Source organism: Phoca vitulina, unplaced genomic scaffold (assembly GCF_004348235.1).
Source record: "Phoca vitulina isolate PV1807 unplaced genomic scaffold, GSC_HSeal_1.0 scaffold7, whole genome shotgun sequence".
In the NCBI taxonomy this organism is placed as follows: domain Eukaryota; kingdom Metazoa; phylum Chordata; class Mammalia; order Carnivora; family Phocidae; genus Phoca; species Phoca vitulina.
Genome location: NW_022589710.1, coordinates 24,668,093 through 24,792,249, shown reverse-complemented (window position 1 = coordinate 24,792,249; position 124,157 = coordinate 24,668,093). Strand labels below are relative to the sequence as shown.

General features: G+C 42.2%; 1 protein-coding gene and 1 long non-coding RNA gene across 14 annotated transcripts in view; both read left to right on the top strand.

Moving 5' to 3' along the window:
- Nucleotides 1-11,452, top strand: part of LOC116632648 — a 16,990-nt gene extending 5,538 nt beyond the window's left edge. The window contains exon 3 of the long non-coding RNA XR_004299481.1: nucleotides 11,186-11,452. This is a non-coding gene — a long non-coding RNA (uncharacterized LOC116632648). The remainder of the gene's footprint in view (nucleotides 1-11,185) is intronic.
- Nucleotides 11,453-14,294: 2,842 nt separating this feature from the next.
- Nucleotides 14,295-113,310, top strand: NIN (ninein). Of its 13 annotated transcripts, XM_032405077.1 has the most exons (32): nucleotides 14,296-14,515; nucleotides 17,402-17,641; nucleotides 19,958-20,011; nucleotides 28,564-28,767; nucleotides 38,821-38,902; nucleotides 49,994-50,154; nucleotides 62,589-62,628; nucleotides 63,958-64,148; nucleotides 68,399-68,545; nucleotides 69,234-69,401; nucleotides 69,884-70,020; nucleotides 70,330-70,470; nucleotides 70,720-70,894; nucleotides 73,389-73,499; nucleotides 73,890-73,979; nucleotides 77,364-77,502; nucleotides 79,327-79,448; nucleotides 80,772-81,277; nucleotides 82,115-84,256; nucleotides 85,538-85,663; nucleotides 85,772-85,841; nucleotides 87,377-87,592; nucleotides 90,757-90,870; nucleotides 93,610-93,732; nucleotides 95,014-95,127; nucleotides 95,906-96,052; nucleotides 97,767-97,946; nucleotides 99,667-99,816; nucleotides 101,690-101,794; nucleotides 105,823-106,023; nucleotides 109,600-109,713; nucleotides 111,931-113,310. In XM_032405077.1, the coding sequence occupies exons 4-32, from the start codon at nucleotides 28,585-28,587 to the stop codon at nucleotides 112,138-112,140; spliced, it is 6,405 nt and encodes a 2,134-aa protein (XP_032260968.1). In that variant the 5' UTR covers nucleotides 14,296-14,515; nucleotides 17,402-17,641; nucleotides 19,958-20,011; nucleotides 28,564-28,584; the 3' UTR covers nucleotides 112,141-113,310. The 13 variants fall into 13 exon arrangements, with proteins under 13 accessions (XP_032260969.1, XP_032260965.1, XP_032260964.1 ...); XM_032405078.1 differs by lacking the exon at nucleotides 19,958-20,011 and having other exon boundaries at nucleotides 14,295-14,515; XM_032405075.1 differs by lacking the exons at nucleotides 14,296-14,515; nucleotides 17,402-17,641 and adding an exon at nucleotides 19,393-19,479.
- Nucleotides 113,311-124,157: the final 10,847 nt, after the last annotated feature.

The following is a 124,157-nucleotide window of genomic DNA, read 5'->3' as shown; positions in this document are numbered from 1 at the left end:
GGGAGGATGGGTTAGCCTGGTGATGGGTAATAAAGAGGGCACGTTCTGCATGGAGCACTGGGTGTTATGCACAAACAATGAATCATGGAACACTACATCTAAAACTAATGATGTAATGTATGGTGATTAACATATAATAAAAAAAATATATATATATATATTACTTTTACAAACTTGATAAAAGCTCCCCATGAACACATTGCTAGGGCCTCTCTCAGGGCCTGGGAAGTGAGTGACTTCACCCAGCAAGGAGCTTTCCCTTCAAGGCGATTCTATGTCTGCCTAGAGGGCACCGGCTGTGAAGGGGAGGGTGGGAGCCAGGATGAGACAGCTATTTAAACTAGCTGACAATTGTGTAGTGCCTACCAGGGGAAATGTTACTTGTGTATTAAGTCATTTAATCCTCTTAACGACGCTGTGATGCTGGTACTGTGAAAATCTTCATTTTACAGATAGGGAAACTGAGTAATAAAGATATTAGTGAACTTGCCCGGGGTCACACATGTAGTAAGTGCCAGACCTGGGATTTGAACCCAGGCAGTCTGGCTCATACTCGTACCCAGTACAGGAAGCCGTGTCTCCATAGCACAGCTCACAACCTCCACTGCCCTCTAGGACTCTGCAGTCCCGCCAATAACTTTCTGACAGTATATATTTTACTAATTTGCCTATTTGCTGTCCCTTGCTACTAAAATATAAACTCTCTGAGGGCAGAACTGTGTATTTTGCTCACTGCTGTCTCCCTGCACCTGGAATAGTGCTTAGCCCACGGTAGGTGTATAGTAAATATTTTCTGTTTATCATAAATTCTTTAGCCTTCTCCTAAACTTTTTTTCAAAGATTTTATTTATTTATCTGAGATAGAGAGAACATGGAGGGGGAGGGGTGGGACAGAGGGAGAGGGAGAAGCAGACTCCCTGCTGAGCAGGGAGCCTGCCATTGGGCTCATTCCCAGGACCCCGAGATCATGACCTGAGCTGAAAGCAGACGTGTGTACCAACTGAGTCACCCAGGCGCTCCTGTTCTTCTAAACTCTTTAAGAAGTAATCTATTTGAAAAAAAAAAAAAGAAGAAGTAATCTATTTGGAAAACTGCAAAAGAAAGTGAAAATAAGAGGAAATACCCCCCAAAATGGGGAAATTTTGGCTCACATGAAATCGAGGGGAGAAAATGAACTTTATTATATATTTTGAATATATACATAATATATGCAATACAGTTCTGTCCTAAGTGTTTGTGATTCATGTTATCTAGTCCCATGTGTCTCAGATCAGGTTAGTTAGTTATACAGGGAACCAACTAGGAGTGGTCAGATTGTCTTGAATTTCAGATGCTCTTGAGTGCCCAGTTGAGGCATGATTATGTGTTACGTGATTTTCTCCAGTAATACTCAGGGGCCAAAGAAAACAGATGGATGGATCCAAAGTTGAGGATTTGTTGACTGGGCATGCCATTAAGTCAAAAGAGTAAAGAGATTGTATCTGATGATAATAATGTCCTTAAAACCAAGAGGGCTGGGGGCTGTTAGTTGGGGAGACTGAAGGCCAGATGCCTTGAAGATGGGGGGCACCTGTTAAGCAGCTAACTCTTGATTTTGGCTCAGGTGATGATCTCAGGGTCCTGGGGTTGAGCCCCATGTCGGGCTCCATACTCAGTGGGGAATCTGCTTCAGGATTCTCTCTCTCCCTTTGCCCCTCTCCCTTCTCACTGGCTCTCTCAAATAAATAAATAAATCTTTAAAAAAAAGACTGAAGATGGGAGGGATGGTGGCGTAGGGGAGGAAGGGTATAGGGTTGAGGTCAGAGTAGAATTTCAAAGTTTAAGATGTCAGAGGTGAAACAGCTCTAGGTGATGACAAGGTCTTGTAACAGGATAGGAGATATTGATGACAAGTGAGTAGAGCTCTCAGATGACTCACAGGATATGAGAAAATTTGATATTATGTGGGTTAGACACTAATGTATAAGTTTATCAGCTTAAGCCATGATTTTGTAAACTGTAAAGCCAGCCTTAAATATCACCTTCTCCAATGCTCCACTTTTGATTGACAATACTTCATTTATAATAATTCTAAAATAATGATCCTCCCCAAATTAACAAACCAGGATACTAGCATCATCTCAATTCAGTAGGCTCATAAAATTGGAGCTGTTTTGCTTGTTTGAAGGATTAATTCTGTTCCTTTGCAGATAAACACACATGAAAGAAGTGTTATTTCATAGCTCCAGATTAAGTCCCTTTTAAGATGATACTGAAGAATCCATATTTTATTTGGTGTTACACACATCATAAAAGATCTGTAGTCTCCAGAAGTCTCCACATTCCAAGGTTATGAGACCCTCAATAAATGCATAAATATAATGTTAAACAGTGGTAGGATGGATAAAAGCACTTATATCTCCCAGATACCCTGTCCACGAAGTGCTCCAGTTACCAATATAACCAGCTGATTTTCAGAGAAACAAAAAACCTTACTAGGTATTCACCAGTGGCTTTTAACAAAGATAATAGAAGCTTGAAATTGGATGTAATGTCCAGTGAGGAGTAAGATTTCCACTTCTTTCACTGTCAGGTGCAGCTGGGGATAGGCAAAGAAATGTTTTGTTTGTTTTTTCAGATTTTTTTCATCCAGTACTTAGCGTGAAACATTAAAGAACGGTATCAGAAATCCCAGATCAACTGTAGCCAGCCGGGAAATTGATTTCACTTTAAGGGTATTCATAATAACAGAACCAACCTGTATGTTCATTAAATTCACCTAAAATGATAAGAAGTCTCACAGAAGTCTTTCAAAGTGGAGGTTTTGTAAAAAGGCTTTCAACTCTGCACACTTTCTAACCAGGGAGTAACTAGACAATTTCTCCTCTCCCTGCTCTGGAGGAAAGATCGACAGGCACCTGGGTCATGTAGAAGTTAGAAGTGAAGGAATCCATGTGCCAGATCTTGCATGTGAAGTAATTTTTAGATATTTTATGGAGCTAGGGAAACAATTTTGCCCTTTCCCTTTTTCCCCTACTGAGTTTTCCATATTCCAAGACAGATGGGGCACATGTAACAAAACCAACCAAATGCAGAAAATGCAATCTGGGATATTAAAAATAAAATCTTTTCCAAATCTTCACAGGCTCCTTTAAAAACACTTCTACCCAAGTGCTAAAGCAGCTAACAGAGGTGTCTAAAAATGGAAAGAAGAGGTGCCCCAAGGGTTCTTTCTTCAAAACCAGGCAGCATTAATATTTACTTCTCAGAAAGGGGCTCTATACACAATCAGCAAGTATGACCAAATTTAGTCATATGTGGATTGAAGATGATTATGTCCCAGAGAGCTCTCCATTAAGAATCTTTAAATATAAAACTGTTGAATCTAATCCAGAAATAAGGCAAACGGGCAAATGTCATCAATACCCAGGTATAATGTTAATATTTCAAAGGACTCCAAATAAACATTCAGTACCATTATATTATTCAAAGAAATCAGTAAAGAGAATATGGTTAGCTAGATTTTGACATTGCATTGTTTGCCCTTACTAACTATAAACTCTTTATTATAGACATGTTGTAGTTTATATTTTACATTTTCATAGTATTTAAATTTTATATTTTCATAATATTTAAATGTAGGAACCTATCAATCATGGCTCCTGGGTTTTTAATTTTCTATGTAAAACTAATTTATTCTGAACCGCATGTAATTTCAGATTTTCTAGGAGTAGATTAACCTCACAAAATTATGTTCAAATATCACTATTCCATTGCCATCATCCAAAGAATACATCAATATTCAATTAAATTTAAATACAATTAATTTTTTCTCCTTTTTTCCACTGGGGCATATAAGTAAATTGTTTGAAATGCATTACTGATGGAAATTAAATGTAAATTACTTATTTCTTAGGTTCTGGAACCTCTGTGCACTGGGAACTTATCGAGGTATTGGGGATATAGCCATGAACAAAGTGAACAAGGCCCAGTCAGGCTAATGGGGGAAACTGGCAACAGCCCTGTAAATAAGCAAATGAATGAATAAGACCATTTTAGGTAGTGATGAGTACTGTGAAGGAAAGGAAATCTGCTAATGGTATAGAGGGTGATGAGAGAGGGTGAGGGGCAGCAAACAGGGTGGTTGGGAAATTGGAGGCAGTGATGCTTAGGTCACTGGAGGGCAAGGAGTCAGCAAGGCGAAGAGCTGGGGACCCTGGGGTTGGGGGAGGGGAAGAGGGGCATTTTAGGCAAAGGGAACTAGCGAATGCAGGGAGGAGCTTGGTGTGTTCATATGACAGAAGTGTGGCCAGTGGGGCTGGACTTGGCAGGGAGAGTAGTGAGAGATGAGATCCAGGTGTTAGAGCCAACTTTTGTAGTAAAGCTTTGGAGTTTATTCTAAGAGTGAGAAGAAGCCATAGGAACTGACTGCATTCTTTTAAAGATCAATATGTCTCCTGTGAGGCAAACGGATGGGACGGGGCAAGAATGGAAACAGGCAGACCAGCTGGACTGACGTGGGAGTCTAGGAGAGCCACACGGTGGCCCCAAGTAGGCTGCTGGCAGTGGCTTTAGCAGGGACAGTGAGATGTGTTCAAATTCGCAACATATTTTAGAGACACAACCTAAAGGACTGGCTGGTAGTTAACTGCATTTTCCCAAACTAAGTTCTCTCTCTTTAGCAACATTTCCAAAACTTTTCTGAAACTATTTTATGTCCAAGCTCCTTGCCCTCACCTCCCTACTCATATGCATATATATGCACACCTTTCAGGCCTCAGGAAAATGTCCCCCCCAACCCTCTTAAGTCACAGTTGGAACAAATGGCTTATCTAGCCTTCCTTCCAATGCACCAAGTGCATTTGAGCTGCTTTTCTGTCTGCAGATCCCAGAAATGATGCTCCAGACAGCCTTTCCTAGGTCCTGTCACCTTATCATCCATACCCTCCTACAGACTCCTAGAGAAATTTCCACACAGTCATTTCGTATTTGTGCATGACTTTTCATATGCCCGAGACTTCTGCCCTCTCTGGGGGTTGTCCTAGAAGCTACAGCAGCCTCGGTAACATTAGCAAGGCCCAGCTCAATGCTGGGTTCTTCACAAGCCTCAGTTACTTCACAGAGGACGGAACCCTAAGCAGTGCCATCTAACAGTTAGGAAAACCAGGACGTAGACATGTTTGCAAATTGTGAAACAATACCCAGGTGGGTTTTCAGTCAGGTGAAGCTGCACTGGGCTCTTAACCTCTTGCTTCTCCAAGAACTGCCGCCCCAAGAACTTGGTTAAGCATCACAGTTAGAACACAACTCTAGGGGCGCCTGGGTGGCTCAGTCGGCTGAGCATCCGACTCTTGGTTTGGGTTCAGGTCATGATCTCAGGGTCATGGGATCGAGCCCGGGTCAGGCTCTGCACTCAGCAGGGAGTCTGCTTGTCACTCTCCCTCTGCTTGCTCACTCTCCAAATGAATGAATGAATGGATGAGTGAATGAAATCTTAAAAAAAAAAAAAAAAAAGAACACAACTCTGGAGCCAGATTGCCTGAAATCGAATCTGAGTGTCACCACATTTTAGTTGCCTGACTTTGGACGAGTCACTTAACCTCTCTCTGTGCCTCTGTTTGTTCATCTATAAAGAAGACATGATGATACTTGCCTCAGAAGGTGGGGAGTAAGGGAGAGGGAGCTACTGTGCATAAAGTGCTTAGGATGGCACCGGGCATAGAACAAGTGCTGTGTAAGGGTTAGCTATCACCCTCAACCTTCTCCTGTCCCACACACCAAGGCATCACCCTCATTTCTTATTTGTGCATCAAAAATTCAGCACTTTGATTATGAAGTCAGTACCCAGCCCCCTAGGAAGGTGTGTAGGTGGATGTGGTTAGGAGAGAGCACAGTGGGGTCATTACAGAAAAGCTCGGTGGGGCAAAGTGATGAGGTGAGCTCAGAGATACTAGAGAGACACTTAATAAGTTGTGATTAATTTACTCTGAATAATGCATCGATGTGAAGACATTTTTACAGCATTCTTCAGATTAAGTTACCTACCATTCTGAGGCTCCTCTCACTGAACAGGAAGTTTGTGGAGTGGGCAGGGGGAGTCTATCTTTTGCAGTAACTCAGAGTTGAGCTTCTGCATCTCAAGCTCTTGCCTTCACTTCATTGTTTCACTATAGCTTTTGGGATGTTTGGCAGTCAAAGTAAACCAGATTTATCTGTGGTCACAACACATTTCAGCAGCTTAGAATTATGAACTTTACTTCATGTTCATGCTAAAAGTCCCCCATGGAAGGGACAAGAAGGTCTTACTGAGGAACCAGATTGGCAGAGGCCCCATCTGAACAGGCTTCCTTGATCATAGGGGCAGGGGAGAAGGAGCATGACAAACCACATGGGGCTCTTGAAGCTTAATATTGCTCATATTTCTGGAAATGACCCATCATATTGCTCATATTTCTTTTGTCAAAGCAAGTCATATGGCCATGTCTGGGCTTAAAAGGGAGAACATGTATAATTTTTCTACAGGGAAGTGCCCCCAAATACTTGGACAACTTACCACAAAGAGTTAACTGAAAGTTAACAGAAAACCCCTCTAAAAGCAGCTTAAACAATTAAGGGGTTATTTTCTTACACAACAAGAAGTTTGGAGGTAGATCAAGTCTCAAGTTGATAAATCCAGTAGCTCAAAGATGTCTTCAGGGACCCACTTTATTGCCATCTTTCTACTTTACCATCCTTAGGATATCAGCAGTATCTCTCTTTGTGGTCACAAAACGGCTGTAGCGGTGTTGGCCATCACATGCAGACAAGGAACACCCAGAGAAGAATGATAGTGTTTCCTTCCACTAGTCTCAGAGGATTGAGAAAATCTTTCCCAGAACCACCAGCTTACCTCGGGTCCTGTTGGCTAGAACTAAGCCACATGGCCATGGCTCAGCCAGTCATGAGCAAAAGGAAAGACCACTTCCTGGGATAGGAAAAGGCCTATTTTCCCTTTGCACAAACAACTCTGATTTCTATAAGAAATATGCCACTGAACATAAGAAATCAAGAAAACAGGTAACCCAGTTTTACCAATTATGGTAAGCTCCTTTATTCTGGGTGTAAATAAAGAGGGACAATTCTTTTATGAAAAGCCAGCATTTGTGCTTACATAATTATTCACAGTCAAATAACTATGGGCAAATAAAGCAAGCAAAACAGGCATCTAATAGGGAAGGATCATTTACCTAATGGGCAGGGAAATAAGAAACTACTTTGGACTGATATGACATTCATCTCAAAAGAGTTGACCAAAAGAATTCACCACTCCCTTTTTTGTGGCCACCCTGGACTACAGCTTAAATGTTCTTTCTTCATCATTCACACACTACACTTTATTGCCTTTATCTGTGTACCTGTCTCCAACTGCAAAACGATGAGCTCTTTGAAAGATGTGGCCTGTTCCATCTGTTTATTCCTGTGCAAGCTAAAAATAATAATGGGTAACATCATTTGATTGCCCACTGTGTACCAGAGCCCATTCTAAGTTCTAAATGAATTGATTCTTGTAATACAACTGTCCCATGAGGCATGTGCTATTATCTATGCTTAATACCTAAAGAGTTGGGAGGGTCAAAAGGTTAAGTCATTTGACCAAATGTACACAACTATTAAATGATAGAGTTGAATTTCAAATGAAGGTGGCCTAGTTGGGTTATGCGTGGCACATTTGCCCCCAAAACAGGTGAAGCTAATCTGCTTTAATATACAATATGAAGGTGTGAGAGAACAAGAGTGAAGGACAAGAGATATATCTTTTATTTACATGTAGAATCTGAAATCAAGTATGATAGACTTAAATTCTCTGAAGGTAGAGATCATGTATGTTTCCCTTGCTCAGTATGGAGTCTCTATCTCCTAGTATACTTCCTGGCACACAGTAGGTCCTCATGTGTTCCTGGAAGTGGGGGAGGGAGAACAGGAGGGACCGAGGGAGGAAAGAAGAGGGAAGGAGGAAGGAAGAGAGAATGAATGAATGAACACAGTTAATGTCCTCTTTCTCTTGCTCCTTATATTTTCTACCTTCTTTTCCTGTATTATTTCTTTTTTCTTTTTTTTTTTTTTTAAGATTTTATTTATTTGACAGAGAGAGACACAGCGAGAGCAGGAACACAAGCAGAGGGAGTGGGAGAGGGAGAAGCAGGCTTCCCGCTGAGCAGGGAGCCCGATGTGGGACTCGATCCCGGGACTCCGGGATCATGACCTGAGCCGAAGGCAGACGCTTAACGACTGAGCCACCCAGGCGCCCTCCTGTATTATTTCTATGGGCAATTTCGTGTCTAAAATTTACAACATCTTACCTAAGATAGAAGGAAGTGTTAGTTTCTCTAAGTATCAAGGGTTCTCAAAAAGAGAAGAGTTTAAATGTAACGTTGTTGCAGAGTAGGGAGGATTCTCTGTGCCCTATAATTCATTTGGCTTTTGAAACAATGTGTCTTATATAAAGTTGATTTTTCCTCAAACAGAAACATTTTTTAAGAATTTGGACTTGTGCTTTTTCTTCTAATTGTGTGCCGCTTGAAATGTCAATACAGTGCATAGACATATTGATTTTTTTTTTAAATCAATGCAAGGCCATAAACAAATGAACAGCAATAATTAAGGAAATGGCCACTGTCAGTTGATGGAAATATTACTGTAGAAGTCCCTCCACCAGCAACATGTTTCAGTAGACAAGTAATAGGTTGAGAACACTAAAACACCATGTTTCTTCTTTATTTTAGCCCCAGCATCATCGGTGTCTGCTTCCATAGAATGCTCCAAACAGACATACAAAGTTAATACATTAGATTTAATCGTTAGACCATATAGACCGCCACTCTGGTTTTAATCAGCAAAGTAAAATCCTGGTGAAACTGAATCATTACACTGTTGTCACAAGTGAATTTTAAGTGTTCTTATTCTTAAAGGGTGTCCACATTTCTACTGTTGATTTTGTTGTTCTGATTCCTATCCAGAGAGCTAATTTTAAAAAGTGTTTCTGTGGTCTAACCTTGAACTAGAACTTCATGAGTCCCTGAATATCCCAATTTCCCCCAATATTCCATTTTTTCCTTTGTTCTTTATTCTCAGATGATTTTCAGATTTCATTCAAATTTCTTTGAGTTATTAGGGATTTTTTTTCAGATGTCTCATCCAATTTCAATATATCAAAAAATGAACTCACTGATTTCTCTCCCCCATCTGTCTTTCTCTCCTCCTAGGTTCTGTCTCTTGGTTGATGGCACCATCATTCACTCTTTGATCCAAACCAACATTTAGCCACTTTTGATGGCTCTTGTTTTTCCACTTACATACAGTTAGTTGATAAGTCCATTCATTCAACCTCTAGATCCATCCTTCCCTTTTCATCCCCATGCCCTAAGTCAGTCCCTCATCATCCTTGCCCAAAATATTGCAGTAACCCCTCCCACCCCCCAAAACTGGCTTCCATTGTGTATCTCTTATCCCACCAACCCATCTTCTATATTTCCATTCAATTATATTCTAAAAGAGAGATGTATCATGTTTCTTCCCTGCTCAGAAACCTACAATGGCTCATTATTGCCAATTTTTAAAAAGTCCAAACTCTTTAATAACATTCAAGACTTGGGGCACCTGGGTGGCTCAGTCCATTAAGTGTCTGCCTTCGGCTCAGGTCATGATCCAGGGTCCTGGGATTGAGCTCCACATTGGGCTCCTTGCTCAGTGGGAGCCTGCTCCTCCCTCTGCCTTCCACTTCCCCTGCTTGTGCTCTCTCTCTCTCTGTCAAATAAATAAATAAAATCTTTTAAAAAATAACATTCAAGACTCATCTTTAGTTACCCCCAGCCTACCTTAGCAGTCCCATTTCCTGTCACTCCCCATCATTACCTTCCTTAGTGCTGCACATATATGTGTTCTCCTCAGACTTATTGTGACATTCCTCAGTTCTATCTACCTGGCAAAATCCAAATTACCCTTCAAGGCCTAGTTCAAATACCCTCCTTGGTATCCAGGTGGAGTTAGTCAGTCCTTCTTTGCTCTCATACCATTTTGTTTCTATTCTTATTATGCCCCTGTCTTAGGTCAGGTTCCCAAATATAGACCCTGAGAGGAGGATTTGTAGGAAAGTGTTTTCTTTCTTTCTTTCTCCTTTCTTTCTTTCTTTCTTTCTTTCTTTCTTTTTCTTTCTTTCTTTCTTTCTTTCTTTCTTTCTTTCTTTTCTTTCTTTCTTTCTTTCTTTCTTTCTTTCTTTCTTTCTTTTTCTCTTTCTTCCTTTCTTTTTTAAAAGATTTTATTTATTTATTTGTCAGAGGGAGAGAGAGAGTGTGAGCACAAGCAGGGGGAGCTGCAGGCAGAGGGAGATGCAGCCTCCCCACTGAGCAGGGAGCCCGATGTGGAGCTCGATCCCAGGACCCTGGGATCATGACTTGAGCTGAAGGCAGATGCTTAACCGACTGAGCCACCCAGGCGCCCCAGGGAAGTGTTTCCTTAAGGAAATATTCCCAGAAGAGATTGGCCAGTGAATGAGAGAAGGAGACAGGCAAGAGAAAGGGATTGAGCAAGGGTGGCTTTAGACAAAGTCGCAGAGGCAGTGGCTCAGCCTCATTCAGTAGAGAAAGCCTGGACATTAATTTATGCCCTGCTCTATGGCAAGGGGGCTGGGCCTTCCTACCCCTACACCAAGTAGTCACTAGCAAGGAACTCAGCTCCCAAGCACTTGCTGCTCTCTGAATATGTTCGCAGTACTCAAGGGCAGCCGCTCAAGGAGTCATAGGTGCAAGCCATTGGAAGCAAAAGTATGTCAGAGTTGATGGAGACCTGGAATGGTAAAAAGGGATCCCCAGGCATTTGGGAGGAGGCAGATAGTATCAGCTACACTCCTCAGTATCCTCGGCCTTGTTTCCACCTAAACACCTCCAGCCCCCGGACGGTGAATTACTTGGGAGGAAAGACCCCTTCTTAATCATCCTTATGTCCCTACAGCAGGGAAGATATTACTTCACACCTGGAAAGTGCTTAAATAGCGTTTACTGGTCTGAATTGAATACTCGTTTTGTAGGTCTTTTGCAACATTTTGCTGCTACTAATCATATTCCTGGGATTTTTTTTCCCCCTAGCTGGTTTTAGCTCAATAATAAAAGATAGGGCTTCTGGGGTTTCAAAACTTAAGGTTCAACTTTTCACCTTGCACTTTTCTTCCCAGGGCAACAATTTGCTCAGCATATCTCTTCCTAAATTCCAAGACAGGCTGCTTGCTCTGTTCAGTCAAGACTGCCAACCCAAGAAACATTTTCAAAAGATCACAGTCAACGTCATTGCCAAAAGAAGAAGTTCTTGGCACACAAAGGACCTGGTTCAATATGAGATGCCAGATGGTGATTTCAACTTCAGCTAAATTCCTGCTGAAAAAAGTGTTTGAACTGCAGATGAGAAAAGCTTCTATGACAAATTTCCAAGCATGAGAAGCTTCAGAGGGAAATGGCAAGTGTTGATGCACCCCTCCCCCCCAACCACATGCACACACCATAGAACTACTACCTGCATCTGGTAATTAAGATTCCGACAAAGATGTCTCTGCTTTTTAAGAAGACTGAGCCCTGATTTGATTTTTACTAATATTAAAGTGTATTAACTGAGTCCATTAAAAGCAAATACTATTTGATTACATGTAGTGTTTTTCAAAGGATGTGTCCCCTTAGCATCTGCTGTAAGCTTTTTTAGTATCTGGAGGTAGTTCTCATTCCTCTCTACCAATAACTCCATTATTAAGCCAATTAATAATCAGCATGTCTCACCTCCCTAACTTTCTTTTTTTTTTTTTCCTCCCTAACTACTTCCAAATTACAGGGAATATACATGAAGTATAAATTGATGGTGCTCTGCCTGGACACTCTTGTGACCCTGACTTCCTTTCTCCTTCCAGGAGACTGAAAGCCCAGCTCCCCTGATTCCAGTCAGGGCACATTCTGAGATGTGGTTTATGCTCCAGAGCTCCATTCAAGATTCAGCTGAGGTTGAGACTTTGCCTGAAAGTGTACTCTTGGCTGGTTCCTTCTCTTTTGCTTTCCCTATCTTATTCCTCCCTCCCCATCCTTTTCCTCCACCACACTCCCTTACAGAATTGAGGAGCATCTCTTTAACAACATTCTTGCACCCAAATCCTTATTTCAGGGTCTGCTTCTGGGGAAATGACTTAAAATTCTGTGCAATGGAAAAATTCAAGGCATTTCATGCTGATAGAGAGAAGGGCTATTGTTTCTGGGGCAAGAAATGTATGCATATCTACTTTATCAATCAAGATTTAGAAGGAAATAGTGGATAAACTCAAATTAGGTATTTGGAGAATAGTTAATAAAAGGGCTGATTATAAAGGGGTGGGCTGGGTGCAGAGAAACAAGGAGAATACCTGCCTGGAAACTGATACCAGGGGGTGCCATTACCAACCCTAATGGGCTCCACTGGAAAGCAGAGAACTGGCGATAGAGTTGCATGGAGAGGGCTGTGTGACAGAAGCTGTGATCTTGAGGGATGCAGCCAGCCTAGGGGACCCTACAGGGAGCAAGCTGGCCAAATAAATACCGCAATCTCATGCTCCTTCATTCCTCCCATCTTTTACCAGTGATCCCGTCAGCTGAACCTAATGGGAAGCCAGGTGCAAAAAAGCCCGTTCGTGTAGCACATCTAAGCTGGCCTCTAAGGGCATATAGGGCAGGTGGAGAAGGGCAGAGAGGGCACCCCAAGGGACAAACAGAAGCTATCCGGCGTAACTACCTACCTTCTCTCTCTCTCTCTCTCTCTCTCTCTGTCTCTCTCACACACACACACAGTTTGTCCTGTTCTTGATTTTGACCTGTGACTAGACACATATAAATAGGCACTGATTTTTCTCCCTGCTGATCTTGTTTCTTTTTATCTTATTTATACTTCAGAGGACCCAGAGATAAGGCTGCATGATACATACAGACTATCAATCATCGTACAGACTATCAATAATCAAGAATCAGACAAAATACATTTTTATTAAAGTCTGAGTATGGTATCTGGGCATCTCAACAGTAGCCCCCAAACCTCAGCCTCTAAGATGGCATTTTTTGTAGATTGAAATATGACTACAGAGCTCACTACCATAAAATTTATCATCTCTTTGACCCCAGTATTTTGATGTAAAGAGCTCTAATTTATATCCCTAGAGAACCATACCCATTTTCTCCCAATTGAAAACAAAATACAAATCAAAGATTTATGTTGTTTTTTGTAATGATGTGCCTAATTGCTTTCTCATCAATCCAGGTGCAAAGATGCCCTCATTATTCGGTTTACTCCCAGATGTCCTCATTATTGGAAGCAACACTCTCTTTCTATTGGTCTCATTTTCTGTTTTTGAAATGGTCATTTTCCCCACAAGCAGCTTTGACTTGGTTCAGAATATAAAGCGCTGCAAAATGTGCAGATTGAAGACAAAGGGTCACTCAGTTATTTGAAGGTCTTTGAGATTAATCATGGAAAGCAACATCCTGGTCCTCGGGATGCTGGCAGGAGCTGATGTGGGTGAGATGAAAGACATGATGGAGAAGTACCACTTCCACATATCCCTGGAGGACAGGCAATGCTCAGCAGTGCCTTCTGGGCCTCTAGCCCTCTCTCTCTGCTGGGTGCCCTGCAGACTCAGATACAGCTGAGCAGAAAACAGGTAGGTCGTGGGGCACGCATTAGCAAATGGCCTACAGGGCTGCTCTTTCTAAGTACTAAAATAGTATAGGGGCGCCTGGGTGGCTCAGTCATTAAGCAGTCTGCCCGGGGTCCTGGGATCGAGCCCCGCATCGGGCTCCCTGCTCCATGGGAAGCCTGCTTCTCCCCCTCCCGCCCCCGCTTGTGCTCCCTCTCTCTGTGAAATAAATAAAATCTTTAAATAAATAAATAAATAGTATATATTGGGCTATTCTGAAATTTTAAGATATTTGTTGTGGGGGTCCAAAGGTTTTAGAGGGTGGTGATTTTTTTTTTTTAAGATTTTATTTATTTGACAGAGAGAGACACAGAGAGAGAGGGAGCACAAGCAGGGGGAGTGGGAGAGGGAGAAGCAGGCTCTCTGTCGAGCAGGGAGCCCAATGCGGGGCTCGATCCCAGGACCCTGGGATCATGACCTGAGCCGAAGGCAGACGCTTAACAACTGAGCCACCCAGGCACCCCTAGAGGGTGGTGATTTAAATATATATATATATCTCTAAACACCATGCTTCATTTTGAGGCAGCTGTTTGCATCACCCATGCAAACACACCATGGAAGGGGAATGCGAGGGTGGCGGGGCTCTGTGTAGGCGTCTGATGCAGTCAGCAGGAGATCCTGTTGAGCAAGGCACCCAACCCTCCCAAACCCAGGTTCCTTGTGACAACAAGGAATGAGGTTATGAAGCTGGAATCCTCTTCTTGTTCTAACATTGCACTGTGAGCTACAGTAGCCACTGGCCGCATATGGCTAGTCTGAACTGAGATGAGCAATCATCAGATTGCCAAGATTCGGGACAAACGCAATGTAAGTTATATCATTAAAAATTTTTATATTGATTGTGTGTTGAAATGATAATAATTTGAGGTATATTAGGTTAAATGAAATATAAAAATTTTACTAATTTACTATTTAAATTGTGGCTACTAGAAATTACGGAATTATACACATGGCTTATATTACATTTCTATGGACAGAATGGGTTTTTTGATTGATTGAACTATTTAAAAATGTATGTTTCTGAGTTCCCATTTCTTCTGGATGCACATCAAATTCTAGAAAACTTAAAGAAGTCTTGCTTGGGAAAAAATATTACCTCATTTTCCATTCAAAGATCTTTTTTTTAAAAAAGGTAAAAATTTCATGTCATGTAATTGTTGAAGAGAGTGTGAGGAGAAAGAACAGCAATGTTCCTTAAACTAGAATTTCATTTTCTTCTACTTTGAGTGAAGCTGGAGTGTCAGTCTTCAGTTTTTAGAACAGTAGAACATTTCCAGATTGCAGACACATGAAAATAGATGCTTCCCAAAGTGAAGAGCAGCCCTCCTCCCCTGCCATGCACACACATGAAACATTTCTTCTCCATGTGAGTGCCAAGTATTTGGAAAGCACCTAAATGCTCAGTTCATGAGCTCCAGGAGGCACATGTTCAATAACCACTTCCTGCTGTGCATTAACTGCTGGGTCAAATAAAGAACAGTAGACAGAGACAGGGTATCAAAATATGCCCCAGGACTGATGATCTGGGCAGAAAGGGCAGCGCAGGGAAGATTCAGAGCTACATGAGGGCAGAGTGGAAGGAGGGTATGTTGTTTGGGGACACTGAGCCAACATCCGTCTGCAGGGATCAAGCAGGGCCTTGCCTATCAGGAAGGAGATCTAGGACCTGACATGAAAGAAGATGGGCTGAATGATCTAACGGAAGCCATGTTTTAGGAGACTCATCCTCTCTTCCTGTCATGCTATATGTGTCCCGCAACTGGAGGACCTGATTAGAATCCAGTGCTACCCAGGGGCGCCCGGGATCGAGCTCAGCAGGGAGTCTGCCTCTCCCTCTGCCCTTCCCCCTGCTTGTGCTTTATCTCTCTCTCAGATAAATAAATAAAATCTTAAACAAACAAACAAACAAAAAAAATCCAGTGCTACCTCACATCATTTCCTTACTGTCTCCGGTGCATGTTTTTTGCTTCCCCCAGGGAGGATGATACAGTCAAAGGCAAGAGCCAAGGTTGATGTTTCTTTTGAATATCTCATGATTTCCAGGACAGTTGTAGGCACAGAGTAGGTAACTCAATGCTTACTTTAAAAATAATAATGATGAATTAAATTGTGCTAAATCCCTGTGTCCTCTTCTTTCATATATTTTATGAGGGAAAATGGAGAATCCTAATTCCTAATGAGGGTTCTTCAGGGGCAAAAGTATAAATCAGTTTGCCTTCTATTTCCTGTCCCCTTTCTGTGTTTATCTCCTTTCTTCCCAGCATCTTCCTGGGTTCTTACCACCATCATTTTGTCACTGAAACTTTCTCCTAGCCTTTGACTTACGCATCTAGATGGAACCCAAATTTCCCCCTTCCTCCTTTCATCACCCATTACCTTAGGTTCTTGGGGAGAGTATGATGTCCCTTCTACCCAGACAGTCCCTGGCTTGGACTAGAAATGATGATCTGCTTTAACCATTTAGCCCTCCCTGATGCAGCTCTGTAACTTACCTGAAGATTGTTCTGATCGGTTCACATGGTCAGAGAAATAAGAAAGTCATTTATTGAAGTGTAGAAGGAGCTGTGAGTTACTATAGAGTGACAAAAACATTTTTGTTTTGTTTTTGTTTTTTAAAGATTTTATTAATTTATTTGACAGTGAGAGAGCACAAACGGGGGAGCAGCAGAGGGAGAGGGAGAAGCAGGCTCCTTGCAGAGCAGGGAGCCCGACGCGGAGCTCTATCCCAGGACCCTGGGACCATGACCTGAGCCAAAGGCAGGCGCGTAACTGACTGAGCCACCCAGGCGCCGCTGTTTTGCTTTGTTTTTAACTGTACGGTGACTAAGAAATAATTTATACCTGACTGTGACTTTAGGGGAGGGTAGACTGAGTTTGGTTAGAACTATGGGCTTTCCTGCCCAGAAAAGAAATATAACTCTGTAGATCCCAAGGAAATTAACAAAGCCTGAATTTTCTCTCTCTCCTTTTTTAAAAAAAAAAAATTCACTTTTGTTGTCCTGACTAATCATTACAAAGTTACTTCAAGAAGAAACAAAGAATAACTTTTTCTTCCCTGGATTATTCTTTGGTTAACTTTTTAGAGCTTTTAGCCACCTGAGAAAACCAATCCAATACTGAAAAATGTTGCCAAAAGCCACTCAAAGACATCACCTACCCTAATACTTTAAGGATCCTGAGTCCCCGAACAAGGCTCTTTATAAATTGAGAGTTAATATCAGAGGCAGACAAACTGCAACAGATAAAAGGGAAACGTGGTTTGTAAAGGCTGGGTAAATGTTTACGTCTCTTTTCATTTTTTTCCTTCTATTGCATAGGAGCCTGGCTACTTTTTTTTTTTGCTATCTTCATTTTTGTTTAACGAGAAAAGCTCAGGTGTTAGGTTCTAAGGTAAGTCCCGGCTTTTTTCCAGTGACTCTAGACTGGACTAAGATTAACCTTTCACCCCGTGCAACCTAAATTGCAGGCACATGGTATTAAATTATCTGCCTTGGTAAGACTGTCCTTGCAAAGCTACACCACAAAGTAGCCATGCTCCACACTCTCCCCTCCTTTGTAGCAAGGCTGGGGGTTGGATGTCATTGCAGGTTTCTAGTCCCAGCATTAACTCCACCCCACTCACCCCTCTCAAGAAAGAGTATCTCGTGTTTCTCAAACCACACAACCCCCACCAATTCTGACCTTTCTCCGCAGGGAGTGAGTGCCACCTCCAGCATCCCCTGACTCCCAAGAATCACCATTTTGAATTAATGAGCAATCCCAACCTTAAGGATTCTTGCAAGTAAAAGGGATGCTTGGAGAGAGAACCAGTAGGATGAGGCTCCCATGGCAGAGATTAAGTGAAACAAGGAAACATCTCTTCATTCTTACCTTCTAAGACTGTTGGCTGTTTTCTTCCCCAGTGAACATTCTTCTCTATAAGATGACATCTATGTAAGTATTCTGGTCACAAGTTAGCTATTCACTTAACAGTTTGTCTGTGTGTTGTATAATTACTACTGGATGGAACCGTGCATAAAGTATATGAATGTGTGTGTGTGCACAAGAGTATTAAAAAGGGGGGGGAGGGGGAGCATGTGTTGAAAGAAGAGAACTCGGTTCTAAAATAAGACTGATATGCTTTAAAAACAAACTTTTAATTTGGGGACAACTGTAGATGCACATTAAGTTTTAAGAAATAGTATAGAGAGATCCCTTATAGACCTTTTACCCAATGGTAATATTTTGAATAACTGTAGTATAATATCACAACCAGGAAACAGACATTAATACAGTCCTAGGGCCTTATTCAAATGTCACCACTTTTGTGTGTACTCATTTGTGTACTTAGTTTGGTGTAATTTTGTCACATATGTAATCTGCTTTTGAATCTCAGCTGTGCTAAGTACTAGCTGTGTGACCCTGAACAAGCTCCCTAGTTTCTCTGAGGCCCAGTTTCCTCATCTGCAAAATGGGTATAATGTCTGTCTCCTAAAGGTGGTGCGAGGATTAGGTAAAATCATTTCTGCTAATTTTGCAGCACACTGGATTATCAATAAATGCTAGTTTCCTTCCTGTCTATCACTTGTTCTTTCAGTAGCGAGGGAATATTCTCCAGTTTCTTGCTGAAATAACCAGACTTGTGGGTTACAATAAATCAGGCAGCTCCTTCTTCAAGGCCAACACATTTAACCCTGCAGTTCAAAGAGAACACAGTGGATGTCACCTGCCCACAGCTGCTGCCTGTAGGCCTGGACTTGGGATCCTGTTTGTATCCAGATCAGAAGTGTAGAGATGCGGGGGGGGGGGGGGGGGGGGGGGGGGGGGTGAAAAAGGAGAGGCTCAGGGGGAGCTGTGGAGTAGGGGTAGGAGGTGGTAGGAGGTGGTAAATACTGAACAATCGTTGGCTGGAGAGCTACCAATTCCAAGGATTTTCCATCCGGTGTGCCTAGAGACCGAGGGTTGGATGTACCCGCGGAAAGCTAGATAGGGGGTGGGAGCCTTTGAGGACATGGTGGGCAGGTGCGGAGGCCAGTCTAGACCTGGTAGGAGGATCACACTCCTTCCAGAGTTCAGTCAAGTCTAGAGCTCTTTTGTCTACTGCAGCCCCCTTCCAATGACAGCCAAGGAGCGCTCAAGGGGGAAGAAATCCAGGATCGCCTGGGAGACACCTGAATCCCCACCTTAAGGTCCGCTGGCTGGAGGCGGAGGCCTTTCCTCCCGGGTGTCCTAGACGAAGCCGAGGGTGAGCGGGCGGGTTTGGAAGGAGAGGCTAGAGGACAGGGGGTCGAGGGGCGAACGCACTAGCCCCTGCTTGGTGGCGACCTCGAGGCGCCGACCTCCTCCACCTGCACCCCGCGAACCCTGGCGTTTCCAAGTTCAAATCTCCGAAGCGACCGCCCCAGCGTCATGCAGCAGCCAAGCCGGGACCGGGCTCCGTGTTCCCGCGACCCGAGCAGTCCCCGGGAGCCGGGGCGCAGTCGGCGTCTCGGTGGGGGTCGGGGGGCGGACCCCGCGAGGGCCGGGACACCGCTCGGCGCTCCTCCCTCGTCCGCCCCCAGCGCCGCGGGCCGCGGAGGAGGAGCCGCGCCGGGGCCGGCGTCGCCCTGGCTCCTCCTCCCCGCGCGGGCCAGGCCCTTCCTCCCCGGCGTCCAAAGCTCCGGGTGGCCGCGGCCGAGCCGGGAGCCGAGCGCGCTGGGCGCGGCCGTCCCGCTGCCGCCGCCTCCGAGCCCTGAGTGCGCCCGCGGCCATGGTTCCCGCGGCGGCGCCGGGCGCTTGAGCCCCGGAACGCGGTAAGCGAGGAGCCCGTTCCCGGGGACCCCCGCCCCGCGGCCTGGGGGTGCGCGGAGGCCTCGCGCCGCCCCCGCGCCGTCGGCAGGGCCCTGCGCGCCCAGGGCGGACCCCGCACCGGGACCGGCTGGGGCTTCCCCTTCGGGGCCCGGGGCCAGGGCAGGAGCTGTCCCCGCGCGCGGGGCGCTCCCGGGGGACGAGGCGGGGAGGGGGCGGCTTCGCGGGCGGGAGGAGGGGCCGGTCGTGGCGGCGCGGGCTGCGCTGCCGGGGTGGGGGCGGGCCGGCGGGCGGGGAGGATGCGCGCCGCAGCCCCGGAGAGCCGCGCTTTTGTACGAGCTGGCTCCTTACATATGGAAATGACGCTCGCGCGGGTCCCCAGTCGCGTCCTTCTGAAGGACGCCCGCCCGGAACCACGGCGGCGGCTGCGAAGTATTGTCCCGCTTCGTGAGCCCTAACAAAGCGTCCTCCTTCGCTTTGCAGGGCCCTGGAGGCAGGCGGCCGGCGGTGCGGGCGCAACGGAGAGGCCGCCAGAAGGTAGGCGAGGACGGCGGGGGCCGAGACGGCGTGCCGCCTGGTGACACAATGGGGTGTCTGAGGTTTCTGGCGGTGCGATGGGCAGGCGGGTCGGAGACGCACCTGCATCACAGGTTGCCGGGGACCGGGGCGGCGCGCCCTCCCTCCCGCCGCGCCTCCGCCTCCCCGCGCGGCCGCACAGCGGGGTCTGGGCGCCTCGGCCGCCCGCGCGGTCCCAGCCCGCGGCCGCCGGCTCAAAGCCGCTACTGTGTGTAGATCCAGGAGCGGACTTGAGTCCCGGAGGCAGCAGAGAGGGTGGTTGTTCTGTTGCCTTGTGCCACCCAGGCAGCCTTGTGATTGAGCAGCTGAAGAGAAACCTGTCTGGGGAAACCCGAGGTGATAAGCCTGGACTCTCTGAGCAGCGAAGAGCTGTTTGGGGCCCTGAAGTGGGGGGGGCATCTTAGAAGGCGTGTGGGAGAAACGCATATAGAAAGACTTTGCCAGTGCAATGACTAAGAACTAAGGGGAAAAGGACCAAATGACATGCGGTTATTGCCTGAAAACCTTGATCGCCAGACCAGCGGAATGGAAGTGTGGAGTGCTGCGGCAGAAGCTTCCAGGGTTCCCAGGGCTGGGCTTCTGCGACTACCAAACCAGTCCCTGACAAAAGGACAAAGCTGATGGAAACACTTTACTGCGGAAAGCTCTGTCTGTGAAGTTGAGAGAGAGGGAGAGAAAGAGGCGTTTTCCTAACCCCAGCCCCGACAAACCCGGGTCGAGGTGCACATAAAATGGGGGGTGGAAAGATTGCCCTACCATGTACCTTGCTTCGACAACTTAGCTATTATGAGATCCTGTGCCTTCTTAACAGGGACAGAGGAATTCTGAGATGGACTTGCCATACAACTTAACTCTGAATTTATGAAATCAAAACAGATTGCCTAGTAGTCTTTTGTGACTGACATGGTAGCTAGAATCCCGATAAAGTCCATTCCAGCATATGGGCTGAGCTCCTGAGACCATGGAAGATTTCTCAGTGGGGCTCCCTTAAATACGTTGACAAAAATTTATGTCTGCTTGTTTCCAGAGTCTTGACATTCTACAAGGAAATGTATTTTTCCTGTGTCAGCTTAATTTTATCTTGAATCTTCTGGTGGATGACCTGAAATATTGGCAGATCTTGCTCTGGAGTTGGGGGGCGGGTTGTGAAGATTTCCAGACTGTGTGTAAAAGTAACATCACAGGCTGGCTGAACAACCAGTTTGTTGTCTCTTCAGCTGTTGTCAGTGTTCTTAGGGAGGTGAAGTGAACTCCTGCGGAGTTCATTTGCAGGTTTATTTTCACCTGTTCTCTGGCGATTCCGCAGGGGAGAGCATTCTGAACTGCAGTAGAGATAAAGGGAGGGACTTACAGATGTTCCAAATGGGTTGGGTGTCAATAAAGATACTGCCAGGGCAGAAGGCTTTACAGGGGCAAAAGAAAGGAAGCTATCAGAAGCACAGACTTCGCATTAAAATGTCAAGGATCAGTCATTTTAATAGGCATTTGCTCAGAATGGCCTGGTGTCTTTCTTCGTCTTTTTTCATTTTCGGTATGTGATGACCCTTGATATCAAAAGATGTTAACTGTCACAGAGTGGGAGAATAGGGCCCCAGTGAATTCTGAACAGCCAACCTTAATTTAATAGGCAATATTCTTATCATAAGTCAGATGTTAAAATAAATTGTTTTAAATGTCACTGCAAATGACTTTCTAAACTAACATTACACCAATCTTGATGTTTCCATTTTATGTTGATAATGAAAATACATTTTATCAGTCTTACATTGATAAAGAGTTGACAAGTTAGCCGGATTCAAGCAGCCTAAAGCCTTTTCAGGAGGTTTATTTTTATAGATGCCAATTCATCTGTAAGCCAATAAATTAAGTGGTTTGAATTCTGGCTATTGAGCTTACATCTGTTGGGCAGGAGCTTGTGGAGAGACTGAGGCTTGCAAAAAGATGTTTTTATCTTATTTACAAATGGAATGGAATTTTATCAAGATTATGGGAAATATGCAAATGAGCAACTTTTTTTGAAGTTTATATCAGCAGTTAATATTTGTTGCAGTTTATATCAGCAGTTAATCATTTATTCAAGTTTTGGATGGAACAATTACAAAGTATTTATGTTCTAATGTTCACATAAAAAACAAAGTTGGGAAAATATCGTTTATGGATGTGAGAAGAGAAGTTCTTCCCCAGGGGACTGTGCTCATAGATGCAGGCATTCTGAATTAATTCCAGTAAATATGGCTCAAGAAGTGAAAGTTGTTATAAGCAGTCTCTTTTAAGAGAGTAACGAACATGTAGCTCTGTTTTCTGCTTCTATCATTTTACTTAGTAGCTGATTACGGGTTATTGAATCTACAATGTGCTAGGCTAATGATTTTGTTCCTCCAGACTACCTTGAGTTAACTACTTGATTGGCAATCCCCCTCACTGTTAGGTTTAACAAAAGCTTGGGTTTGGCACATCATTCAGGATAGAAAAATACTAAAACTGTTTTTAATGTTTTAGAATAAATGCTAGTAGGATGTCCTTAGTTAAATTCAGTTTATTTAATGTTTTTTAAAAGATTTTATTTATTTATTTGACAGAGAGAGACACAGCGAGAGAGAGAACACAAGAAGGGGGATTGGGAGAGGGAGAAGCAGGCTTCCTGCAGAGTAGGGAGCCCGATGTGGGGCTCGATCCCAGGACCCTGGGATCATGACCTGAGCTGAAGGCAGATGCTTAACGACTGAGCCACCCAGGCGCCCCTTAAATTCAGTTTAATAGTGTGGTTAACAAAGGTTGTTATTTTCTTTCAAATTTATGTAATGTGACTTTTGTTTCTTTGCAGTGGCATTTAACTTTTGTGTTATATCTTTATGCCATGGTTTTATTCTTGGTGATACCCTGGTGTTTATGGTATCCCCCTAGAAGTGAGGTACTGTCTGAACCGAGAGGAGGCTACCTGATAGGAGTCATTTTGATGACCAGCAGTGGTTTCTGGCAGAAATATCCTATATAGATATGTAAATAGAGACAGTTGCTTTTTTTGTTAAGCTTTTGCTGAACTTGAATTTATTCTTGTCACTATTTCGTTTTATCTGGAAATGAATCCAAAATGTTAAGATGGGAAATCTTTGCAATTAGAGTGTTTGCAAAAAAAAAAAAAAGAGAGAGAGAGAAGAAAAGGAAACATTTTAATTTGATCATTGGCATTATGAGGCTCTGACTTGCCAAACGGTGAAAGCTAAAGGCGTGAATGAAAAGCGTTCCCAGAGCAGGGTTTCTCCATGTTCACCGCTTTAGTTATAAAGTAACTAAATTAGTCACTTGGTGGTCACTGCCTGGTCTGTGGACCCCCAACAGCTATGTCTGAGCACAAACCTAAAAGCATCTATTATGATACCCAAGGAAAGCGGCTGAGCCGAGAGGGGCATCCAGACATTCCACATAGCTGTTCAGCTGCTGGACCATCTGGAGGGAAATAAAAGGCCTGGGCTAGGGGCTCCAGGCATTGTGCTCATTTATTATTTGGTTTTTCCCTTGCCAGACTTTGTCTCTTTTTCACTCCCTCTGGCCCAGAACAGACGTCCCCTTTGGCTGGGGTGCCATTCTTACAAGCTCCTTTCTGTACCTTGGCTGCCGGAAAGTTCAGAAGTTCACGCATCCGCTTCATGGTGGCCTGATGTTGGGGACTTCATTATTCCCGCTGTACCTCCAGTTACGTCTTTTCCAGTCCCAGTGGGCACCGATTTCATCAGCCAGGGTTGCCGAGCAGCACGCAGTAGCACAGATCTGTAATGGACATCCCCGTCGGGGTCTATGCATGTTGGCAGCCTTCTTTTGAGTTATTTGGAAGGAAAACGCTCCAAATAGTTCTCATTATGGGTGCTTATTGGGTGGTAAATGTTTTGATAAATGGCTGTGTGCATCTGCCTCTTATTTAGCCATCCCTAGTTAGAACTCCAAAATATTCCCCACCCTGGCCCTTCTATTCCAAAGGAATTGGGAAGGCTTCTGTCCATGTGATTGGGAAGGTAGATGGCGGAGAGAGGCCCCGGCTTGTGGTAGGCTTCATAAAGCTGGAATTGTGCTTTGTGATTTGAAGGAGGGCTTGTCACTCAAAACCCAACTTTTCTTCATCTCTGAGGAAGATTTCTGTCACTGGTAGGTGTCCGTTAGGCTTTAACTCTGGGAAGCATTGATGGCACAGATTAGACATACTTAAATATTTTGAGGGAGTAATTTAACAATGATCAATTTCTGGACTATGCCCACTGTTGAAGATACGGGACTCTTCCCGATCATTTTTATTAAAAAAAAAATTATTTCTTCCTTGCCCTAAATCCCAACGGTGCTTTGGAAAAAAGAGAATGCTTATTCTATGTATCTCTAGTGCCTTATAGGCTCTAATTAGTAAATGGATTAGAGAGGTAGGGAAGAAGAAACCCCACCCTTACCCCCCCCATCCAATTGGGAGGAGTTTGTGGCCATCAGGTTTTCGTGGTGGTTTCTGGTACTGTTTAGCTGATTAACACATGAAGGTGGAGATAAGGGATTTGTCTTGATGTCGTTTCAGTGGTCCCATTCATGTGTTCTGTGTGCCTGCATAGGACTGAGAGATAGTATCATTCAGAGTCAGACAAGAGTTCAGATCTCAGCTCCACCCCCATCTTAGCACTGTATCCTTGGACAAGTTGCTTAGTTTTACCAAGCCCCAATTTCTTCATCTTAAATGGGAATATGATGGTCTACTTTAAAGAATTAGAGGGATTAAATGAGCTCATTTATGTAAAGTACTCAGCATAGGCCAGACTTCTAGTAGATGCTCAGAAGTTTAAAAAAAAAAAATTCTTCTTAACTCCCAATTATATTTCAGCCTTTCTACTTTTGTTTGATGTTAAATTTATCAGTAATCTGCATTTAAAGGTGGAGGTAGCACTGAGCCTTACCCGCTGCTGTTGACCATTTAGTAATATAATATTGTTTATATACATAACCCCTGCCCTGTGCATTCTTGCTGTCTCTAAGGCATTCCACAGCTCCCGCTCTGCTGCTTTGAAGGCAGATTTCTGGCTGGTTGACTTGTGAGTTACCTTTCTTCAGTTTACCTCTCCTTGGTCAGTCTCTCCTATTTTCCTGGTTGTTTTTTCAGTACCCCTCTTGTATCAACTTTCTCTGGGATTCTCCTGTCACTTGCTTGCCATCTTTAATCCCTAGGACAGCCCTTCCAGATGGGTATTATTATCCCCATTTTATAAACAAAGGGACTTGGGAAAGTGTTTTAGTACAGAATCCCCTCCTAAGTCACATCCTATAACTGCCCCCCCCAAAATAAAACAAAACAAAACAAAAACAAAAACCCAAATGCAGCTGAAGTTTATGAATCCATTGGCTTAGTTACTAACTCCTTAATCAAACTCCAGACAGTTCTGGATGCTACAGTTTGGGAGTGGGTTCTGGCTTCTAATTCTGCTTAGTTACAGCTAAGACTGAAAATGCCTTTGAAAAAAGGGTTGGATGGGGGAAGGAGAGGTGTGCTTGTGGAAGAAATAGGCATTTCAAAGACTTCATGTGCTCATTATATCACTCTCATCCAGGGGAAGTTTCCACTCAAGGGATCTCCCTACACTAAGTCAGTCCATGGTGTTTACTGAGTCTCTGGTGTGAGGAACAGACTGGATGTACTATGCATTTGGGGGAGGATAGAAAAGAAATGAGTTGTGGACCTTGTCCTTAAGGAAATTTCTGCCAAGCGGGGTGAAAAATTCTTGCACATGAAATTACTCATGAACATTTGGGGGATAATATCAACCAGTAAAAATGCATTCTGTGCCAAACGAGGACTGACAACTTGTCACCATATGCAACATCATTTGGATGTTTCTGTATGCTCATTTGTTCCTCAGAGTTGGGGCTGTTTTCCCCCTTCAGTCAAAAGAATGTTTACCGAAGCACAGTGTCTTGGAAAAGAGGGAGATGAAATAAAGAGATTAAAAAAAGGAACGGCCGCTGTGAAATGAAAGAGATTTGATTTAGCAAAAATCCAATGACCTCCCAAAGAGCAGGGCATGATAGCTTATCAAATTCACAGCTGTGGATGAGATCAGGACTTCGCAGTACATTATGAGTTTTATGCCCCTCTTTCATTGGTCTAAATGCACCAATCCCCACGCCTTAAAAATAATTTAAAAAAGAGGAAATGTTAGAATTCTTTCACTCTTGAGTTTTTTTTTTTAAATATGCAAAATCAAGTGAAAGCAGAATAGCCTGCCTTTTATGAAGTTGGTCAGATTATAGCCCCGGGTACTGCAGAGCTATGGCGGCCCCAGAAAATCCCAGAGCCCCTGGGCATTCTCAGCTCTTAGCTGATAGCAAACTGGCCGGCTCTAAGTGAATCTCATGAGCCAGCCATTGGCCTTGTCTAAATCCCTAACTTTTGTGGCTTTACTTAACACCTTGGTGTTTCTTTTCTGATGCTCTGATGTTTATATAGCACTCTCAACTTATTTTGAAAACATTTGCATGGTGATTAGTTAACCCAACAGACCAACCCTGGGAAGGCAGCCAGAGCGTGCAACACCTTGGTAATAGAAAAGCTGATAATTAGGAGAAGGCCCCCCTGCCCCCCCACACACCCAGACCAGGAGCCTGGACCTAAATGGTGCCACTTTGCTTTAATGAGTGACCCCAGTAAAAACTGATCAGTGGTCGAGCTGTTTGAATCCACCTTGAGTCCACCTAGTTCTGCTGAAACTCTTGGGATGGTCATGGCTCTGTTTGAGCTTGCGGTGTTTGGACAGTTGTCTGTAGGAAGAAAGCACCGCCTAGAGCAGCATTGGTGGGTCACGGGAACCTCTCTCATTTTCAGTTCTGGCCACGTTCAACACCTGAACTTGGATGTTGCCCGTGTTTCCCATCTGCTCTATGAACATCACCTCTAAGAGAGTTCTCTTACTCAAGGCTTTTGTTAGTTAAAGGTGCTGCTTTGAAAACTAGACCGGTGATTGCCAGAGGCTGGGGGAGGGGGCAGTGGGAAGTGGCTCCATGGTGGGTGTAGTTTCAGTCACACAAGATGAACAAATTCCAGAGATCTGCTGTACGACAATCCACATACAGTGAAGACGACTGTCCTGCACACTTAAAATTTTAATAAATTTTTGTTAGATTTCATGTTATGTCTTTTTTATCGTAGTAAAAAACGTATAGGCAAGATAAATATATTTTTGAAAGTGCTGCTTTTTATAGTCAGGGGGCTGGTTCTGAGAGCCTTGATTCACATGGGCTGAGGTCACCGTCTCGAGGGTGTATGTTGTGTTTGGCTTCCATTGCATCATGGTGAAGGTAGCTTCCGACGGGCACGTTTCAGGCTTTCATTGGAAGCCCCACCACGTTAAAGATGAATTATTGTGCAAGCAACCCCCCTCCGATTTCACTCATAATATATGAGGTACCTAGAATTTCATGATGTGTATTTTTAGCAGAAGTGATTCTGAGTTAATCAGGAGCCCATGTTTTTACTGATCCCATGGAAGGTGGAGAAACGGAAGGCCTGGGGTTGGAAGGGTGGAAGACAGATTAAGCAGGTGTACAGACGTGAGGTGGTCTGGATGAGGGAGGCTCCCTGAGACTCTACGATTCATGTGGTCTGCGGCTCCTCTGAACCTCACAGTCTGAAAGCTTGGAGTAGTGTTTTCCCCTTTCCCCTTTCTCTAGGTAACGAGGCATTACCTAGAACTCCCGGGGACTACAGCGGTGCTTCAGGGAATACTCTTCCCGCCACACCTCATGTAATTGCACCAATGAAGTTAATTGCACTGCTTTTTGAGGAACTTGTGTAAAAAGCATTGTGTCTCCGGTAAACAGGGAGGTGGTTTTGTATCAGACGCATTCATCCAGTGCCTCTCGCTGCAAGCCCCGGGGCTGACTGCGATGGGGGGCATCTAGGCATCTAAATAGCCCAGGGGTGGAGTGTAACATCTGGGCAGGTGGTCCCGAGCCCGCCGACTTGCGTGGAAGCTCAGGCCTTGCAGCCTGCAGGTGCTACCAGTTAGTTTGAAAGGACTGTGTCCGAAGTGGCCTTTCACCTTCTGTAAGTCCAGGGCCAGATGAGCTGATAGAGAATTGCTTTCAGTCTTGAGTTTGAGACTGGCCGCCCGCCCGAGGACCAGGCAGGAGAGGAGACTCCCTCATTCTGGTAACAATACCCCCGCATGACCCGACCAGTGGCTGTGGCCCTGGTGGGAGTGGCCATGGGAGCTGGCTGGCCAGGGCTGGCTCCGGGAGAACCCCATAGTCTTGCTGGGGGAGGGGAAGGGGGGCGGGGTGCAGCATCTCTCCTGCGAACCCCGCAATCTTGCTGGGAGGGGAGGGATAGGAGGGAGCGGGGTGCAGCATCGCCTCTCCTGCCAGCCTCCACCGAGGTCCCGATGGGCCAGCACCAGGGGCCAGGGCACACAGAGCATTCCTGAGGGGTGGGCGAGGGCAGGGGTAGGACTCCTGGGGCTGCCACAACCCCCCCTTGTCTCTGTCCCACCCAGGTGAGCGCCGTGGGCTATGGGATGGATGAGGTGGAGCAGGACCAGCATGAGGCCCGACTCAAGGAGCTGTTTGACAGTTTTGACACCACGGGCACTGGGTCCCTGGGACAGGAGGAACTCACCGACCTTTGCCACATGCTGAGCTTGGAGGAGGTGGCCCCGGTGCTCCAGGAGACGCTGCTTCAGGATAACCTCTTGGGCAGGGTAAGGTCTGGGGAAGAAGCAGGGTGACGGGAAGTGGGTGTGGCTTCGGTCAGAGGCTGGGGGGGGCGGGTAGGGGCAGAGCATGGGTGTTGCAACTTGCTTCTCACATCCTGGCTGTTAACCTGATGAACAGAAAGAGAAAATGTAATGGGCGGGACCCAACAGTGTGGTTTGCTTGGGTTGTAGAGGACCTGCTTGGATTTGTGCTCTGGAATATAGATGTACCCAGAGCATCTTAGATGAAGGGAGAAAAAGAGGCAATAAGAGCATGTTTTCCAACTCTTGTTCATGGTGGATCATTTTATGGACTCTGCATTCATCACTGGGGCAGAGGGAGGGGACCGAGATTTCCCTGGAAGAGAAGGAAAACACAGTAAGAAAATTGCCACTCACAGGACGAACAGATTGCTGTTATGACTTTTACTTCCAATAAAGCTATTTCTTGTGCAGATTGCTTCTCGGGTGAAGTTTTAATTAAACCTTTCACCTAGGAAATAAGACAGGAGGGTAAGTAAATACAGTGCAGGTTCATTTAAAACCCAGCACGACTTGCTTCCAGCAGCGATATGCATGTGTGCTGATGGTAACTTCTGCATTTGACAACAAATAGTCATGTTGTCCCCACAAATCAAGTCACAGAAATGAGTACAGGGTGAGAAAGGGCCTTTTTAACTCCTGTTGTTAGTGGGAAGGATGTTCGATCTGTCTCGACCTCCTATTGCCTTCAGTTCTCATAATTCTAATTAAAAGCATAATTTGTATGGCTTTGAGTTGAGTCTTACTGTTGATTGTTAGAATGGATGAGAGGAAAAAATGGGCAATGCTTTACGGGCTCTGTTGTTGTCACTGATTGTAGACAATTGTTTTTATCATGTAGCGCAAATTGAGGAAGGAGTTGTGAAATCCAACTTTATTCCAGTGACTGAATTTCCTTTTCTTCATTTCATTTTCACTGTCTCTTAGTTGACAAGTTGGGTAAGTGACCTCAGAGACAGTACGATGGATTGGCTGTCTGACACAAGACAGACGGGAGCAGCGATCATTCTGAAATTAATGTACAAAGGATGCTATTCTCAGGGGCTTGGCACTATGAATGTCATGTCTAACAGGGCTCACACTTAAAAAAAACAAATGTGAGGTGTTTTACAAAACTGGAACCATTCTTGGTCACTCTGAGAAGGGGGGATTAGCTGCTTGTGAGGACATGTGGTCTCTAAAAAATGCTGAAAATCTTGCTTCGGAAGCCATAGAGATGGGAGGTTTGAGGATGAAATCATTTGCTCATCATGTAATGCACTCAAATGTGTTTTCGTTCTGTCTCGGTCTCGGACACCTTGGGGAGTCCAGGGAGCCTTGAGTTTCCCACTGTGGTCCTGGGGGATCTCAGCCTTTTGGGATATAAGGGTAGTACCAAGAGTGGATCTGTGTCAGGGCTGACGAAAGCCTGAGAAGACCTGGCACAACCTAAGGGTTCCCGTGAGACGTGGTCTCCGAGGCAGCGTAAATACACAACCCTCTGCTGCTGACACATTGCGCCTTGGCAGCGCATTCACCGTTCGCTCTCCAGATGTTGCCCGTCTTTGCCCCCCGTTCGGCAAACTAAAGCAGGGGAACAGTTATCGATTGATTTGTTAACGACTTGACACTATCAGCCTGCTTTTTACGTTTGCTATTTGCCTATGAATAATGAATACCTAAGTGGTCTATAGCCTGATATTTACTTAGTGAGCCAGTGATAAAAGTTAAATAGATGTATGCATATTGATTTCATGTGGGACGTCCCTGGTGACTGTCTTGAGAGCAGGGTTGGCATGAATTAATGCACTACTGTTCGATTTGCATTTTTTATGAAACTGAGTTATTCTCCTCAGATGATCACATAAACTTGGCCATATGTTGTTAAGATACTCTACATAGTCTATAATTTTAAATTATAAGGAAAAAAATTCCTTAGAATTCACTGAAGAATTCTAAGTGCTAACACCTTCTTGATCGTGAGTTGTAAAATTATACGTTGTTTTCAATGCCAGTCATCTTTCTTCTCTTTAGAGGGTATTTATAGAAAAACTTGTAAGGGTTGGCAGTTTGGTTTCATAAACAAGGAGAAAGAATAGTAGCATGACAGATCTCAATATATTCAACTATTCAGTAATTCAATAAATACGTATTGTCGGGATCCTGCGTGTCAGACTTTCTGCTAGTCTGTGGTACGGGTGCCACTTATATATGTTTATCATAGACTAAGGTTTTCCATTAAATTGGCTTTTGGGTACGGTAGTATCCAACAGCTTCCTGGATATTTAGGTTTAAATTTATCTTTAAATTTTAATGAGTATAGTTTCTAAATGAAACAAAACTTCCAAGTTTACCTTTATTGGAATTGGGCTGAATTAATCATTTTTTCTTGAAAAAGAAATAAGATAAAAAAGCATTGCCCTCCTCAATAAGAATATGAATATTTTCTGTTTATTTTTTATTTCAAATCCATGTGTAATAACTTCCTGGTTTTTTTTTTTAAGCCTAATATTTCTTTTGACAGTTGTTAAAGAAAGTAACTGAAATTGACTTGCCATTTTCATGCATTTTACTCCTAGGCCATTTACCCCCAAATTATGTTTCAATTCATCTATCTGATCTTGCTTTATAACTTGAAGTTGTATTCTCCTGAGCCTGGTGCTAACTATTTAAGTATTTGAAATGCCTGAGGACTGTGGATCACTGATTTGAAAGAAGCAAGACATTGCTGGTGGGTGTTTCTTGCTACATTATCAAAAGAGCTCTATCCATGTATCAGTTAAGCACCTGTCAGGTGGGTGGGAGCCCAAGGCTAGGGCCAGGGACTCCTGAAGACACTGAAGTACTTTTATTCTGGTCAGGTAATGTGCCTAGCAGCTGAACAGCCTTTTTTTTTTTTTTAAGATTTTACTTATTTATTTGAGAGAGAGAGCACAAGTGGGAAAGCATGAGCTGGGGAGGGGAGGAGCAGAGGGAGAGGGAGAAGCAGATTCCCTGCTGAGCATGGAGTCCGACGCGGGGCTCAATCCCAGGACCCCGAGATCACGACCCCAGCTGAAGGCACACACCCAACCGACTGAGGCACCCAGGTGCCCCCACAGTCCTGAGAGCAAATACTACAAACATATAAGAAAGTAGAACAGCATTAGCTCTTTTTTTGAACCAAGTTTTCATCCAAACAATTGATATTGGTCATAGGTGCTTCCTGTTTTTTGTCTTTTATTTTTCATCTTTATTATTATTTTTTTAAATTCAAGTTAGTTAACATATAATGTATTATTAGCCTCAGGGTAGAGTTTAGGATTCATCAGTTGTGTATAACACCCAGTGCTCATTACATCAAGTGCCCTCCTTAATGCCCATCACCCACTTACCCCATCCCCCCACCCACTTTCCCTCCTGCAACCCTCAGTTTGTTTCCTATAGTTAAGAGTCTCTTATGGTTTGCCTCTCTGTTATTATTTTATTTTTCCTTCCCTTCCCCTATGTTCATCTGCTTTGTTTCTTAAATGTGTCTTTTATTTTTCTATTTTTTATTTTTTAAAGAATTTATTTACTCATTTGAGAGAGACAGAGAGAGCATGAGCAGGGGAGAGAGGCAGAGGCAGAGGGAGAAGCAGACTCCCTGCTGAGCTGGATGCCTGATGTGGGGCTCAATCCCAGGACCCTGGGATCACCACCTGAGCTGAAGTCAGATGCTTAACCATCTGAGCCACCCAGGTGCCCCTTAAATGTGTCTTTTAAATTATATGTTGTCATATGCTTCTCTCTTTTATTAGAAATCAGAACATAAATATGATAGTCTACCTTGGCTTTATTGAAGCTGTCATATCAGTTTTAAAAATGCGTTTTTCTTTACTTAAGGAATATAGCAACTTTGAGACATAACAGCCCCCTGAGATTTTAAGGAGTTTCCTTGCTGTACTCTCTGGTAGGAATCTGGATGCCGAGGTACTCCATGTCCTTGGTACTCTTCAGAATCAGAACAAGCCACCTGGTAGCAGAACCCACAGTTGGCTTCCGAAGAATCCCATAGGTGTGTGGACTTTGGTCATCAAAGGCACTTTGAAATTTTTAGTGTTAAAATCTGATAGCTTTACAAATATATTTAGCTCACCTTTTCCACCTTTCATTTCAAAGTGCTTGGGGGTTCTTTTATAAATATCATGATTAATTTCGTATGATGGATTTGCTTATTTGTTTCCAGTTCATTAAAAGCTTTTTAGGATTTCTTTCTCTTATATATATTTTAAGCATTTGAAAGGTAAATCAGAAATACAGAAGTACCTTCTGGTCATGATTATCTGGACTTGTTCTCCGTGTGCAAAATTATGCATGATCATCAAGTAGTGTCTATTTATAACTACCCCGTGTTCATGCTCCTGTTTCATATTATTGATCTGAGGCTTTTTAAATGCATTGGAGGAAATGGTGGCAACATTTCTCATTGCATCTCTTATTAAATGTCTGGAAGCTGCTGTATCTCACTGTTTAACCACCATAGTTTAACCTGAAATGGTGAGGTGTATTGTCTGATTCCCATTTGGTCTTGTGACTCTGTAAACCATCACGCCCTTCCATTTACAACAGTCTCCATTGGGGTTAACTTGAACTCCTAAGGGTCTTTGGTTCCCAATTATAGACAAGAAGAAATTCTGATTAAGAGGCTGCAAGACTTGCTTCTACTCTGTATTAATACTTCGTTGTCAAACTCATTGCAAAATTAACTTTGGTTTTGCATACTGCGACCTCGAGCCTCTCGGAGTTATTGAGTCTAATGGGAAGCCAGGGCGAGGGGAGGGCTGTTGGGAAGATCAGGCAGCTCTCCATGAGAGGTGGGAACAGGTGCGGAAAGGCTGTTCTCTCCTACCTGCTTTATTTCGGTAATGACTGCCTCTTTCTCCAGAGAAAGTATGGTCCAGAATGCCGATTTGATTTCTGCAGTATTCTGCTGATACTCTTAAGAGTAGCTTCTTGGGACAGAGGGGACTTAAAGTTCTTTAGTGTCCATCACAGATTTTAGACTTCAGTGTTCATCTGTATGACAAAGAAACCTTGGAACCCAGAACTTGGGAAAGCACATTGGCCTGTCCAAGGTCAGGCAACTCATTTCAAGCAGCAGCAGGATAGGAACCCAGATTCTCCAACCCTGAATTTGAATGCATGTCTTCACAGCCTCCTCAGACTCCAGATGTAGGCAAGAAAGACTCTCATTCTCCACCCCCACCCCCATCACCACTACCACCACATCAAGACAGTATAGGATTAGAGCAGAGTCTTTGAAGTCAGCCCTGGATTCGAGTACTGGTTCTTGCAATTTTTAGCCCTATGGGCATGTTACCTTGTGATAGTCTGAGCCTCAAGTTCCTCATCTCTATAATGGGAAAAATAATACCCTCCTTACAAGATTGTGATGAGGGTTGAATTAGATTGTGTGTGTCAAAGACTTATCGTAGAGCCAGGCACACAGTTAACTACCATGTTCTAGGTCTGCCTGTATGCTTCTCTCCTCCCTCTGTCCCTTACATACCCAGAATGGGTCTTTGATAAATAGTGCCTTCCCAGTAATGATTTCCTGAGAAAGCTCCTAGGCATGGAGAATGGATTTGCTAGAAATTCTCTTGTGTGGCCGTTGTTTGCATCTGTTTCCATCTGTAGGCAGGGCCCCTTGGATCCTCTTGGAGTACGACTTCATACGTTTGCTCTAGGCTTGGACTCCCCTTTTCAAATGAGCTTTGCCTCTCTTCACGTTGTCTGCAGTAGATGACTACGGTAACCTGAATGTGTTACTTAGAATCAGACATTTCACAACGATGTCTTTCATTATGAAACTGTGTCTCTTTATCTGTATTCTTTCTCTTTTGCATAATGCTGTACACATCATTTCCCTGCACAGTGACCTTCTGAAGAGTCTCGATTTTCTCTCCCCATTGCAGCTAGCACTTCATGTTTGGAGTGTTCTTTCATTGATTTCCCTTTGTATTAGGAGATACGAACCTCCTTGGTGTGATGATAGTTACATGGGCCTTTGTCTCGTTTAATAAGATCACTTGGCTGAACACTTGGCTTGAGCCTCTCATCCTGGGGCTGTTTGAAGTGCTGCCTGCACACATGTGGAAACTGTATGTATTTGATCTCCATGATTGCACGAGACAATTTTATGCAACGTTAAGTTCCTTGTTCTACTTCCTGTTACAGGGGGGTTTTTTTGTGTGTGGTTTGAAGTACCGTTTGTTTCTTATGCGGTGCTTACTTTCCTTTTTTCGGAAAGGCAAATTGTGTTTCTAAAAGAGCATCCGAATGAAATTTGGAGAGGAAAAATGATGAGGTAAATTTCTATTAGGTGGGGGTGACACATGACAAAAAAATCAGACTTGACTGGTCTTCCCGTTAATTTAGTTTAAATGCCATGTGTGTTTTTAGTCCGTCAGGTAATTTTCCCGTTGCTGCAAACTGCCCTTTGCGGCTTACAAGATAGAGCAATGCTTGTAAATGAATGGCAGCAATTATTATTCAAATGAGGGGGTACCAACCGGGAGAAGCACAGCTTGGAGGCTTGTTACCGCGTGAGATTTAATTGCATTGTATATTTGTGAAGATTTCTAAATTTTAACATAATGCAATAGTAAAGCTCCCTTGGAGGAGAAAAATGGTACTTCGAAATTCCAGTTACTGAACTTAGTGAGCCCACTGATGCACATTTCTTCACAACAGAGGGCATTTATTAACGTTTTGGTTCTGGGATGTGCCCTAAGGGGCTTTTCCACCACATCAGTATTCATGAGCATTGTCAGAAAATAGCAGTTACCTGCCTCTATTAGAGAACCATCTTCTTGGAAGATGCGGAATTTACTGTTATTTAAAGTGGAGGGTCCAGTGTCTATATGCCCTTGCAGGAGGAAAAACAAAGATCAGTTTAAGACTTAGGACTGCTCCAGTTGTTTTGATCAGCTTGCCATGTTTTCATTTTTTGGATTTTTAGGTGTGCGTGTGTGTGAGTGTAAAAGAGGTCCATCAGATAGACGTTGGATTATGAAGAAGTTCATCATGTCTAGTCTTTTATAGACCCTTTTTCTTTTTAAAAAAATGTGGCTGATTTAATAGGTCCATTTTGGAAATGGTGCAGCCCTGCCTGTGAATATCTTAGCGAAGCCATATGTCCCGAAACTGTCCCACCCCCTTGTTTTTGTGTGTCTCAGAGCACTCACCAGATTCTACCTTACAGGTGCTAGGCAGCTTTCCTCTCTTCTTCCCCTTCTGCTCTCCCACAGTCAAGATTCTCTTCCTCATCTTGGAAGTTGAATGGGATTAACGTCCAGAGTATAGGTACCTTGGTCATTTTTCAGGGTGAGTGAGATTGAGGTACATAGACTCCTGGGCGACCTTCATGGCTAATACTTGCTGAATTGAACTATGTCAGGACTGGATTCAGAAGGGCTCTTTCTGATAATCTCTGTCAAAGCTTAGGCCTTTAGAAGACCCAGCAGAGACCCACAAGTGAAGTGTAGAGAACTTGAAGTTCTCAAGGCGAGTACCTCCCTTTTGAAATGGGAGCCTCCTTCTGTTCAACTCACAACTGGCAAGGAGAGACAAAGGTTTCATTCAGGTCACTCCATCAGTATCCTACGGGAGGAGAACCCCCCGAGCCGAGCTCTCTAAACACAGCATACTGGACCCGTTTCTCTGATGTTGGGCAACTGTCCAGATCCCGGTGGGGAGGCAAGATCCTGGCTGTCACCCCCACCACCTGGCTGTCCTGGTTACTCTTGCTTTGCTTGAAAATGTGTCCATTTCTCTGTAAAAGTTGAGGAAACAGTCATGCCATATACCCATTGGTAGTCACTAGCCTCTGCCTATCGGTAATTAAGTATACCAAGTGGTATTAACTTCCACTTGCTGAGTACCTGATAAGTCCCTGGAAGTTCTAGACACCTTATGTAACTCTCGTTGTGATTTCCTGCTGCCGCTGTGTGGGAGGTGTTGTTATAAATAACATGAAATACATGCAGTGCGTTCACAGGGTAGGTGCCTGGGCTCCCCGTGCTGTTTCTGGAATATGCACTCCGTGGCAGCACGATCTCCATCACTCTTGTTCACTAGGATAGTGCCTGGCCCGTGGCAGCTGTCCGATAAATATTTGTTGAACGGATCATAAGAATTGTTAGAGGTCCCCATTTTTACACACGAGCAAACTGAAGCTCAGAGAGGAGAGGTTTAGTAGTTGAGCTACAGCAGGAAGTCAGTGGCTGAGGCAGGGCCGGAACCTGGACCCGGCTGGCTCCAGCGCAGAGTCTGTGCTCCTCACCCTCCTACTGCTCGCCCTCAGGGGAAGGAATGAGTCTAGTAGGCAGTGGTAAATGCCTGGCAAGTGTCCTGGGATGGGAGAGCCCTTGGATATGTGCTGTTTGTGGACTGGCTGCTTGGGAGGACGGCCTTGCCCCTGGAATCAGGAGCCAGGATGCCACAGTGCCTGAAGCCCACACTCAGACTTTGGGCCGGCAGCAGGGCCTGGCCCTCTTCCCTCCTGCAGGCTCCTCGGTCATTTGTCCCTTGCAGTCTCTTAACCTTTCATTGATTGTCGGGCCCTGGCTCTCTAGCAGATGCCCTGCCTCCCTTGACAGACTGATTTTTTTTTTAAGTGGGAGAGGAGGAGGGGAGGGACAGAGGGAGAAGGAGAAAGAGAATCCCAAGCAGACTACCTGCTGAGCGCAGAGCCCGACATGGGGCTCAATCTCAGGACCCTGAGATCATGACCTGAGCTGAAACCAAGAGTCAGACGCCCAACCCACTGAGCCACACCCAGGCGCCCCTGCCTTGACAGGTTTCTGCTCTGGATCCATAGAGTATACTGCTTTTTTTGCCTATACTATCTAAAGGAACATGATTTTAGAAAGTAATTTTAAGTGATCAAAATGGATGTGGTAGAAAAAGCACATATACTTTGGGAGACTATGGTAAATTGCAAACATATACAATTTTATGTCATAGGAACCTCAGTGTACTCCTCTCCTTTGCATCGATTTGCATGGATAAGACAAATGCTTTCTTTTCTCCATTGCTTAGATAACGAATGAGGTTTGCTGCTTTTCCTAATATAATTTGGCAGTGGTTTTTATCTGTCACCTATATTCAAACTGCTAGGCAGTGTTTCGTAATGATGTCCAACGAGACCTGTAGCGGTGCAAATACCAAATTGACTGACATTGTATTTACATAGGGCTTCTGTATAAATAGGTGCCCTGTTACCAAACTAGAGTTATGGCGAGAATACCATCTTTCCCTTCTGCCCCATGGTGAAGTCACACAAATTTAAGTTATAGGAGAATAAACTTGGCCATAAAGAAAACCATTTTACCCCTTCAACCAAAGCAATATCCCCATTCTGAGTTGTTACTTGAATAAAACTCATGTTCTTTCATCCTTCTATCAAGGTAATTGTGTGTTTAAGAATTCAAGAGAATGCTTCCCAAGGTTCTTTTATTCTTTGTGTTTACGATTGATTTCTTTTTGTTTATAGAATCACAGGGGCCTTGGGAGATAAATATTAGGTACCTGCCTCAGGCAAGACTATATTCAAGTCATCCTCAAATGGTCGCACATTCTCTTCTAGAATGTCTTAAGAGACGAAAGCATCTTTGGGGCGTTGTTACAATGGATCATTTACTTGGGAAGTTTTTCCTAATATCTCACCTAACCTCTTTCTCTTGTGGTCTTGTTCAGAAGAATAAAAGGAGTTGAGTTCAAAACATCTCTTTTTTTCTGAGTTTATAAAGACTGTTTTGCTCTATAGCTTTCCTCCTCAGGGTTGAATAAATATTGATATTAATGTTAGTGTTTATGACACTGGGGTGTCAAAAATGATCAGTGCACTTTCCCTTCAGTGCTTTAGAGAAATGAAGAAAAGGGAACAAAAGCAGGTCATGACTCACTCCAAGGCTGTCAGGATGCTACCGAGTGGTTGTGGGACCTTGAAAATGGATTTACTTCATTACGGCTGTGGAAACTATTTTGAATTTATTTTTCGTTGTTTATTTTTAGGTGCATTTTGACCAATTTAAAGAAGCATTAATACTTATCTTGTCTAGAACTCTGTCAAATGAAGAGCACTTTCAAGAACCAGGTAAGGGCACTCACTAACTTTTCTTCTCTACATTCCTCTTTAAAAATTGTCCAGGGAAGAATTCGGGGACCTTGAAGCATGTCTGTGAAAGCTTTGGGTGTCTGTCTGCCTTTCACAGATTGAACAGTTATTTTCAGTGACTTGTCTTTTGATATTATCCTAAAAGCCTTGCAGCTGTTGAACACTAAAATGAGTCTTCCCTGCCACAACAGTGTATTATGGAAGAAATAATTGGATTGTTCCTAGGCAATATGTCAGATCATGCGCCAGTAACTCATTCCTGGAATGAGCAGAGTGAAGGTGGATGGTACTTCCTTCGTCCTACTTCCTGTGTATGGGGAAGGATCTGAGTCGGGGGTGGGGGGTGGGTATTTTGCCTGAAAGAAGAGTGGTCAATCTAGAGATAATCTTACTTAGTCCTAGTAGGTGGATAAGACATTATCGCATTTTATTATAATTGATAATATATATCTCAAGGGATAGTTCTTGAGGACCATGTTGTTCATTTTTGTATTTTCAGTGTCGAGGGGAATGCTTCACACATCGTAAATATTCAACGAATGTTAAAAAACAAAGAATATTACACTTCACTGATTTTTTTTAAAAGCACTGTAGATTATAAGACATCATTGTTTTACGTATCTCTGAAAAGAAAAATTTTTTTGCCAGTTATAATATTAAAATGCCATTGATCGTAAGACTTATCCTAATGTCAGAGTTCAAATCTTGGGGGGGGGGTGTCTGCGTGTGTGTTTATGTGTTTGTGTGTGTGTCTGTCATCGGATCAATGAAATACGATAAATACTTAAAGGAGAGTCTAAACAGGGCTGAAATTTGTATTATAATACAGGCCCGTTTTATCAAATCATTGGTTGTCCGATTTGGGTTAGGGGTTGGCTATAAAGGAGCATGAGGGGATTTTTGGGGTGATGAAATTGTTTCATATCTTGATTGTGGTGGTAGTTACAAATATTAAGAGTTTTTTCAACCCATAGAATTGTGCACTAAAAGTGAAATTCTGTGTGAATTACACCTCAATAAACCTGATTTTTTAAAAAGATAACAAAAATATAGTCCAGTTTTTGAGATTGAGGAGAAATCATTAACATTTTGTCACTACAAAGACTCATTCAATGTGACCTATTTAGATAAAGCACAGATGGGAACTCATTTCTTCACTGGTGATCTAGTTCTTCATTGTGCCTTCTGGAATGCTTAAGATTTGTGTCATGTGTATGAACATTGCGTTTAGCAGTATTTTGGATTCCAGATTGAATCGCCCCTTTCTGCCTATTGTCACCACTCCTAAGAAGGTTATCTTCAACTCTGAGGCTTGCCAGCGCTCTCTAGAAGCCCACAGTGAGCCTGTGGGGGAGGTTATTGCCTTCTGGAGACTTTCCAGACTACTAATAGAATTACTACAGATGACCACTGCTGGAACATGGGCTTCTGTTCTTACGAGGTCTCACATTTTGTTGGTATTTTTATTTATTTAAGGCTGTCTTTCATCTTGATAACAATAGCCCACGATCTCGGGACCCTGAGTAGAGCTATGGTGCCATCTCCACATTTTAGTTCATAAGAGCCTCCGTAACCTAAGAATTCAGTTTGTTGCTCTTCTATGTGTTGATCATGTGCTTTTATGTGGGTTTGGAATGGGCAGTCCTGCCACCAGTCCACGTGATCTCTTTGCTGCCCTTTCTTCAAAACCTGTATGATCACTTGCCAGAAAAGGGTCATGCTAAATGCACCGATTTATGGTGACCACAGATGTGAAGGGTACCTCCTAGAGTTGCTCAGTGTTGGGATCTAAATAATAGGATGAGGAGGTAGACAAAGGCTGGCTGAGCTTGGTCATAGCCGATTTATGAATTTATGATTTACGGATCAAGCTCCGGATGGTGGGTTCAGAGTTCTCTGTGTGCCTCACTGCAGTGCAGGTCGAGACCGTAATTTGGACAAGTCTTCCAGGACAACACACAGAAGGGATTTTATCGTGGCGCTGTGTGCTCCGTCCTTTGGGTAGGCTGCTGCAGACTTCGTGAGAGAGCTGCCCCAGATCAGGGGAATGAAGCAGCAGAGTACCTATCGACAGCATTTTACACAGCGCTTGTGGGCCCTCCCTAATGTTTGGCCTGCAGGATAAAAGCTAGGATTGAGCCAGCACCTTAAAGAGTGTTCTATCTCTTAGGAGCCAGTGAGTCAGCCCTGCCTCCCACAGTCCCCGCTTTGTTCCTGAGCATCTCTGCTTTTTCTGTCTCTGGCCCAACTCGCTCTGGCCCCTCCAGTTGTTCCTGGGGATCATGCAGTTCTTTCCACGGCAACATTCTCTCACCCACTCGAAAATGCGATTCAACCCCCACGGGCTGACTGGCTTGGCCTGGGAAGCAAGCAACAGAGAAAGAAGGTTCAGGACTCAAACGCAGTATCCGGAGTCCGCCTGAGGTCACTCCCTTCTTCCCTTTATGAAGATGACTGTGCCTAAATCCTAGACCATACCTTCGGAGGGCTGGAGAGAATGCTGGCCTTTTCCCCATGAGCACACCGAGGCCCGAAGAGACGTGGCTTAATTGAAGTCTCACACGTGGTGGCAGAGGACGATGCTGCCGCCGTGTCACCGGGGGGTTCCTCCTCTTGAGGAAGCTCTGGCTTAAGAATGTCAACCCCCAGATGGCTGAGCTGGGGGCAGACCCAGTCCTCAGTCAGTGCGGCCTGGCCACAGAGATTCTGACAGTTGGCCAGAGTCAGCAGGAAGGAGTGAAGAGAGCAAGTTTCACCTGATCCTTAGTGACAGGAATGCCTGTGTCTGCAGCCTTCTTTGGCTTTTCAGTACTTCATTCATCCTGTACCATAAGGGCCAGACCTGTGGTGTTTTTGTCTTGTCTTTTGAAATCAATGGACCAACTAGACTTTGAGAGGAAAGATTGCCCTTAAGCAATGGAAGGTGACTGAAAGAACAGGGCCACAGTGCACAGCCTTTGAAACAGAATGGGTCACGAATGGATATTTTATACACCTAAGATTTTTATCGGTTAAAAATACCTGACGCTGTACCAGAGTATAATATAGAAAGCCCAGCTTGATCTGGTGGGAAAGGCCCTCAAGCCAGGAGTGATAAAATACTGGCTCTGCCTCTCTAATTGGGGGGCCTCCTACGTCACCTCCTCTGTGGTCTTCGGTCACCTCATATGTGAAAGAGGTTGTACTGGAAAATACTTAAAATCTGTTCAGCTCCAAGATTCAGTCGTGTCATCTCTGAATATCTAAATGACATCTAAATTCATGAAAAAGACTAGCTTTGTGTTTCTGTCAGACTCTCCCTAACCTAAATTGACACTGGGAAGTTCTGCTTGCTAAGGACGAATGCCTAGTGGACTTCATGCTTTCATATTCCTCTAATAAAAGACAGTTATATGTAAATAAACAAAAACAAAGCTATATTAGAATTTGGGATGAGGGGTGCCCGGTGGCTCAGTCGGTTAAGTGTCCCAGTCTTGGTTTCGGCTCAGGTCATGATCTCAGGGTGGTGAGATCGAGCCCCACATCAGGCTCTGGGCTGGGCATGGAGCCTGCTTGAGATTTTTTTCTCTCCCTCTCCCCGCCTCCTCTCTCTTTCTCTCCCTCTAAAAAAAAAAAAAAAAGAAAGAAAGAAAAAAAGAATTTGAGAGGAGATGGAATTAAATCATTATTTCCATAGACTTGGGTTCTGCCGTTTATAATTTCTCTGAGGTAGTTTCTTTATTTTTAAAATTAGTGTGATTTTCATACTAGATGATTTTCAACATCCATTCTACTCTGATAATTTATGATTCTAAGACTCTTAGGGAAGAGTTTCTCCCCTAAAAACAGCAACAACAACAAAATGAAAAATGCTGGTATTGAGATAGGGACAGGAAAATGGATTGGGGATGTAGGGAATTGTTTTTAAATTCCTAACTGATTGACATCAGTGACATAATTCCTTCATATCTACATGCACAATTTAATTTTTAAATTATTTTCCTAGAATAAGAGAGGGACAAAAAGTTAATTATTGCTTATTTATTCAATTTGCTCTGCTTTAGATTATAGGATTTTTGTAATGGAAATGCCAGCATGGGCCTGAGCTATATGGTATCAACATACTGTCTGGATCTGTTCTCCAGAGATTTTGTCCTTGTTTGATGTATTTTGCATTACATTTCTGTTCAGTAGTAGGTGTTAGCATAATACTGGAAGCCCTTTCTTTCCCTGATATGGTTAGTGTAAAAATCTTCCCTTTGTTTACCCGGTGAGGGAAAACTGAGATCTGCAAAAGCGAAATCATTAGGAAAATAAGACTATGGGTGGTTTTGGTACAGATGACTGTTTTTGGGGTTTTTTTTTTTCTTTTTTTAGATAATATTCCTAATTCCAAGAGCTACCCTAATTTAATTATTTTTCTTATATTTTGAAGAAGCTATAAATATAATAAACAGATATCTTTTCATTCACTCACCAGGTTTGCAGGGAAGCAGGTCTTATGAGCAGGTATCGGGCTAAAGATGGGTGTTTGCCACTAGATTCAGAGGCCTTGGGCCAGGCACCGAGGTCTGGCTGAGGGCCCTGTTTTTAGGAGATCTACACACAAATGGCCCAAGAGTTGTATTCTGTTGTGCTCTCTCTGGTTGAGTCAAATAAGTAAGAACTTGGTTCCCTGTTCCCTTGTTGTCTATGAGGACCAGAACAGTGAGGACCAGAACATCTTTCCAAAAGTTAAAAGCAAAATAAAACCACCACCACCACCATCAAAAAAGGAGTGAAGAGTCACTTCCTAAGGTCAGGAGGAATTGGAAACACTCACACCCACTGCAGGTCACATAAAATGATAGGACCGTCTTGGGATTATATGGAACAATGAACAAGCACCAGAAACTATAAAAATTCCTTTGGCTAATCAATGCAGCTCTCAGATTTTATGCTATGGAAATATTTATGGATGTGCACAAAGATGTGTGTATAAGGATAGTAGAAATTTGAAATAGTGGAAAAATATATATCAAGCATAAATATTTGATAATGTATAATTAGGCAAATTGTGATGTATCTGTAATCAAAGAATAAATAGCAGTTCAAGTGTGCTGTAGAAGAATGCTAATGATGATTTTACTAAGAATACTTGATGATTTTGCATGTGCTTCATTTTTACTAAAGGGCAGAAGGCATTCTTTTAAAAACTACATGTGCTGTGCAAAAAAACAAAATACTTGTGCAAAAGACCAAAACACTGCTGTGAATAAAACCGTTGGCCCAGGAGTTGTGCCAGTGTTGTAAGTTTATGTCAACTTCAGAGTCTGAGAAGGTTTCCAAAGCAGGGACATGAAAAGGAGAGTTAGGGAGTCTTAGCGTCCCTCCCATATCAGGTAAAGTGGAAGGAGGTGACAAGGAAGAGAAAATTTGGGTAAGAATGACACAGAGGTGGCTCCAGTTCCTGAGATGACAGACTGGATCACAACATTATGCGTTTGCCACTGATCTTACCCATTACAAAAAAATGAGGTCAAGGAAGTTTGCTGCAGGTTTGGGGGCCGTGGAGTCTCTGACTTTGCTCCCCTGGCCCAGCCCACTGGCTCCAGGCCACTGTTGGCCCCACAGAAGTCTGGGGCGGCAGGGGGGAGCCCCATGGGGTGTGTCTCAAGCTTCTAGGCCAGGAGCTACCAGACAGAACAGCATCCTTGTCCCACTGAGCTCCTGTCGTTTTCCCTTCCAGAAAAGTAGGCTAAGCTTTCATGACATTAAGTACTCCTGATCTTGATGAGGACTGAGGGTTCCAGTCCAGGTCTGTTTGAATCAAAGCCCAGGCAGGCTCTTTCCATGAAGCTCTGCTGCCCTAGAAAGCATTACAACCCAGCTGGGTTGGTAATTCTACATGTAAAATGCTTTTAGAAAAATAGGACCATGATCATTATGAAATCAGGAGCTATCAACAGTATGGGTGGCACTGAATTCATAGAAGAAAAGGTTCCATGAAAGTTGTACCAAGCCAGTTACTTGAGAGAAATGCGTTTTGAGTTGAACCTGGAACTACGGGGAGGATTCACTTAAGTGAAATGTGAATTCTCTGCCTTCTTCCCCCAAAATGGCTCAGAATGCATGGCCTTCCAACAGGGATCAGCAGGCTGACACCCCTAGGAGAGGGCTGGGGAAACAGTCCTATCATCGTTAACAACTCAAAGCGTTTTTCTGTGGATCTTCAACGGCTTTAGGGCTCCACAGACCAGCTAGTCAGACCACTAGGTCCTGGGCTGGCCACACCCATCCACCATCCCAGGCACCCTGGTGGGGTGCAAACCTTCCCCTCCAAACTTTCCTCCCAGGCAAGGTTAGTCAGAGCCACCCCATTAGCTTTGTGCCCCAAAGCACCTGTGTGCTCCAGCAAGAACCATCAACTCAGATTGGTGAGAACTGACTGTGGCGACCACTCCTGAAATTCTGTCACCGCGTTCACTGAAAGCCCTGGATGAGCACCCGTGTCTTATGTGTGGATTCCAGGACAGAGGGGTAGCTGCAGAGCGGGGTGCTAGCGGCCAGGACGCAGCTGCCCCAGAAAGGGCCGTGTGTGCACAGAGGTGTGGGGTGAGGACCCTGCTGGCTGATGACCTCCCACAGAGGCACAGGGCACACGGGGAGGCGGAAGGAACGTCCGAAGGCTTCCCTGATGTCTTCATGTTGTTCATTCTCTCTTGGACCCTCTTCTCCCCTGCCCTCCTTGGGACATCCCCCTCCTCACCCCTTTCTTCTTTCTACCGCTCCAGCTCACCTCTGCCCTCTTCCTTGGACCCCCCACTACAGTTTGCCCCCACTTCTGGTCCCCTCCCCCCTCTGTTGCTCTTGCTCCCCACTCTCCATAAGCCTCTAGGTCCCTGCCCATCTTCTCCTTCCCACCCCCTCTCTCCCCACCTGTGTCTGTCCATGTCTGTCTCCCTCTTTCTCCCCCCTCCCCTGCCTCTCTCTCTCTCTCTCTCTCTCTCTCGGTCTTGGTCTCCCTTTAATTCTTTCTCTTCCCTTTTCTCTTACTTAGTATCAGGTATGGGGTTGCACTCTGTGTCATGCCCGTGTAATGGTGTTACAGGAGGTGGGGAGGTGGGGATGCGCCACTGGGCTGGAGGGTGTTCATTTGCTGCCTGACTGCCCTTTCCCAGGGAAGCTTCTTGCGGCTGCTCGTCCCGAGGTTTGCAATGTGCTTCGTTTTTGACTCCTTATTTTTAAATGAGTTTCAGGAATCCCATGTGCTCAGCAGAAATGTAATACGGAGGGCCTCAGACCGGAGTTACCCTGTGCTGAGGGCCTTTGGCTTTGGAAGGGGCTGGTGTCCCTGGGAACGATTGTCCAGGCTAACTGAATGGGTCAGGAAGGGAAGGAGAAAGCAAAGGTCCATACAAGCAGTTTCAGAATAAGAATATCAGCACCAAAAAGACAGAGCTTTGTTCTTCATCCTGGAAAGAGCCTCAGGTCAGTTTTGGGCACAGGGAGGTTTAAATCAAAAAGTGATAAAATATCCACGGACTATGTGCTCTGTACTGTTCAGCGAGAGTTGAGGCAGGGAGCGAGTCGAGAGTGGGATGGGTGGGTGAGTGTCTGTGGTTTTGCCTGCCTGCAGCTGGCTTATCCCCTGAGTGGTCATTCTCACTGACTCTGCATTTCAGTTTTACTTTTATTATAAGTGCAAGACTCTGGTCACAAGTCATGCATATGCATGGTGGTTCATCCTGATTCTGGAAGGTGGACATTATTACAGGTCTGGAGTTTCTCTCCTTGGGACAGATGGGATATGGAGTAAAGAATGTGGTGTCTGAGCATCCACATTTTGTTTCATTTCTAAGACTGGGAGAAATAGTATTTCTTTTGTCTTTTGAACTCCCCGTTTAGATTCCCCCCACCTCCGCAGCTGCTCTGTAGAGACTATTAGTTGCTTCTGTATTTCTCTAGCATTCTTTAGGGGAGTGAATCAAGATATTTCTGTTGTGCCCTACTCATAACCAAGTGTTTGGTGTACGGAATAACACCCAGATCATCTAGACTAAGTCACATAGGACTGCTTCAACGCCACTTTATTAGGATTGGTGCATTTCATGATAAATTCTCCAAGGATGGGGTTCAAGACTCCTCTAGGCAGTCTGGGCTTGTCTTCTTTCCTTCAAAGCCCATTTTTATTTTTGTCAAATAGGAGAAATAAAAAATTGAAAGAAGCGAAAATGACTCCGAAGCTTGGCAATCCAAATAGAGTCGTAAATAAATATTCAAGGGAATAAAACACTGAAAGTTTGGCAGTCCCTTATATATCGTTTGTGTCACTGGCATGTCGTATCCCTTCTTGGAGCACTTGATTGGAGCAGTCACTTAGGCTTAGGCTATAGGACGTAAACAATTTCATTTCTGAATCAGGCAACACCATATTATCTGGCATAGGTAAAACCGTTCCATGATGAAACCCTGAAATGTGTAAGTTACATCTGGATACACTCCTAAAGGACATAAACTTTGCCCCTGGGCTGCAGTTTTGTGAGTCTCTGTTGGACGTGGTAAGGATGGGGTAGAGCATTCTTTAATTTAGGGGTATAAGAGTGTCTTAAAATTTATTTGGTGGGCTGCTGCTGTGGCCTTTTAAAGGCCTGGTTGCAATGGGTAAAGAAAATCATAGTTTTCAAATGTTTAACACATTAATGACTGTTGACCATGAATGTTCTCTCTGGACGTCCTTCGCTTCTTATCATGTAAGCACAGTGATGCTCATGCTCTAAATAGAGAGAGATGTGAGTATGTAGTCAAAGAAGTGACTGTTGATAATTGGTTCGATTAGTCTAATTCTTTATTGGTCACAGAGACGGTTTGGGAAATTCATTATGAGGTCACATTAATACCCCATTCTTCCTTTGTGTGTGCTAATATCTTATTCCCCCAAAAGAGTACACAGTATAACAGATTTCTCTAGAAATTGACTTTGTGATGTAGTTACATTCTGTTAAAGATGCTAACTTAAAGTTTGCTCAAAATTACTTATAATAATAAAATATGAAATAAATATTAAAAAAAATTGTTGGCAATGCAAAAATAAGTAAAATAAACCCAAACCTTGCAAGGTCCCTAATGGTTCACAATCTATTACCTTCCGTCCCTTATCCAAATCCAGCACTGCTCCCTGCCTGGCATGAGGCATTTAGTGGTAAATAACTGGGGAGTCATTTCCCCCACAGGTGGGTTCTGGAGTAACTCCCAGGAGTCGTTTTAAGCGGGTCGCTCTGTCCCACCAGTCTTTTCCTCTGTAAAAGCGCAGGACGCGGTGAGAGCAACTTTGTCACTCCCATCCCCAGACCACGACCGATCTCACACCGGGGAAATGTCATGTTCCTTTTCTGACATCCTAAGTTTTTCTTTTCATCTTTTCCGACCCTGCCCCCATTGTCATGAATGTTATATCTTGTTGTCTGCCAGTAAGATACAAGAATGTGTAATAAATTAAGGATGGTTCTACATTGCCTCTTACCTGACCAGCATCTGGGGGTCTCAGCTGCCAAACATAGCTCGAGTGTCTGGGCTGCTCCTGAATACTCACAGGCTGACCCACTCTCTCCTGATGAAAGGTACCTTCAAACATGCATGTGATTTTCAATATAAATTGTGAATGCTTAAAGCCTCCCTGTAAGAGAATCGCTCAACCGAATAAGATGACTTGGCTGGGACTTTTAAGAAGCTGGATATAAATATCGCTAGAAATTATAGAGCAGGCATAAATACTTCACTCCGAGCTTTGCTGAGCATTTTCAGGATGCTTCTGACCACATCTGTGAAATCTGAGCTTATACGGGAGGAAGGGGGGGGGGGGCGCAGGGAAGGGCGGCGTTAGTCAGATGGCATCCCCCGTCCTCCCAGGGAAACAACAACATGATGGCTAACCCCGAACGTGGTTTCCGTGGTGGTGGAGGAAGGGTTTCACTCTGCCAGTTCTTCTCTAATCAGCCACCCTCGTTTTGATGATGGGTGTCCACACCTCATCTGAAAATCTCCATGTCTGAGTTCAGACACATCTTGTGAAGACTGTCACGTTCAAACAGAACAAGCATTATGTTCTCTAGGGACGCTGTGCTTTTGTGGATGATAAGAACTGAAATCAAAGCATTGCCAATCTTTTGTATTTTAATAGAATATCTTACTCTCCTAATTCTGTGCAAGGTGCTAAAAAACCTATCTGTGTCTAAGATGACGTTGGTGTGGAGTGAAGTATTTATTCTATTGCTTTCAAGCTACCCATTGTAGAGAAAGGTTAGTGTGCGGTGGCGGTGGCGGTGGCCCTTGTACCTGAGACGTGTTACACCAGAATGCTGAGGTCCTTCTTTAAGGTCAAGAAACGACTCTCCCCTTACGCACGTTCCTTTTTACTTATTGCAACACCGAAGCTCATGAAGAGGAAAAAAAAAACACATAACGTACTGTTTTCCTTTATGCAGTTTTGCATTTACTGTTTTATTCCCCAGCTTTTAATTTTATAATGAGATCTTGATGCCAGGTTTCATGTAAGCGATGAGCTGTCCTTCATTTATTAGGATCCACTGTGTCAGTTTCTTTGTTCTGTCACCCTGCTTGCCTGACGGAGCAGAAGGTGGGATGGTTCACAAAGGAGTCACTGAGGTACAGGAGGGCTGTGTGAATGCTAACGGTGCGGGTGTGGTGTTCGGTTTAGCATTATTCTCCAAGACTTCCTCCGACATGTCTCCCTGTCAGGACGATCTCCCCCTCTCCCTTTTCCCTTCTCTGCAAGACACCAGCTTCATAAACAGAAGAGCAAATAGGACGGCTGGCTTTAGCCTGATCTTAGTTCTGTCCTCGTCTTGCCGCCATCGCATCTCTCGCGTGGGATGCAGGGATGTGCTCGGGGTGCTGTCAGTCATTCCGAATGAGAAGCTGTGCTCTGGGCCTGACCTGGCGGCTCAGATCCACCCACGTCCAGCACAACTGGCCAACAGTGGTGGTTTATTCTGGGGCTGGTATAAGAGGCTGCGTCTGACAGCTGTGAGTGTCAGCTAAAGGTCTGAGTCTGTCGTGTAATGTGGCCTCAACTCTTGTCTCCTTGCCTAGACTGCTCACTAGAAGCTCAGCCCAAATATGTTAAAGGTGGCAAGCGTTATGGACGAAGGTCCTTGCCTGAGTTCCAAGAATCCGTGGAAGAGTTTGCCGAGATTGAGCCCCTAGAGGAAGAAGCTCGGCCCTCACACAGCCCAGCCGGTGACCGCCACGAGGTAAGGAATGGGACAGGCATCGCCCTCCCGGGCCAGAGGTGTGGAGACCCCCACACGCCCCCACGGTGGTCGTGTGGGGACAGGAGAACTGGGGGGGTCATGGCTTCTCTCTCTTGCTAATCTTAGTACTTGCCCTTCGGGTGTATAGATATGGCTAGTTTGTCTATGGTTTGAATGTTTTCATCTCTGTTTCTGCTTCTGGAGAGCTGACATTTCTGTGCCAGCCTAATGTTTATATATTTTACAATTCAGTTACTTTCACGTCATCTGGGATCTGCCACTTCCGGCACTTCCTGGAAATATGTCTCTCCTCACGGCACCGCCATTTTTAGTTGTGTAAAAAGCTGCCCCCTCCCCCCCCCCCGGCGCCCCGAAATCCATAAACCAGCATCCGTGGCAGGTGCGAGAGGAAGGTGGCGCACGTAGGCATCTTGAGAGCCGCGCCTTGTCTTTCGTGGCAGCATAAAGCAGCTTTCAGACTTGGTTCTTGTGGCCTCAGCAGTCGCCACGGCTCTCCTTCGTGGGTGTGTGGCACCCGGGCTTGCCTGGCCTCCAGCAGCCCGCTTCGCCCGCTTCGCCCGCCTCCCTGCTTTTCCTTGTGCACGTTGCCGTAATCTACCAGCAAAGGAGAAGCAGTAACATTTTCTTTATTCTTCCCTCACGGCTCATTTACCAGCGTGCCATTTATAGAACATGGTCGAGAATGCCGTGCTGAGCAAGCTCTAAATATTTCTTGCAAATCCCAGCTCAGACTGGGGGTGCACATATTTCAGATATTAACACCAGCTGGGAAAGAGACAAAGTGCCTCAGCTTTCTCAAAGCGGTCTGTCGATTGGGGGTTGATGGAGGTGTGTGTGCATGTGTGTGTGCACGCGCATGTGTTCATTGCTAACACCCATGTTCAGCTCCTTAAAGCCCACAGGAAGCTTGCTCCAATAAGGTCCCCAGCAGTCAGACATCTAGCATCTTCAGCCTTGCAGAACGCCCACAAACCCAAAGGTAACTGAAAAGAGCGCAGGTGCTAAGCAGAAATGAAACCAGCCATAATACTGCAATCTAGAAGACATAGGACTGGTCTGCCGATCCCAAGAAGTTCCCATCATTGTTTTAAAGATAAGGAGTCCCTGGGGGCACCTGGCTGGCTCAATCGGTTCAACATCTGCCTTCAGCTCAGGTCATGATCTCAAGGTCCTGGGATCGAGCCCCACATGGGGCTCCCTGCTCTGCAGGGGAGTCTGCTTCTCCCTCTCCCTCTGCCCCTGCTAGTGCTTTCTCTCTTGCTCACTCTCTCTCTCTCAAATAAATAAATAAAATCTTTACAGGAAAAAAAAAAAAAAGGACTACTTGTCCTCACACCAGAAGTGAAGGAACAGTGGCAGACATGTGAGCGAGAAGAGAGGAAGAAAAGCAGGCAGAGAAGAAAGATAGAAACCCCCCCCAAAATGGTGTAAGAGTGTCGTGGGTGAGAGGTGACAGCTGAAGACAGAAAGACCATGAGAAGCAAAGAAAAGTTACTGCCTGGGACGTCACAACACGGGGCTGGTCAGTCTGGAAGCAGAGGCTACTTCTCTTCTTGGGTTCAGTCAGTTGCAGACCCTTTCTCGGGTCCCTGTGAAGATTTAGATTGGGCCCTTTCCCCAGGAAAACGCATGTACTTACGTGCACAAAAATTTTGCATATCCAATTTCAGAGATGCAAGTAATTTTCCTACTTTAGTTATTGCTGTGTCCATATTTACCTTGCTGTCAGGACGGGTCTCATTTTATCACATAAAGTCTGTTTCATAACCCTGAGTAGTGTGGAATGTATCTGAGACACTTCTCTATGGGGGGAAAAAATGGTTAAAATATTTCTCAACACTTCAGGGGGTAAGCTTTTGTTATGTGGGAAACACTTTTAAGTCTAGTATCTCCTTTCTCCAAGTACTTTCAGTACCCAGGGCATTATTATTTGGTGCTAAGAAATAAAGTGATTACTTACTTTTTGATAAGATAGTTTCTAGTTACTGCCTGGGGGGTACCCAGAAAGTTCTTGAGCAGAGCTGATTTTGTTGCTGGCAGCTTATTTCTTATATCCTTGTTTTATCTACCGACTTCCAGTGAGATTTACTATTTAAAAGTGAGACTTTGGGCTCATGTGTAGGTAAAGATAAGAGTTGAGACCTGAGTTTGGGCAAAATCCTGCTGCTGTGTCTTAGTAAAAGGGTACGTTGGGAGAACCATTTCACACGCGCTCACCCCGCCTTGTACTACCACTTCCCTTACTCCTCCAGAGCCTCGTAGGTGAGACCTTCTGACACTGTATATAGAAGCTTTAGTGTTCAAGGACCCCTCTCAATAGAACAGCAAATAGAGGCCCAGAAGGGCCCTTTCTCCCCATGTCTGTTCTCCAGGAGGACCCCTACTGACCCGACTTTGTGTTACAGGGGCACTGGATCACCCCCTTTTACCCTTTTTAAAATTGCTGAAGGTGAACTCAAGCCGAAGCTCATCCAGATGCTTTCTTGCCTAAAAATGAAGTGTTTTATGAGCTGAATTGAGCCAGTCAGTTCTCAAAGTGATTCATCACTTTAAAACATCAAGAGCTGCACATGTTTGAAGTTCCTCTTGTCAACGAAGGGCCCGTCCAGGCTTTGTGTCGCAGCCACGTCCGTACGTCACACTCACTGCCTTCACGGATACGTGCAGTCCAGTGCCATCGTTTCCCCGGGATGTCGCTCTTATGGCACACTGTCGTGTCAGGATAGCATTCCTGTTTCCTGGCTGCTTCCACAGGAGCCTCAGCAATTTAGGGCCTCGTGGGCCAGCAGAACTCATGCTCTGGGCAGCTCGAGCTTGCACCAGAAGTACCCTTGTCTCTTGGGAGTGCCCACTAATCTTCCTTATTCTAGAGTGGCCCCCACTCGGGCACTGAGGGGAGGAGAATGTTCTTAATAACCTGTGGGGTTTATTTAGTCTTATAAGCATTTGAAAATCTGTCAGGAGTTCTTTACTCTTCCGTTGGCTCCTTTTTTTTCCCTTTAGATTGCCTGGGGTCCTTTTGTCTCCTGCCCTTGGCTGTTAAAAATTTATTTCTTGGGTGTATTTGTTACCAGTGGTTCATACTTCATGTCCGTGTCACTGGGCAATATTGAAGGAGGGAGCGGGGAGGGCTGTCTCCTGACGTGAATAATTCACAAGGAGTCGTCAGATGGGGAGCTGGGGATGGGCCTTCTTGGTTTTGACTGTGGGTTTCCTTCGACTCCTGGGTCCTGGCTCAGGGAAAGGTGAGAATCCTAGCTCGCTTTTAGACTGCAGTCTAGTCTCTGTTGCTCTCAGACACGCCCGATTTTCCCTCAAGTGACTTGCTGGTTTTTTGATGAAGGTGAAAGGACCTGAACTTGTGGTCGAAAGTTACATGGAGTAGAAGCCCATCTGTTGCTACCCAGCAGGAGACCAATTTTTGCCCTAGGACGAATCTGTTATTTTATTTATCTGAGCACGTGGAGAGGGATAGGCAACGGAACGGAATGGTGTCACAAACACCCCTGAAAGCTGTCCCTGGCGTGGCTTGCTTCCTTCTAGGAACTCCTCCTATAGGGATAAGTGAGCAGACAGTCATCGGAAGGGATAGAACAGGAACTCCCCCCACCCCCCTTCCTTCTAGGGTTGTTCCATAATAGGGAAGTTGCTATGGATTGACAGTTCATTCCTCGGCTCCTGGATTAGTGGCTCACAACGTTTTTTCTGCATCCTTATTTGGGAGGCCTTCTCCCATATGTACGACCAGAATTATAGGTAATGCTCCGTAGATGTACTTCTTTGTAACTCCAGCCCTGCCTCCCATCCAAGAAGACATAGACATGCAGACAGATGAGAGTGATGCCATTATAAAGGTTGCTTTCAAGCAACTAAATTTATTTTTAATGTAAGTCCCATGGGAAGCTTCCGGCTTCCTTCGTTACCTGGAATCCCTCTCGTGACCACTCCTGGTCCACCACCGGGATGTGGTGCCTTGGGTAAGAATGCACGTGGTTGCTATGTGGTACCTAATGCTCTACCACCTTGGCCTCATCCTCTGAATGGAATATATGACCGTAAACCTTGTTAGGAGGGGCTTTTGATGTTTCAGTTCGTATATGTTGAACTAATAAAAATTGTACACATTTTAATCTTCTCAATTCAGCTTTATTCCAGCAATTTAATTCTTTCCTGTTTTATGCCAGTGATTTGATTCTTTCCTGCTGAAACAGAAAATCTCTAACCTAGCTATTAAGCATGCCTCCCCTACCATGTCTGGTTCACAAGGCCCTGAAAAGCCATCACATGGGGAAAGACCTATAATCCTAAATTTTCAGCACTAAAATGTGTATTTCAGAATTTCATTTGGAAACCCTGAAGCAGAATGTGCTAATTCACAAGTGACAAGTAGTTTCCACCATCAGGCTGATACATGCGTTCACCTTCCAATTTAGTGTGTTTATCTGGCAAATGGATTCTCTTGGGAGTCTGACCTCTCATCTCAGGTGGCATTGAAAGGAAAGTGGTTGATTTTTCTTTTTTTTATGGGATCATTATCACTCAAGGCAGTTCGGTTGGACATTCGATTCTGAAAATCCAGACCAACAAAGGGCACATTCTTGATTGCAGCATAAGGTGTGATTAATGCGACCGTTTTCATGGCTGTTTTTGCTTTACTTGGTTAAGAAACAGAAGTGAGATTTTAGGTTCCAAAGAGTACTTTTTTTTTTTCTTTTTATATGCACACCTGCAGCGGCTACTGAACTGACCTTGAATTTTAATTTTGTGCTTTCTTCTCAGGATAGGTGGAAGTAGGGAGAAACAAAACTAATGCCCAGTTCCAGTCTGTTCCTCAGACCTGGTGGGCGAGGTGGTTCCGTGACTATAAAGCAGGGCCACTTTGCTTTCTGCCCTCGTTGAAAACAGGGGACACCTTGTTAACTGTTTTCCTCCACAGGGAATAAAGCAGGTCTAGTAAGATTAGTATCGAGAGCAGGAGGCTTTAAACAATGATTTCTTCCACTATAGACAATCGTCGTGTAAGCCAAAACTGGGCAGTTTAAGTGAGGGCCTGAGAGAAAAGTGGAAGCCAGTTGCTTCATGTGCTCAACAATGGATGGGCAATCACGGCTTTGTGTCGGGACTGTGTGGGGAGGAAGGGGTGGGGGGGTGGGGTTTAAGAACTAAAAACGAACAAACCAACCCCCCAAACTGGCTTTACTACCCTACGGAAAATCAGACTTCGCCAAGCACTGGGAAACTGACTTCTGGTCCCCTTAACGTTCATTTTCATATAGGCCTAACCTTACAGTTAACCTCGTGAATTCCTCGTTTATACTGGATGGAGGAAATATTTGAAGCTGGAGCAAACTTCTTAATAATGGAGCGAAGTTCTGCCAAGAACTTTTGTAGCTGAAATGGACCTATTCCTCCCATTAGATTTTCTTGTTCTAGTCTTTGGCAAAGTAAGCGGTCTCATTCCTGATGCCATTTACTTCCATCAAACGACGTGACATCATCAGGATAGCTTTTCTTATTAATGGAATTTCAGCATTTCCCTTTCTTTTTCTTAAATCTATTAGACCCTTTGGCCATTCCCAGAGATGAAACGCTCATTCAAGATGCGATTGTAGACCACTTGAAAGTGATATAAAGAAGTCCCTTCAAAGCTAATACAGTATCTCTCGTTCTAACGCAGACCACAGCTTTCCAACTTGGAGGCTTTGCTGTCCTGGGTAAGCCTTCCTGACTTGATCCCGGAGGGAATGCCCTTGGCGTTCAGCCCCGCCCCCCATCCTTCCAGGTCAACAATTTCCAGTAATTATTCTCTAACTAGAAAATAAAAGAGACAACAAATAAAAACATTAACTAGTTAATTTTAATGATAAGAGTTACATTTTCCAACTATACCATTTTTAGGTATATTTTCCAAATGGAAAAGCGGTGTTCACTATCCACCAAGAGCAGCTCTGATGAGTAAGATCTGGTGAGCAGATGTATTAAAAAATCCCTTTCTTTAGGGACTTTAGAATCCAGTGAACCGAGAGCACTCCCCAGCCTTGGTATGAGAGGAGACTTTAAGGCTCAAACTCTTTTAAATTCAGCATTTCTTCACACTGGCAGTCCCAGAGGCGTTTTGGCAATGTAGCAGGACTCATCTAAATGCGTGTGCCGCTAAAAATCCTACATTAACTCCTGTTGTCCCCAGGACTTACTTGTAGCTTTTAATTGCTTTTAAAGATAAAGGAACTGATGGGCTTTCTGGTCATGACAGACCTGCAGCGGAGCAGCTTGTCTCTGGGTTCGGAGCGGAGAGACCGGGAGCTGGGCGGTCAGGCCTCCATTGCCTGGCGTGCCTTCAAAGGCAGGGTGGCAGGAACGAACTGAAGTCCCAGGAGGTGTGTCCCTGCGGAAACAGGGGCACTGCTGGGCGTACTGGGCTCCCGGTACCTGGCTCAGAGCAAGGGCTTTATAGATATTTAGGACTATTAGTTAAATATGCCATAGATGCCATATTTTTAGAAGTCCTCAAGTTTTGGCTATAGGCACTCTTCTAAACTGATTTCTGTGTGTGTTTTTCCAGAGACTTCCTGGGCTTAGCTAAGTACACTGCTCTCATCAAATGGACACTACAACTCCGTTTGTTTGGGGAGCTTTGTTATCCCAGTAGATTTCCTTCCTCCTTCTCTGGGCTTGCAAAGCTTTCCCCTTTCAAAAGAAGAAGAAGAAGAAGAAAACAAAACAAAACATGTGCTTAAGGCTGCTGAGATCAGTTCAGCCACCTCTGCTGGGAAAGAATAACCCCGTGTGTGCCCCCATAATCGTTTTAATTAGCCATACATTCTGCAGGGCACGAGGTCTGCGTTGGATCAGATGACTGGTGGGGGCTGGGACTGGGCTATTGTGGGCGGGGGCCTTGCCGGGCCCAGCCTCGGGGCTGGAAGCCTGGGCTCCCAAGAGGCTCAGGCCATCTGCTCTGCAGGCCAGCAAAGCAGGTGGCCCTCCCAAGAAAGCGTTCCTGAAAGCAGTTTCGCTTGTGTGGCCCACGTGTGCGGGGCACTCTGGCCCAGCCATAGGACAGCTAGAGTGCCGGCCACAGTGGCCAGTGTGACGTGGAGAGGCCCAGCCCACGGAGTGGGTGCAGGGTTCCCTTTGTCTGCCCGAGGGGGGCTGGGGGCTGCCTTTGGTAGCAGCCATTTTGGGGCCAGGCAACCTCTGACCCTCTCTGCTCCGGCTGCTCTCAGTGGGGCTGTGGGCCAGCACGCTGGTCATGCTAATATGGAAGCACGGGCTGCCCCTGCCGGCTGCGGCCACCCACGGGGCACTGCCGCCCATGGGGAGGGTGCCCAGGGAGGCCCTGCTCCTAAGTTGAATCAAAAATTGATTGCTTCATCACGACAACCATGTTCAAAGCCGTAGCTTCTACAGAGTCTCTTTTGGGTTTGTTCCTAAAGCTGACGCTGGTCTATCTGCTGTTTCTTTTCTCTGCACTTGTCCTAGTTTTGGACACCCAAATAATAGGAGCAGTAATAGTAATACTGATTTACTTAACAGACACTTAGCTCTTAATTTGTAGCAGGCACCATTTTAAGTGCGTTCCAAATATTAGCGCACCTTTTTAGGCAGGCATTTTGAGATAATCGAGGCAGGCGGGGAGTTAAGTAACAAGTCCAAGGTTGAACAGCAAGGAAGTGGTGGAGCTGAAACTGAACTGGGGGGGGGGCGGTCCAGCTCTGGAGCCCAGATCCTTACCACATCATTGTTGTGGCTGAACTAATAACAGTAGCTAACACTTCTAAGGGCCAGGCATATGCCTGCACGTTCTTGGGCCTGTGGCCCAAGCCGGGTACCCCAGGGGTCACAGAGCGCCAGAGCCAGACTTAACCCCGTCTCTCCGCTCAGCCCTTGTGCTCACGCCCTCTGCCGTTTTGCCTCCAGGGGCGGAGTAATTGAAGTCCCACAGAATGATTTGAAAACATTTATTAATACCATTTCTCCAGTGCAAGGTGATGGAAGATTTCAGGGGAAAACTTAACCCTTTTTCGTGAATTAGTCTCGAGAAAACATGCCAGCAATTGTCCCTCCTTTCTTCCCCGACTTTTCCAAAGGTTTTTGAGATTACCTCCCTTCTGATGCTCATGGCTGATCTGTGCTCAGAGGCCACCTGCCGTGCCAGGCTTTCACTGCACTGGGTAAACCAACAGCAATGAAAAGACCTTGTTCCAGAATGATGCCTTCTTTTATTGGTGCTGTTCTAGTAGGCCAATGATCTAATCCCCCCAGCCTTCCAACCTGACATCCCCCTCCCGCTGCCCCTGAGCTATGAATGAACTGAATCTCTCCCCTACCCACTCACCCCTCAAAATTGCAATTTAATAACAAACATTCAGTCACCCTGTGCTTACCTCCCCCTTATTAAAGGAACGGACCCTTGGTGGAGACTGGGGAGGGGCGCAGCACATTTCTGGGCAGCAAACCCCATCTCCAACTGAAGCGGTCTTGGAATGAAACTACAGCCATTCAGCCTAAGTTTGCTGCTTCTAGAAGGCTGGTCCTAGCTGGATCTAGGTTTCTTACACAGGGCCACGGGAGAAATGTGTGCGTGACTGTCACCCTAGCGATTTTTTAACAAGTTCTCCCTTACCCGCCACCGCGTGCCCACAGTAGTTTGTGTGAGATTGTTTAAGCTGCCTGAGCTGCCTGGGCTTCAGAAGGCGGGGCTGAACCTGATGCCACCCGGTTAAGCTACCTCCAGGGTGTCCCGGTCTCAGGCCCCCATTCGGGTCTCCGACCAGTGTCCCTGATCTTTCCGCACTCCGCTAAGCTCGGGAGGCGCCGGCAGGAACCGCACCTGGGCCTCCTGCGAGGCCTCCTCTGTCCCAGGTCACAGGGCAGGACGAGGCCGCAGACATCACAGACATAGGAAATTCGTTTGGTGAGAATTTGAGGGCAGGTGGGTAAAAGAAATAGCAAGGTCGGACCTGTTCCTATTGCGTGAACGTCTAGAATAGCAAAGGAAATATAATCGTTTGCCACATTCCTTCAACCAAATGCACCAATTTTGATTATGTCTGTTTCCTTCCAGTCTTTGTCTTATTGTATAAATATTTTTGCTAGCAGCAGTCATAGTATAGAGAGCGTTTTTGTTACGGTCTTTCATTTAACATTTCATATTTTTCCATCTCCTACATGGTTTTATAATTATAGTTTTAATGACTACATTATGATGGATAATTGTAGTTTGTGCCCCATTGTTGAGGGTTTAAATTGTTTTCTGTACTCTTACAAAGAGTGCTAAATGTACATATCTATGCATATGCATTTTTCCTTTGACTTTACTATCATTAGAAATCATATGAAATTACTGGGTCGAAGAGTATGGACGTTTTTATGGCTTTCAAACATGAAGCAATTTTCTTTACTAAAAGGGTAATGTCCATCCACATTGCTACCAGTAACATTTTAACAGGCCTATTTTAAATCATAACCTTGATGGTAATAGGACTCCTATCTTAAATACGGCTAATTTAATGGGAACAAAGTGATTCCTTGGTTTTAATTTATACTTCTTTGCTGTTGAAATGAGTCTTTCCCCATATTTGTTTAATTGTGTTGCCTTTTATGTGAATTGTCTGTCTGTATTCTTTGCATATCTGCTGGACTTGGCATTTTTCTTACAAATTTATATGAATAACTGATACTTTCCCAGGGCCACCCAATTTAACGCCTTAAGTTTAAACATGGTAATAAAAATAAAATCTAGCAAAATAAATTTAATAGATACTACATAAACACATGAAATAAGGTTTTATAGTGCTTATTATGTGCCAAGCACAATTCTAAGCATTCTGCCCAACTCTGTGAAATATGTACTACTATATTCCCATTTTGTAGATGGAGAAACTGAGGCAAAAGCAATTCATAAATGTGTCCAGGCCAAATTCAGTAGATAAGGCAGTCTGGCTCCCATGTCCCCACACTCTTATTAGTTAGGAGGAAGAATCAGGGAAGGAGGGCAGCAGGGAATACTGTCTGAGAAGTGAATCAGATATAAGCATCCAGTCCCATAGACTCATGAAATATTTGAAACAGTATATTGGAGCCTCTTGCACCTCTGAACTAATTGCTCACTATTTTAAAGTGAATTGAGAGGTGAGCAAATGTAAGAAATAAACCTTTCTGTCACTGTACGCACCTCATTATGTTAGGAATTGTTACCGAGGGTTTTTTGAAGGTGTGTGTTTGCATTTTTCCATCTGTTTATCCTAGTGGGGGCTCCCTTTCTTGTTTGGGTCCAGTGATGATGCATATTCTCCTGTTACTTTTCCTGTCCATTTGTGCTGTTAAAAAATTGTCCCCTTCTCATGATTTTAGTAGGTTTTATTTTGAACGGTGGTTCTTAGATCATAGAAACCCATTTTATTTGTTTTAGGTGGACTTAAGGGATTCCATTTTAGGGTGCTTCCAACTTATATGCTGAATAATAAATTTTCACAATGTGGGGTGCCAAAGTATAAGAATTTAAATCTTCGCTCTGTGGGTGAGGAAATAGATACGCTGGGACAGACAGGCAGGCTGCTTTTATTAGTGGAGCTTTATTGATTTAAATCATTTCATATGACAATGGTTGAATTCTGCCCAGAACCAATAGTGTAAGAAAAACTGTACATTGGGCTGCTTACCCCACTGCTCCTTCCGTACCCCCACTGTGCCTCATACATCCACCAAGTCGGCACTGTGTCTTTATGAGGAAATGTTGACTGCTAAAATTGTAATCACAGACAAGCAAAAATCACACTGTCTCCTAATTCTGTTTCCATAACTACCATGTATATTAGCAACTTGCAGTTGTAATCTGAAGGAGTCGTAGTGAACTTCTGCATTTCGAGTCACGGCAAGAATGACCCATCTCAGCATCGTCAGTTTGGAGTTTCAGTATAGTGTGGCAGAACCGGGGAGACTCTCTGGTGCTAGCTTCAGTCTCTTTTTAAGTAAAATATGGAACTGTGAAACCCTGGGAGATCGCTGTCCTTTAGTTAATTGGAGAGGACCAGCATAGGTGAGTATGGGGAGGAAGAAAGTAGATGACCTCAACTCATCTCGGCTTGAATGAGATACCGAAAGTCAACATTCAAGCTAAGGATTTTGGGTGGCGCACTGTTTGCCATGAGAGATCCAAGCTCTTGGAGACGAGTTCATCAGGTGTATTTTCTGTTGCGTTTCTTTAGGATCCCAAGAAATCAGATCGTCTTGTATAGTTCAGCCATCACAGAGAAAGGGCTGGGTATTTGTTATCAAAGGCAGCTTCATTCATCAGGTTGGATCTCTGCTGAGACAGCAGCCAGCTTTCAAAAGGGGGGCTACCCCGTTTCTCAACAGGGTTTCCTGCAATGGTTGTAGACCCTCCCAACAGGAGTGATTAGGCAGCTCGCTGGCCAGCCAAAGGCCACCGTGGACCTACTCGTTGCCACTGACCGGAAGTAGACCTGTGCTGTGCTTGGCCGGTGGAGCAAGGGCTGGAGTTGTTCTGATTTGTGCCCTTGGCTCGGTGCTCTTGTGCAGTACACGGATTACAAATGTGTGCTGTGACTTGAAAAAGACCCAGTAGTAACACAGCACAATAGGGGCAAGATGGTCCAGTTCAGGTAATTTTCACGGCTTCTAATGCAATTTACCGGTAACATACATTTTATTTAACTTGAGCTTTCTAGCCTACCTGTTTTGGGTTGTGTATCTGTCTCCTTCCTCACTGTGTCACAGACACACTAGGCTCATTTTTGCCTCTGTGCTTCGGCAAACAGTGGCTTCTCCTTCCTTTTCACATGGCTCTCTCCAGCTCACCCTTCAGGCCTCAGTTTAGATGTTGCTTCTTTCAGGAAGTCTACCCTGATCTCCCGAGTCTGGAGGATCCCATTTAGGTACCCTCATTAACATTTTGAAAACTTGCCCATCGTGACACTTAATACGCTGCAATATTGTACTTTCTGTGTTCTTGTGTGCATGTCTTCATTAGCATATAAACTTCTCAAGGCAAGAAATGTGTTCTGTTCATAGTCGTATTCTGAAGATGTACCATAATACCTCGCACCCAGTACACATTGAAGAACAAATTCATAAATGCATGGTATGAATTTTTGTTGGTTGATGGATTCTGAATATTTGCTTTGGCTTTGTTTTATTGGCTGTGATAGGCTTTGCTGTTGAATGAGTCAATTTGCAAATGCGAAAGGCAAATCCCTAGTGAAATAGTGCAGCCGGCTATGTGGTGTTTCTTGAGTCTCTTCTTGATTGGCTGGTTGACTCAGGAGAGTTAACCTGGAGGGTTCTGAGTCATGTGACTCACCCAGGTGATGATTTCAGAGCCAGGGAGTGTTCTGATCTTGGAAAGACTGAATATGTACTAACGCACACTAATCTTCTCTTGCCTTCTCTAGCACTGGAAGACACAACGCAGTGAGGAGTATGAAGCAGAAGGTAGGAACCAAGTGTGTGTCCGGCTCTGCTGGTCGCAGGGCACTCAGACTCCACACCCCCTTTCCTGCAGCTCTCAGCCTTCTTCCCAACAGCCTCGCTTGCTGGAGGCCAGCCGAGAAGTAACCCTGAGAACAACAGCCATAAAAAATACTCATTCCCAGGGGAAAGTTCATAGTTTTAAAACCCTAGCATTTAACCTCATGCAAGGTATGGCAACTAAGATGTGGAATTTTACTTATGGGTCAATTACTCTCTTAAACAAACTTTGAAATTAATCTATGAGCAGTCCTAAACTAAATAGAGACCTATTAAAACGCACCCATTGACAAGTTTCAGATGGATGGACGAAGCCGCAGAACGTGTTGAACTGCTGGGGCCAGCAGATGGCACTGTGGTTCAGCTGCCAGAACCTGCTCCCACTTCTCAGGCTACCCTGGCGAAACTCCACTTAAGAGTAATTACTGTGTGTTCTCCAGGTCTCTAACCTGGAAAGACACAGCAGTAATGAGCTTAATTTCTTCAATAAATAGTAAGGGTAGCACTAAATGCACTTCTCAGCCTCCTAAGGTTCTTCCAGGCACACAAAATTGTGCCAGTAATTATCTCATGATTGAGTAATGACTTTAGAAATGTCTAACATGTAAGTGAAAAATTTACCTTGAAGTGAGAACTTTGAATAGAGGCTAAATACATTTTGATTTTTAAATAAGTCTGATCCTTAAGCGTTCAAATAAAACCTATCCTTAATGTTAAATGATTAGTAACATGCAATTTACAACCATTTATTCTTTCAAGTGGGTTTGTCTGTAGGGCAGAATATTTGAAGGTGTAAAGATTTGGAAACAGGATAATCCTGAGACTTTTATGATTATGTTATGATACTTATCATGAAATCATTTCCTTCTCAGTAAAAGCACTTCTAGTGCTTCGACTAGAAAGAGCGGCAATAGTGACGTCTGGTAGCTATAGTTGGGGCAGGGCATAGAAATCTCTCTGGACTGGCTCTCAACTAGCCTTCTCCCCCAGTCACACCGAAGCCTTAAGCCTGTGCTTGCTTTCAGTTGGAATAAAACAAACCTAGAACCTTGGTATGCCTGCGCAGGAGGTGTTTCTTGCATGGTGTAGAAAAAAAGGTGCCTCTTCACTCCAGTTGCAGCCCAAGAACCTGTGGTTCTATTTCATGTGAACTGCAGACTCAAATCAAAATGGAATCCGCATTGATAGTCTCTTTCCTGTAATATTGACTTTCAAAAAGCACAATTTTCTTTGAGGATAGGCTCTCTCTTTGCAATTCCTTTGCGGACAGCACAATAGATGTTTTTATTTCAGGTCAGTTAAGATTTTGGAACCCAGACGACTTGAATGCCTCACAGAGTGGGTCTTCCGCTCCCCAAGACTGGATAGAAGAGAAACTGCAGGAGGTTTGTGAAGACTTGGGGATCACCCGTGATGGTCACCTGAACCGAAAGAAGCTGGTCTCCATCTGTGAGCAGTATGGTCTGCAGAATGTTGATGGAGAGGTAAGTCTTACCTCATACTTTTATTCAGAAATAATCATGATAACGTCTAGACTGGCCACAGGCTAGGAAGAGCCATATGTTGGCTTCCTGCCACATGTTACAGAGACTCCAGTCTCTTTTTTCTCTAGGAAGTAAGCCATGAAGATTCTTCCTGGAGAAGCTCATGTTGTGTTATGGAAAACAAACAAAAAACAAAAAAACCCTGACAATAGCTGACACCCACTGAGCCCCTCGCTGTGCTAAGCATGTTACCCCACGTCATTATCAGCCATGACCTCAGTGCAGCCACGATGGCAGATACATTTGTAGAAGTGGCTTTCACAGAGCAAATGTGGGAAAACCCGGAGGACAGATTACGCAGGGAGCTGAGAAGATTGGAACTGGGCGAGTATTTCAAAGGCCAGGCTGATGAGTTTAGGTTTTTGGAGCGAAGATCTCATTATCAACCACAGAATGAGTAATATGTAGGACAGACTTCGATACTGAGGGTGGTCTGAGCTGCTTTTGTGGGGTATATTGGTGTTGGGACAGCCTGTGGCTAGGGGCCCAGCCGGGAGCCATCACAATATTCTGGTCATAAGGAAATGAAAAAGGGGAGGTTGGTGGTTTTGAACATATACAGAAGAATCTTGAAGGAGTCCCCAAAAGACTCCTGCTTGATAAGATTCTGAGCTTTGCCTTTTCTGAAGAATTAAGAGGGGAACTGGCAGGACTGGGTGCGTGAATAGCCATGAAACATGAGAATATAAATAATTCTAAGATTTGTCTTTCAAAGAGCTGAAAATAAGGAGGGACTCAGAGGTTGGGGCTGCAGTTGTAGTTGGGGGAATCTTTGATTATAATGATATTTGAAACCAATATTGTCTGCTTGCTCAGGGGCTATGTGGTATTATTTTCCTAAACTAGATATTTATCATCAAAAGCTACCAAGTAGCCGAATTTGCAGAAAAGCTTTTCCCCTCCTTCTCCCTAGAATATGTGACTGTTCTGTACCCTTTGACTATCTTTTTAATGGCTCAGTGGTCATTTATTTTTCAGTGTTGCTTGTTGAGTCATAAAATTAAATTCATCCTAAATTATAAACCAGTGCAGTATGCAGAACCTTGGGTGGTTTTGCCGAGAAATACTGCACACACTTGGATTATTTATCTAAGAGCAATTCTTGGAATAAACTGTAGCCGTTTGCGGAGTGTTACATTTTCTTCTGTGGTGGAGTTTCCAAAGCCCAGGAAAAAAAGTAGCCCATTTAGTTATTTTCCTCCGATCGGAGGATGAGTAAAAGATTACTCATTGAATATAGCTTTTACTTAATGTTTCCCCCCGCCAAAAAAAATCATGAAATACTATAGTACTTCATACTACTGGCTCTAGACCACAGAGGAGCTGAAAGTTCAAGATGATCTCATCACCCTGTAACTTGGGATCATAGGATTTCATGGCCAAAAGCAATTTTAGATTTTTAGACCTCTCATTTTATAGATAAAAAAGTGATGTCCCTGCTGCTTGTTGCCATTACCATGAAGGGGAACTAGATTCCCTGTCTCACGTACCCTGCTTTCCAGAAGCAAGGACAACTGTAGGGCGGGGATGGCAAACTATCGCCCTAGATGCCAAATATGGCCCAAAGTTTTGGGGGTTTTGGTTTTTTTCCTTTGGCCTGCCCAATGTTTAAAACTTGAACTTTTGCTACACTTTTTTTTTTTTTTTAAATCAGGAGATTTTTCTAAGAACCAGAATATTTGACTTCATTGTGCGAGCAGTGAGAGGTGGCCGGCGAGCTCCTTTGGACAGGGCATGCACTCACGTGCTGCTCAGTTCCCTGCTTTAAATGGCGCCACTCTGTGATGTCTCAAGACCACCCGGCCTTATTAATCTACGTTGCCTTCCTGGCTTCTCTGGGTATTTGGGTCTGTTAACCCTAGTCTGGTGCGTCATTTCCCAGCTGACACACTGGGAGATCAACCATCCGAGACCCAGCTGGTGTGTCATGAGGAGTAAGAATGTCCTCTGGGTTCTAGATTTGGCTCCTGCACAGGGCCCATTGCCCATTTGCCTTGCATTCTGTTCAGCCCAACCCTGCCTTCTGAATCCACAGCCATCTCTTCGCCACTTGCCCGCTCCCCTGTGTACAATTACTGGCAGGACTCACTTGCTCCGCTACTTTGAACAGATGAGGTGATGGGTTTTTTTAGGCAATCTGGAAGCTATGCGTCGACTTGGCTAAGGTCACAAGTCCCCAAGCAGTGTGGAGCTAAGGTTAGAGCTGAAATAATGCTTGTTAACTTCGGTCAGTGCACCTGGATTTACTGTGACTTCTGGCTTGGTGGTCCTGAAAGCCTAGTCCTCCAAGAAAGTGGTCTTCTGGTTGGTAAGAGCAAGACAGAAATGCTAAGGGATCTTAGTAACCCCAGAATCTCACCCCAAACACCTTTCCATTGGTTTTACCATTTAATTCTCTATTAAGAACTGTTCTTCTTCCAAAGATTTCCACTCTTTAGAATGGTTTCTTTAAAAAAAAAAAAAAAAAAAAAAATGGTTTCTTATTTCTGAGACCTCTCCAGAGGAAGTGGTATTTAAAAAAAGGATAGAGACAGATGTTCCCTATTGGATGTGAATTGGAAAGAAGCATTTGAAATAAATGCCTCAGGCACTTCCATGAAGAATAAAATAAACAGCTATGAGACGACAAACCCTAGCAATAGTCCAGACTTATGAAATGAATCGTCAAAATTTAAAGATGTGTCACAAAGAGGCCTTTGTTAGAATGGATCCAGTTGCAGACTCTAATGCCTCATGAGTAATTTTGCTGCTTAATCGGTTTCCTTGCCCCTCAACAACATGCGCATCACCTGAGAGCTTGTCAGAGATGCAGAATATCAGACCCCCTATATCAGAGTCTGCATTTTAACAAGATCCTCAGGTGATTTGTACAACGGAGGAGTTTCTGTATAGAAAAACCTTAGCCCCCCCCCCAGAGTAAAGAGGAATCCAACTGCCAGGAAAAAGGAGATCATTGCCTTTCCTCCCTGTTTTGTGGTATCAGTGACTCATATGCTGCTTTATTCATCCCTTTATATTCCTCTGTTGAGCTAGGGGACAAACCACCTCCTAGGCAAGCCTCTGGAAGGGACTATAATCCAGTTTCTCCTTCCCCAGTTATGTGATGAGGACTACTTATTGTTAGAGGGTACAAAATAGCCAGGCAAAATTCCCTTCTCTTTACATCTCTGGGATCCTTCCATTGGACACACACAAAATCTGTCTTATCTGATCTTCATTTCTCCTGTGCTAAAGCATTAAAACAAATAAAAACCCAAAACATGCAATGTTGTTCCAAGTAGTGCTCTTAATCCCAAGTCCTGGGTTTCAGACCCAAACTCTTAGATAATTGCAATCTGTCCCAGACTAAATTGTGCTGTTCTAACATACCAATTTCAAAAATTCAACGTAAGCAAAATATCGTGTAAAGTCACCACAATATAATGGCTTAATGTCTGTCCAGACTTTTTTTTTTTTTTTAAGAGAGGTAGGGGAGGGGCAGAGGGAGAGAGAGAATCTTTTTTTTTTTTTTTAAAGATTTTATTTATTTGAGAGAGAGAGAACACATGAGAGGGGATAGGGTCAGAGGACGAAGCAGACTCCCTGCTGAGCAGGGAGCCCGATGCGGGACTCAATCCAGGGACTCCAGGATCATGACCTGAGCCGAAGGCAGTCGCTTAACCAACTGAGCCACCCAGGCGCCCCGGGAGAGAGAGAATCTTAAGCAGGTTCCACGCCCAGTGTGGAGCCTGACGCGGGGCTCCATCTCATGACCCTGAGATCATGACCGGAGCTGAAATCAGGAGTCAGACACTTAACCGACTCTGCCACTCAGGTGTCCCCAGTCCAAACTTATTTCTATTATTACAACACTGGGAAGCTATACCTTTATCTTTTTAAAGTAAATTTTTAGTCCATAGAATAATCTATAGCAACATTAAAGATTACCCATTTTAGGAGTATGAATAAGAGAAAAAACAGTTGATTGCTAAATTGCGTAAGATTATGAAAATGGACGTTTACTTTGTGGAGGAGGAAGGATGTATTACTGAAAAGGAAAATAAATTCAGTGACATGAGAATAAAGGGACATGTTCTATTTCTGGAGCCTTAGGGTCAACAGTGGTGCCAATTTCTACTGGCCACAGATGTACTTTGGGCCTTGTGTTATTTTGAGGGAAATACTGAAAGTAAGTGGTTACTATTTTCTAGGTGCTTGAGGAAGTCTTCCATAATCTTGATCCTGACGGTACAATGAGTGTAGAAGATTTTTTCTATGGCTTATTCAAAAATGGAAAATCCCTCACACCATCAGCATCTACTCCCTATAGACAGTTGAAAAGGCACCTCTCCATGCAGGTAAGAAATAAATCGGAAGTGATTTCTCCGTGAGTAGAAGTTAAAACCCATTTGAATAGTTTGTAATGAACTAACCTGTTGTCTGAAGAAGAAGGAGAAGGAGAAAGAAGCAAAAAAAGAAGAAAGACTAAACCACTGGGAAGGAGAAGTTGGGTTTGAAAAATGACCATAAATTACAGCGTGGGAAGCCACTAATTATGCCCCTTAATGTTAGCTGTGGGTCAGAAGAAACCTGGTGTTAAGTAGAGACACGTCTGTGTCAAGGGACTTGCTACCCGATCAACTGTTTTTGATAAGTTTTGCATTCTTTTTTTTTTTTTTTTAAAGATTTTATTTATTTATTTGACACAGAGAGAGAGACAGCGAGAGAGGGAACACAAGCAGGGGAGTGGGAGAGGGAGAAGCAGGCTTCCCGCGGAGCAGGGAGCCCGATGCGGGGCTCGATCCCAGGACCCTGGGATCATGACCTGAGCCGAAGGCAGACGCTTAACGACTGAGCCACCCAGGCGCCCGATAAGTTGTGCATTCTTGACTCACTTGGGAAAGAAAGATCAAAGGGGCTGCATGACCTGTTTTTCTAGTAGCGTTAGAGAGCCATCTCTTCTGCTCATTGTGGTCAAGGCTGTCCAGTTTGGGTCAACGTCTGGTTGAAATGCCTAACCTGGCTCAAGTCTCTTTCTTCTTCCAGTCCTTTGATGAGAGTGGCCGACGCACCACAACCCCATCAGTGATGACGAGTACCATTGGCTTTCGGGTCTTCTCCTGCCTGGATGATGGGATGGGCTACGCATCCGTGGAGAAAATACTTGACTCCTGGCAGGAAGAGGGCATTGAGAACAGCCAGGAGATCCTGAAGGTATGGCAGCTAACATGGGAGAAAAAGGACAAATTGGGCAAGGGCTGAAAAATTCCAGTGTTTTTGAAACTGATTTGATTTGATTTCTCCTTAATGATTCTTCTTTTCACAAGATCTCAGAGATAAGAGGTAACTTTTCTTACCCCGTTTGACCAGGAGTCTGTTGCTAACTACTTTCCATGTTTTAACTCCTAAACTATTGACAAGTGCGGTGCTCTTAACTGATCTCTGGTTGGTAAAGATTAGAGTCACACTATTGTATTTATTTACAGTGGCAGATAGTATTTTTTTAAACATGCAAATAAGTACGTTGTTTCCTCAGAGAGATCTTAGATTGAAGATTGTCCCTAAGCAGTCACTAAAGAAATGTAATCATCCAGCTTCTTGACTATACATCCACTTCTCTGAGTTTGTATACCCTTCACTGCTTCCACTTTAGAGGACAGAACTTATAATGGTCTTTAACTTGTTCTGATTTCTAGGCCTTGGATTTCAGCCTTGATGGAAATGTCAACCTGACAGAATTGACACTGGCTCTTGAAAATGAACTTCTGGTCACCAAAAATGGCATTCACCAGGCGGCTCTGGCCAGCTTTAAGGCTGAGATCCGACATTTGCTGTGAGTTGGGTAGAAGGTTCACCTGCCCCGTTCCCTTTCCCACTTGTGCAACAAGTCCTTTAGATGCCTGTGATGCATTCTGTAGGCGGATGTGGCTTGTCTCCTAGCATATCACCACTGCGAAAACGAGGTAACGCTTAGATTTGCGTTAGGCTTTTGAAGGGAGCCATGGAAATGTCTTTCTGTTTGGAAGGGTTCTGGTTGTCTTGGTTTTGGTTTTGTACTGAAGCAAGCCAGATGAGAGCTTTTCTGGGTCTCCTTGTTGCTTAGAGACAGTTTCCCTTGAACTCGGTCTATTTCTCATTCTAGGGAGCGGGTTGATCAAGTGATCAGAGAAAAAGAGAAGCTACGCTCAGATCTGGACAAGGCTGAGAAGCTCAAGTCTCTCATGGCTTCAGAGGTGGATGATCACCATGCGGCCATAGAGCGGCGGAATGAGTACAACCTCAGGTGTGACTGGTAGGGCCACGTCCCTCCCTCCCACCACCCTGGCCCCTCTCGGTGGGGCTCAGCCTGTCTGCCTGGTTGGCCACACCCGGCTGGAGGGCCGTAGGTGTGGTCAAGCCTAAAGGAAAGCGGGACACATTAGATCCTTCAAGGAGCTTCCCATCTCTGTGACTTTCTGTTTCCATTTTTGGTGGATCTGCATTGGACCTCTGAGGGACTTGATGGCAGCTCATTGGCCTTCCTTTCTCACAGGAAACTGGATGAAGAGTACAAGGAACGGATAGCAGCTTTAAAGAATGAACTCCGGAAGGAGAGAGAACAGATCCTGCAGCAGGTGAGCAAGCAGCGTTTGGAACTTGAGCAGGAAATCGAAAAGGCAAAAACAGAAGAGAACTACATCCGGGACCGCCTTGCTCTCTCTTTAAAGGTAATCCTCCTATTAGGTCTCTGGCCTGTGTCCCTGCTGGGGATACTGCCTGGAAAACTAGGGCTCCATAAGAGGATGGTCTGCACAGGGCTCAGTCCCAGGATTCCCGGAAGTTTGCCTTGCTGAGTCATGACCCAGACATGGCCGAGCCCCTGCTGGGATCCAGATTTCAGGAGTAGCCAGGTTTCTGGTTTGCTGACAGTGCTGATTAGTGTATCTTGTTCTTCTTCCCCCCCAAGTTGCACTGAGTCCTTAGGGCTGTTGGACACCTGGTCGAGGCCCTCTCCGTTCCCTGTCTCCCACCCCAGGTCAGAGCAGATGGCATTAGCTCCTGCCACACAGAGCTCAGCAGCTTTGTTTCTTTGCTTCCAAATATGTCTTTTGCCTTACACATCCTCCTCTCCTTTCCTGTGTCTCAGGAGAGGAAGCGATCTTTCTCTTCATTGGACTGTGGTACAGTGTAGCAGTGTAGTCTAGAGATAAAGGGGGCCCGTTGTGGACTCAGTCTGCCTAGTTCCATTCTGGATACCACTCCATACTGGAACACCTTGATCACGTTATCCCAGCCTGTTTCCTTGTGTAGAAAGGAGCATATTTAAATATGTGGATTAAATGAGATGCTGCATATGCAGTGTTTGGAAGGTAATAAATATACAAAGAATATTAACAGTTGTTCCTGAAACTCCACACATGAAAAACTGAGCGAATTCTCCCACCCTCACCATCAAATTGCTTCCTTTTCGGAATTTTCTCCTTCATCTACATCATGACCATGTGCTGTCACAGAAGCTAAAATCCTCAGTCGTCCTCACTCATCGGTCTCTCAGACCTGCCGATGCGTTGAAAGGTCTCTCAGATTTATCCCCTTCATCTCCGTCTGCAACCTCTGCAGAGGTTCGGAATTCATCAGAATTTCTCAGCTGACCTGTGTGCACCTTTTCTTCCATCTCCCCACCGTCCCTGTGACCCCCCGAGTTACCTTACCGAAGAACTGACTGAAGAGCATGCTGTTATGCTTCGTTCAAGTGCAGCGTGGTAGCCCCGAAGGCCCCTGGCACGGAGCCTGGCCTCCTGCTTTTCCAACCACAGGTCCCACCAGTAGCCTCCCGCCCCCCAGCCATGGCCCTGAGCCCACCGCAACTGCCCTCAGCTCTCTTGGTTCCTCAGCGGGTCTTTAGGCTCCTTCACTGCTTTCTCCAACACGGCAGACCACAGGACTCTTTCATTCCCATGATGCTTGCTTTTTTCTTGCCAGAAGAGAAGGCATCATGGATGACCGTATCTACATCTGTCTCCCTCCCCACAGTCCAGATTGTGTTTTCCCTGTGGTCAGCAACAGAATCGGATTGGTTAGTTGCCAGAGCACCAGCACAGGCCTGATACGCAGAGATTGCTCCTAACTGTTTTGACATCTAAATTTAGACATACTCTGAAAGATTAGAGTTTTAGAACTGGCATTTTGGGAGAAGGTGGGGTTTTTTTTGTTTTTTTTTTTAAAGGAAAAAAAACTCTTCAAACACATTCTTTTTTTATTCCATATTGCTATGTGAGGGTGTGAACTAGAATGTATTAAAAATATACTGGCTTTATATTCTTTTGGCAAAATATACTTTGAAAATAATGTTCTTCCAATTAGCCTTTAACACTGGAACAGAACATACGTCTAAATGCACGTCTGTGAGGTTTAATTTATTTTTTTAAGCAAATGTGGGTAGAAATCTAGCAAGTATTATATATACAGGAAAAAAAAAACATCTTTTGTGGACTTCGGTTGATGTGTTATTTTATTATAATAATTTAAACATACAAGTTATGAAAAACCTTTATGTGCAGCTTTTATAGCATCAATAAAATTGATTTTCATTATTCTACTTTTTATACTTTTCTGAGTTCTCTTTTGCTATCAGATGAACAAGGTTTCCTGCCACCAATTTTGACAATATATTGAGAATGTTTTTCATGTCATTAAAGATTATATTGCGATGCTATCCAATAGAAATACAGTGCAAGCCATATATGTAACTTCACATTTTCAAATGGCTGCATAAAATGAAACAGGTGAATTTAATTCTGAATTTTATTTAATGCAGTATTTCTAAAACATTATTTTGACACATAATATACAAAAATTATTATTGAGCCATTTTACATTTTTGCCTTAACTTCTCAAAATCTGGTGTTTTATATACTTAGAGTACATCTCAGTTTGTGCTATACACATATTTCAAGTGCTCACTACCCACATGTGACTGCTAGTCGCTGCCATATTAGACAGCATCATTCTGTAGGATCAAAGAAAGAGGAGGCAGACTTTTGGGTTATAAGGTAAATATCAATTTTTTTATATTTACTTTTGTTCTCTCTAATCTACTGAAACTTTCAAGATGAACAAATTCTCTCAATCTAGGGCACGAATTTATGCATCCTATAAAAAGATACAACAGTTTGCTTATTTTTAGTTCAGTGTCCATTTAATTTCCCCTAATTTCTTCAGGAAAACAGTCGTCTAGAAAATGAGCTTCTGGAAAATGCAGAGAAGTTGGCAGAGTATGAGAATCTGACAAACAAACTCCAGCGAAATTTGGAAAACGTGTTAGCAGAAAAGGTAAATCTGTTTAAATTTGATCTCCTGACACGCAGCCCAAAGTGTAGTTTACTCAAAAGAGCAGAAGCAATGCCACCAAGGAAATGTCTATGAGGGAAGTATTTAGATGGTTCAAGGAGGCCGTCGGTTTGGCAGGGATGTAATTTCAGAGCTTGGATACGAAGGAAACATTGCCTAGCACTGAGAAGTGATCCCTGCCTTAGTTGAACACATCACTCTAGTATGTTCTTCCCATCATCCAGTTGGTAATGTTCTGCTTAAATGTCACATTCCTTTCATACTCAAGAGACCATACTCTGCGTGAACACCAGAAAGTGGGGCCTTTGGTGGGTTAAAGGTCTAAGAGGGACACTTGGGGAAAATGAAAACTATGTCCTTTTCCTTTTCTAGTTTGGTGACCTTGATCCCAGCAGTGCTGAATTCTTTCTGCAAGAAGAGAGGCTGACGCAGATGAGAAATGAATATGAGCAGCAGTGCAGGGTGAGTGACTAAAGAGAACCTAATACGTGGAAGAGGGCCTGGGTTCAAATCCCACTTCATCATTTACTAGTGACCATAAGCAAGTCACTTAATAATCTGTGCATGCCTCAGTTCCTCATCTGTAAGATTGGTAAACATAAGGGTACCCTCTCAGTAGGTTGTTGTGAAGAGTCAATGAGTGAATATTTGTAAAGTGCTTAGAACAGAGCCTGGAACATAGTAAGCACTTAACCCAAATGTTAGCTGTTATTATCTAGTATCCCCAAAATATTAGGGAATCAGGCAAACTGCATTTAAGTCTGCCTTATCTAGGTCAGAAATTGCTAGTGCTTAGAGGAGAATATAGTTTTATTCCAAGTGGAGAAATATGTGGTCATGTTGATGCCTTAATCAAACACTGCAGACCTAATCTGATGTAATTTGCTTTTGTCCTGTGGTTTTTGGGGTTTTTTTTCTGAATACATTCCTTATTTTATTCACAAAATGCAAATAAAGCAAAACCACTCAAGTCTTTAGCCAGTAAATCATCACAAATTCCTACCAGAACTGGCACAAAAACAGACATATAGACCAATGGGAACAGAATAGAGAGCCCAGATATGGACCCTCAACTCTATGGTCAAATAATCTTCGACAAAGCAGGAAAAAATATGCAGTGGAAAAAGGACAGTCTCTTCAGTAAATGGTCCTGGGAAAATTGGACAGCCTCAGGCAGAAGAATGAAACCGGACCATTTCCTTACACCATACACAAAGATAAACTCAAAATGGATGAAAAACCTCAATGTGAGACAGGAATCCAAAATCCTAGAGAACATAGGCAATAACCTTTCGACATTGGCCACAGCAACTTCTTTCATGACACGTCTCCAAAGGCAAGGGAAACAAAAGTGAAAATGAACTTTTGGAACTTCATCAAGATAAAAAGCTTCTGCACAGCAAAGGAAACAGTCAACAAAACAAAGAGGCAACCCACGGGAGAAGATATTTGCAAATGACACTACAAAGGGCTGGTATCCAAGATCTATAAAGAACTTCTCAAACTCAACACCCAAAAAAACAAATAATCAAGTCCAAAAAATGGGCAGAAGACATGAACAGACACTTCTCCATAGAAGATATACAAATGGCTAACAGACACATGAAAAAAATGTTCATCATCCTTAGCCATCAGGGAAATTCAAATCAAAACCACATTGAGATACCACCTTACACCAGTTAGAATGGCAAAAATTGACAAGGCAAGAAACAACAAATGTTGGAGAGGTTGTGGAGAAAGGGGAACCCTCTTACACTGTTGGTGGGAATGCAAGTTGGTACAGCCATTTTGGAAAACAGTGTAGAGGTTCCTCAAAAAATTAATAATAGAGCTACCCTATGACCCAGCAATTGCACTACTGGGTATTTACCCCGAAGACACAGATGTAGTGAAAAGAAGGGCACCTGCACCCCAATGTTCATAGCAGCAACGTCCACATAGCCAAACTGTGGAAAGAGCCGAGATGCCCTTCAAAAGATGAATGGATAAAGAAGATGTGGTCCATATATACAATGGAATATCACTCAGTCATCAGAAAGGATGAATACCCAACTTTTGCATCAACATGGATGGGACTGGAGGAGATTATGCTAAGTGAAATAAGTCAAGCAGAGAAAGTCAATTATCATATGTTTGGAACATAAGGAATAACACAGAGAAGGAAGGGAAAAATGAAGGGGGGGAAATCGGAGGGGGAGACAAACCATGAGAGACTATGGACTCTGAGAAACAAACTGAGGGTTTTAACGCGGGGAGGGGGGTATGGAGATGGGTTAGCCCGGTAATGGGTGTTAAGGAGGGCATGTAGTGCACGGAGCACTGGGTGTTATACGCGAACAATGAATCATGGAACACTACATCAAAAATTAATGATGTACTATATGGTGACTAACATAACATTAAAAAAAAAAAAAATCCCTACCAGAAAAGACAAAAACATCCTTATAAATAATAGCAATCTTTGATTTTTTTTTTAAGTAACTCTCCTAAGTTTAGGAATTTGGGATTTTTTTTCCTTAAATCACAAACACTGATTTTAACAAGGGAAAATATAACAGTTCTAACTACTTTTAGAAAATTGTACACGTCCAGAAATGAGGAAAATAATCACTTCCTTATGAGGTTGCTTATAGCCTGCCTTCCTGGGAAATACACGTGCACATTTTGAGAAAAGAAATGAAACAATGCCACTTTTACAATTAAGTTTTGGCTCTTGGCTCTAATCACGTAGAGGTGTTTTCCTTATAGATCTTTAAAGTTATGATTTCTTTAGTAAAATCTGTCCTCTCTCTCCCCAAATTCCCCAAATCCCCCAAATCCATTCAGCGTTCTTTTTTAAAATAGATTTATATACCATTCACCCATACAATTCACCCATTTAATGGGTATAGTTTAGTATCTTTTAGTATATTCACAGAATTGTACAGTCATTACCATAATCGAGGTTAGAACATTTTCATCACCCCAAAAAGAGACTCCAGTTCCACTTAGCTGTAATCACTCCCTAGGCAACTAATAATCTACTTTTTGTCTCTGTAGATTTGCCTATTCTTTACATTTCACGTAAACAGAATCATACAATATGTGGTCCTTTGCCACTGGCCTCCTTCACTTACTGTAACGTTTTCATTGTTCATCCATGTTGTAGCATGTATCAGCACTTCTTTTAATTGCTGCGTTATATTCTCTTGTATGGTTATACCACATTTATCCATTCACTAGTTGAACACTGGGCTTAGTCTGTTATGAATAATGCTGCTATGAACATCTGTGTGCAGGTTTTTGTGTGGATAGGTTTTCATTTCTCTTGGGTATATATCTAGGAGGGGAATTGCTGGGTTATAAGATTACTGCGTGTTTAACCTTTGGAGGAACCACCAAACTTTTCCCAAGGGGTTTGTACCATTTTACATTCCCACCAATGTGAGAGTTCCAGTTTCTGCACATCCTTGCCAACAGTTCTTGCTATGTCTTTTGGAGTCGAGCCATCCCTAGGGGTTATGAAGTGGTGGGTGTTTTATTTGCATTTCCCTGATGACGAAAGATTTTGAGTATCTCTTCAAGTGCTTTTCAGCATATCTCTTTTGGAGAAAGGTCTGTTTGAAATCCTGTGCCTATTTTTAAATGGATTGTCTTTTTATTATTGAGTTGTAATAGTTCCTTATAGATTCTAGTTACAAGTCCCTTATCAGACCACATAATTTGCAAAAACTATTCTGCCACTCTGTGGGTTGTCTTCTTACTTGCATGATATTCTTCGAAACAAAAGGTTTTAGTTTGGTGATGTCGTTTACTTTTTCTTTTGCTGCTTGTGCTATAAGACTGGTGTTGGTTTTTAAATTCGAGGTATTACAAGACCAAGTGGATGAACTCCAGTCTGAGCTGGAAGAATTTCGCACACAAGGCAAAGTGTTGAGACTTCCCTTGAAGAACTCACTGTCAGAAGAACTTGATGTTAACACGGGTTGCATCGAGCCTGACCAGAGTAAGCCATTCTGACATCTTTTCAGAGGCTGTGCCTTTGGTTTTTACTGTTAGGGCCATGTTTGAATGTAAAATTGCACAACTTTGGCAACCAACAAAAACTAAACAGAAAAACCCTGGCAATGTTTTCTTGAGCTATTTCACTTGTGGTCTGTTTTTTCATTTGTCTTTAAAGTCTTTATGAAAATATTTCTGATTTTTATGTGTACCAGCAAAGGAATGGAAAAATCAAACCACAAGGATATTTGCTTTGTTTTAAAAAAAAAAGAAAAAACTGGCCTCAAGTCTGAGAATCTAAGGCCTTGGGAGTGTAAGAATTCAGGCACTGAGCTCTTGCTGAATCCTCCCTTTCTTAAGGAGTGCCTCACGGGGATGGTGATGGTGATGGTTTGGGAGACCAGGCCAACCAGAAACCAGGATTCAGTTTTCTCACGCTGGCTGTGTTAAATATCAGCATTGTCTCTGTAAAACAACAAATAAATAAGTGTTGGTTGACTGTGCCTTTGAGGAGGATTTTGGGTGGCGAGGTGGAAAGGCAGAGTTGTTTGGCAGCCCTGCTCCATGCATTATTAGCTCTTTTCCTCCCTCCTGTTATTCTGCCTCTTTCCTCCCTGTCCTGAGTTTGAATTTCAGAAGGGGCTCATAATAAATTCTTCTGTTATAGTCTTCTCCACTGCTACAGAAGTACAGGTTCTTACAAGTTTGTTTATTCCTCCTCTTATCTATTCACTGTAGAATAAATAAGGGATTGGGGAGGGGACTGGGAGAGAGCTGAAGACCTTTCCTGTGGTTCTAAGTACGCGGTCGGTAGCCTTACTGTAGTGTGAGGATGGAACCCAACAGATCGTATGATGCATCTCAGAAGCTTTTCTGGAACTTTTTCTGTAGTGTTGGGCGTCCTCCTCATAGGTGTGTGAAGCTGTGCCATCTTGGGTTTGCTTACACCCCAAGTATCTCTTCTCAGTTGGGGATATGCCAACTGAAAAGAAAGAATAGATGAAAAGAAACCCCAAGGCAAGACTGTCAATCCGAGATGCCAGACAGGCCCTTTCTCCCATCTGCCTATGGGCCCCCACAGGAAAAACCTTTTTGAATCCCCTGCCTTCAGAGATTTCCACATAGTATTAGACATCATCACTTTGTCTGTGTACTGGCTCAGCCTCCAATTTATGCTTCACATTTCAGTGTTCTTCTCAGTCACCATGATGGGCAGTTGTGGAAGTGAACCCATATGTATGAGCTGAGAATTTTTCTCCCAAACTGCCCATATCTAGGTTCCTAACCAATGCCCTATTTTTTAAAATTTTAGCTGATAATTTAAAATGGGGTTCCACTTGCACTATAGGAAATCAATATTCTAATACTCAATCTTCTGTAACCGAGTGGTGGGTTCGAGATCTTGACCCATGAAGGTAATGCCTCCAGGCGTCTTCTGCCACACTGCCCCCCTGCTAGTTTGTCTGAGGGATAGAAGGCTGGTTGGTTTCACCAAGTTACCTCACTCCACAGCATTTTCGTTTAGAAGGTCACCTTTGAACAGTTTCCACCCCTACCCCCTACCCACCTACTCTTCAAAAAGATGGATTCTATTAAGGTTTGGCACAGAGTCTGCCAATGAAAGAATCTTACCATACTGCCTGTTCACCTTCATTTTTAATACTTGAAAACAAGAAACCTCTTGGCTTCTATGGTTTCCTAGTAGATCTCATTAGTGGTAATTTAGGCTGAAAATTTTTCCTTAGTTTAACTGGATGTCCCTCCTCAGATGCCAGTTGTGTTATTGAAAGAACCTGCCGCAGGGTCAACAGATCCCATGTGTTTTCAGGGCTTGGTTCTGAAGAATGCAATCCATTGAATATGAGCATCGAGGCGGAGCTGGTCATTGAACAGATGAAAGAACAACATCACAGGGACTTATGTCGCTTGAGACTGGAGCTTGAAGAAAAAGTAAGTCCTTCTTATCCTGTTCTCTCATTTCTTTGAGCTCTGACAAGCTTTTGCATGTAGGATATTCTTAATTCTTTTTACTCATAGATAATCACCTTCTATGCATTTCCTCTTGTGTCTGGAGGCTACCAAAAACCCCCTTCCTCATGATGGTTTCGTAGGCTGACCATGAGGCCTTTTCCTCCTAGGAGAGAATTTCTCCAGAATGTATTCTCTTCAGCCCTAGCAAGCATGAAACTTGAAGGCCAATACATTATTTCCAACTGGTCCCAAAACATCTTAATAAAACCAAAAAAGCCCTTTGATATAGCTAGCATTAGGTACAAGTTCTGAATCTTGGCCTCCAAAACCCTCCACGATGTTGCTTCGACTTATATTTTTAGTCTTTTCTTTCACCTTCTCCTCTTGTCAAACCAGTAGTTCGCTGTTCTTCATCAAACTGTCCTCTTTTGTTCGTGCTATTACATGCTATGTGATTTCTTTCTATCTCTTGAAAGTCTCCTTCCCTTTCAGAGTTTATATCAAATGCTACCTCTTGCATGAACCCATTCCTGAACACCCTTGACCAAATGTGATATTTTTCCCTCTTTGGATCTCCAGGTTACATCATAGCTCTCTGTTTTCTATACCTTTTATATTTTTCAGTCTGCCTTGTGGTATACTTGTTTGTACTTGTCAAAACCACGTCTAGGGTGGTTTCTCCTGGATGGCAGGACTGTATCTTACCCAATATCGTGTCCCCACAAGGCCCACAGAATGCCTGTGATAGGTGTTCAAGAAATATTTGAATTTAATTAGTTTAAGACGCTACATCTACAGTTGGACAGGATGCCTGGGAAGACAAATGGTATCTATGTGAAAGTCTAGTCATTTTTATCAGAGTTGTTCAGAAACTAATAAAATTTGGGGCACCTGGGTGGCTCAGTTGGCTGAGCGTTGGACTCTTGATTTCGGCTCAGGTCATGATCCCAGGGTCATAGGATGGAGCCCTGCATTAGACTCCCCACTCAGTGCGGAGTCTGCTTGAGATTCTCTCCTTCTGCTCCCTGCCCCTCGCCCTGCTCGTGTGCATGTGTGCACTCTCGCTCTCAAATAAATAAATAAATAACATCTTTAAAAAATAATAAAATTCAACGGAGTTAAAAAGGAAAGCAAACTATGCTTGACTCAAATATATCTTATTTAACATGTTTTAAAGTTGTTAAAATGGGAAAACTGAAGAATGTCTCATGTCTCATAGGCAAAAAGTAGCTTACAGCCCCGATCACCTTTCCACGGCCTTGAGTTGAATAACATTATGGTGGTTTTGCTTTCTGACCTTAGGTGCACCGTTATGAAAAGCAGCTAGATGAAACCAAGGTTGCCTGTGAAAAGGAGCAAGAGAACATGAAGCAAAAGTATGAGAATGAAGTACATGTCTTAGAAAAACAAATAAGTGACCTTAAAAATGAAATTACAGAACTTCAGGGCCAGATAGTGGTGCTCAAGGAGGCACAGCATACAACTACCTGCAGACACGAGGATGAGAAAAAAGAACTGCAAAAGAAGTGGGATGAGGAAAAGACTCACCTGCAGGAGAAGCTGAGGTTGGAACATGAGTTGGAACTCAAGGCTAGCCTAGAGCAGGCAGAGGAAAGCTTTAACCGAGAGAGAGAAGGACTCATTCAAAATGGCACCTGGACAGAAGAGAAAGTGAGAGGCTTGACTCAGGAACTAGAGCAGTTTCACCAGGAGCAGCTTAAAAGCCTGATGGAGAAGCACACTCTTGAGAAAGAGGAGTTGCGAAAAGAGCTCTTGGAAAAACACCAAAGGGAACTTCAAGAGGGAAGGTAAGAAAATAGGGGGAAATGGAGAAACCCAGGGCACTGTACCTTGGGGGCACCAGAAGTTCCAGTCAGTTAAGGAGACTTTGACTAGACTCTAGTTTCTCAGCCCGTTTGCCCACAGACATAAGCCTACCCTGGGGTTATTGGAACTGTTTTGTTTTTTTTCAAAGACCGTATTTCTTGTATCAACAAGTATCCTTTCAGGTTCCAGATGAGAATAATTATTGTGTCCGAGAAACGCTATTTGTAAGCTAAATTCTGGGTAAAGTTCTATTCCTCCCCAAAGCGTGAAATGCCGCTTTGTGCTTACCTTCCTCACGTGAAATCTCAGGTACATTTGAGGGCTTTGATGCTTCATTCTATGATTAACTGGGTGCTGCTTTATTAAATTAGAAGGAAAAATGTAATGATTATGTTAATAGGTATGGTTTATAGGACTACTGTCCTTGCAATGTATACTTAATTAAAATGAAGGAATTTTATATATTTCCCAAGTTAGGGATTAGGTTAATATGCGTTTGATCATTGATGTAAAATCAGCTTACATTTTCCATAAACACACACATCCCAGGAGTATGCCAAAGAAGTTGGTTTCCAAATTTTCCCTCTTAAGTGCAGAGAGAGGTAAGTCTTATAAATTAATTATGGCTGCCAGTCCTAGCTCTCAGAAATGAGATCCTGTCTCTGTAGAAATCAATTACGTAGGAATAAGTGAGGGCCGTTTTTAGAAAGGGTTTAGATTGTTTGCCTGGCAACTTCTTCTGTGCATGGGGAACTGTTTTTTGTTTGCTTCTCGAATTGGTGGCAGTTTCAGTAATGCTGTATGTTGACTACATTTAGGGAAAAAATGGAAACTGAGTGTACTAGAAGAACCTGTCAGATAGAAGCCCAGTGTCAGGCTGATTGTCAGAAAGTCACTGAGAGGTGTGAAAATGCCCTGCGAAGCCTGGAGGGGCACTACCACCAAGAGCTGAAGGAGCTCCTGGAACAGCAGCTTGAGGAGAGATCCCAGTGGGAGTTTGAGAAGGACGAGCTCACCCAGGAGTGTGCAGAAGCCCAGGAGCAGCTGAAAGAGACTCTCCAAAGAGAGAAAGCCACTTCTCTGGTCTTGACCCAGGAGAGAGAGATGCTGGAGAAAACCTACAAAGAACATTTGAATAGTATGGTTGTTGAAAGAGAGCAGCTACTCAAAGACCTGGAAGATCTAAGAAACGTGTCAGAAAGTCAGCAAAGCCTACTGTCCGACCAGATCCTTGAGCTGAAGAGCAGTCGTGAAAGGGAGCTGAGGGACGGTGAGCAGGTCCTGGGCCAGGCAGGTGCCTCGGGGCATCTGGCCGGCCAGCCGCTGGAGAAGCTAGCAATGGAACGGGACCGGGAGAAGCAGGAGATGGTGTCCGGGCTGCAGGCCATGGAGAGTGTCCACAGAGTGACCTGTGAGAAAGCAGACCAAGAGAGGGCTGAGATGAGCACAGACATCTCCAGGCTTCAGAACAAAATTAAGGAAATGCAGCAGGCATCTCCTCGGTCCAGGAGAGAGAGTGGCTGCCAGGCAGCAGGAGGGGAGGCGGCGGAAGGAAGTGGAGCCATGTCCCTGCTCCAGCAAGGAAAGCAGCTGTTGGAAGAGAATGGAGATGTCCTCTTAAGCCTGCAGAGAGCTCATGAGCGAGCAGTGAAGGAAAATGTGAAAATGGCCACGGAAATTTCGAGATTGCAACAGAAGCTGCAAAAATTAGAGCCGGGCTCGGTAATGTCTTCTTGTTTCGATGAGCCAGCTACTGGGCTATTTGGAAATTCTGTGGAACAAACAGAGCCCTTTTTGCTGCCAAATCAAATGAAACAAGTAGAAGGTGTAAGCCCACGGTGCGTCCTCAGTGACCTACCGGACGATGAGGCCCCGGATCTGGGCAGTCCAGGGACGAGCTCTGCTCAGAGACAGGCGGTCAAAATGGAGGAGTCTGAAGCATCAATGGAGAGTTTTTCCGAGCTCGAAAATAGCGAAGAGACCAGGACTGAGACCTGGGACCTGAAGAATCAGATTTGTCAGCTTAAGGGACAGCTAACGATCCTGCGTGCAGACTGCAGTCGAGCTTCTGAAAAGAAACGGGACCTCCTTTTTGACGTCGCCGTGCTGAAAAAGAAACTGAAGATGCTTGAGAGAATCCCCGAGGCTTCCCCCAAGTATAAGCTGCTGTATGAAGACGCCAGCAGGGAAAATGACTGTCTCCAGGAGGAGCTGCGAGTGATGGAGACGCGCTACGACGAAGCCCTCGAAAGTAACACAGAGCTCACTTCGGAAGTTTTCAAACTGCAGCACGAGCTAAAGAAAGCGGAAGAGGCGACGGAAACGTTCTTCAGCCTGGAAAAGAGTTACGGTGAAGTCAAGAGAGAAAACGAGGAGCTGCATGTTCTGGTTTTGAGACTTGAGGGTGCGCTGGAGAAGCTGCAGGCCAGAGCGGCGCTCCAGCGTGACTGCTGCTTATGGGAAGCCCGCTTGGCTAAGCTGGAAGGCCCGCCCGATGGGAAGGTGCCCGAACCCCACCAGACGCTGGAAGAGTGTGTGCCCGAGGTGAGGGACGTACACCGTATTATAGAAGAACATTATCAAGACCACCAGTACCTCGAGCAGGAGAATACACAGCTTCTGGAAAGAGTACAAGCATGTGAAATTGCCTGGCTACACAGACGAGTCCGGACACATGGAGAACAGCCCCGAGTACAGAAGCAGGTTTTACCGGAGGAAGAAGACACTGCCCTCCTAGGCCTTCGAGACAGACACCTTCCGCGTCAGGCCACGATAGCAGAGTTAGAACTGGAGAAAAAAAAGCTGCAGGAGCTGACCAGGAAGTTGAGGGAGAGAGTCACTGCTTTAGTTAAGCAAAAAGGTGTACCTTGTCAAGGAGAAAACGAGGAGGAGCTGAAGGCAATGATGCACGACTTGCAAATCACGTGCAGTGAGATGCAACAGAAAGTTGAACTTCTGAGGTAACGTATATGCCTTCTGAGCTCCCTGGACTCCCAAGAGCACCTCACCACATCTAACTCCCACTGCTTGCTCTGCCTAGAGAAACTAACCTGTTAGCCTTCGAGAAGAGAGCGCTACTGTAGACTTCCTTCTGCTTCTGTGTCGCATTAACAAATAGAATAACCTGGCCTAGGAGGCATTCCCTTCCTCTATGGGAGATAAATGTCGTTCGTTGGGGGTGTCATAATGGAGAGTGTGTGCCATTTAACCATGTGCATCATCAGTGTATGTCAAGTCTTTAACTCTTTCTCTAGCGTTTCATTTGGATCGATAGTTGTTTTGGTTTTGGTTTTTGCTCAATGTTAGTTATTTTCTTCATGTGATGGAACGTGTTCTATGAGAATGCCGTTTATTATTAACTCACTTGGTAGATAAGAACTCTTATCCTGTACTAATGTAGGAAAAATGTCATGCTTTGTTGCTTAGAGTTTTTCCCTTATAGCACTTGAAGTACATGGCTGATATTCTGTAAACAATGGAAATTCATCTTAGAACGTAGAATTTTATTGAAGAGCTATCAGAGTCTTATAAATGTGCTCAAAATAAAGATAAAAAATGAAACTAATTTGAACATTGCTCACTTGACTTCATATGAGTGCAATTGTCTTCTAGCAAATTTGGTTTAAAAAAAACTTGTAAAATATTACATGTTTCTGAAATATCTTGATAGGAAACAAAGTAATTCTAGATGTAGTTTTTCCTCTTCAGACCATTTTTAGTTCTAAAAATCAGAATGTAATGAGCCGAAAAAAAATCACAAAGTAAACATGAGTGTACATATTTCAGTGTGGTCCTTTGATTTATGTACTGAATTCTCTTTCTCTAGGAACCCTGAGGCCTGTAACTAAAGCTAATACAGCTTAGTATTAGGCTTATGCCTATCCAGCGCCCAGAGCAAGTAGGACTTGAGACTGAGATAAATGAAGTTATTTGCTCAAAGCTGTATGCTTGCCACTGAAAAAAAGTAGCAACCATGGTGGGCAGAGTCTCAATTCCTGTCTCTGTGCTCAAGTGTTTTAGCCACACTTCCCTAACGTCTTTTTGTGAAATTCTTAACTTCCCAAAAGAAATGAGTCAATATGTCATAGCTTGACTTCCATTACTAAGAGTCTACTAATTTAGACTTCTCTTTTTAACGGGCATGGACTGCTTGTTTTATTGGAAGTTACTAGAAAGCATTTTCCAAAGATGCCAGATGACTGCCTTGTTATAACTATTTTTTTTTAATCTCTGTAATTCAGATATGAATCTGAGAAGCTTCAAGAAGAAAATTCTATTTTGAGAAATGAAATTACTACTTTAAATGAAGATGATAGCATTTCTAACCTGAAATTAGGGAAATTAAATGGATCACAGGAAGAAATGTGGTAAGACATATACTTACATTTTCTTCAGGCATTTTTGCAAGGACTAAAACTGTTTTTCTTCAACTTTTAAAGCCTAACTCTTAGGTTATATTTTCACTGTCCCTTTAGGCAAAAAATAGAAACTGTAAAACAGGAAAAAGCTGCAGTTCAGAAGATGGTTGAAAATTTAAAGAAACAGGTAAGGAGATACTTAGTATTTCCCAGTGTTTCTTGATTCTGAAATTTGCTTTGTTTGTAATTTATAGCATATGCTACTAGGATAACATGTAGCTAATGACGGTAAAGTTGTAAATCCGGAGTTTCAGAATGGAAACTCACCCCATGCTGATTCTAAACTAGGTTTCTGTTTTTTTGGTGAATATTATAATATATATACTACTTCTAGATTCTGAGGGCTTAATACCAGCTTTATAATCAGTGGGAATGGGGAGATGATACCTCTAAAACTATCTGTGAAATACTAGCTCTATCCCTCACATTCTTTCAAGTAATCCTTCCTCTTTTATCACCATGATTGAAACCAGAAAGTTAAGGACACAGTTTCATAGATCTAGAGTAATGGTTCATCAGTATATCTTTGCATAGAATTGCAGTGTATTCAGATAGCTTGTGCCATTTGGCACCCAATTTGTGTAATCTCACAACATGCAATTGTGCAAGGAAAGTCCATTTAAGAATCTGTCTGAAATAGCCGAAAGACAAGGACATCCTGGGTAAAGAACATTTTCAGGACTTAAAACAGATCCAAAATATATTCTGTACTGTTACAAATAAATGGCAAACACCAGTTGAAAAACATAATTGGTTTGAGTAGTCAAGGAAAGGAAAAAACAAATACAACGTATAAAAAGATAGCCTAATTAGGGAAGTGCAAATTAATTTTCCTTTTTTCATCTTTCAGATTAGCAAAAATTAAAGATACCGTCTCTTCTTTAAAAAGGGGTGAAGAAATGAATGTACTCATACATTTTTGGTAGGAGTATAAGTTGGTAGCACTGTGAGGAAGACACTTTGGGGATATCTATCAAAACAGTGATGTGTATGCAGACCTCCTAACCCAGCAGCCCCACTTCTAAGAAAATGATCCTAAATATAAAATGCTACCATGTATAAATGAATTTTTCAGAAGGTTGTTGTGTCTCTTCATAATGAAAAGAATGATAAACTTATATGTCTGTCAGTGTGGGAATGGATAAATACGTTATGGAATGTCTTAACACATAGAATATGCTATAGCCACTAAAAAATACAGCATGTGGTGGTTTCCGAATGCACTGACTTAGAAAGATGATAAAAGTCTGTAAGATATAATTATAAGTGGGAAAAGCAGGCTGTCCAAACATCTGAAATGATTCAAATTTTTGTTTTAAAGAGAAAAACCTCTATGTGCATATGAGTTTTGTATATACGTAGCAACCAGTCTGGAGGGATACAGACCCAGCGGTGCACAGTGGCTACCCCCGTGGAGTTAGACTGAACCAAGGGTCTGTCACTTCTCCATACATTTCCCAATTGATGGAGTTTGTAATAATGAGTGCTGTATTAGTTCTATTAGTAAGGGTGTGTGTGTGTGTGTGTGTGTGTGTGTACACATGTACGTGTCTATGTATAAAACCTTATCTGTGGAGGGGGAAGAACCAGTTAGTCTCTGTTATCTGTTTTTTAGTAGAAGTAGGGTAACTTGTTTGTAAAACTTATTTCAATTTTAATTAGATTGCAGAATTAAAAACCAAAAACCAAGAGTTGGATTTGGAAAATACAGAACTTAGCCAAAAGAACTCTCAAAATGAGAAAGAACTGCAAGAACTTAATCAACGTCTAGCAGAAATGCTGGGCCAGAAGGAGGAAGAGCTGGGACCCAGTGCATTTGAGAAGTGGAAACAAGGAGAGTCTCATCTGAAAGAAGAACTGGAACAATGTAGAGTGCAGGTATGGAGGAGAGCCACCCTACAGCCTTAGGGGAGGAAATCCCAAGAAATAAAGTAATGCTGGTATTAAATTTCTTACATACAAAGTCTTAATAATTAAAACAGTGTGGTACCGGCAAATGAATAGGCAAATAGATACATGGAATAGAAAGTCTAGGATTAGACTCCAGCACAGATGGAAACTTAGTGTATAACAAAGGTACCTTCTCAAATCACTGGGGTAAAGATGGATTTTTTTTTTTTTTTTTTAATAAATGGTTCCTGGACAACTCAGTAGACATTTGGGAACAGATAAAATGAGATGCATATCTTGTACTGTACATAAGGATAAACTCTAATTGGATTAGGAGTCTAAATATAAGAAACAAAACTACATAAGTACTAGAAGAAAACATGGATGAATTTGTCTTTAATCTTAGCGTAGAGAAAAGCTGTCCAACTGTGACTCATAAACCAGAGGCAAAAAATAATAAATAAAATTTTTTCATGGCAAAAAAAATACCACAAAGCCAAAAGATAATTCACAAACTGGGAGAAAAATATTTACATCACATACCACAGAGAGTAGGGCTAATATCCCTATTATGTAAAGAGCTCTTAAAAATCCATGGATTTGGGGCACCTGGGTGGCTCAGTCAATTCAGTGCCTTCAGCTCAGGTTATGATCCCAGGGTCCTGGGATCAAGCCCCGCATCGGGCTCCCTGCTCAGCGGGGAGTCTGCTTCTCCCTCTGCTTCTGCCTCCTTTTCCCTCTCCCTCTCCCTCCCGCTCCCTCTGCTTATGCTCTCTCTCTCTCTCCCCCCAGTCAAATAAATAAATAAAATCTTAAAAAGAAAAAAGATGCAAAATTATTAAAAAAAAAAAAAAAAATCCCTGGACTTAGGACCAAAATCTGATAGCAAACTGGGAAAAACACATGAATAAATAACTCACCAAAAAAAAAAAAAAAAAAAGAGCTAAAATTGTCCCTCAAGCCTGTGGGAAAAAATACCCAAAACTGGGGCACCTGGGTGGCTCAGTTGGTTAAAGCATCTGCCTTCAGCTCAGGTCATGATCTCAGGGTCTTGGGATCAAGCCCCATGTCGGGCTACCTGCTCAGTGGGGAGTCTGCTTCTCCCTCTGCCCACCCCCTGCTCATGCGTGTGCGCTCTTTCTCTCAATCAAATAACTAAATAAAATCTTTAAGAAAAATGCCCCAAATCACTCATAATTAGAAAACTGCAAATAAAAACAACACTGATACATGTTTTCTCAACTATGAGATCGGAAACAATTTAAAAATAGGACTTTCTGTTGGCAAGGCTTTGGGGAAGCAGGCACTTTTATCCATTGCTGGTGGGGGTGTAAACTGAGGTTATCCTTCTGGAGGGAGATTTGCCAATTCTTCAACAGAATTATGGATGGGCTTAACCATTTGTCCCAGCAATACCATTTCTAGGGATTTACCCTAAAAGTACACCTCCAACAATGTGAATATTCATAACGCACAGAGCTTGGAAACAACCTAAATGTGCATATGTAGGAGAATGGTTGGATAAATGTGGTGGATACAATCACACCGTATAGTAGTAGTATGCAGCTATAAAAGGAAGGAAGGAAGGGAGAGAAGGAGAGAGAGAGAGACCTCTACCGATATGAAATTATTTCCAGGACATACTGTTAAGTGAAAAAGAAAAGCACAAAAGTGTATAGGATGCCTCTGTTCATGTAAGAGAGAGAAGGATGTGAAAAAAATACACATATACTTGCGCATTTGTGTGAAAGAAACCCAAGAATGATGAACCAGAAACTAAAGATATGGTTACCTACAGTGGGTAGGTGGGAAAGGGATGGAGGAGAGGAATGGGAATGGTGTCAAAGGGAAGAAGGAAGGGAGTATATCTTTTCACATAGCTCTGACTCGTAGAATCATAGCAGTGTTTTCCATACTCTTCACATACCCCAAAATAAACACAATTATAATCGATCAAGATGGCAGGGTATACCAACATGGAACACAAACACTAAGAATTGAACCTAACTATTATAAATGGATAACGTAATTACAGTGGGAAAGAAAAGAATTAAGTCATTTGGAAATTATTATCTGACTCCATACTGTAGGTCTAAAGATAGAAAGAAGTATACACAAATGCTATAATAATCTAGTCCGTAAATGTGTTTCTCATGGGGATAAGTTAGTAATTCTGAAACTCTGTATATTAGAATTGAATAAATAAGTAAATAGATTATAGGCAACAGAAGTGAGTCTCTCACTGCTGGAGAAGGAAGCTTCAAGTAGGAAAATGAGGAAACTAAAAGGAACCTTCTGGTGTTGGACTGGAATTTGAGGCATTAGTATAAACTCATGTTTCTTAATATATATACACATTGATAGAGATAGAGATGTGTGTATATGGATGGAGGGCCCAAATCTTGGTTTCTAAACACCATTCTCCTATAGAAGAAACCAGGGCTCCTTGGAAAAATTATTGATTCCAGGCCTGGAGCAGGGAAAATTCAGGATGAGCCCAGATCACCTCATGGTGCCAGAAAGAAAAAAAGTGTTAAAAAAAGATGGGCACATGAAAAGGACACAGAGCCCCACCTGAAGGAGCTCCTAATGGCCAAAGCTGGAATGGTTTGACCAACAAAATAAATAATTCTAGTATAGCATAAGGTAAATATAAAATGAAATAAATATGTATGGGCACATCCTGATATTAAAAATTGACTAAATAAATGGGGGAGAAATAACAGCTCTTCCTCACAGTAGAATTCCAATTAATGAATGTAGAAAGAAAGAAGGAAATAGAAAGTCATCATCAGGCAAACACGAGGGTAATAACTGTCGTAGACAAAATCCACTGATAGAAACTAAAATAAATAGAAGTTTCAGGAGGAACACGATTTTCGTAGTCTCAAACTATCTCCCCCAAGAGAAAGTAACTTTGCAGTGGAGAAACCTGCAAAACCCACCTGAGAAATCATGTTCATACCGTTTGGGTGCACAGTCTTTCAAAAGATAGCTTTGGTTCGTTTCACCGAGGATAATGGTCATAAAACAGCGTGTTACTGAATTGGGGCTAGGGTTTCCTGACTTACTGCTGCCTTTTGTGAATCTAGTAAGTTTCCCCAGGCTACGTGAAGATGTCTGTGACTTGACTTTCTAATTTTTCTTCTTAGTCCTCTACTTTAGTGTCTTCTCTGGAGGCAGAACTATCTGAAGTTAAAATACAGACTCATATTGTGGAACAGGAAAACCTCCTTCTCAAAGATGAACTGGAGAAAATGAAACAGGTAAGACTGTGCTGCTTGGAGTGGGTGTCAGGGGGGAGGCTCATAGAACAATATGGTACCTGATGGTCTGGCTTTTCTAGCCACCAAATGTCCTTTATACAGACTCCTGTCAACTAGCTTATTGCTCTTAAAACTGAGGGTTTGCAGGACAGGCCCACTTATAGGGCTCCTATTGCTAATTCTCTAAATGCTGTTCTAGTTGTGTAACTTACATATGTTGTAGACTGAAATTCTATTACTATAAATCAGTCACAACCATTTCAGTTTAAGAAATTTGTTGTTCTGCTTTCTTCTGGCCAGGTGATAAATATGTGTCTAAAAAGAAAGTGACTTTCTTGCTTGTAACTTTAATAACTATTCATCTAGATTTGTGAGACACAATTCTTAGAACAAGTTTGAGGCTTTTACCGTGGGCTAAAGAGTAAATTCTAGAACATTATCAGGGATGCAGTCTCACTTATGAATTTGACTTTAAGAAGCCTATTTCAAAGTTTCAAACAAAGACTTAATTTTAAATATAAAAGAGGGTTCACCTTAAGGTTATATCCTGAACGTTGTCCTATTTTATTCTTTATTCTGAACTTTTCAGTGGGTACAGGATTTGAGCAATCCTGATTTATGAATAGAATTTAGTTCTGTTTTTTTTTAATTTGCTTCACCAAAGGTTTACTTTGATATTATGACATCCTTAGATTATAAAATTCTCTCGCTTGTATCTGTTCAGCCTATGAGCATAAAGGTGTCCTCTGAATGCTGAAATATTGAGTCTCTACCACTGAGTTTTATGTTTGTGTTGGTCTGTGGTTGACTCCTATAAGTCTTGATTTCCTAATAGGATTGTAAGACTTCCGGGGAATTTGTGTCCCTTGTAATGCCTAGTGATTGGTACCTGATAGGAGCTTTATAAGAACCTTTTCAAGTCAGATGCTGCTTTGCAAAGTATATCTCTTCTGCCATAACAGAAACTGTCTGCCATTATCAACATTCCAGAAGTTAAAACTCATAGGGCCTTTCTGTTGGTGCATAAGTATTCCAAAGCTGTTATTACCAGGTTCATCCTAATTACCATGGGAATACTTTTCTCCTTTACCTTTTGAAAATCCGTTGTTCAGTCTTTAAGATGTTTAATGATGGAGTCCAAATCCACAGCATGAGAAGTGCGTGTTTTGTGACTTCACTAAGCTAGAGATCAGAAGGAAAGCAGTGCGTTGGGGAGTAAAATAGCATGAGGAGGACATCATTTGGTACATTTTTATTGTGTATTTTTTACAGAGGTGTTGTTTATAAATAGTGAAGTGGAAGAATGGTGAGCCCTGTCTGCTTTTGCTAGAAGTTGTATCATGGCACCTGGACTCTTTGGGATTACAACAGTGGGGTAGTATCAGCCCACTGTTGCTGCCATACAGCTTGGACCTAGGAAGTATGTGCTGCTGTAGGACCCAATACAAGTAAAAAGTACTTTGTGAATGAGAAATTCTCTCTGTTGCACAGAAAAGGAACACAAGTAGCATCAGCAGAAGTCTCATGCCAGTCTCTGCACCCAAAATGGTACCAGGCTTTGTGAGGGTCTGGGGATGAGGAAGCAAGGTAGTGAGCAAAGGAGACAGGTCCTTTAGTAAACCAAAGCCCAGCTACTTTAAAATACATTTTCCTATGTTCTTCTGACTTTAGATTTGTAAGGTATGCTGGATTTGTTGTCAGTTGAAGATTCAACCCTTAGAGTCTATTTTGTCGTATTACCCCTAAAGCTAAATGTGAAAGAACGTAAGGTATGAAGTAGAAAGATGGCCATAAAATCATAATGAATAATAAAAGAATTGAATGTGTGAAAGCCAAGTGAAACAGAGGGAAATTAAAAATGTAGGAACTATGGGAAGGGTAAAGAAGTATAAGAAACAATCAGTCTCTTTAGAGCAGTCATTGGGGGAGGTGGGAATTACTCCCCCACCCTGGGACATTTAGCAATGTCTAGGGCCATTTTTGGTTTTCACAAGTGGTGTGTGGGGAGGGGAGTGCAACAGCCATCTAATAGGTAAAGCAGAGATGCTGCTAACCATCCTCCAGTGCGCAGGACAGCCCCCCAAAACGAAGAATTATCTGGCCCAGAATGTCAATCCTAGTTAGGCAGATGCTGAAACGGAACAGAAACTGTCTTTGGTTTGTCTTGATTCCAGTAGAGAGGAGGAAGCCTGTGTGTCCACATTTAACATTTTCCTAAGCAAGTCAGTTTTGGCCTCTTCCAAACGGAAGGGCACATGGAACAAATTGAAAAACACTGATTGTTTTAGCTTGAAAACTTGCCCTTGTATTGATTCACAGTACTTGTTGGTTCATGCCAATTCTATAGTCTTGACTGAGATTTCTGAAAAAGATTTTTGTCTCGTTAAAAAAGCCTGAGGAAAATGTATTGTGCTATATCGTACACAAGTTAAATTGATGACAGAATGGCAGTATGTTACTTATTTTACCCTGAAGGTAAAACAGAAAGCGAGGACCATTATGTAACGTGTCTGTCTACGTGAATCTCTCTGGGCAGACGTTTTGGCAGTCAATTGGAGAATGGAGAGAATGTAGCAGGGAACATTTTGTTAAATTTAATTTTAGTCCCCTAGAGTTTATATGTCCCCTGAAATATCTATGTAGATAAGGAAATAGCAGCAACCATGAAAATGCCCTGTTTATAAATACCTCTTTATAAGTACAGCCATGAGATGTGCTGGGATTGTTTATCTCTTACAGCTGCACAGATGTCCTGATCTCTCCGACTTCCAGCAAAAACTTTCTAGTGTTCTAAGCTACAATGAAAAACTGCTCAAAGAAAAGGAAGCTCTGAGTGAAGAATTAAATAGCTGTGTGGATAAGGTAGTAAACATAAGACTTTTTAACCATTATTGTATAGTGTATACCATAATGAGCATTTCTCTGTACGGTGGCATCTGGGCCTCCCATTTTAGCCTAATTGTTCCAAGCCTACTGTCCTAGTAGAACAACATTTCAGCTGGCCTTATGTGACCTAAGAATTCCGGAGGTCATGATTTTGACAGGAGTGTACATTGGTTAATAATTATTATATACAGTAATATGTAGTTTATCTCATTTTAATATATAACCATGTTACTTAATGTATATTATTTAAACATTTATTTATTATTGAGAGAGAGCACGAGCAGAGGCAGGGGACAGAGGGAAAGAGGGGGAGAGAGAGAGAACCTTAAGTAGGCTCCACACCCAACCTGGGGCTCGATCTCACAACCCTGAGATCATGACCTGAGCCAAAATCAAGAGTCAGACCCTTAACTGACTGAGTCACCCAGGCTCCCCTTAATGTATATCATTAAATATATCACTATTAACATATAATACAACTATGGTTGCTTTTAATAATCTGAGACCTATTACATAGGCACTTTTTTCTGTTTTCCGTAGCAAATCCCCAGACACTGCTTTTGTCCCACCTGCCTTGATAGGTATCCCGTATTTTCCTATTATGGTACTCTCTTGAGATTGGGGCAGGAGGAAGGTTACGGGAGGGGAGAGGCAGAGAGAGAATCCCAAGCAGGCTCCATGCCCAGCGCGGAGCCCAACTCGGGGCTCAACCTCACAACCCTGAGATCATGACCTGAGCTGAAATCAAGAGTCAGACACCCAACCGGCTGAGTCACCCAGGGGCCCCTTGAGATTTCTAATTGCCTTCCAGCCTACCATTTCTCACCCACAGTGAGGCAATGAGAGAGAAAAATGGAAATTGCCAAAAAGAAGAGATTCCTCAAAATTAAAGGTAGAAAGGGAGTATGGAAAACATCTTCCTTTTTTTTTTTTCTTTTAAAGATTTTATTTATTTATTTGACAGAGACACAGTGAGAGAGGGAACACAAGCAGGGGGAGTGGGAGAGGGAGAAGCAGGCTTGCCGTGGAGCAGGGGCTCGATCCCAGGACCCCGGGATCATGAGCTGAGCCAAAGGCAGACGCTTAACAACTGAGCCACCCAGGCGCCCCAGGAAAACACCTTTCTTTTACCTTGCCCTGCTCCCCCATGTAAACAGTTGGTGCTTGGTCTTTTCAGCATATATAGAGGTATAGAAATTTTGAGGCTAGATATGTGTGCAAAAATGCCCCGTTCCCTCTTTTCTTTTCCTGAAACAGTTGGCAAAATCAAGTCTCTTAGAGCACAGAATTGCCACTATGAAGCAAGAACAGAAGTCTTGGGAACACCAGAGGGAAACCTTAAAGTCCCAACTCGCGGCTTCACAGGACAAGGTATGTGGCCGATTCTTGTTTCATCTGCCTAGTTAATATTTTCCTGGATATTCCAACAGAACTCCCAGTAGAAAGAATATTCCAGGTGGAATTGGCCTAAGAGGGCTCAGAATGATTCAACTTGACTAATACCTGTCACATGCTTATAGTATGATGAAATAATTTGAACAGTTCCCTCAAAGCTCATTATTAGAATTATGAGATTATCTCATCATTATGAGATTACTTATGAAAGCTGGAGAATAATGTGTAGAAAGGACTGCTTGTTTCTCATTTAGAAAAAGGGTTCCTAAGGCAGATTCATGCCCTGTTAAAGATCTCTATCAACCTTACTTTTATACATTTAAATTATTTTTAATTAAAATATATACTAGATGTTAGCATGGAGTGGGGTTCTGACAGCTATATATTTTCATTTTTAACTAAGAAGTCCTTTACAAACCAACACCACTGGCTAAAACACAATTTCTACAAAATTCAGTAAAGCCATCTTCTGTCATGCCATTTGGTTCTCATTGGTTCTGTAAGACACCACTTGCTAATATACCAGATGACTGTATCAGCAAGACCCTGTTCCACGTCACTGACCTAAATATAATGTCCTGTAAATATACATAATATCTGGGGTTTCCACTGAGCTACTCAAAAGAGCTGTATATAATTAAATAGAAACAGAAGAGACCTTGGAATTCTCTTATCTTAGCTCATTCACTCCTGGACAGGCTTTGGTGAGACTGTGAGGATCTGTGTCAAGTGTAAGATTGTTCTCATGATGCAGGTTCAGGGTTTAGAAGACACCCTGCAGAATGTAAACTTGCAAATGTCGCTGATTAAATCTGACCTACAAGTGACTCAGCAGGAAAAGGAGGCTTTAAAACAAGAAGTGATGTCTTTATATAAACAACTTCAGAATGCTGGTGACAAGGTAATTTCTTTTTTATTGAGGTATAAGGTGCACAGATTTTAAGTCTATAACTTACAGATGTATGCGTGTGTTTACATAAATGAGCAACCTAGGGGTTAGGAGCTCCAACCCCCTGCACAGTCAAAAATCCACATATAACTTCTGACTCCCCCAAAACTTACCTATTAATCATTAAGACTGCTGTTGACTGGAAGCCTTACCAATAATATAAACAGTTAATTAACACATATTTTGTATATTGTATTCTTATTGTATACTGTATTCTTACAATAAAGCTAGAGAAAAAATCATAAGAGAAAATACATTTACAATACTGTACTGTATTTATCAAAAAATTTGCATATGAGTGGACCCGTGCAGTTCAAACCTGTGTTGTTCAAAAGTCAGCAGTATATTTTACATACCTATCTATGTATGTGCATATGTTTATATTTGTGTCAACACCTCCTAGCTCAAAATATAGACCAGTTCCAGCACCCAGCAGACTCTCTGGTCTCCCCTCCAGTTGATAACCACAAGGGAACCACTTCTCTACCGTCTGCCACCGTGGGTTAGGGATGCTTGTTTCTGAACTTCATATAAATGGAACCACAGTGACAAGGTTATTTTTTGTATTGTGCAAGACAGAGGACCATGCTGAGTTATTTTGTAGTAACAAAACTAAAACATTTCGATATTGTATAAAGTGTGTCTCATTTTAATATATCCAAGTGCTGCTTCACCTGTGTGCATAGAAATGAAAAATGGTATTAAAGATGTCAGCCTTGTGGAGATGTTAAGATTTTGTCCTACAGTAAAAGTAGGACAGTTACTTTAATCCAGTTATTTTATATCTTTTTATTTATATATATATATATATATATATATATATATATATATTTTTTTTTTTTTTTTTTTTTTAAGTAGGCTCCACACCCAGTGTGGGGCTCGAACTCATGACCCTGAGACTAAGAGTCTCATGCTGTCCCCACTGAGCCATCCAGATGCCTCCTTTTTATTTATTTATTTTTTTAAAGGAAAACAGTTGTTTCCATTTTTTAAAATTACTTCTGGGCTGACATTTTCCTCAAAATGAGATTGTAACTTTTTTTTCTTTTTCATGTTTTGGCTTAAAAAGCAAAAGCCCTACCTACTTGTTACTTTTTTTAAAACATTTTCCAGGGTCCAAAAAATCACTTTGGTAGCTAAAAGCATATTCTGGAGTTCAGGCCTCAATTATATGGACAGTATGTGCTTTGGATTCTAAAAAAGGATCTGATTGCAAATGTGAAAAGAGTTTAGCTTGTGAAAGCTTTCAAGTTAGCAGTGTATTTTGAAGTTCCCTTTGTGTCCTCTGTTAACCAAAAGAATAGTTATCTGGGGCCAAAGGGTTAACTTCATAAAGATGAAGCAATTTTTAAGGCCACCAATCTCTATGCACTTGGGCTCTATATAGAATCTGGACTTGCCCTACAGTCATCTTTGCTATTAGACTTGCTGGGGCTATTTTGCCAAAATAGATTTAGATTTTCATTCTAAACAGAATTTCCAAACCTTTTTAAAATCAGACTCCCAAAATATTGTTTTTATATCTGTGTATACAACAGACATTCACACCTCCATTAGAAGACATGAAGAATAAGAGGTGCTTACTAAGAATTATTGTCATTGAGTAAATACACTCAAACAGAAATCAGCTTGTTTTTAAGGCTTAACTCTGCCCTTTGCTGTTCAGAACTGGGCCCCAGAAATAGCCACCCATCCATCAGGATTCCCTACGCAGCAGCACTGGCTGACTTGGGACAAGATGGATCATCTGATAAAGGAGGAACAAGAGCTACTTCGGCAGGAGAACGAGAGACTCCAAACCGTGGTGCGGAACACCAAAGCGGAACTCACGCACTCCCAGGAGAAGGTACACTGAAAAGCTGCAGATGGTGGTGTAGGTTTGAAAATACTTAGTTTGATAGGAAGATGAGAGTTTGACATGACTGAAACTGTTCTAGGGTATGGATCTGAGTATTCTGCTATGGCAGACTTATTTTAGAATGTATAATTCATCATTTACTAGCAAGTAATTTTACCCTGGTATGTTTATATAATATTTTTCATTCTGTATAATCAGTTCAATATCAAAATCAATGATTTTAATCCTCCTATCCAGAATAGCCTCATGGAAATTATGTTAACTATATATTCTCCACTCAAATGGACTAGCTGCCAAGACTGGTAGTACAAAAATGGCAAAATTAGACTCACATCTTGTTGGGCTAACTCCTTGTAAGAGAAAAGGTACCCCTTTTTATTTAGTTATTTATTTATTTATTTTTATTTTTTATTTTTTTAAAGATTTTGTTTATTTATTTGAGAGAGAGAATGAGAGAGAGACAGAGAGCATGAGAAGGGGGAGGGTCAGAGGGAGAAGCAGACTCCCTGCTGAGCAGGGAGCCCGATGCGGGACTCGATCCCGGGACTCCAGGATCATGACCTGAGCTGAAGGCAGTGGCTTAACCAACTGAGCCACCCAGGCGCCCAAAGGTACCCCTTTTTAAAGACTCAGCATTTCAAGGTGAGAATGGTCTCTAAAGAGGATCTTTTCCAACCACTAAACGGATGTTTATATTCTTTACTTCTGCTAAGTAGCTGACCAACTATGATGAACCTATGCTTAAACACTTCTTTTAAGGAAGAACTCTCTGAAGAGCCACAGATAGTCATTTAGAACAGCTGCTCTATGTCAGAAACTCTGCTCTCACTGAAGGTGCAGAGTCAACCAAGACAGACATGGTAGCTGTCCTCATGGAACTTGGTTGATATAAATGCATTGTTTCAGGTGTGAACAGTCCAGTACAAAGTGGATGGGACCATCACCTCATTGACTCCTAAAAGTTATGCTCCTATCAGAGAGAAAATGCCTAGGACTACATCTGTTTTCTTGACAGCCACGCCACACTGTTGACTCCCAGCCGATTGGTAGATCCAGAGGTCCCCTCTTCTCAGTCTGATCCTTACAGTCATTGGATTTTTAGACCCTTCCAGACTAAAAATAGATTTACCTCGAAGGATCTTTTGAAATCCAAAAAAGTAGAGTTCAAGAATTGGCAGACTTGGGGCACCTGGGTGGCTCGGTCGGTTAAGCGGCTGCCTTCGGCTCGGGTCATGATCTCGGGGTCCTGGGATCGAGCCCGCATTGGGGCTCCCTGCTCAGCCAGGAATCTGCTTCTCGCTCTCTCTCTCAAATAAATAGAATCTTAAAAAAAAGAATTGGCAGACTTGACTGAAAAAAAAAAAAGTGTTTTTAATACAACAAAACCTGGGGTGCCTGGGTGGCTCAATCATTAAGTATCTACCTTCGGCTCAGGTCATGATCCCAGGGTCCTCAGATCGAGCCCTGCATCGGGCTCCCTGCTCGGCAGGAAGCCTGCTTCTCCCTCTCCCACTCTCCCTGCTTGTGTTCCCTCTCTTGCTGTCTTTGTCAAAAAATAAATAAAATCTTAAAGAAAAAAAAAGAAAAAAAAATACAACAAAACCCAAGTGCTGAAAAAAAAAAAACAACTTTCCTTATGTTCATTTTTTTTCTTTCTTGCTAGATGACTATATTAACATTTCTTCCTCTCATGTATGTTCTTGTTAAGGTCCGTCAGCTGGAATCTAACCTTCTTCCCCCCAAGCACCAAAAACATCTAAACCCATCAGGTACTATGAAGCCCACAGAGCAAGAGAAGATGAGCTTAAAGAGAGAGTGTGAACAGTTTCAAAAGGAACGATCTCCTACTAATAAGAAGGTGAGTTTTAAGAGTTTATACCGTGTGTCTATTTCTTTACTATGATGTGTCCCTATATGTATGTTTTTTTCCCCTGCATGCTTCCAACAAAATGATTGATTACAGTGGTATATTTTGGTTCTTCCATCTATCTATACTTTCGTAATCTTATCAAATAGTATCATAGTTCTTTTTGATTCAGGGATGGTTGAAAAGGAGCAGTTAACTTTAAGTATTCATAATGAAGATGCTTAATCTTCAGTAGTATTATAGCCCTTTTAAGTTAGTAAAATCTATTTTTAAATGTATATATCCTGAATATTAGAAACATCTTAATATGGTCTGTATTAGCTACCTATTGCTGTGTAACAAAACAACAAACATTTGTTGTCTCACAGTTTCTGTGGGTGGGGCATTCAGAAGCAGCTTAGCTGAGTGCTTCTGGCTGAGGGGCTCATGAGGTTGCAGTCCACACATCAGCTGGGACTGCATTTATCCGCAGGCTTCACTGCTACTGAAGGATCCGCTTCTAAGTTCAGGAATGTAACTGTTAGGAGGAGGCTTCTATTCCTTGCTGGCTGATTACAGAGGCCTCAGCTCCTCACTGCCTGCGCCTTTTCTCAGATCATGGCAGTGAGTGAGAGGAGAGGGATCCCAAAAGCTGCGGTGCCTTTTATAAGCTGTCCTGGAAGTGACACACCAGCATTTCTGCTATCTTCTGTTGGTCACACAGACTAACCCTGGTACAGGAAAACCCCAAGAGGTGGAGATCAGTAGGGACCATCTTGGAGGCTGGCTACCACGTGGTTAAACCTCCGTAGCATCACGCAGTTTGCTTTCTGTACTTTGTTCCATGAAGTAAGAGTTCTAAGACCAGGGTTACCCTGGGAGTTCTGGTTGTTACTTGTTTTCTTTCTTTTTTCTTCTAAACTAAAACTCAGAGTTTTCACTGTTATCTTCCTCTTCTGAAAATTATGGTTTGTGTAAAAATCTGGGAAGAATGATGAACAATCAATTACTTCTGTTATAAAAACTGTATGAAAATGTTAAGTTTGTGAAAGTTATCATGACCATAGGCAGTAAGAAGACTGGTTTGTGCTCTAACGGGGAAATACCATTCAGTTTTAGGTATATAAACTTTTCAGAAAGGTAAAGGGTTTCATCCAGCTGCTAAGGGAAAAGTCTAATGATAGTTTTAACCTGAAAAGCTTAACACTTCTCTTTAACAATTTTTGCTCCTCTCCTCAGCTCTTTTTGATAGAAACCAAAATCAGGATTCTACAAGTGTCATATATTTTCTACTTAGCAATATTCTGAATTCCAGGGTCATGTAGCTCATTACATTCCTCCTATAATAGAGAATTCTAAAAATGGATACTAACAAAATCTTCAAATTTCATCTTTAAAATTGAGAAAGGAGTTCTCCAACTCAGGTTTTATGTACTCTCAGTTTTAAACCTTTAAACTTTGCCTTAAGACAGTGTTTTTCCCACTGCAGATCCATAGTAGAGGATCATGAAATTGATTTAGTGAAACATCAGCCTTTTTTATTTATAAGATATGCTAGAAAATATCAGAGTCCATGGCTCACGGTAAGGATAAATTTCATTTCATGTGATGGGTGTGGGCTATGTCCTGGGTGTATTTCTTAAGTGAGCGGCACTGAAGTTTGAAAGCCAGGTGCCTTCTGGAATCTGTTCCACGGAAGCAGTGGTGATTAAAAACTATCCTACTTAAATGTAATCAGTGCACTGAATTATATTGTTTTCCTTCAATGAGTGAAGTCTGCTTTCTTCCAAGGGTTAAGATTTCTGACTAGCATAAATTTGTCAAAATAAAGCAGAGCAACTCAAGTGTGTTTCGTTTTTTTAAAGGGAATTTTTTTGTTTTTTAGCAGGTCAGTCAGATGAATTCCCTTGAAAGAGAATTAGAAACGATTCATTTGGAAAATGAAGGCCTGAAAAAGAAACAAGTAAAACTGGATGAGCAGCTAATGGAGGTAAGTTTTTAAGCAACTGGCCTTAGCTATGAAGAATATTTTAATCCATGAATGTGCCATTTGTTGGGAGAGACTAGCATAGCATTGAATTCCTATTATGAAGAAAAGTGAAAAAGTATGCTGCCAAGCTGAATTCTTTGGTCTGTCTTACCAAGTTTGATAGACGTCATTGCTCATTACATAGTCACAGGAATTCATACTGCTTCAGAGAGGAAGGAATCATGTTGACTATTCTAAAATGCAAGGACCCATACCTCCACAAATTCAGGTGGCAGGGACTCTGTCTGATCTTGGCCAAGAGGCCCAGAGCTCCCCCACTGCCACTGAGGTTGTAACAGTTTCCTGACACTTCCCCTATTGTAGTGTTTTACAGATGGGTTGCTAACAACCTCTTTAGTTAGGAAATCCGTGCAGGGAATTTGGGAGCATTAGCATTTAGAAGTTTAATCTTCCAGGGCTGTCACTGTTCATTACTACATTTGTAACTCAGCACTGCCTTGTGAGAGGTACATCTGTTAAATATAAAAATGGAGTTGTAAAACTTGTCAGCTTGGACACTGAGTTTCCAGTCTACTAGACTGCTTTCTGAATACTAAACACAATGATAGGATATAAAACAACTTACGTACAAATCCTCCTTAACAATACAAATTTCACTGAGATACTTTGCTTGGGGTAGATGAAAATGTCATGTGGTGAACTGTAAAATTTATTTAAGGTAGAGAGGTATGGGTAGAAAACATCTTTTTGTGCTCTTAAAAAGTCATGGGTAAACAAATATTTTAGAGCCAGAATTACAGGATGAGAGAGATTAAATAGATGGTTTTTAAATGTGAAATATGGGCAGATATGTCACACTGACATTTAAATGACCGCTGAGGTTTCTGCCAATTTTATGTTCTCTGATTTATCCACTAATAGGGAGATTAAACTATAAATAGTGAAATTCCAAACCCTTTTTTTCTTTCTCTGACAGCACATAATAAATGTGTTCCAAAGCTTGAGCTGCAGGCTGTGTTTAGATGTAGATATGCTTTCTGATGAAATAATTGTATATTGTGATGAATAAGATATCTGAAGCTAAGCTCCACATGTCTCATACCAAATTGAAAAGTAACAGGGTATACTTAGTCACTGGTAGATCCTCTCCAAATGTTCTGCCAACAGGCCCATCCATCTCCCACCTGCTCTAGCCGGCCTCAGAAACCTCTCTCTTCCTAACCCCACTTCACATGTTTAACTATCATAAGCAATTTCCCTTCATTATTTTTCTCCTTGATCTAGTAGTAAATATTTGCTAATGGATGAAGTAAACGGATGTTCATGGTACTAGAGCTGAATAACTAAAGGAAAAACTTGAATTTTCCATTGGAACACTGAAAAGAACATCTCATACACTATTGTAATGAAACTTTCTTTAGGCAATAAGACAGCTATTAACTCTGTACAGACCGATACAAATTGGATTCTTCAGCAGCTTTATTAAAATGTAATTCATATACCATATAGCTCACCTATTTAAAGTATATACTGCGATGACTTTGTTATATCAATTTTTTAAATGGTGGTAAATATATGCAGAACAAAATTTGCCATTTTAAAATTCAGTGGCATTAATTACATTCACAGTGTTCTACAACCCTCACCGCTACTTCCAAAACATTTGCATCACCCCAAAGACTCTAACCATTAAGCGATAACTCTCCCTATCCCACCAGCCCTACAAAGTGGGTTTTTATTTATGTTCTGACATCTATAGATGAGGCCACTTTGGGGCGCGTACAGTGGTTTTCACACCATTTTTTGTGCGCACCTCACCTGAGGGATAGGTACATTCCTCTGACTTGGCAGGGATTCTCATTGGGTTTGGGTGAGGGGCAGGCAGCAGGGGGAGGAGATGTTCCAACATCAGAATCTTTGGGATCAAGGATTTTAAGAAAAGCTCTCTAGGCGATTCTAATCTGATGTATGTCCTCCCTTGTGGGAAGGAGTTTCTCCTCATCCTTCTGTGTCAGTTTAAAAGTCACTGATCTAGGGGCCCCTGGCTGGCTCAGTTGTTGGAGCGTGTGACTCTTGATCTTAGTGTTGTGAGTTTGAGCCCTGTGTTGAGTGTAGAGATTACTTAAAAATAAAATCTTCAAAGAAAAAAAAAAAAGTCACAGCTAATACAATACGTACCCATAGCCTAGGGCAATTAAATTCTTCCTTTTCCTAGTCTAGTGATTTGAGATCTTTAATTCCTACTCCAGGGCTTTTTCAACGACATGAGGCAACGTTCTCTAAATAACTGAATTTGAAGGTTCAAGAAAAGGGTTACAATCTGCATCAGCAGTTCTCAAGTCAGCCTAGCCAACAGTTCCAACACTTGAGCAACAAAATTGCCATTTGGAGATGCAGAATATAAACTATAAAAGTATTTAGTATCAGGTCCATCCAGACTAGACCTGGAATGTTCTAAATAATTCTATTGGGACAGGTGGAGGTAAAGGTGGTAGTTCACAAACTAGCCAAATCACAGTAGGTGAGGAAGCAGTTGCAGGATGAGAGCTATGAGACATTTTAAGGTCTGTAAAATTGGTATACAGAGAAATGTAAATATTGTCCTTTATAAGTCCTTACGAACTAGAGCACACATGTTCAGGTATATAATATACCCAGTTTTAACTGTTCTCTTTTTATAACTCATACTTTTCTTCCTCTTTTTATGACTCCTGTAATTTTCTTTTGTTTTTGTTTTGTCTGTGGCTAACCTGCACCTAGAACTCTGTGGTTGGAACTAGCAGAGAAGGGTGCAGTTCTCTGCCTGAGCTAGTGTGTGAAGGTAGAACATTCTCTTTCAATGCATTTCATCGCATGGAGATATCTCATTAGACTCCTTGTTCACGTAATCATTTTTACTGACTCTAACAGTAAATACGTAAGAGCCAATATTCATTTTGCTTTAACTATGGAATATGTCTGTGTTTCCATGTACACCAGGATTTTCCTCAGTATTTAAAGACCTAGATGAAGAAAATCATCCTGCTGATATAAAATCATGGGATCATAATTCTCCCTATTTTTTAGTCCTGAAAATAAAATGGTGGGTTTCTGAATCTACAACTAGAAAATTTCAAAATGGGTAATCTCCCACCTCAGAAATTTAGATTTAAGGAAATGGATAGTGGCTCTGAAGTTTCATGACATTTAATTATAGTTGTGTCGTGGAGGGCCTTTTTCCCTTCTCACAAGCCTGGAGGAGCTGCTTCTCGAGTCTGGTACTTGGTCATGTTCATTGCATGCCTTCTGCGGGGTCCTCTGTCTGCTGAATGTGTCGACAGATGTGGAGTGGCATGCCTCACTGGCCAAATGCAGTGCGTTCTCCTTCTCCTTTTCCCTCTCCCCAGCTTTGGCATGTGATACACATATCATTTCCTCATTGTCTTGAACAAATACTTCTGTTCCATATACTTCAATTCCCGGGGATTCTAGGATATCACCCTTTGTCCCAGAATTGCTTATCTTATAGTGCTATTTAAGAGTTGAACATTGGTAAACTAAAATAGGGTAAAATAATTTTAGATATGAGATTCTTTGGCTATCCTGGAAAATATATAGTCCTTGAACATTTGCTTTTAAGAATCTTTATGAATGGTAGGTAAAGTGGCAAAACCCTAAAGCATAACCACTTTCTCCCCTTTGCTTACTCCAACCCTGTCTGCATTTTGTTTGTTTAACGAGGCGTAATTAAGTGTTCTAGTATAAGGAGACAATGAAGTAGAATTTAGACACATTATATGTAGCGTGTACCTCATGCCCTTACAGTCACTCAAGAGTGAGGAAGTACAGTGTTTTAAGTCGAAAACTAATTATATCATCTCCTAAGGAAAATGACGCTTCCCAATTACTTACTTCTACTCAAGTCATGTACTGTCCTGTTTTCAAGTTATCAGGGGGTCTGAGAGGCATTCACTTTGCTTGACACTTTCAAGAGTAGCTCTGTGCTGCAAAGCGCTGCAGCTGACCCGGGCTTTGCCTTTGTCGTCCAGAAGCAGCGCCTGAGGTCCGCTGTGATGCTTAGCCCATCCCCTCGTGCTCGGGATCTGCAGCTGCGCCAGCAGCAGGCCTGTCCGATGGTGCCCAGGGAGCAGTTTCTGCAGCTTCAACACCAGCTGTTGCAGGCTGAGAGGACAAACCAGTGCCTGCAGGAGGAGCTTGAAAACAGGACCTCCGAAACCAACACACCGCAGGTATGAGGCTCTTTCTTCCCTGCGGGTTAATTCAGCTCACCTCACCTCATTTGGCCTGTTTATGGGAAAGTTATACCCCTTCAAAGGTGGGGATAAAGAACCTAAATCTCTGTCAGAGAGCGCCATCTTACCTGTGTGACAAATCCACAGAACTACAGTGTTACTTGGGGGTTTTGTTTTGGTTTTTTTGCAGTGATGCTCTTGCACTCTCAGCTCTGAAGCTGGGTAATGAAGTGTTCTGGGTCTCCTTTGCACATGCGTAGTTGATGAAGTATCAGGATCGCTTGAGCATAGTGTACAACTGACCTAACGTTTTTTGACTTAACATTTGTCTGATGCCAAAAATATTACAGAATTCAAGTACAACTCTAGGATATGCATTATTAACAAAGCAACCTGGGTTTTCCTGTACTAGAGGGGTACAGTCTGCTGAGTTCCATAGAATTCACAAGTGGGGACTTTAAACAACTAATAGAGTGTGTAGTCAGTAACTTGAGTTGATGGATTTCATTTAACTTAATTTTTAAGAATGATCAAGTTTGAAAACCTCTTTTTAAGAAAATAAACATCTTTTCCCTTTTCCTTTGAATTAGCCTTATCCTAGCTCACTACAGACAATCTGATACAAGCTGGGTTTCCAAATAGTTCTCTTGAAACTTCTGAAAAAGCTTGACTAGGAATGAAGCACTTCATGCTTTTTGCTTGCCCAATTTGTTTATTCAGAACTAGGAATAAAATAAAAAATATTCCTTAGTTTGTATAATTCTAAATTCAATCTGGTTTGGATGCTTTTCTTCTGTTGTCTCTCAGTTGACTTTTCATAAGGAATTTCCCCACCTCCTTTTCTGTAATTGTCTCAAATTAGCACTATAATTATACCCTGGAGCAGTTCTGTCTTCCTCTTCTAGTAGTAGATATCTGTGCTTTGTCATGATATGCTTCTGTCAGCTAATCTTTTGAACAAAACCTTAAAATTATTTTTGTCTTCTGTGCTTTAAAAATTCACGTTTTTGGAAGTTTCTGCTATTCCACTTCAGTTTCCAAATAGTAAAATTGTGTCGGTGGGGTGTTGAACAGATGCTCCAACAATTCATTACAGAACTGAATTATAAAACCTTGACCTCAGTTTTTGTTTTTGTTTTTGTAAGATTTTATTTTTCAACAGAGAGAGCCAGCGAGAGAGGGAACACAAGCAGGGGGAGTGGGAGAGGGAGAAGCAGGCTCCCCGCCAAGCAGAGAGCCCGATGGGGGGATCATGACCTGAGCTGAAGGCAGACGCTTAACAACTGAGCCACCCAGGCGCCCTTGACCTCAGTTTTTAACAGACATTTTAAACCAAAGGATTAGGCGAAGATTTTATCTATAGCTTTCTCATACACACAGTTTTCAAAGCTTGCTCTTCTACCCCACCTGCCAGTGTTTAAAAACAATATCCTTTTACTCCGATTACTTCAGGATTAGATAGACAAAAACTGTTAAGATTTTTGTACTAAAAAAAAAAAAAATTTCTCCAGTCGGATGGCAGAGTGGACTGCTTATTTCTGTCACTAGAATGCCACTGCAGACTCTCCTATTTCTGGTAACTGAGCTGCCATTAATTTTAAAACGACAGAATATTGTTAGAATCTGCACGTTGCCTCTGTGTGTGGAGTGATGTGATGTCTTCTGCCTGTGTGTTGCTTTGCTTGCATATGTAGTGTTCGTGTGCTTTTAAAACTTGTTTGCATTATAAATGTGTGAATTTAGACTCCTCCCAAAACATAATCTTGACATCAGGGTGAAGTGTACCACTTGCCTTCTTTCTCTAGGCCTTGCTACCGGAGCAGCGAGCAGTGCATGCAGATTCCTACAGAAGGATTGGGCACCTGTGAAAACTGGGCTGCTATTGATGGCATTTCTTACCATGGCAGATACTCAGATGCACACACCCATACACCCCACGCACACACACACACAGACATAAGCTGAAAAATGTTTTGGAATCAAGTGCTCTTTTAAATTATTATTATTGCCTTTGCAGTATTATGTCTCTTATTTATTAATGTAGAAATGACAGATTTTGTGAATCAAATTCACAAATTTCAGCTTGTTTTGAATCATTTTATTTATACCATTTAAAGAGTGTGGACTTGAGATTCTTAAAAGGATGTATTCTATATATTTTCTCATTCCATATGCTGTAACTATTTTTAACAAGAGGTACTACTTTTATATATGGAATTTGAAGAAAATTTGGGTTATTTATACTGTTTTGTATAAGATGTATAATGCTTTTTTGACAGGAAAAAGGAAAATTTTGACAATAAAATAAATTTTAAATATATGACTGCCTTTGTTTTTCCTCTTTTGCCATGTTCCATGTTCTTCGAGTTATCTGTTATGGGTTTTTTTGTTTTGTTTTGCTTTTTTTTTCAGGCAAGTAGAAATCAGTCATTTTCCATTTACATTTGAACTTTGAAAAAGCCATTATATCTTTTAAAATACAGTATTTTTTTTAAAGCTAGATGTTCTCAAGGCCTGATTTCTTGAGGTTTACTTTCTGCATTAGACTTATACATACTACAATTTTTGACTTCAAATTGGTCACATGGTTTAGTTGCTTATATTTGAATAAATGCTGTTATTTTATCCAAACAAATGTTGGCTTTCCACCCATGTTTGGTCATTCTGCATGCTTTTAAGAGGAGTTATATCATCAGCCATTAACACCTGAGTTTTGAAGAACCTTTTAAAATCTGAAATTCTGTATGTGAACATTTTAGTGGCCTGCCAGGAGAGGCCGTTGGTTGCACTCTAAATCTCTGTGTCCTTGGGCTCTCCAGACCCCACGGAATTCCTTCATCCATCACTGTTGTGTGAGGAGAGGAGGGGCAGCCGGGGGTCTTCTTCTGCCCTATTATTTTATCTAGGAGTCGTGTGTGGGAAGAGGATTCTTAATTTTAAATCTTTTACGATAAACCCATCCTCCAATGCAGATGTTTGCTTCACACTGACAAGTCAAATTGGGAAACAGATGACTACAGTAACTGGCAGGAAGAGGCTGATTGTTATGAGGAAAGGAACACTAACAAACACCCTCACATCACAGTAACCAGCCATTTCACACAGGAGAAATGGACCTGCACATTGCAAGCTGATTGGAAATGTTAGGTGATCCTGAATAAACGCAGTTTTGTTTTATTCTTGAGAGACCCACAGTATGGCAAAGGCCCCAGTCACAGATGGAAGGTTGATAACCATAGTTTAATTTACTTTGGATACCCATCTTACTAGAAGAGATGCACACAGGTACTAAATTATGGGTTTTAAGAATATGGCTTTATCTCAGGGGAAAATGGTAACACAGGTAAGATTTTTTTTTTTTAATCTTTGATTCCTTCTCTGATAGGATTTCTTTTCTAACGTGCAACCCATGCAATGTTCAGAACCCCCATTTCACCAGAAATCCACCCTTCCAGTTACAAAGGCAAACATTTCCTGTCCTTTCTCTAGGCATCTTGTGGGGAAAAATAAATTACTAGTGTTTTTAGTATGGCATGATTTTCCAATGATAATACCCTTTTTTTCCTCCTTCAGGGAAACCAGGAGCAACTGGTGACCGTCATGGAGGAACGAATGATGGAAGTTGAACAGAAATTGAAACTGGTGAAAAGGCTTCTTCAGGATAAAGTGAATCAGCTCAAAGAACAAGTGAGCCTCCCGGGTCACCTCTACCCACCCACCTCACATTCCACTTTTAACTCCAGTTTTCCATTCCTTTATCGCCATTAACTTGTTCACTTTTGTTGTCAAATAAAGGCAAATGCTACTACAGATGTCCAGCAGAATTTAGGATTCACTCTCCCCCATACCACTCCAGAAGTATGAATTCTGTATTCTCTACATTATTTTCCCAAAGCTCTTTTAAGGCAGGTTGGTCCACAATTTCAAAAATGTACGTTTGCTAACAGAGACTGACACGGACCTAACGAATTAATTCCTAACAAAGTTCAGCAGCTCAAATTTAATGTTTGTAGATTTTTTTTATTTGCCCAAGACAGGAAACATTCTATGGAAATAAACAGAAAATTTATGTTGGTAAAAAATTGGAAGATAAATGGAACTTTAGCTTTCCTGTTTGCAACAGCTATGATGACCTCAAAAAGTACTTATGGCTATAACCAGACCCCAAAATGCTATGCTCTGAATTAGAATAGGGACCCAGAATTCCAGGACCACTATGGAGACTGACCCTTTTCACCTGCTGGTGGCAGGTGTGGCCTGTGTTTAGAAAGTATTTGTGTAACCACTGATGACATGCAAAAAAGGACTACTTTATAGAACGTGTTGTAGTGCTTTGGAAACTGAGATTAAGAACTGAGGGGCGGGGGCAGAAACTGTCCAGCCTGGTTTTCTAGATATATAAAAAGAAGAAGAATCCCAAAAGAAGGTCTTAATGCAGAGGTAGACTGGAACTTTCCTTTGCCCAATGTCTTAATCACAAAATGAAAGAAAGTCTTACACAATACACATTTATTCAATCCTTTAATCATTCACTTATTCAAAACATAGCTACTGTGTGCCAAGTCCTGTTCTAAGCACTAGAGATACAGCAGTGAACAAAACAAAATCCTGCTCATGTGGACTGTAATTCACTTACAAGGTATCGATCATTTGGCAAGGTAGTAATTTCAAAAATAAAGAAAATGGAGTCCACTTCAGCAGAGGAGAACGTAGAGAAGAAATACTTGATCCAACTCAGGAGTTTAAAGCAAGTTTCCTGAAGGCCTCTTAAACCAAGTACTGATGCTGAGTAAGATTTGAACAGATGAAGAAATGTGAGAAGGACATTCTAGACTATGGGAACATCATGTAGTTATGACAACATATGGGGTGTGGACATCTACAAACATTTTGGCATTAACAGTTCATACGGTCCTGAAAGAAGCAGAAGAAACTAGAGCAATAAGGAGGAGTGGGCAGTAGAGAGCCCTAGGTGCTGAGCTATGGAGTTTGAATTTCATTCTGTAGGTGATGAAGAGCCATCAAAGTGTTTTTTAAAAGTAAGGAAAGAAGGGAGAGAGAGAGAGATGAAAAGTTGTCTTAGGACAGTTTAATAGAGTAGACTAGTATGTTACACCAGCCAGTCATCTAGGTCCTGGGCTTCAGTGTCACCATCTTTATCATTGCCTTTTGAAATGCTAATAAATTAGCTAAGCTTCAGTTCATTATTCCCTAAAAACTCTATACTTTCAGATGCCCTGGTTAAAACTGGGTGTAAAATGAGGTGTAACAAGGAAAGGGGGATTGGAATACATTAATAGGAACCATAATAAAATTATCCCAGGGCTGCTGACCAATTTTCCCAGCCCAACCTAGACTATATCTTCTAACCCTAAAAATTAAAATATATCTTCTAGACAAGCTCTACTATGCAAAAGGGGAAGAGTTAAGGAAAAGTAACTGCCCAAATCTTACCTCTTTGTTGTATACAATACATGGACCAAATTTTAAAATAAACAGTAGGTTATAGCTATGAATGTTCTTAACAAGTGCTTGAGCTTCCCAGAGTTAAAGTTCATACTCTATACCTCAGAAACTATAAAAGTATTTTGATATATTTTTAGAGAATGAAAAAGTAACACCTCATTTATTTAGGTGGAAAAAGACTTTGATTTTTGAGCCTTCAAATATTAATATGTTCTTTTTGTTAGTGACTTCTACAAACATCATGCAAAGAAACAGCTTGGAATAAGTGGATTTGCTCTACTTGTATCCCTGATGCCAGGTCTGATGTTAAACCTGTGTTGTAAAATAGAAGAATAGAATTGATAGACGTCATTTGCCTTTATGAACAATTGTCCTAATGTCACACCTTTAAACTTAATTACAGAAATGGAGTCAAGATGTTTCTGGTTCTGTTTCTAGCTCTACAAGAATACTAAAGCAGATGCAATGGTGAAGGATTTGTATGTTGAAAATGCCCAGTTGTTGAAAGCTCTGGAAATGACTGAACAGCGACAAAAAACAGCAGAGAAGAAAAATTACCTCCTAGAAGAGAAGATTGCCAGCCTCAGTAATATAGTCAGGAATCTGGCACCAGCACCACTGACTTCTACACCTCCCTTGAGGTCATAGCCAAGCCAAAGGATACACTCATATTTGTGCACTTTACTGAAATGGATGGAACATTTCAGTAAGTTCTCTCAACCATTTGTTTTTTAAACCTTTAATGGTTTAAAGTTAAACTCAACCTAAAACTGCCAGCAACAGAACTGGTCTCCATTCATTATAATTAGTTTTTCTAAAGAGACTAAATTATTCCCAAGCTTTGAATTTTTAAAAAATATCCTAATAGCCACCAAAAAGGTAGATATATGAACACAATGCAAGAGTCTTAAAACCCCAGTTTTGAATGAGTTTTTTTTAAATATTATATATAAAGCTATGTGTAAATTCCAGATATTTAAAGTTTGAGATCTGATTAGCCTATTGTTTTGATCTTTATTTAAAAAACAAATGTATGTCTTCTTACACCTTCAAATATGGAAAAGTCATTCTGTTTCTAATACTTTTGGTTCTTTGGTAACAGACCCTGGGCTCAATAACCACAGAGGTCAGAAAAGCCAGAGTCCATAGTACTCTACCTTTTAACACCTATGACAGTATTACCACTCTTGATGTATTCTAGATGTAAAACTGATTTATTCAACTGCACTGTTAACTAATGTTAAAACTGTACTTTAAACATTTTTTTTCCTCCTTAGAAGTTTCATTCGGGGAGCTTATCTTCTAAAAAATGGATAAAGCCACGTTCTTAAAAGCATTTGAACTATAGGGAAAGCATTGAACAAATCACTTTGGAGTAAACAGCTACTCTTAGAAGAGAGATAAGCAAACCATGGGGGTTTCTCTCTCAAGTCTTGGAGTTCATGAACTTACATTTAGGGTTGCTTCAAGAACTCAGGGAACAATACTTTGAATGGTCTTCCTGAAACAATGTAGGGCCTCTTTAAGAATTTGAAATGCATAAACCATGTGACCTTATTTGTCTTATATTTAGAGCTATACTATGATTTTTATTTCTATATTTTTGGTGAATTTACTCTTCTGAAAAGCCTTGATTTTAGAGTTAAAAACTTACGGAAGAGTTATTTGCTTAACATAGGTTAAAATTTCCATGCTTCCTATTCTTCTAACACTTCAAATCTGATCATAAGAATTTCTTACTCTGAGGGTACCTGGGTGGCTCAGTCGGTTAGGCATCTGCCTTCTGCTTGGGTCATGAACCCAGGGTCCTGGGATCGAGTCCCGCATCGGGCTCCCTGCTCAGCAGGGAGTCTGCTTCTTCCTCTGACCCTCCCCCCTCTCGTGCTCTCTCTCTCTGAAATAAAATCTTTAATTTCTTACTCAGATAAGGACTGGCATGCCATCTGAGGTAAAAAAGTGCCAAGTAGGATTTTCCATTCAGTTCTCAAGACCAGAACTTTATAGAGCAGTCAACGTTTTTAAGATGGGTAAATATTTTCCCCCAAATCAAAGCTTTGCTTCTTAGCCTACTTCAGCCAGCCAGCCATTGGTGGAGGACTTATGTTTAGGACACTAACAAAGCTCATTATAGTGACCTACTTGTTTTTGTGGAACAGCAATTAGATAAGAAAAATTCACTCTGATGTATTCCTGGAAGGCCAAACCCATCGATTTACAAGACCGGTAACAGCAAAATCACGCACTGCTTTATGGGCAGGGACAAAAGATTCACGAAAACTGCCTAAGAAGTCATATGATGTTTAAAAATCTCAACAAAATAATTTGCATCAAGCAACTTTCAGGTTCCTCATGGCCTAACCATCTGTTGGTCCCACCTGACAAGCTAGGGCCAACACAGAAATCCTTACTCCAAGAGCTCTGACAAGGTATGGCCGTTTGTGGGACTGGAATTCAAACTCATGAAACAAACCTTTTCAGGTCTGGATAGCTCTTACTTTCAGAAAGTCCTGATTTCTCCCTGGAAAAATAATTAATTTTAATCCTTCCCTGTAATTACCCTTCAAAACATGTCACATCTGCTATCATGCCTTCCCTAATCTTTCATCCCAGTGCAAACATTACTAGTCAACCCAACTACTGGTATGGCATTGGCTTTAACAGAGAATGTTTTTCACTTAAAACTGTGGATAGACCTAGGGGACTAAGGTCATAAATAAACTATGCATCTGTGGTGTATTTATGTGATATGCTTCAAGTTACTCAAGGTTATTACTATCAAAACTGAACACCAAGCAGATTTCTCAAATAACTGGCTTTAGCATGTGATCACATGTGTTGTAATTTTTGTTGTTTTTTACATTACGAAAAGTGTAGGTTAATTTCTCATAAATCTATATTTATGTGTATATAAAATGCTGTATAATGAATGTAAATATGACTTTCTGGAAAGTTTTAGACTACATTTAGAATCCCTTTATCCAAAATCAAAATGCTGCTCAAATGATTAATTGAATCAACATCTAGGTGCTTTATTTCTTGTTTTACTGCACTTATAAAAGGGAAAAAGATCAACATGAGGTTACCTTAAATTTATACATTTGTGCAGCAGTTTATTTTTGTAGCCTAGAGTGGGAATTTAACTGGCAATTTATAATAGCATTTACAGCTTTTAAAAAATCTTTTAAAGAGATTAAATTTGAACTTAAATGTTTAGGTTTTGCTTTCAGACTTTATAATAGCACTCTTTAAGATCACTAGTTATGTATTCTTTTATAGGCATTTAGCTACTTGTTTGTTAAAAGCACTGGTTAAACTTTCTTTGGCTTTCTTAAGAGTTATTTAAATTAGTCTGAGAAGATGGGATATTCACTTCAAGGAAAGAGTCAAGTTTGCCTTTGTGATAATATGTTACACTAAGACAAAGAAAATGTGGATCACAAAACCTGCGTTGTTCTATTTTGCTTTCTTCTGCTCTTTAGAAGTCTGAACTCTTAAGCTCAAATTGTGAAGGGAGAAAAGTAGAGGGGGTGGGGTAGAACCGATCACAGTATTTTATTTATTTTTCTAAAACCTGGATTTTAAAACTATTTTAAATGTGAATCCTTCCCAGAAGCTTCAAATACATTGCTTATATATTTAATCTTGAGCATATTTTACATAAATAGATTACAAAATCATGAGCTTTCACAATTTAGAAGGAGCTCTTACAGGTCTAGTGTTTCAATAATGTACAAATACCCAGGTCAGGTATTATTATGAAGAACATTTTTCTTTAAGAATGAATAAAAAGTCCACTTTATGGTGGACTTTAACATGTGGGAATGAATTTATTTTTTTCATTTCTTTTTTTTCCTGAGGGAAGGAAAAGAGAAATATGTTGCTATTGTCAGCATCTTAAAGGTATTCCCTATCAAGGCAAGGCTAAGTGCTTTGTCATAGTATTAAGCAAGTCTTGTTTTGAATGGATTACCTGTAATGGCTCATTGGAATGATATACAAGTAATGCCAAAAGCCAAGTCAAAGCCTAATAACCAAAGCATTCCATATTTAAAACTTATTTATCATATCATATTTGGACCTATTTGAACATCTCAACACACTAAAAAAGAAAACTGTATTATGGCATATGGATAGCTGTTTATTAAAATTAACCTTTTATTGCTCAGCTTTTTTGAATGATTTAAATTAACTTTATTCTTATGGGAAGACATTTTCACACCATGATTTAAGGGAACACTAGTTTTGTGGGGAAAAAAAACAAAACCCTGAGTTCATCAAAAGCCATCTATAAGATTCTTTTGAGATAAAAATTAATGTGTATGTGTTGATATCAACTTTGTATATTTCATCTTAGCCATTCTCTCTTAAAGGTTTTAATGTGAGCTTAAAATGTAAATAAAGAATTTTGTAAACATGGCTCTTGTTTTCTATATATCCTGAACTTTTATACAGTGTCAGTACGTTCATCATTGGTCTTTAGAGTAAAAGCATCAAAATACTGCACTAAACACATTCTACAAATGCAGAATCTCTGCATCCACCCCAGACCTAATAAATCATATTCTTCATATTCTGCATTTTAAGAAAATTCCCAAGTGATTTGTATGTGATTTAGAGCACTGGGACTCCATTTCTGTCACAGAATTGAAGACTTTTACACCAGCAAATTTGGGGTCCCTGTACCCTGTAGTGGTTCATAATTTACCTCCAGAATCCTGACTCAACCTCAGGTGAGGCCCTACTTGGGATTTTGGGTGCTTTGGAGGTGACTTTGTTTCACTTTCCCATCTTTATGGGTGACTCAGACTTAGTTGAGCTGTTTGTGAATGATGCGATATATACAAGTATAGACATAAATGTCAGCCTGAAAATACATTAAGTCACTATGCTGAATACTGAAATGTAGAATGGAAATGGTGGCCAAACTAGACCCATCTCACAAGCCTTGTTTAATTATTTTCAAAGCTTTTATATCAGCCTTACACTGCCTTTAGGAGGCAAGAGCTATAATTATCCCCATTTTACAGATGAGTAAACTGAAACTTAGCAAAATTGTGACTTAAGTCCACACAGCCAGCTAAAAAGGGCACTCAGGATTTAAGACCCTGATTTGTCTGTATTAATATGTTGCAGCACTTTATCAGTTTCTACTTCCATCAACAACATATGTATTGACTGAATACCTACCATGCATACTATAAAGAAAAATGTAAATCATTCCTGGTTTTCTGTTTATGATTGGGTTGGGGTAGAGTAGTAAGATTTATGCACAAAAAAGTTAGAAAAAATATCCATACAGAAGATGATTAAGTTTTGTTGAAGGATTCAGTACTATGGGCATTAGGATAAGGAAGATTAGCATCTTCAGGTATTTTAATGTAGAATGAGGAAGGTTCTTCACCTACTGTGTTAAATATAATTGTGTATGTACTTCATTGAGATTAGTGTAACCTGTTTGTTTTGTAGTCTCTTATTCATCTTGCATTCAAAAAGTCATATTTTCCCTCTGATATTAATTTGATGTCCATTTTCCCATAATAATGGTTAGGTTTTATCCAAAGGATCAGAATTTTGACCTAAAGTATATAAATTATCTATAATCTATTGATTAAAATGTTAAATTTAATCTAGATAAAATATGTTGTAAGTCACAAAAGTGGTTGTTACTCACTGTTTGGTTTTGCCTCATTTGCAGATCAGGAAAAATGACTGATTTAAACATCTTTTAAAAAAAATTAAAATTCCACAAAGGTGAACTGTAAAACTGAATCAGTAAAAGAGTAGGCAACCAGGATGCCTGGCTGGCTCAGTCAGTAGAGCATTGACTCTTCATCTCAGGGTCATGAGTTCAAGCCACACACTGGGTATAGAGCTTACTTAAGGGAAAAAAAAAAAAAGGCAACCATGTAAAATAAAGCTGGATACCCTTATGTTAAAATATTTAATTTTAGGGGCGCCTGGGTGGCTCAGTCGTTAAGCGTCTGCCTTCAGCTCACGTCATGATCCCAGGGTCCTGGGATTGAGCCCCGCATCGGGCTCCCTGCTCAGCGGGAAGCCTGCTTCTCCCTCTCCCACTCCCCCTGCTTGTGTTCCTTCTCTCACTCTGTCTCTCTCTGTCAAATAAATAAATAAAATCTTTTAAAAAAATATTAATTTTAAACAATTGCATGAGATATGCTTTACTAGTTACAGCAAAGTAAAAATCTAACAGTCCTTAGAGCCAAGATGAGCATTCACCATTTTTCTTTCCTGTTAGGAATTTTATCTGTCTTCAAGATCTCAAGCAATACATAAGCACCAACCCAGTCCCAGGCACTAAGATGTTATCCACTGGAGTGGTGGGCGGTGGGAGGCATGGGATGGTTGGGGGATAGACACTGGTGAGGGTATATGCTATGGTGAGCGCTGTGAATTGTGTAAGACTGTTGAATCACAGACCCGTACCTCTGAAACAATACATTATATGTTAAAAAAAAGAAGAAGATTGTAGGAAGGGAAAAATGAAGGGGGGGAAATCGAAGGGGGAGATGAATCATGAGAGACTATGGACTCAGAAACAAACAGGGTTCTGGAGGGGAGGCGGGTGGGGGGATGGGTTAGCCTGGTGATGGGTATTAAAGAGGGCACGTATTGAATGGAGCACTGGGTGTTATACGCAAACAATCATGGAACACTACATCAAAAACTAATGTATGGTGATTAACATAACATAAAAAATATATATATTTTTAAAAAAGATGTTATCCAGTATTACAATGCTATGGACAATAAAAATTGTCAATGTTATAAAAAGCAAAAAAAAAAAAAAAAGCCTGGGGAAATGTCCTAGATTAAAGGAGACTAAAGAGACTTGATAACTAAATGCAATTAACTACTCGTAGGTTGGAATTCTATATTGGAGAGGCCAACTGGATATGGATGGTACAGTAGAATATAGCCTTATATCAATTTTAAATTTAATGAAGTTGATAATTAGTATGTTTATGTAAGGCTATATTCTAAGGAAATACACACTGAAGTTGTTTTTAGGGATAAAGAACCATAATGTATGCAACTTACAAATGATTCAGAAACAAAATTATACACATACACACAAGGACTCAGAGAGTAATGAAGTAATTGTGCGAAATGTTTAAAATTTTGGGAGGGGCACCTGGGTGGCTCAGTCAGTTGAGCATCCAACTTTTGATTTTGGCTCAGGTTGTGACCTCAGGGTTGTGGGATTGAGCCCATGTTGGGCTCTGCACTCAGTGCAGAGTCTGCTTGTCCCTCTCCCTCTGCTCCTCCCCCCACTCCCTCAAGCTGTCTCTCTCTCTCACATAAATAAATGGATAAATTTTTTTTTTTAATAGGGGAAGGGTATGCAAGTATTTGTAATATTCTTTTAACCTTCTTTAAGTTTGCAATTATTTCCAAATAAAACATTTCTATCTACAACATATAGATAGAAATTTACTAAATGTGGTAGTAGGCACTTAACTTCAACTTTCCTTACTCTCATGGCAACTCTGAAGCGTAGATGGTATTCCAATGGGAGAGAAGAGGAAACTGACTAGAAACCACGTATGGCAGCCTATCCATATGCCTATGGTCTATTATGTAAATTTTGGTAGAATCAGATATTTTTCCTATTTCCCTGGAAATATAGAAAATGGGAAAACATGGGAGAGATGGAGGCATTTGGCAGAAGAAGTAAAAGCCAGAAGAAGCGACAAGGGGGTCCATAGGGTACAAGAGAAGCTGTTCAGGAAATTAATCCCCCCTCCAGACACAAAACAACAGTCCTTAAAGCAAGACATAAAGGTCAGTAGGAGCTCAGGATTAACAGTGCACCCTCTTCTATCTCTTCATTTGTTAGCACGCAAGCATTTATTTTTCCTGAGGTAGAAAACACACTTTATCCATGCCTACAAATGATTGTACTCTCCTTCTACCCTCTGGAGAATGTGACTCAAAGAGAAACTTGTGGCAAGTTAAAGTAAAAGGGGATTTACTATAAGAAATCATATTTGTTTCATGGAACTGAAGGGCAGAAAATACAGACAGACTTCATGAGGTATCAAATCAAAGACCTTTGGGGCTCTCCCCTGCCCCCCTGCCCCCTCTCTATCCTTATCTATCTCTCATCACGTGGTCTCTTGTTTTTTGTTTCTCACTCTGCACCTGTTTGGTGGGGGTGGAGTGGGGGGCAGCGGCAGTGTTTTCCTATCACTCTCCTGTTCAAATGCTACATAGAGTTCAACAATTACTAAAATCTGGTTGGATTATGGAAAGACCCTTGCCGGATCAATCAACTATGGACAGCAAGGGTCAGGGTCTTGGGGTACGGTACAAGCTGCAGAGGTTACCACATGAGACAAAATACTCTCATAAATAAGGGGTTATGATGGATAGTGAGGGAAATTTGGGCTTAAGATGTGTAGACAGTGGATAAAAATGACTTCAAGGGTAGGATTTCAAAGAGATTTTTCTGTTTACTCACACTTTTATGGAAACCTATTCAAAGATAAGTGCCATTTTAAAATGCCACCTGGTGACAAAAGTAGTTGCTCACTATTGTTCATGTTATTCCTATCTTCTGTCCTTGTTCCCTGCCCCCAGGTCTTTGTCCTGATTCCTACATTTTCTCCAGATACCACATTCAGAGCTTCGTCAGGGTGTCCATCCAAGTCACAGTGGGTATAATAAATAGCACCTACCATAACCAACGTAAGCAGTGCAATCCGGTAGCAATGTATTAAAAATATTGACAGGGAAAGGCAACAGTTAAAGGTCTTTTTAAAAATATAATTACAGAAGATTTAAATTCTGCATTAAGACCATGCATAAAAGGGGCGCCTGGGTGGCTCAGCCGTTAAGCGTCTGCCTTCGGCTCAGGTCATGATCTCAGGGTCCTGGGATCGAGCCCCGCATCGGGCTCCCTGCTCGGCGGGAAGCCTGCTTCTCCCTCTCCCACTCCCCCTGCTTGTGTTCCCTCTCTCGCTGTGTCTCTCTCTGTCAAATAAATAAATCTTTAAAAAAAAAAAAAAAAGACCATGCATAAAAGAAATTCTATTGAAGTTTGTCAAGATATTTTCCTTTACTCTCAAAATCTGGTGTAAGAGCCCCTCCTATGTGCTTGCATAAGCACCCCGTGTATTTTCAGGTGAAGCTGGTACCACTCTGTGTAATTGCCTACTGACTTGTCTCATCTCCATTAGACTTTTAAGATATTCCCAGTTCCCAACCCAGTGAAAAAAAATTGGTGCCCAATTAACACTCATCACATGGATGGAAAAGAGTATACGTTTTTTAGTTTTTCATCCTGTAAAGGCACTGCCCTCACAGGAGAGTATATATACCAATTGTCTTATGTATATGATTTAATGGTGCTCTTCTCAGTCTTTAGTGTTTATTAAAGGGCCAAAATTTTAAGAATATATTAGTAAGAAGTTGCAGAAAATTTTCCAAATAATTTAAGGAAAAATAATCTTTTAGCAGGATAAAATCAAGTGCTATATTCCAGCAGTTGAAAGAATACATTTCCTTTCCAGGCCCATAAATCACAATCTAGTAACTGACAAAAAGTAGTAAAAGTTCATGACATTTACTTAGATTAATGGATTGTAAGACAGTATAACAAGATAAAGACCACTTTTTCTAAAGAAACAGGCAAAATTCTAGTGAATTCTTTTTGACAGAGATGCTGGGCTTAAATTATCTCACATAATGTTACAATTGCTTAATCTTTGCTATTCAACAAATTGCAGCATTCTCATTTTTCTGGTAAAAGCAAAAACTGAAAAGTTGGTTCTGTTTGCATGCAATGGGGTCAGGCTTTGCCTCAAGGTTTGTGCCTGGATGTGATTTAAATGTCTTCCTGCAATAAACTGTCACCCACCTGATTGAACCTAGCAATCCCATGATGCAAGAAGATAAGTGTCTTCCCACCCACTTCTTTATTTCTATTCTTCTGCTCATTAGTACTTTAAAATGAAGGTAGGCAAGGACCAGGGCCACTTCAGAACAATTCATTAAAATTGTCTCCCAAAATGAAAAATAACTGCATCTTCTTAAATTCAAAGATGATACATATTTTAAGAGAATATTCCAACACAAGATAGAATTTTTATTTTTTAATGGAACTCATTCTTACAATTAGCTTCCCTATAACCTCCACTCACCAGGCTTAATTCCACATTTTGAAGCTAAACAAAAATCAATCTAATTATACTCCTACACAGCAGTAGCTTCTCCCAATGATAACTATCACATCTCTACTATGTCTTCTCTCTATATATTTACAATTCCTTTTGGTGCTTCTAGTATGATTTGGTTTCTATTAATGTCTCCTTCCCATTTTGCTCTTCTGCAGTTTGTCAATTAGCTCAATTCCTATAATTTAGTGATTTCCTTTCTTCTAAAAAATGTATTTAAAATTTTTTTTTTGTACTTAAAAAAAAGAATATTCCAAAAAAATTTTTTTAGGGGCACCTGGGTAGCTCAGTTAAGCATCTGCCTTGGCTCAGGTCATGATCCCAGGGTCCTGGGATCAAGCCCTGCATCGGGATCCCTGCTCAGGGAGGAGTCTGCTCCTACGTCTCCTTCTGTGTGTGTGATCTCTCTCTCTCTCTCTCAAATAAATAAATCTTAAAAAAAAATTTAAAGCACTATAAAGTAAAAATTACCCCAAATCTTAAAACCCAGTAGGAGCCACTGTTAATATTTTGGTGAAATCTCTTCCAGACACAATTTTATGCTTACATATGTACACATATGCACACATGCACAGTTACACAATTTTATGTAAAGGACAGCATATGCATACATGTGTATACACATATACACACACATATATATGGTGTGTTCCATAATTCTCCTATGTAACAAATGTCACATTATTTTCCTTAACTAGCGTAAGTCTAACTTCACACTCCTCAGTGTGTCAGTGACTGGTCTTAATTGGATGGTCCTCCTCCTTTTTAAGATTGTACAGGAATCCCATCTACTAACCTTTAGGCTACTACCCTCCATTACCCCCCATTTATTACAGAATTTAACACCTGGATCATTACCTTGTTGATAACTATTCCTGTCATTATTCTTGGTGACTTCAATTTCCATACAAAGGACAAGAGTCTAAGGGAGGTAAAGAGTTTAGGCAGCAATTCTGTTGAGAAGTTGGCTGTGAAAGGAAGGAGAGAGAGTAGGAGGTAGATATGGCCCACAGAGAAGCCCTGTTTTAAGATAGGAGCTAGTTGGGGTCCCTGGATGTCTCAGTCATTATGTGTCTGCCTTCGGCTCAGGTCATGATCCCAGGGTCCTGGGATCGAGCCCTGCATCAGGCTCCCTGCTCGGCAGGAAGCTTGCTTCTCCCTCTCCCACTCCCCCTGCTCTCTCTCTCACTTGTGTGTGTGTGTGTGTGTCTCTCTCTCTGTCAAATAAATAAAATAAAAAGATAGGAGATACTTAAGTATCAAACTTGAGTCTAATGGAAATCAGACAAGTAAGTGAGAGTAGAAAAGGAGGGAATAACTTAAATTGGTCATGATAAAAGCACAAAAAGGAAAGAGGTTTGAAGGTATGTACAGGGTAGAGGTTTAGGGAAGAAGCACAGAATGTAAGCTAGGTGAAGAGAGCAGTGGGGACAGGAGTTGGATGTGGGTAAATAGTTGACATATGTTGAAAAGTAGTAGAGTCAGTGTTTGGGGGTAAAGATTTTTTGAAGGGAGGGTGCTAAAATAGATGAGTGGAAAGGTACAAAATGATGGTCAAGGAGTGGGATGTTAAAGAATTTCTGAGGTAGCACACATAAGGGTCATAAAGTGGGGAGAAGAAAAGATCAAGAGAAATGAAGAGATCAAGGACCTGAAAGGCCAAGGTTTGGGATTGCTTTCCGGTCAGATGTCTGTTCCCATCATTTCACGAAAACTGCACTTGCCAAGGTCACTAGGAACCTCTTCAAGTTGCCCCATTCCCACTGTACTTGACATAACCTCCAAACGTAGTCCTTCTAAAACAAAACTGTAGGCCACACTAAAACAAAATTAAACATCACACTCTTGTTTAAAGTCTTCCAGTGTCTCCCCATATCCTCAAGCTCAAGTCCCCATTCTTTAACATGGCTTACGTCCTTCACACTCAGAACCTAACTTCTCACCCTTGCTCACTGTCCCCCATGCCCCACAATTCAGCCATACTAAACTTTGGCCAACTTCCCAAAGGACAAGGCTGTCTCTTGCTGTGCTGTGTCTGTGTATTGAGTAGGGAGAGAAAGGCAGAACAAATAGTTGCCTCTAATTAACCATTCTTGCCTCTTCTTTAAAGTATGAATATTGAAATTAAACCATGCATGGAATTACCCAAATTTAAGACTACATTCCCTAGCCTCTTCTGTAGCTGGGTATGGCCATATGACAAGGTTTTGGTCACTGATATGTAAGAAGTCTGAGAAGATGTCTGAAAGGGATGAGATATATCTTTCTTTGTGCCTTCTTTGTTCCTACTATCTGGAGTAAAGATGATGACTAAAGATCTAGCAGCTATTTTGGACCACGAAAGTGAGGGCCTCATCCTACAGATTGAAGAGCAGATTGCTGGAAAGGGCTGATATTGCTAACAAATTCGTGTAGTTGTCATTCCATTCCAGCAATGGAATATTATTCAGCCACAAAAAAAAGAAGGAA

Bases quoted from the DNA above. Each gene is read 5' to 3' on its own strand.
- NIN (XM_032405073.1), top strand. From the start codon at position 14,474: ATGAGCAATCATCAGATTGCCAAGATTCGGGACAAACGCAAT. The intron at 14,516-28,563 runs GTAAGTTATATC...TGTCCCACCCAG, and splicing joins AGATTCGGGACAAACGCAAT to GTGAGCGCCGTGGGCTATGG. The intron at 96,053-97,766 runs GTAATTTCTTTT...TTTGCTGTTCAG, and splicing joins TTCAGAATGCTGGTGACAAG to AACTGGGCCCCAGAAATAGC.